The sequence below is a fragment of the Mercenaria mercenaria genome, chromosome 6, assembly GCF_021730395.1.
Source record: "Mercenaria mercenaria strain notata chromosome 6, MADL_Memer_1, whole genome shotgun sequence".
Classification (NCBI taxonomy): Eukaryota; Metazoa; Mollusca; class Bivalvia; order Venerida; family Veneridae; genus Mercenaria; species Mercenaria mercenaria.
The window spans coordinates 90,814,053-90,958,231 of record NC_069366.1 but is presented as its reverse complement, the minus strand read 5'-3'; the positions used below and the strand labels follow the sequence as shown (position 1 = coordinate 90,958,231).

At 35.5% G+C, this 144,179-nt stretch overlaps 1 protein-coding gene and 3 long non-coding RNA genes across 4 annotated transcripts; 1 reads left to right on the top strand and 3 right to left on the bottom strand.

The window, feature by feature from the left end:
- The first annotated feature begins 4,349 nt into the window (after positions 1 to 4,349).
- Positions 4,350 to 9,222, top strand: LOC128558163 (uncharacterized). Its single transcript, XR_008371552.1, has 3 exons — positions 4,350 to 4,578; positions 5,789 to 5,936; positions 8,976 to 9,222. It is a non-coding gene; the product is annotated as an uncharacterized LOC128558163 (long non-coding RNA).
- A 17,479-nt stretch (positions 9,223 to 26,701) lies between these two features.
- Positions 26,702 to 28,366, bottom strand: LOC128558162 (uncharacterized). The gene is made up of 3 exons (XR_008371551.1): positions 28,309 to 28,366; positions 27,959 to 28,003; positions 26,702 to 26,750 (listed from the first exon to the last, which is right to left on the bottom strand). It is a non-coding gene; the product is annotated as an uncharacterized LOC128558162 (long non-coding RNA).
- Positions 28,367 to 45,606: 17,240 nt separating this feature from the next.
- Positions 45,607 to 123,267, bottom strand: LOC128557921 (galactose-3-O-sulfotransferase 2-like). Its single transcript, XM_053546583.1, has 2 exons — positions 123,059 to 123,267; positions 45,607 to 49,349 (listed from the first exon to the last, which is right to left on the bottom strand). The coding sequence occupies exons 1-2, from the start codon at positions 123,106 to 123,108 to the stop codon at positions 48,251 to 48,253; spliced, it is 1,149 nt and encodes a 382-aa protein (XP_053402558.1). The 5' UTR covers positions 123,109 to 123,267; the 3' UTR covers positions 45,607 to 48,250.
- On the bottom strand, positions 87,458 to 90,248 carry LOC123544646 (uncharacterized). Its single transcript, XR_008371507.1, has 3 exons — positions 89,877 to 90,248; positions 89,030 to 89,126; positions 87,458 to 88,556 (listed from the first exon to the last, which is right to left on the bottom strand). It is a non-coding gene; the product is annotated as an uncharacterized LOC123544646 (long non-coding RNA).
- Positions 123,268 to 144,179: the final 20,912 nt, after the last annotated feature.

The following is a 144,179-nucleotide window of genomic DNA, read 5'->3' as shown; positions in this document are numbered from 1 at the left end:
TATAGATACGGTACATGTTTTTTTAATTTTGCCACTTTTAGATTCAACAACAACTGCAAAATTTACTTTCATTTTTGCTATTTTGTTTAGTTGTACATGTACCTACTACCGAGTGTTGTTAATTTATCAGCACGTATCACAGCAGTCCATGATATATTAAATTTTGTTTCGTCGAAATATTTACAGGTATCACTGTCACATCTATAATATAGGTTGCTGTTTTGTATATTTTTATTTTCAGTTATCATCTATTATTGCAGATTTGGGAACTAACTTTACTTTATATTATGTATAAATGAGTGTTCTAACACGTACCGCAGCAATTGCTATATAAACATTTAGCGAAATCGCTTATACATGATTCTATGATAAAATATAGCTCTTCCATTCCACCCTACGTTTGTAACACGACTGTGAGATTCCACTCTGCTTCTGTTATATACCGACTGAATACTCGACTTTTTCAGTGCTATGTAGTAGTAATAAAAAGTACACCAAATTTTCTGAAACAAATAATTTCTAACTGATGAATTTATTTGTTTATATTTTTACCGTAAGAAAATGTTTCAGCCCGGTAAGTTTCAACTTCAACACCAGTGCATCTATGTCTGGTCGCGTGTGTAGTTTACAATTTCTGCGTTTTTGGCACCACAAATGTCAACTAGTTTCTACTTTGACAGTAAATAAATCATAATTCATGTTCCAATCTTCTAGACTCAAAGTGTTTACTTGTTTATATGCCGCCGCAATGTTCTGGCGTGTATGTTTCATGTAGGTGACGTGCACTATCTTTAGAAACTGCATATATAAACTTTGAATGAAGTATTTGCTTGTGATCTCTATATCCGACCTTAGATGTTATTGAAAATAACATTTTCACAGCAGTAACTACTCAATACTTCAATTAAAATTTGCTGAATGTCGGAAAATTCCGTTTTATGCATCGCTTTCAATTCGTGGGGAGGTTTTTATAATAGCATATTGTCAGCCGAATGGCATATCAAGTTAAAATATAGTGCCGTCAAACGCGAAGAATTTGGGTGGTTAGAATCGAAATAATAAATATGTTCCAATAATTTTATCAGTTAATAAAATATGGGCAGTCGTTCGGATGCGAATATTTAACCACTCCAGCTACGCACTCGTGATTTAATTATTACGCTGCTTTTAAACGTCTGTGCTGCTATGGGGTCACTTCTTGTAGTGTAAGGAAACACGCTTACTTCGGTAAGAATTCTAGGTTCAAATCCTAGCAGGAAGCCCTGGCATACAGACAAAATAGTACTTACTTATTTCTGTTTTTGATAAAAATTGATAAAACGTTGCACGAGTCTTTATCATGACATGAACTTGCACACCTTCTACTTTTCGTCTAGCTTCGTCCCATGTTTCACTGACCCTTACACTAGAAATCGGACCGGATTCGAGTTGGACTGTAACACAAGATTGTAGCATGGACCCTGCCGAGTCCAACGATACCTCAGTCTTACCTCTAGCACAACCTGTTGTGAACTTAGAGCCTTCTCAACATGCTCTCCTATATAGCTTGATGTAGACAAATCAACGACAAGTCCGGTAAGAGGGTTCCATGTTCGAGCCTATTTTTGAGAGGGACCGACCGGAGAATCCGGATCTAATTCTTTAGTTCCTTTCTCCAAAGGCCCAAACTATAATATACAATGTTAAAAGTTATCTCGTGTTAATACGTCACTGGACACATTTGTTAGAGCTTGTTGGAGTTGAATAAATTTGCAATAAAAATCCAGTGAAACTCACAAGAATTCAGTGTTTTGCAGCAATTGAGCCTTATCTAGAACGCGCAAGAACAGACGGATGTTACTCAAAGTTATTCCATTCAATAGAAGTAATATCTAGCTATAATTACGGGCTTTCTTAGGTGTTATTTCGTATATCTTCTGCCAAAAAGTATAACGAATCGAAGGTATTAACTGACACGAACATTTGATCCCCATTCCAACCACACCGATCATATTTCGCATTAAATACCATGGTTGTATAGGTACTGTCGTGGGCTTCACGGACATGTATTATACAGGAGATATGAGCATCAGGCAGGCGAAATTTTATGTTAAACGCGCTTTGAAAAACACCCCGCTAAAATCGACATGTCTGCATTATTTCAAGGCATGGAGCTGGAACATGTCTTCCGCTATTCAATCTGACCGGGCATATATCGCTTTTAATGGCACGGTTGAAAAGATATGAGCCTTACCGACACGGATATAGATTATATAGTAATGTGTCATTACCTCTGTGACGATAATTTAAGTTTCACGCGGTTTAAAAACGGATAAAGTAAGCGTTTTCGCAAATTGGACCGGCACGTGACTGGAACATTTAATCCCCACTTTAACAACACCGACCAAATTTCGCATTAAAAAGCACGGTTGTAAAGGTACTTCCGTGAGCTACACGGACATATACTATACGACAGATATGATCTTTTGACCTACTTTCACAATTCTCAAGCTACAGCTTTCAAATTTGGACCACATGCACAGTGGTGTGTACCGAAATAAAATTTTACGTTGATTTTGACCTTTACTTAGTCTTAAAATTGGAACATTAAAAAATGGCTCAATGGTGGGCGCCAAGATCACTGTGATCTCTTGTTTAAAAACTGCTACGTTTGAAACGTAAATATTTTTGCATATTGCTGTTTAAATTTCATATCAGGTGTGGGACGTCATTTGTGACGTTAGTTTCATGTATGTTGTCGCTTTTAAAAATTCTTTAACGACAAATTTCCATTTTCACTCTGGCTGAGTAACAATTTTGCATCATTTATATGATGATCTGAAGTGTAGGTGCACATTTAATAAAAATACTATTACGAAAAATATTGTCCTCCCAAAAGTCGCGCAGTATTTCTGCTGCAGAACTCGTGCATATTTCTCGATATCTAATAAGCTTAATTGCTGCACAATGTTACGAATTTTTGAAGAAAATGTTTCCTGATTGTTCATTTGAAAAATACAATTTTTGCAGCAAAGCTAACTCTCGAGGTCCTGGAATTTTGATGTAAAGTTCAAGGCCCCCTTTTGCTGAAAAATGTATTCTCATTCTTTTTCAGGAAACATCGCCTTTATGACTTGTGATTTAGGGAAGTGGCAGAGAAAAATTTTAATGAAATTATAATAGGTAAATATTGAAGCTACATCGATTTTGGGCTTGGTGGTTTCATTTAGTCGCCGTATTGTCAGTGTGTCCATTGAGGAATTGCAGCAGATAAGAACCATATCTGGAGCTGGCCACAGTTTTAGTTATCTCCCATTGTGTTGAAGAGTCTGTCCAGAACATATCTCCTTAAATGTAATAGACACTTTAATCATACTTTAATCAACATTAATTTTTCATAGAAAATACCGAGTGCGAGTTCAATGTTTATAAACCATAACTCTATTTCACTCTATTTTTAGCTCACCTAAATGTTACTTTTGAGAAGATCTGGAACAAGTTCAGTTTTGGGTCTATCGGGGGTAAAAATCTAGGTCACCAGGTCAAATCAAAGGCAAAGCTTGTTAACACTAGAGGTCACAATTTTGTTCCAATCTTGATTAAACTTGGTCAGGAACTTACTCTCAAAGAAAACATTTGATGAGTTTGATACTGGCTCATCTAGGATCAAAAACTAGGTCACCAGATCAGATCTTAAGGAAAAGCTTTTAGAGGCAACATTTATGACTGTATCTTCATGAAACTTTGGCAGAATGTTAATCTTGATGGTATTTAGGTCAAGTTTGAAAATAGGTCATGTGAGGTCCAAAAATAGCTCATTAGGTCAATTTAAAGGAAAAGCTAGTTAGCACTAGAGATTACATTTATGACTATATACTAATGAAACCTTGTCAGCATGTTAATCTTCATGATTTTAATGTCGAGTTCCAGTCTTGGTTAGGTAAAGTCAAAACTAGGTAACTTTGTTATTGTGCGTAAGGCAAAACATCATGACGTCACTTCTGGTTACGGACGCTATGAAAAAGTGCTACAAAGAAAGTATTTCTACCTGTTATTTGTAAAATATGGTATGCAAGAAAAATAATCTGCCAGGATAAAATGCTAATATGTAAACGATATGCAGGAAAAAATACCAGTCATGTGTTTACGAATCGGATGGAAATATCCATTCCTTGGTCATCTGCGCATGGGCGGTAATTCTGCAAGCTTCATTACCGCCCAATGCGCAGTTGCCCTCGGGATGGATATTTCTATCTGATTTGTAAACACATGAAAGATATTATTATTCTGCATAATTTTCCTAAATTTTTTAATTTTCTTTCAGGTTGAAATGTCTACAAATTATCCTCCTCATACTGGTCCACCATTTCTCTAATTGATTTGGGTAGAAAACCACTTGGTGTTAAATTGAAACCATAGTGCCAGATAACATTTTTCTAGACAGTGAACGTGATTTTCTGTCCTTTTGGTCGTCGTACTGCCGGTTTCCATGTTGTGGTTTTCTTACCCCAGAAGGGCTGAATTACCACCCTGTCATCGTCCAGCAATTCGACCACTTGCCCAATCTGAGGCCAGTCTTCTGGCGACATAGGCGTGTCTGTAAGTACAAGGTCTTGTACCTTCATGTCTCCCTTTTGAGAGATAACTCTCCTAGCCCTTCCTATAGTTACCTGTTGAAAGTAAATTGTATATATCAGTTGAAGATGTATTATTGTATCATTTTGGATAATTTCTTAGCATCTGAACTCCAAACGATGATTTTTTCACCAACAAATCGAAATCAATAGCTTTATTCAAAAAAGCAACTTTCTATGTTATTAATTATGTTAATGTTTGAATAAAGATTTGATATTTTACACATTTTGCATATTGATCTTAGTACTGTAAATATAGAAATGTTTTCGCGCTTTTAAATTAGCGCCTTTCGCGGATAGTATATTTCCGTGAAATTAAATAGCCGCGAAAAACTCTGATCTAACAAAAACGCGAAAGATTCTAGCTTCAGCTTAAATAGATCACTATTCCAGTACCATAACTGTATAAAATGAGTGCACAAGTCCACATTAACTCAATTTATTGACAAGTTATTTCTGTAGATATAACAACCTTTTCAATATCGATCCATCAGGCAAACAGGGGATAAAAACAGAAACATCTATCGTACGACATATGTAATTTATAGTCGGCAGCCAGTGCGATATATTATTTGTAAGTAAAATATTGTGTCTATTTCTGCTAAGAGTGGTTTAATCGCCTAACAAATGATACTGCTTTATAGCCTTTAAATGGCAAACAAATGACAGTGTAACAACAGCAATTTACTGACTGTCAATAATCGGGTGTGTGAAAAAGTCCGTATCTAAAAAGAATTTCTCTCTATCTGTTCTGGGGGCTTTATCTCGCGCTGTACCTCTGGTCAGATCGCTCTGTGTCTGTATTATTAGAGGATCATTTTTGGTTACGTTTCCTATTTGTTAAGCGCCTTTGAACGTGTTTATCATGAAAAGGGCGCTATATAAATCTGGTATAATAATAACCGTTGATATGGATGGAAATGATTGGGGTACATTTATAATTAAAGGGTACAAAAACTGAACGTTTTCGAGAATACTATCAATGCAACTATGCCGTGACACTTACCCTAGTATACTAAATATGTTCACTTGCGACTTCATTTTCGCGGGATTCGCGATGGATATGGTTTCGCGAATATTTGTATACTCGAAAATATCCACATTTAGAAAAACGCGAAACATAGTATCTGCGAACATTTCTAGGTTTACAGTATTAAATGTCAATTTATTTACAGGAACAATACACACCTCCGGGATTGGTTCATCAAGTTCCGGAATGTTGATTATGTTCTCTGTTGTTGTGGTCAACTCCAATGCCTCTTCAAGTTATAACTTCTTCAGTTTGCCAATCAAATCAACTGAATCCAAGTCTCTGTCCTCTGAGTAAGTGAAATTGAAACTTGTATATATTATTTTATACTTGTGTTGTATAATGCATAGCAGGGTCGCCACTTATTATGCCCCCCTTCGAAGAAAGAGGGGTATATTGTTTTGCAGATTTCGGTCGGTCGGAATGTAGACCAATCCGTTTCCGGATGATAACTCAAGAACGCTTGGGCCTAGAATCATGAAAATTGATAGGAAGGTTGGTTATCACCAGCAGATGACCCCTATAGATTTTGAGATCTGTATGTCAAAGGTCAAGGTCACAGTGACCCTGAATAGTAAAACGGTTTCCGGATGATAACTCAAGAACGCTTAGGCCTAGGGTCACGAAAGTTGATATGGAGGTTGGTCATGACCAGCAGATGACCCCTGTTGATTTTGAGGTCAGTATGTTAAAGGTCAAGGTCACAGTGACCAGGAACAGTAAAATGATTTCCAGGCAATAACTCAAAAACGCTTGGGCCTAGTGTCAGGAAAATTGATAGTTAGGTTGGCCATGACAGCAGATGACCCCTATTGATTTTGAAGTCATTAGGTCAAAGGTCAAGGTCACATTGGCCAGGAACAGTTAAATGGTTTCTGATCTTCTTGTCCAAAACCATAGGGCCTAGGGCTATGATATTTGGTATGTAGCAAAATCTTTGTGGTCCTCTACCAAGATTGTTCAGATTATTTCCCTGGGGTCAAATATGGCCCCGCCCCAGGGGGTCACATGGTTTATATAGAATTATATAGGAAAAAACTTTGAAATACATTTTGTCCAAAACCACAGGGCCTAGGGCTTTGATATTTTGTATATGACATCATCTAGTAGTCCTCTACTAAGATTGTTCAAATTATTCCCCTAGGGTCAAATATGGCTCCGCCCTGGGGGTCACATGATTTACATAGACTTATATAGGGAAAAACTTTGAAAATCTTCTTGTCCAAACCACAAAGACTATGGCTTTGATATTTTGTAATGTAGCATCTTTAGTGGTTCTCTACCAAGTTTGTTCAAATTATCCCTCTAGGGTCAAATATGGTCCTGCCCCATGGGTCATATGGTTTATATAGACTTATATTGGGAAAAACTTAGAATCTTAATGTCCATAACTTACATCATTCAAATTTGGACCACATGTATAGTTTTGAGTGGCAAAATGAACCTTGACATGAGTTGACCTTGATCTTGACCTAGTGACCTACTTTCACATTTCTGTAACTACAGCCTTCAAATTTGGACCACATGCATAGGTTTGTGTACCGAAAAAAACTTTGACCTTGTTATTGACCTAATGACCTACTTTCACATTTTTGAAGGTACAGGCTTCAAATTTGGATCACATGCATAGATTTTTGTTCCAAAATAAAATTTGACCTTGATTCTGACCCATTCAAAAATGGCTCGGTGGATGGTGCCAAGATGTAATCTCTTGTTAGGTTAATAGGTTAAAGGTCAAGGTCAGATTAAACCAGAATGGTAGAGACTTTTGTTTACAGTGAGCATATAATTTCTGTTCCTTGTGCAATTACTGAATGCATCAAGGGGGGCATTTCGTGTTCGACAAGCTCTTGTTTAGAAAAGTGTAGTGGAAAATGATTTAGTCTAGAAAGTCTAGAGAAAAAATGAACAAATGAAATTCTGGGTCTATTATTTAAAGTGTTCAGTGTTAGTTAATGATAAGCCAACAATCTGATAAGCATGGAATATACCCTGGTGAAATTTAGATGAGTACCCGGTTTTAATTTCACCATAATCTTCACAAATATTGTACTTCTTATGCTGTTAACTGACATGTGTTCATGAATGATCTTTGCATACAAGACACAATATAAATAGGATATATAATGTGTGGTTCATTTCTTAAGTAATGATATAAAACAGATTGTGAACGTTTATAAACAAGTTAATGATGCAAGTAATATAATAAAGTGTCAAAATTTGTCTGAATAATCACAGTTGTGGGTGTGTCTAATTATGCCAATTAATTGGTAAATCTAGTTTGACCATCATTAGTGTCTTTTCCCATCTTTAAGCAGTCTTTATTAATCCCACGCCACAAGTGGTGGGTGGTTATAAGAATGGTCTCCGTACATCCGCAAAAACTAGGTCACCAGGTCAAATAAAAGGAGAAGCTTGTTAACACCATAGAGGTTGCAATTTTGACCAAAATTGACGTAATCTTAATGAAACTTGGTCAGAACGTTACTCTCAATAAAATCTTAGAAGAGTTTGATATTGGGTCATCTGGGGTCAAAAACTAAGTCACCAGGTCAAAAGGTCAAATCAAAAGGAAAGATTTTTAACACTCTAGAGGTCACAGTTTTGGCCCAGACTTAATGAAACTTGGTCAGTAGTGTTTCAATAAAATTTTGGAAGAGTTCGTTATTGGATAATCTGGGGTCTTAAGCTAGGTCACCAGGTCAGATCAAAGGAAAAGCTTGTTAACACTCCAGAGGTCACAGTTTTGACCCAATCTTAATGAAACTTTATCAGAATTTTACCCTCAATAATATCTTGGACGAATTCGACATCTAGTCATCTGGGGTCAACAACTAGATCACCAGGTCAAATCAAAGGAAAAGCTTGTTAACACTGTAGAGGCCACATTTATGACTGTATGTTCATGAAACTTGTGCAGAATGTTAATCTTGATGATCTCAATTTCCAGTATGAATGTGGGGTCAAAAACTAGGTCACCAGGTTAAATCAAAGGAAAAGCCTTCATGGCCCTCTAGTTCACTATAACGGTGTTCATTCTGACCTGTATCTGAAATGATTTCTCTCTATCTGTTCTGGGGGCTTGATCTCGCTCTGTCTCCTAGTAGAGGATCAATTTCGCGCCCTGTGTGGCTGCGTTTGGTATATATACAGCGCCTTTGAATGTGTCTATCATGAAAACTGCGCTATATAAATCTGGTATTATAAATGTAAGAAACTTGTGTGAAGAATTTATGATCATTTGTAAGAAATCTTACGATATTGCATTGAAATTTGTAAATCTTATCTACTTTTATTAGCCATCTTTTTAACTTTCCCTGTTTTTATTTCAGATGTTATGGAATATACCAAGTTTGTCTTCCACTTGATGCTGTTACATGAAGTTGAAAGGAGAAAAATAATGATAATAGACTAACAACACAGAACGGGTTACCTTCTTCTTCCATTTCGTTAAAGAAAGAGTCCCACCAGGAAATTAAGTCTCCTTTCTCATAGAACCTGCAATTAAAAATGTATGATATATTTGAGGGACCTATTAATTTTGGCTGCAATAAGCCTTCAGTGTGTTATTCTGATTTCACTGTGTCTGAATGTATGCTCTTCTAGTCATTTTACAGTTATCAAATGTAGCACAGTACTTTAGTGATCTACATACAGGGCTCCTGGTAATTTGTTCGGTCTGTGAGAATTTACTCAACATAATTTTTATGAATGAGTAAAATGGTAAAATTTGAAATTGACTAGGAGTAATTATACTTTGAAAGGTAGTTGAGTGAAAAAATATTTTGAATATTGAAGTAATAAGCAGTTATAAAGCATCTATGTTGCATGCTTTCAATTTATATATGTTTTTTAAAAAAAGAAAATGAACTTACTTTGCCACCTGTTGGATGTCATGTTTGGTTTTCTCTATATCTATTTTCTCTGTTGTTGGTGGTATCTTGTTTATGTATGTGGAAGGACTGCCCTGAATTAAATATTCCTCTGATCCACAGCAGGATAACCATTCCTGAAATTTGGACATAAGAATGTATATATGATTTTCTTTTCAACTGTGTGTTAAGTGCATATGCTATCATGTAGCTTGCAATTCAAATACTTGCCTTCAGCACTATTTGCATATATTCACAATGTTCTGAAATAAGCTTTTCCTATGAACCTGTACTTGTGTTTCCCTTCCCTGAAGAACCTTTAAATGCTAAGTTCCAGACTGAAAATGCAAGACTTAAAATATGAACCTCATTGGTACATTGAATCGAGAAGGCATGTAATCCAAGAAAAAATGGTTTATTTAAAGACGTCTGTTTTTAAACTCTGAAAATCTTGAATACATGCAGAAAACATCAAAATTTGTTCACTTTTAAATCAAGATTATGTTTGGTCATACAGAAAACTTGTTTCTCTTCACTGGACTTTGGTTTTATGTTTGTTTGTACCAGCCAACCTTTTGGCCACAGTCATTCCTTGATGCGATATGTGAACTCGCCCCGTCTTCACAAAACATTTTTCGGACTCTGCTGAGTTTGATACTGAAATTTTAATATCAGCATTTAATAGCTATTAACTTTAAATTTATGTTTTGTGCGCTGTATAACCAAAATAAATAAATTAACTAAATTTAGTTTTCAACATGCTATTTAGATGTAAATGAGGAAGTTGCATTATCAGACTCGGCTGAGACTGAAAATTGTATTTGAACACGGAGGCCTTGTCCTTTTTGTTTGTTTTGGTTTGTTCGTTTTTGTTGTCTTTTCTTTTCTGTGTGTATATATATATAGCCATACCTTTACAGCTACTTTCTTTTCTGGTTGATAAATGAATAAACATAAAATGTAACTTTTTTTGTACAGATGATGGAACTACACTGGAAGTTTGTTCTCTTATTTTATCATAGGCATCATGAAAGGTGATTATGTCAATTTGAAAAGAAAGGATACAGACATTTGGCAATTTAATGACATTGAGGGATAATATATTCATTTATTTGTTTTTGCTTGGAATTGCACTAACCATGTTTGAAAACATCAGAAATAATTTGTTCCCATATGCATTATAATCTGATGGACTAATGGCAAGCAACTGGCATACCCTTAATGTTGTTGTACAGTACATATTTGCCTAAAGTTTATTACATACCTTGTCCGTTTTCCACTTCTTGTATTTTATTACTGCTTTACCGTTTTCATTTCTTGTCAGTTTGAATACATGAAGGTATGAGTGGTTTTTTATATTGTTTAACTTCAGCCAGTCTTGAAAATCATACACCTCACTTGTCTTTATACCTGTAATAGCACGAATTACCAAGTGATACAATTTAATTTTTTTCTTATCAGATAATTGTATTTTTATCAAATGATATAAGAGCTTTTGCTCCTTGTGTTTTAACTGAGATGTCATGGGAGGTATTGTTTTTTCAGAGGATAGTCTTATTCGGATTTTGTTATTTTGCAAATTAAGAAAGTACAAAATTAATGTTGCGGATTTGTTATTTCTCTCATCAAAGTCTAACATTTAATACATTGAGTATTTCTTTGAATTGACAAGCTAAAAAGACAATAGTAACTAAAGACAAATGTTTTCAGTCATTTTGTAGTCAATTTATAAAATATTGGAGTTTGTGGGTTTAATTTTTGACATAATTCAATGCTTTATAAAATGGTTTATTTGTAACCACAGCGCTGGTTTAAATCTTGGTAAAACTAGTTCTGGAGAAAATCTATTCATTCATAGAAATAGAGAACACAACTGCAATACTTCCTATGATGGGTTAATTATAATTAAGTGGTGCTTGTATCAAATTGTGTTTCCCCCAAAGTTGTTAACCAATGTAAAGTGACAGGTAGTGGCTGCAGTAACTACTTTGTTTTTATGCAGTTTGAATATTTAGACATGTTGACACATCACAGTATTAAGTTTAATTTAAAGAAATTCATCTTGACAATTGAAATAACAATTTACCAGTTATTGGTCCCTTCTTTGAACATCTTTCAAACCCACCTATTAGCTCATCTAGTGTGAAAATGTTTTCACGTGCACACCATACTGAGAAGCTGTGAAAGTGAAAATAATAGTGTAATTACAATGTGTTTTTTTTTTCTTTGGGGGGGGGGATAAAGTTCAAATTCTGACATGTGTACCATGCCTTTCTAGTGTATAAATTGTTTGAAAATAGCATAAATGACAACTTTATCATTACATGTTTGAAAAAAAGTGGTCTAATTGGCAAGAACATTAAGTTGGCCATACAGTAGCCATATGTATTAAGTTATGATCCCACATCTTGCTTTTCATTTTCGTGCGGTATATCTTACGTTCTTATGACATAATCGTTGTATTTGTTTTTATCTTGCCTCCTACAAGTTTCTTGCATTTCTATTGGTCAGTAGACGTCAAGTGGAGACAGGATATATTCTATATCCAGGATAATCCTGCTAGTATATTTCAGATATGAATTTTGATTAAAACAAAATGGCTGCCACACTGCTGTCTAAATTGAATCGAGCCAGATTATTTGTTACCTCCAGTGATAGTATCGTTTCCGAGAGTAAATTTAGTGTTTTCTTGCCGATTTCATTCTACTCAAGTTGAGGCTCATGAAGTTTGACAAAAGTTAGCCGTAAAAGCGGAATAACTCTGTATGGAATACATGGACGTTGTATTCTTGTTTTGGAAGTTAAATAGTTAAATCATCGTGAAATAAAGAAATTGACATATTTGTTGCTCAGCAGTTTGTTGTAGGATCATTTAATCTACGTGCAAGAAGAAACTTTGCCTTTGATATGTGTTTATAATATTTCTGCCTCTCTGCGCTGAAATAAAAGGTTATACTATAAATTAACGGGATGAAAGCCGTGTGTCAAGACATTTATGACATCGTGATATCCGGTAACTTTCGAAGGGATGGAACAAGAAGTTTTTTAATGTTTCTAATCTAAACCAGTTCATAACCTGTGTAAATGAGCTTTTGTGTTATGTGATTTAACCAAAACACGGGTCATCGTGCATTTTATGACTGGTGTAAATCAACTAGTGATGACCAAACAAATGATTTGTAGGATTCCAGTCTGCACTGTAAGTAGCTTTGTTAATTTACAAAATGTGTTGATTACTGTATAGCATGTAAGTAAAGGGTAGTCGGCAAGATAAAATCATTACACTGCTTGTTGGTGACAGGATACGGGATATACGCTGTTGAGGAAATCCATATCAGGCGAGAGCGAAGCAGTGTAACTAATAATATCCAAGTTTGAACCTCTATAAATAAGATCATCATACCGACTGAATAGCTGATCGATGTCTTCATGCGTATGGCCCACCATCAGAAAAGATAGTTTTACTTTTTTAAATATGTTTACTTCTACAAGTTTAGCCAGAAACCCAAGAACGAACCTGAAACAGTAAACATTGTATTTTCCTGAAATAATGGGGGATATTTGATTTTTTAATATATAGATGAGGTGTCAGAAAGGGCAGATACATACCGGTTACTCCCAAGTAGTTTTCCGGACCTTTTGTTCTTAAACTTGTAACTTTTCTGTAAATGCTATCATTGGCAATCTTGCTTTCCAAATAAATCCTGAGACTGATAATTTGAAAAAATATATATCAAGATTTTATGAAAATTGTAAATATCTCATTACAGTTTTGTCAAATTAAGTTCAAATGATGTTTGTTGTCTAGCTGTATGTACAGCGTGTCTGGAATGTTGTCCAACAACAAAAGTACTTGTACCAGGATTGAAATGGTATAAGCTGCACCATGACTCCACTGGAAACTGTCGAAGAAGCCATACAGTCCATATCCATGTACTTTTGCCCCCATCAGGTTAATTTTCACTTTCCAAATGATTCCTAATGATTTGGGTGTTACGTACATCTTTGGAATGGATGTTTTTTCTTGATCCATTGCATCCAGTATAATACTGACGTATTTGGATGGTGTAGACTTTGCCTTTGATATGTATTTATAATATTTCTGCCTCTCTGCGCTGAAATAAAAGGTTATACTATAAATTATGCTAACTTTAGACGTTATTTATAAAGATGTGTCCTATTATTTATTGAAAATAGTATTAAAAAGGAATGAAAAAAAAAAAAAAAATTGGGAGGGGGTGTGACCAAGGCAAAGTGGTGACCAGGTTTGGGTACACAACTTCACATGATTATAATAAATGTGCCTGGAAAAGAATGAAAAAAGTTTAATGAAATTCTACCAATTGGTTGGTTTGTTATGTACAAATATGTGGATTCTTAAACATTTAAAGGGCAACAACTCTTAATGAAAATTTACCAATTAACGAAAAAAATGATGTGCGTCATCAAAGTACGTTTTATTTCAAGTTTCATGAAATTCTACCAGCTTGTTGCTGAGAAATGGCTGCAGACGTGGGTTTTTCATTCAATCAAGGGCAATAACTGTAAGGAAATTTGACCAATTAAAAAAAAACTGGATGGGCATCATCGCAGTATGTTGGTTCATGTTTAGTTCAAGTTTTACGAGTTACTAAGAAATGGCTACGGACGGACATTTTTGTGCATTTTTCATTAAATCAAGGGCAATAACTCTAAGGGAAATTGACCAATCAAAAAAAAAAAAAAAGCTTGACGGGCATCATCGCAGTATGTTTGTTCATGTTTATTTCAAGATTCATGAAATTTTACCAGCTTGTTGCTGAGAAATGGCTGCGGAAGAACGGACACTGCCATTTCAATATCCGCCCCCCCCCCCCCCCCCCCGCCTTCCCGATTTCATCGGCGGGGGATAACTAGGTGGCTATATCTCCATGAAACTTTATATTGTATGGACATACTCCGTGTTTTTTTGTTTTTTTTCCCCCATTTGAATTAGAAAGTAGCTGTAAGGCATAAATCGTGTTGCTGCTGCCTTATTTATTGTTGAATTGAATGAGTTACTTGTAATTATTTACATGTTTTCGTATCGTTGTATACATTTAAAGATTTTGAGTTTACCTTTATCATTTTTTTTCTCATGGGTAGCCATTGGTCATAAAATAACTGACCCAACCTATGTTTGGCCTAAAAAATTTACTTGTTTCAGATATCCGTACCTGCTCAAAATTTCTGGCCTGACCTTAACTGTTTTTAAGGCTCTCGAGGTTTTGTTTAACTTTTTAGACGTGGATACAGTTTAAACTTAACAAACTAAATAATTCCTTGAAAAATCCAGTCTTAACAGAAGAATGCCCTCAATCTAGAATTGTGATCGGAAACATTTTTTTTGTTAAGCTTTATTAGTTCTGTTCTTCTTGTCTACTGTTTTGTTACAGATTACAATGTTTAATATTATTTTACCTTTTTGTTCTTACTCTTGTTTATAAAGTTTTTTTTTCTGGAACACTGTAATGTTCGTGATATGACCAAAATTTAATTTTCAAGTGAGATTTAGTTTCTAATGGATTGCCATTAAATCATATAATATCTTGGATGGACCCCACCTGTGTTATCTTGATAAATTTTTAAAGTTTCTCTACTTTTTTCTTGCCTGTTTATAAGAATTAAAAGTTTTTCCACTGTTTCCTTGTTGCTTGTTTATAAAGCTTGTTCTTGCTTGTTTTATGAAGTGTAATATTTTTTCTTATGTTCTCTTCTTGCTTGTTTATAAAGTTTAATAGTTTTTCTACCATTTTGTTATTGTTTCTTTATAAAGTTTAATGGTTTTTAAACTGTTATTGTTGTTGCTTGGTTGTAAAATTTATTATCTAGATCATATCTGAAATGTTGGTGCAGTAGTATTCTTTTGAACTCCACCTTTATTGTTCTTGACTGTTTATTAATTTTAAGTTTCAGTACTGTTTTCTTCTTGCTTGTTTATGAAGTTTAATAGTTTTTCTGCTGTTTTGTTCATATTTTTTCTGCCGTTTTGTTCTTACTTGTTTAAAAAGTTTAATAGTTTTTGCGCCTTGTGTGGCTGCATTTGAACTATGTAAAGCGCCTTTGAACGTGAAATTGATCATGAAAAGGGCGCTATATAAATCTGGTATAATAGTAATAATTTTTCTGCCATGTAGTTCTTTCTTGTTTAAAAAGTTTAATAGTTTTTCTGCCGTGTAGTTCTTACTTGTTTAAAAAGTTTAATGGTTTTTCTACCGTGTAGTTCTTGCTTGTTTAAAAAGTTTAATAGTTTTTCTACCGTGTATTTCTTTCTTGTTGAAAAAGTTTAATAGTTTTTCGACCTTTGTGTTCTTGCTTGTTTATAAAGTTTTAATAATTTTTCTGCTGTATAGTTCTTGCTTGTTTATTAAGTTTAATAGTTTTTCTACCATTTGTTCTGGCTTGTTGAAGAAGTTAAATAGTTTTTCCACCTTTTTGTTCATGCCTGGTTGTAAAGTTTTATATCCAGATCATTGCTGAAAAGTTTTTTGAATTTATAAAATTGATTTTTGCAGTGGAGTATTACATGGCATTTTGGTTGAGTGTATAAGTTATGTCAAAGGTTCTTACTTCTGCTGCTCTAAATGCTTCTTTCTCTTCTGTATAAGTTCCTCTCTCTGTGTTTTGTCTTGACAGGTGGCAAGTTTGTCTTTTAATTTCATACAGACATCACACTGACTGAATCTTGATTTCTATGCAATAGGGAACAAACTTGTTCTAAGATTGTAAGTCCTTAGTACAAAATCACAGTTCATTTCCGATAAGAGTTCTAATATTAAAAAACAATTCTATTTTGGCAAATAGTTTATGAAAACATCCCCTATTTTGTCCTTTTTCTTTTACTAAAGCTAGTTTGTATTTTATATTTCATTACTCTTAAGTGTCACCAACCTTGGGGATTTTAATGTGTGTTAACTGTTTTCTCCATATTAACATCATGTGGCTGTAACTAATTGTTGTTACTTTCTCATTTTGTGCATCCAAACACAGCATTTCATAAACTGCTCTCTTTGTTAAACAACATGGAAGGTGAAACCTGGAATGAAAATTTGTTTGTATCTAATTTGTAATGGCCCGTAAGTACATGTATTTTCCTTTCATAATTTCCATATTTATTATTTTTCTTGAATTTGTAAATAAGCTGTAGATATATATACATATATGGGTTGTTCCAGGTGAAATCCATGAAAAACCTTGTGTATGCAACATGGGCTGCATTTTATACCACTCTTCGTGAAATTATATCAGAGTTTTTGTCTCTGGATGAAATTTAGGTAGAGTTTTAATGAGTCATGTAGTGTCAAAAACTAGGTAACACAGTCAAAGAAAACCCTTGTGTACATAATAGGGGCTGCATTTTACACTGGAAGGGGCTGCATTTTACACCGGATATTCATAAGATTTAGTCCTGTTGCATGAAATCTAGGCTAAAATAGAATATGGGTCATCTGAGTTAATAAAAAAAAAAAAAAAAAGCTATATCATCTTTTGTTAAGAAACTAGGTCACCATCAAAGAAAAACCTCATGTATGAAATACAGACTGTTTTTAATTGATCTTCATGAAATTTGGTAAGAATGATAATTATCCTTGATGAAATTAAGGTCAAGTTTGAATATGGGTCATCTGAGGTAAAAAAAAAGCTTGGTTGCTAGGACAAATCAAAACAACAATGTTTAGTATGTAATAGAGGCAGTATATTTCAATTAAGGTTCATGAAATTTGGTCAGAATGATTGCCTTGATCAAATCTATGTCAAGTTGGAATTTTGGTAATCTTGGCTCAAAAGCTAGGTCACTAGTTTAAATGGAAAAAAGTACTTGTTGACTCTTTAAGAGACCACATTTTAGGTCTGATATAGATGAAAAGTGGTCAAAACAATTGTTTCCGTGAAATCACTAGGTCAAACATATTTACACTGTAATGGTGTTTCTCATGTGAGCGACCTAGGGCCATCTTGGCCCTCTTGTTTTACATAGACTTCTTTGCAGCAGTGGCATAGAATTTTGGACCACAACTGTAGTTTGGTACAGATTTAAATGTCTTAATCATGACCTACTTTCTTGCTTTTCAAGGTGCTCCATGTGGTTCTGTATCTGTATATGAAAAGAATTGGAACCACTGCCGTACCCTTGCATGATCGCAAGAGGCGACTAATAGGGTCTTGACACTTGGTTTTGCTGTAACTCTGTTATTCCATCAGGTATGCAAATTTTGATTCCATACCTCATGTTTTTATTTCGATGTAAATGCGATGTGAAACCAAAATGTGTAGTCCTGTTTATGCGTCTTATAACCTATACTGTGTTGGTGTGCCGTAAAACCCAGATAAATAAATAAATAGTTTTTCAAGGTGCAGCATGACCTTCTTTCTTGTATTTCTCGCAAAATTAATTATTCATTTTTTACTTTTTGCCAAATTTGTGGAAAACAACCGAAATTTCCCAATTCAAAGCGTAACCTAGCGCTGTAAAAAAATCCCTGTTTAAAATAAGATCATATTAATACAATCTGTAGGTTGTAGCCTATAATGAACACTTTGTTAATTACTTTGAATTTAATGTTCTTATTTCTTGGTTCCTGTTGCATGAGAGTTGACTGCATTAAAATTATTGAAACTGAATAGGGCTAGGAACCTTTCTGCCTGATTCAGTCAAGACAGGAAATCATTTCAACATGGTGCATATTTCAGTGGTCCAACACATATGTTGCAGTATGATAAACTAATACTGAACAAAACTGTGCATGCACAGAATCCGGCTATTAAATAATTTACACCTTTTATTAATCAGACTTCCATATAATCATTATAATTAGGAACTCTAGATCACTGCTGCAAAAGTGAAATAAAACAGTAATTTAAATTTGTCTAGTAATTGTGCCACCTTTTTATGTTTGTCTATTCCAATGTTATGAATTCATGAGAAGAATTGAGCCATTTTTGTGGACCTCAGTAAAATTTTGCTTACTTTACACTGTCTGGCAGTTTGTCAGCATGTTTAGCGCAGAACCAATTTATCCACATTATAAAGTAATTTGCTGATGTCCCCATTGTTCCGGTAATTCTACCTGGTGCTTGCAGTGTGTTTTTTTCCTCTGCAACAAAAATTTTCAAGGTGTAAATGCTGTTTTAAGCCTTTCGGTGGAAATGACAAATTTCATTTCTTGCAAATACACCTTCACAGAAGTTAGATACAAAACTGTGGTTTGCTTACAACAAAGTATCATTCGGCATAACAGTGTTTTATTAACATATGAACAGAACCCAAAATCTGCTAAATTAACATAACCTTAGAGATTATCAAAAAATAATCCTGCATGTTTTACCTCTACAATGTGCTCTGCACAATTTGATTAAAAAAAAATTATGCTGTTTATAATTTGCTTAAAAGTTCATGCATTACTACTCAGACATTCATATGACTGACATATTTAAGTTGGTATCATTGCAGTTTTTACAAGATGCAGTGTAAAGTAGAAACATTGAATGAAAAATTTTATAATCATTTTTAAACATAATAACTTAAACAAACATATCATTTAAATCAGTTTCTTGAATTTTAAAGCAAAATTTCAATTACTATCTAAGTTCAGGAATACACCCCTATTAATTTGTATGTAGGGTAAACTTCACTTTGATTTCTATTTAACAATGGTACCTACCTATGTAAATTTTCCGGATTGCATAAATTGAACTTCTTGGATAGTTCAATATGCTTAGAAAGGCATTTAAGCAAACATTTTGTCCCCCTATCATAAACGCAGTAACACATTTCAATTCTTGCATGCTGAAATGTTGCAAATATGATTTAGAGGGATTGAAATGTCTGTCATCTTGTCATAAATGTTATAAATAGAAAATCTTTTAAGGTTTTTATTATTTAGTGTATATGCCAAGGAATGTTATTGTTGAAGCTTGGTTTAGTGATCCTAATAATAAATGGTGTACATGAACAAGAGGACCATGATGGTCCTGAATCGCTCACCTCTTCCCACATGACCCAGTTTTGAGTATAACGTCGTTTTTTCTGTTATTTGACATAGTGACCTAGTTTTTGCGCTCATGTGACCCAGTTTTGAACTTGACCTAGATATTATCAAGATAAAAGTTCTGACCAATTTTCATGAAGATCCGTTGAAAAATATGGTCTCTAGAGAGGTCACAAGGTTTTTATATTATTTGACCTATTGACCTAGTTTTTGAAGGTACTTGACCCTGTTTTGAACTTTACCTAGATATCATCAAGGTAAACATTCTCACTAATTTTCATGAAGATCTCATGAAAAATATGGCCTCTAGAGAGGTCACAAGTTTTATCTATTTTTATACCTACTGGCCTAGTTTTTAACCGCATGTAACCCAGTTTCGAAACTGACCTAGATATCATCAACTTGAACATTCAGATCAATTTTCATGAAGATCCATTGAAAAATATGGCCTCTAGATAGGTCAAAGGAATTTAATAATTTTAGACCTACTGACCTAGTTTTTGACTGCAGTTGACCCAGTTTCAAACTTGACCTAAAAATCATCAAGATGAACATTCAGGCCAACCTTCATATAGATCCCATGAAAAGTATGGCTTATAGAGAGGTCAAATTTTTTTTTTATTATTTGACCTACTGACCTAGTTTTTTAAGGCACGTAACCCAGTTTAAAATTTGACCTAGATATCATCAAGGTGAACATTCTGACCAATTTTTATGGAGATCCATTCACAAGTACGGCTGCTAGAGAGGTCACAAGGTTTTTCTATTTTTAGACCTACTGACCTAGTTTTTGACCGCATATGACCCTGTTTCAAACTTGATCTAGATATCATCAAGATGAACATTCAGACCAACTTTCATAAAGATCCCATGAAAACTGTGACCTCTAGAGTGGTCACAAGCAAAAGCACGCACGGACGGACGATCACAAAAGCTCACCTTGTCACTTTGTGACAGGTGAGCTAAAAATGTGTAAAGAAATATAAAGTACTGTTTTTGCATACCTAAAATTATTTTCCATTGAGTTCAAAGGACAGCGATCGTGCAATAATTTTCCATATTTTATGCGGCACGCTTTCTTAAAGTTGTTATGGAAAGAATCGCTTGACTCATTCTTTCGCAGATAATATTGTGCTCCTAAAGTCGCGCAATATTACCGCTGCATAACGCGTGCATATATCCACATACAAAGTTAAGAACCTATAATTATGTACTTATTTAAGAAGACATAGATTTCATTTGCTAGTTTTTTGTATGTACAATATGTTTGCATTGTGTTATAGTGTATTATCTTCACCCTTTCAAAAAAAAAATCAAATGAATCATTTTGTTACTTATTTTGAATATGTATAGCAGTTTCTTTTGTGATGATGAATGTAATTGTTGTTTTTACATGGAAATGCTTGTAAAAATGAATAGGTTTATGTATTATTATTTTTTTTTCAACAGAGATCATTTATTTTAATAAATCTGGTTGGAATACTAAATTACTAAATAAATGTTCAAATAATTACAGCACTACATGCTGGTTTTATGAGCACAATCCTCCAAGTGGAATGTATAATAAAGCAATGTCATGAAATTGCCATGTTTATTGTAAACTTGTTACAAACAACCAAGAATACAGATATATAGGTTTTCAATAAAGTCCGAAATTAATGAAAACGCAAAATAATAGAATTGTTGTTACTACAAATAACTTATATTGTAACTTTTTGCAATCTTTTTTTTATTTGGCATAAATGTTTGCCTCAATGAGACAGAGTGTCGTGTGCAATTCCCAGTCCGTTTGACAGCTGACGGGCTCGACATGTTGCCCGTGGGCATCTAGTTTTATTAATACCTTGAATGATCTCGTATACAGTCAAGGATGTACTGTGACCTTTCTGTAATTCTAAGTGAGTGGAATGTTTTCCTTGCCTTCTGCACAACAAGTAGGGACAGTGACAATGCACACAGTTCGATGCAGCACATGTAAGTGGACACGTCTTCCACACTTAAGTAACTTCTTTTTGCTGCAAGTATATTAAAGTGAGTTGAAATATGTATTTAGGGCAAAATTTGTTTTTTAGGCCTAGAGCAAAACAGAATGCGACAGTTTTGTGTTTAGGTCAGCTTTTCTCTTTAACAGTCAAACCTATTGCTTTAAAACTTAGATGTTTACAGTTAAAAGCTGACTCTGCACAGCGAAAGCCATAACTCGTGTTTTTGCAGGAATTATAGCCCTGGTGAAAATATTATTAGTCCTATTATTAGTCCCTTACTGCTTGAAAAACAATTTCGTGTCTGGTCCATAACTGTCATCCATGAAAGGGTTTTAATATTACTTTGGACAAATGTTCCCCAAGACGACACGGCATGTCATGCGCAAACCCCGGACCCTTAGCTTAAAGATCAAGGTCACAATTGGAGGTGAAAGGCCAACAGGGCTTTTTTCCTGTCCTGTCTATAACTCTATAAGCCATCCATGAAGGGATTTTAAAATTATTGGCACAAATGTACTTCTTAATAATGTGGACATACAGATATTTATAGATATACCTTTTTTCCTAGGGATGTAGCTTTCTTCTTCATTCCTCACTTTACGCCACCCAACAGGTCTTCCTCGTTTTGCTAGGGTTGATAATGCAAATGAGTAAGTGTGTTGTTTTTAGAGGTATTGCATCCCCAACTGTTGGCAAGGTATAAATCTGTGTTGATATTTTAAATTATTTGAAATTCTTATATGCAGGTCTCTGTTAAAGCATGCTTATGCCAGAATGATGTCATGTAAATGTGCTTTAAAATTGATGTTTTTGTTGCGACCAAGACCGAGCGCTGCAATATTTTGTCTACGGTTGTAGATTACGGGCTGTTTATAATTGAAATAATTTATAGCAAAGCTGTGTTTTAACACTATATGCTCTGGCGGTTATATGTAGTACAAATAATATATTTATTACCTTTTGATAGAACATCTCGATTTTCATTGCTGTCACTTTCATAATCTGTAATATATATATATATCAATTTAAAGACTTTAGTTACGCAAATAACAAAATAAGAATATATAAGTAAACTAAACAAATGGGCTGCAAAGCAACAATTCTGTGACAGTCCTGTCTTGTCAAATTTGAGAATATTACACGAGTGTCTTTTCATACTGAATTTATTAAATAAGGTACAAAAATATTCTAATATGACTAATCATCACAACAGTATGATGTTGACGTCACGTCGACGTGATATTCATCACCATGTATATATCTAGAATTATGCATTCAAATTTGATAATGTTTTACTTAATAGCATGTTTAAAACAAAATTGAAACTGTTGCTGTTGATTAAAAGTTAAAAGCAGTTCGTCGCCTGATTCTTATAGTGCTCTATCTCCATTTTTTGAAAAAATGAGATTTTTACATCATTTTGTTTGTCTCGCCGAGCTCTATCGTTCTGGAGCAAGAAAACGTAACTTTTGACGTCATAGAGAAAGATCCTGCGTAATACTTTGCTCCATGTCCCTGTTTGAATGTAACAGTAACGATTAAAGTACTCTATCTCCAGGACTTAAAGCACTGTAATATTTAAAATTATTCTGACCAATCATACATATAAACTAACATCATGTGATCATCATTAGACTTTGTAAAGGAGTGCTCTATCTCCATTTAACTTAATCCAGAATTGCTCTAACTCCATTTTAACCAATAGAATGCACAGTTACATGCATGTGATCACAACAAAATATGGCGGATAGGCATAGTTGTAGCATATTTGAAATATAATTAGAATGCCTATCTACACGACATGCATAGGTGAGACTGCTTATACAGGTTATTTTATCATTTTATTACTTATACAAACACTTATCATAGTCAATTAAGCTATAGGAAGTTACAGTAAGGCGCAAACTAATTTTCTTGTTGATCACTTTTGCACCTGTCAATATTTTGCTCGCCCGGGGGGAGCGGCGGGCATACACGGGACTTTAGACAGAAGGCCATTCCCGACAGGCGGGAATTAGACAAACATTTGATGTACCAACAAGGCTCTAGGGTGGGATTTAGACAAAAAAGGTTGTCTCTAGGGTGGGGATTTAGACAACAAATTTTTTGAAATGTCAAATTCCCCTGGGTTAACACGCCGCCTCCCTGGGCGGACAAAATATTGACAGGTGCATTTTTTTAGCTATGCAAATTTTGCTGAAAGCAGTATTCGTAAGACAACAAGAACTGGCAGTACAATATCCCTACTTCGAGACGCAAAAATCCTATCGTTAAACTTGCAACCCTTGACAGAGAAAATTGAAAATTAAATACCTAAAAACAAGGACAAATATCAAACAAGGAATGCAGTGCTGAAATTCAAGTCACTAAATGAAAGTACGTACATGAAGAAACTGCGAGGAATATAAATAACGATTGTGTTTGTGAGAGAGAATAGATATATATGTTTCTTAGAATTTTAAGTAGTCAATACTTATTACAAATGGTTGGTGTGAATCAAAATCAATGCCACAAAACTATTAAAGTATCACATGATGTAACTGTACCGAATATGAAACATGAGTGCTGTGACTGCAAATGTTTGGTTGCAAAATAAATGCTATGAATTCTTGTTATGATACTCACTATTAAGTTGAAATGTATGCCACCAGATTTGAGAACGACATGCAGAAACTAAATGGAATATACACAATAAGATTAGTATGAAAGGTATGACCGGGACATATTATTTGCGATGTAATATCTTTGGGCCTTAATTTAATTGTCAGAATTATGTGAAAAGTTAACAAGAGGCCTAAATGGGCCTATGTCCTTCAACTGAAGAAAGCCTTAACCAGCTGACTTTGCTTCTAACTAGGTTTGGTGAAAATCCTTTAACCTGTTCATTATTTTTTATTATCATCTTGCTGTTACGCACCAAAGCACATAACCATCGAAAGAAATCATCTAAAGTTATTTCTTTTTCAACTCTTGTGACCATTAAAAGGGCCAAAGTGTCCCTATTTGAATAGATTTGATATAAGACATAACATGGTAAAGGACCTTATAATGATGCTCCGGACAAGGTTTTATGAAAACCCATTCAGGAGTTAGAGAGGAATTTAGTAAAAGGTATCTCTACTTTGCAACTCTAGCAGCCCCTAAAAGATGCCACACTAATTGAATAAATTAGTTAAAGGACCTAATAAAAGTTTGATGAAGATCCATCAAGCGGTTGAGAAGTAGGCATTTGTAGCTTTAGGTCTAGTGGTCCTTTAGAGGGCCATGCACTCCCCCACCCCAACCCACAATTAAAAAAATGGAGGGGGCAATATAATGATGCTACGGACCGAGAATGATGAGAGTCAATTGAACGGTTCATTAGAAGTAGTCATTAAAGGTATTTTTGATTTTAGCCCTAGAATGAGCAAACAGTCTCCGTTTGAATAAAATTGAGAGAGCCTCTAATGATGCCACCGGCCATCTCTGATGAAGATCCGTCCAGCGATTCATGACCAGAAAGTATTTCTATTTGTAGCTCTAGTTGTCCCTAAGAGGGGCAAAGTGCCCTTAATCAAACAAATTTGAGAAAGGACCTTATACTGGTATCTAGACAAAGTTTGGTGAATATCCATCAAATGGTTCATGAGTAGTCGTTTAAAGGTATTTCTATTTTGAACTCTAACAGCCCCTGAAAGGGACCAAGTGCCCCTAACAGAACAATTTTGGTGAAAATTCTTAGAATGATGCTACAAATCAAGTTTGAAGAAGATCCATTGAGTGGTTCTTGAGATAAAATCATTTAAGGGAATTTCTAATTTTAGCTCTGGTAACCCCTCAAAGGGGCCAATCGTCCCCCTCTGAACCAGTTTGGGAGAGGATGTTATAATGATGCTACAGACTATGTTTGATAAAGGTCCATCAAGCGGTTCATGAGAAGTTCCTTAAATGTTTTTCCTATTTTTGTTTTGCTCTAGCTGGCAGTAGCTGCCCTTAAAAGGGCCAAGTTTAATCATTTGATCAAACTTGATAGAGATCTATCCCAAAATTCTACTGACCAAGTTTTGGTATATATGTAACCAGTAGTTTCAGAGGAGAAACCTATACTAATAGCTACAAAGAGACATGAATATAACTTTGATTGTGTTGTGTAAAAGAGAACTGGTATGACTGACAAGTACAGTTACATGCAAAAATTGAACATAATATAAAAATTGTCGTTTTGTGAAAGAATACAGTTATTACTGAGAATATTGATAACAAAACACGGAAAATCTTACTCAGCGTAATGAAAAGCTAGTTGTATTTGGCAAATATAATAGTTACGACTAAAAAAGATTTTAGATCTTTGTTCATTGCTGACTATAATTATTGCGGTTACTGAGTAATTAAACTTCAATGTTTAACACAATACTACTATATGGTTTACGAATACCCATTTGCAAATAAGTAGGACCAATGTGCCTAGTTTAATAGCCAATTATGTCTATAGCGTAGCAGTTCAGTTAACCCTGAACAATTTGGACAGCATGGTAAAACTATTGGCAAATCAGTCCAAATCTTCTGACTTTGAACACCTGCCCCTCACCACTGTTTGAAACCTTGCTTTTTCATGAGAGGAAGCCATCCAGTTGACACGAAGAAAGTCATATACCCAGGTATCCGCGCGTGCCAAAAAAATGTACCTAGAGTCCTCCTCCTCAAAGAAAATCTTGAAAGTTGCAATATGGCCTATAATATTGTGTCAGTTTGATGATACTAAAACCAAATCCAATCCTTCTTGTATTTCAAAATGAGTACAGTGACTGTCATTACTGTTTAAGAGCTCTCGCACTATTTTCAGTATATACAATTGTAATAAATATTATATTGCTTTATGTCCAATTTTGTAAATTCACAGTGCTCTATCTCCCGATAGAGCAATACACCATTAACATTTTTTTCTATTTTTGTCAAATTTGCTCTATCTCCAAAGTGCAAAAATGTATAAATGCAGAAAAGTAAAAACGAAATGTATTTAAAAGCATTTACAGTCCGAAAGAACTAAGCGCAAGGAACAAATAGATATATTTATCATCATTTTCGCCCAGAAATAAAGAAACTAGACGAGAGTTAAACTTTGGAAGCGATTTTCGCCACGTTTAAAAAATGGTAGATAGAGCATCGTTCCACTCACGCGACGAGTTTTAGAATGTAAGAAAATTATGAAATACAATCGTTACCAGTCTCCTCTTCTGACAGTTCTGGTGTTTCTGAGTTCTGCTCTGCAATTAGAAAATTTTGAAATTGACATCAATTTTTAATTCTTTTGTTATTCAGAAAAAGTGTGCAACAATTACTGTTTTAATTAATGTATGATTAAGATCCCATATGTTGATAAGGTTAAAGCAGTTAATTGTTTCTGTAGTAATTAAGAAATAACTTTTAGCTTACCTGAGCACGAATTGCTCAAGGCGAGCTTTTGTGTTCGCCCTGTGTCTGTCGTTCGTCGGCGTCAACAATTTGACTGTTAACACTAGAGGTCACAATTTTGGCCCAATCTTAATGAAACTTGGTCAGAATGTTGCCTTCAATAAAATCTTGGACGAGTTGGATATTGGGTCATCTGGGGTCAAAAACTAGGTCACCAGGTCAAATGAAAGGAAAAGCTAGTTAACACTCTAGAGGTAACCTTTATGACCATATCTTAATAAAACTTGGTCACATTTATGACTTTATTTTCATGAAACTTAGCCAGACTGTTAATCTTGATGATCTTTAGGTCAGGTTTGAATCTGGGTCTTGTGGGGTCAAAAACTAGGTCACCGGGTCAAATCAAAGAAAAAGTGAGTTAGCACTTTAGAGGCCATATTTTTGACTGAATCTTGGTGTCAATCAGATGGGGTCAAAAACTAGGTCATGAGTCAGCCATGTCAAATCAAAGGTCAAAAGTTTGAGCTTTCTATCTCCTAAACCCCTTGAAGGATTTTCATGAAACTTAGGTCAAATGATCACCTCATCAAGACATTGTGCGGAGTCATTGAGTCAGCCATGTCAGTTCAAGGTCAAGGTCACAGTTAAAGGTCAAAGGTTTACCCTTTCACTATCTTTCAGACTGCCTTGTTCAAATAAGTTCAAAGGTTTACCCTTTCACTATCAATAACAGTGGCGTGGGATTTAGCTGTCTTTCAGACTGCCTTGTTCAAAAAGTGTTTTAACAATATTTATGAACAGTTGGCAATGATACGTCGGGCGTTATAATTTCATAATCTGGTAGCCCGAAGGAAATTATTTGTAAGACTTGTTTGTGCCCGAGTGTATAGTTAAAACACGACTTTACTATTAATAATTTTGATTCTAATATTTAATCTGAAACAGTAGGTAAAACACAGCAGCGCTCTTTCTTGGTTGCAACAAAAACTTTGACGTCACTACACGTAGTCATGTTATTCTAGCAGAAGCATCTCTGAATAATATATAAAGTTTACATTACCTTTCTGTTCTTCCCTTGACACACTTGTGGTTGCTTCTTGATCATCTGTAAAGAAGAGGGAAAGAAAATCTTTACAGTATGTCTATGTCAATGTATGGAATTTATCTAGTTCTGTATTAAAAAGGTATTATGAACAAGCATCAATAACAAAGTGTATTTAAACACAGTGTTAAATGAGGAGGATGACCCTTAATCTGTTTGTGAACCTATTGTAGTTTTTATTTCATTTATTGACATTAATATTTTAGATGTAGTGACAATGTGTAACTTTAAATCTTGGTTAACATAATTGCTTAATTATGGGAAACCAAGCAATTAATTACTCTGCTGATTGCTATTATAAAGGATACCTGTAAAAATGTTGCGGTCCTGTTCTTCATCTAGCTCATCTAGTTCCATGTAATAGTCTGTAAAAGAAAGATAATTGACATCGGTCCTAAGTGTTTGAAACAATATTTAATATAGTAATATTGAATTGAATAACACAGGTATAAATTCTGCATTTTCCCCCCAATATCCGGTATGGAGATAGTGTACTGATTATCAGTAAAGCTGTATGGATATGATAAGCCTAATTAGGCTAAATGTACATGGATTAAAGTGTTAAAACTTAATAATCACTTGGGAACTCATAATTCAAATTTTCAGTAATTGCTTAAAGGAAACCCAAATAGAATGACAATTGTTTTTGAAAGCTGATGATATTTCCTGAAACAGAAAAAAACACTTACCAAGTATATCTGAGAAATCCTCGTCCATCTTGCTGAATTACCACTGAAATGAAATATTGTAGTAATTGAAAAGTGTGTTATACCTAATGCTTCTGTCTTATCAGAAACAATAGTAAAACTTTAAAATACACGAGATATACCTATTTAGTATAGCACAAAAGCTGTCCATTATATTGTATTGCGGTAATTGTTTAAAATGAATTCTAACAAGACCATTTGATTTCCAGTTAGACAAAGGAGGAAATCAAGCTCTTTATTATGCCCCCCTTCGAAATATAACCAGCAGATGACCCCTATTGATTTTGAGGTCAGTAAGTCAAAGGTACAGTGACCCGGAACAGTTTAACCGTTTCCAGACGATTACTTGAAAACTCTTTTGCCTAGAAACTTGATAGGGAGATTGGCCTTGACCAGTAGATGACCCCATTAGATTTTGAGGTCATTAGGCCGAAGGGCAAGGTCACATTTACCCAGAACAGTTAAACCCTCCCCGAACAATAACTTGAGAACGCTTGGGCCTAGGATCATGAAACTTAATAGGGAGGTTGATCATGACCCGCAGATGACCACTGTTGATTTTAAGGTCAAAGGTCAAGATCACATTGAACCAGAACAGTAGAAATTTTGTTTACAGTGAGGAGATAACTTTTGTTTCTTGTACAATTACTGAATGCATCGAGGGGGGATTTCGTAGGCGGGTAGAAATGGGTTTTTTTTCCAAGGTCTGAATTATCTGGGAAATCTTGATAATGGTCAATGAAAAATGGAATTTTAGAATAGTCGGGAAAAATAAAACTCTGAGTAGATGTTTAAAATGTTCAGTGGCTATGGCAATCTTCAAGCAATATTTATAAGTATTTCCAAAACATTTTGGTATAATTGTATATACACCTAATTTAAATGTATTTGAATCAGTTTCGTATTTATGTTAACTTTCATTATAATGTTTACACTCGTACATTTTTAGCTCACCTGTAGATATTTCTAAAATTGTGAACTCAAAATTGAGTTATTTATAGGTTTACTGGGACACATTGTAAATCAGTGTTGCACTATAATTCATTCATTAATAGTATTCTGTTCATAAAACGAGTATAGGTGATCCACTTAAGACAAATTTATCCTAGCAAGCAATAAGTGTATTTCACAAAATACATGTTGGTAAAAAAAATTTAAAAATAAAAAAAGAAAGAACAGCATGTTATGCCCTAAATGAAAAATAAGTAGCTTTAAACATAACTAATACATTGAAGGGAGCTGAGATAAGTACAGTTGCAACATAAGTGTTAGCCTACTCCTCATTGTCTGCCTTCATTTTTGTCGATCCCGTTTGCGGAAGCGAAGACATATATGTCCAAATGGCTGTTTGGTGTATGTGCGTGCGTGCGTCCGGATTTGTTTGTCCGGACCATAACTTTGACATGCATGGAGCAATCTTTTTTTATATATTTGGCATGAATGTTAACCTCAGTGAGACGGAGTGTCATGCGCAAACCCCAGGTTCCTATCTCAAAGGTCAAGGTCACACTTAGAGGTCAAAGGTCAAATTCAGTAACGACTGTCCGGAGCATTGCTTCTTCATGCATGGAGGGATTTTGATGTAACTTGGCACAATTGTTCACCATCATGAGACGGAGTGTCAGGCATAATAATCAGTTCCCTAGGTCTAAGGTCAAGGTCACACTTAGAGGTCAAAGTATACAAGAATGACAACTTTGTCCGGAGCATTTCTTCTTCATGCACAGAGGGATTTTGATGTAACTTGGCATAAATGTTCACCATCATGAGACGGAGTGTCATGCACAAGAACCAGGTCCTTAGATCTAAGGTCAAGGTCACATTTAGAGGTCAAAGGTCAGATACAAGAATGACTTTGTCCGGAGCATTTCTTTTTCACGCATAGAGGGATTTTGATGTAACATGGCACAACTGTTCACCATCATGAGACGGAGTGTCATGCGCAAGAACTCGCCATGTTGCCCGTGGCATCTAGTTTTTAATGCCCCCGAAGGGAGGCATGTTAGTTTTCAACTGGTCGTCCGTTCGTTAGTTAGTTCGTCACAACGTTAACATCGTTTTGCATGGAGGCACTTTACTCGCGAACCACTGCACCCAGGACCTTCAAACTTCACATGCTGATAGTACTTATTGAGTACAACACTCCTACTGGCTTTGGGGTCACCAGGTCAAAGGTCAAGGTCACAGGGGCCAACGTTAACTTTTTGCATGAAGGCACTTTGACGAGGAAGTCAAGGTCACAGCTTGGGGTCAAAGTTGTGAGCCTTTCATTTATGTTGAGAATGAAATACAAGTCCCCGAGTTTCAGGAACCTAAATGTATAAGTCTTACCAACCAGATTTCTTTCATGGTCGTTTAGTTAATATTTGAGTGTACAGGTGAATATTTCTAATTCTGAACTGTTTTGAATAAAAATATTTATTAAATGAGTTCTTTGTGGTTTATTAGCTCACCTGAGCATGAAGTGCTCAAAGGTGAGCTTTTGTGATCGCCCCGTGTCCGTCGTCGTCAACAATTTGACTGTTAACACTAGGGGTCACAACTTTGACCCAATCTTAATGAAACTTGGTCAGAATTTTACCCTCAATAAAATCTGGGACAAGTTTGATACTGGGTCATCTGGGGTTAAAAACTAGTTCAGCGGGTCAAATCGGCTTGTTAACACTCCAGAGGTCACAATTTTGTCCCAATCTTAATGAAACTTGGTCAGAATGTTACCCTCAATTAAATCTTGGGCGAGTTTGATATTGGGTCATCTGGGATCAAAAACTAGGTCACCAGGTCAAATCCCAGGAAAAGGGTTAGGGTTAGGGTTAGGGAGCGGGTCATTGTTCGTGGGTTAAGGGGTTAGCTGGAGAGTTAAGGGGGTTTCTCTATGGAATCAAAAGAGAGGGGACATGTCTACCAACATTTCCCCCGGGCGCCCCTTAACCCACGACCCTTTAAAAGATCCAAAATCGCCCGTCCTTCAAGGTCTAGTACAAACATACCTCTTTCACAGCTCAGTCTTTAAAAACTTTCATTTTTTGAGCTAAGTCAAGTTTATTATAGGGGGTCTCCAACAGGGTTAAGGAACTGCGGCCATGTAGAAACTCCGTACTTCCTGGAATATTTAGAGCATGTTCAGGACTACTTATGGCCCTTTTTTCGCCTTTTTATTTGCACAACTGTAAGAGTTATGGCCTTCAAACACGATTTTCGACCGTTTGTTTACGTTGGCTCCGCCCTGAAAACCAGGAAGGAGATTGAACTCGAACTCCGTGATACCTGGATCGCGTGTGCAAGCCTCCTATCAAGAGATAGCAAAAAGTCCGATAACTCTACACCAATCCGTTTCAGAGTTATAGCCCTTTAAGCACCCAATGCCGAACAGTGACCTTGGGTAAGGCCCTAGGAGCTCCAATATAACAACCCGGGTTAGGAGCAAGACTTTGTTGTATAAAGGCTTTTATGGGTTAAAGTTAGGGGTGGCAGGTATGTTATACAAAGGCCGGTAGCTGCACATAGGCCTGCAGACTCGTACACTTTGTACTTTTAGTCCAAGTCCACAGGCAGTTCGAGCCTCGAAAACACCACTTTGCGAACCACCAATCGTGTTGCTTTTAGGACGAGTTGTAGCCAGCTCTGCTGTCTTTCGACCTTTGGGTTCAACATGTCCTTGACCTCTGTCCTTGAGCGTGTACTCCCCGTCAAAAACAGTTCCTCGCAATGCATCCTGAACGACCCAAAAGTAGATCAAGGGCAAATTTTCGGGGGGGTCATGTCACCACGGTATGACCTCCGACACCTGACCACTCGGCTGGCCAGGTTCAATTTTCGATCGGCGACCTTCACCTCTGCGCACCGGTATATGGTATTCAATTTTGAAAATAAAGGCCTTTTACAGAACATGGGGTAAGATTCAAAACGAGGCTGGGGGTCAAGGTCGGTACCAAAGACCTGTTCTACAAAGGCTTTAAGGTTAGGTATGGATCTGGGGTAGGTAGAAAATCTGGGGTAGAAATGCTTACATAGGCCTTTTTGGGGCAGCCGGTATAGGCAAAGGCATGTAGCTGCGCATAGGCCTGCAGATTTTTACAGTCTGCTTTCTAACCCTAACCCCAACCTCTCTGGATGAAAAAAGCCTCTGTGAAACATACTCTAGGGTTGGATCTGGGGTAGAAATGCTTACATAGGCCTTCTGGGGTCAGGGTGCACCACAATATGTTATGCAAAGGCCTGGAGCTGCGCATAGGCTTGCAGAATTTTACACTTTGTGCTTTCTAACCCTAACCCCAACCCTAACCCTAACCCTAGGTTTTCGTTTGGGTTTGGTTTGGGTTAATTGGTTTAGGTTTGAGAAGGGTTTAGGTTTGAATTTGCGTTGTGTTTGGATTTGGGTTTGGGTTTGGGTCTGACTTTGGTTCGGACAAAATAGTCGGTCTGGTGTAGGGTCATTGTCAATTGACATTTAGGGTTTGGTTTGGGTTTGTATTGAGTTTACTTCGGGGTTTGCTTCGATTTGAGACTTTGGGTTAGGGTTTGGTTTATGTTTGAGTTTCAGTTGTGTTTGGGATTGAATTTGGGATGGGTTTAGGTTTGGCTTTGTGTTTCGGTTTAGATTTGGGTTGAAGTTTGGTTTGGGTTTGATGATTTCGGTTTCAGTTGTGTTTGGGATTGAAATTTGCCCGGGTTTAGGTTCGGGTTTAAGTTTAGGTTTCTGTTTGTGTTCGGGTTAGGGTTTGTTTTAGGGTTAGGGTTAGGGTTAGGGTTAACAGTAATTGCTGTTGGGAAAAGCTGAAGTAAGTTATCATCAAAATTGCCACTTTCCATTTGTAATTGAAGAATCTGTACATTTGTATGGAAAACAGATATCTATGAGGCGTTAGACTGGAACACAAATCATGAATTAAATGATTGGATTTGGGTTTGGGTTTGGGTCTGACTTTGGTTGGTGCAAAATAGTCGGTCTGTGGTAAGGGTCATTGTCAATTGACAGTTCGGGTTTGGTTTGGGTTTATATTAAGTTTACTTCGGGTTTTGCTTGGGTTAGGGTTTGGTTTATGTTTGGGTTTCTGTTGGGTTTGGGATTGAACTTGGGATGAGTTTAGGTTCGGCTTTGTGTTTCGGTTTGGATTTGGGTTGAACTTTGGTTTGTGTTTGGGTTTGATGGTTTCAGTTTCAGTTGTGTTTGGGATTGAAATCTGCATGGGTTTAGGTTTGGGTTTAAGTCTGGGTTAGGGTGTGTGTTCGGGTTTGGGTTTGTCTTTGGGTTTGGTTTGGATTGGTGCGATATCAAAAGGTCGGGCGTCTTGACTAATTGACTATTGGGTTTGGGTTTGGGTTTGACATTAGGTTTTCGTTTGTGTTTGGTTTGGGTTTGGATTACAGGGTTTGCGTTTAGGTTTGACTTCGGGTTGTGTTTGGGTTTGGGTTTTCATTCTGGTTTGGATTTGGGTTTGGGTTTGGGTCTGACTTTGGTTTGAGCAAAATAGTGGATATGGGGTAAGGGTCATTGTCAATTGACAGTTCGGGTTTAGTTTGGGTTTGGATTAAGTTTACTTCGGGTTTGGTTTGGATCTGAGAGCTTGGGTTAGGCTTTGGTTTTTCTTTGGGTTTCATTTGGGTTTGGGATATAATTTGGGATGGGTTTAGGTTTGGCTTTGTGTTTAGGTTTAAGTTTGGTTTGAAGTTTTTTTGGGTAAGTATTTGAGCTTTTCGGTTTGAGTTGTGTTTGGGATTGAATTTGGGTTGGGTTAAAGTTTGCGTTTGGGTTTGGGTTTGCGTTTGGGTTTGTCTTTTGGTTTAGTTTGGATTGGTGTATTATCAAAAGGTCGGGTGTCTTGATCAATTGACTATCGGGTTTGGGTTTTGGGTTTGAGTTTGGGTTTGAGAATTTCTGTTTCAGATGTGTTTGGGATTGAAATTTGCCTAGGTTTAGGTTTGGGTTTAAGGTTGGGTTTGGGTTTGTGTTCGGGTTTGGGTTTGTCTTTGGGTTTAGTTTGGATTGGTGCAATTTCAAAAGGTCGGGTGTCTTAATCAATTGACTATTGGGTTTGGGTTTCGGTTTGACATTAGGTTTTCGTTTGTGTTTGGTTTGGGTTTGGATTACAGTGTTTGTGCTTAGGTTTGTCTTTAGGTTTGGGTTTTCATTCCGGTTTGGATTTGACTTTGGGTTTGGGTCTGACTTTGGTTTGAACAAAATAGTGGATCTGGGGAAAGGGTCATTGTCAATTGACAGTTCGGGTTTAGTTTGGGTTTGGATTAAGCTTACTTCGGGTTTGGTTTGGATCTTAGAGTTTGGGTTAGTCTTTGGTTTTTGTTTGAGTTTCATTTGGGTTTGAGATTGAATTTGGGATGGGTTTATGTTTGGGTTTGTGTTTAGGTTTGGATTTGTGTTGAAGTTTGGTTTGGGTTTGGTTTTGAGGGTTTGGGTTTGAGTTGTGTTTGGGATTGAATTTGGGTTGGGTTTAGGTTTGCGTTAAAGTTTGCATTTGGATTTGGGTTTGCGTTTGGGTTTGTCTTTGGGCTTGGCTTGGATTGGTGCATTATCAAAACGTCGGGTGTCTTGGTCAATTGGGTTTGGGTTTGGGTTTGACATTACGTTTCCGTTTGGGGTTTGGTTTGGGGTTGGGTTTCGGTTTCGATTTGAATTTGGGTTGTGTTTGGGTTCGGGTTTTCATCTCGGTTTGGATTTGGGTGTGTGATAAAAGTCAATTGACTATTTGGTTTGGGTTTGGGTTTGACATTAGGTTTTCGTTTGGGTTTGGGTTACCGGGTTTTTGGTTTAGGTTTGACTTTGGGTTGGGTTGGGGTTTGGGTTTTCGTTCCAGTTCGGATTTGGGTTTGGGTTTGGGTCTGACTTTGGTTTGAGCTAAATAGTCGGTCTGGGATAAGGGTCACTTTCAATTGACAGTTCTGGTTTGGATTAAGTTTACTTCGGGTTTCGTTTGGATCTGAGAGTTTGGGTTAGGCTTTGGTTTTTGTTTGGGTTTCAGTTGTGTTAGGGATTGAATTTGGTTTGGGTTTAAGATTAGGGTTAAAGTTTGGGTTTGGGTTTGAGTTTGGGTTTCTCTTTGGGGTTGGTTTGGACTGGTGCAATATCAAAAGGTCGGGTGTCTTCGTCAATTGACTATTGGGTTTGGGTTTGACATTAGTTTTCGTTTGGGTTTGGTTTAGGTTTCGGTTGGGATTTGGGTCCGACTTAGGTTCAAGCAAAATTGTCGGTCTTGGGTAAGGGTCATGGGTTTGGGTTTTCATTTACTTTCAGTAGTGTGTGTCACACGTCATGTGACATATGACATCTTTTTTTATACCATAACTCACGTGTCCTTATGACGTATTCTATATGCAATGAGACTACTACGAACGCACGAACGGACGGCGAGTTCGTTCAGACAGACCTACGGACGGACAATGGTCTCACAAGTGCCATTTTCATCCCAAAAACGGGTTCGAACTCTGATTTCCTATATAAACAATGATTAGAACAACCAAATCAGCATTGCTGCCCGTCATGCATGTCCATTCAATAACACATGCGAGCAATATTATGCATATTTATAATATTTCTTTCAGAAATAAATGCAGCAAGCATATAATTGCATTCTTGCTGGTAAGATTCCAATAAATAATAAACTTCTCACCTCTTAATTCATGCAAAATATCCATCTAAATACAATTCTAAACTCAAGCTGTATTTCATTGTATACAAAAATGGCGTCTTCTTTATCAACGACTTTGAATTCAGCCAATCAGAGAGCGCCATGACTTGATCACGTGAATTCAGCCAATCAGAGCGCACCATGACCATAACGCGTATTCTATATGCAATGAGACTGCTACGAAAGCACAGACGGACGGCGATGTTCGTTCAGACAGACAAACGGACGGACAATACTCGCACAAGTGCCACCCTCGTCCCAAAAAACGGGTTCGAACACTGATTTCCTATATAAACAATAAGTCAAACAACATTGCTATATGCTACCGCTCATGCATGTACATTCAATAACACATGCGAGCAATTTTTCCCTATTTAAAATATTTTTTTTTACAAATAAATGCAGCAGACAAACAGAAACATCTTTGCTTGTAAAATTCCAATTAATTATACATTTCTTACTTTTTCATTAATGCAAAAAAATCCAAAAAATTACACTTCTATATTGCTACTGCTTCCGCTATGTAACAAATATGGCGTCTTCTTTATCAACAACTTTGAATTCAGCCAATCAGAGCACGCCATCGCATGATGACGTATTTTAGCAATAATGCATTTCTCGCGCATGCGCAATCATACTTCCGTGAACGCTTTTGTGCATGGAATCTTCATCACACTAATACCCTAACCCTAACCCTGTACCATGTCTGTTGCATCATATCCATGTTTGTCCCCTTGCTTTCCTGTGTTTGTCCCATTATGTCCACCCTATCCCATCCTGTCTCGGATCTGTCCCATACCTGTACCGTGTCTGTTCTATCCTACCCCGGGTCTGTCCCATGCTGCCCCGGGTCTGTCCTACCCTGTCCAATGTCTGTCCTTCCCCGATCATGCCCCATGTCTGTCCAAGGCTATCCAGGATTTCTGCTAAATTTATCCCAGGTCTGTCCCATCCAGTCCTCACCTTGTTCACGCCCTGTCCAATGTCTATCCCTTAAAATCCGGGATCTGCCCTTATCTATCCCGGGTCTGTCCCATCCTGTCCACCCTATCTCTCCTGTCCCAGTTTGTGTTCCAACTCTGTCCCACCCTGTACCATGTCTGTTCCATCCTACCCCATGTTTATCCCCATGCCTTCCTGTGTTTGTCCAATCCTTTCCCTGGGGCAGGGGTGGGATAAAGGGTTACCAGTTACGAGTTTAACAGAGTTGGCATGTGGTGTGACAATGTTGGAGAACAGTTGAGACAGAAAGAGACAGTTGGGATAAGACAAGGAAGACTCAACACTGACTTGGGATAGGACGGGACTGACACGGGCAGAGTTGCATCCCGCGGAATGTGACCTGCAAGTGCCGACACTTCGAAAATAACACTATTTTCACGTGTTTTCTATGTTTTCCACCTACTTCGAGCACGCACGACTAAGTAATCTTCTCATGTGATACATGCTTAAGTACATATCGCTCCCTGCTATCATTATATACCAAGTTCGACACCCTGCAATATTGTTATCCTATATGTCCTTATTCTTATTGTATGTTCAATATTCTTATGGTAAAAGTCATTATCGTTATTCTATATTTCGTTATTCTTATTGTATCTTTGATATTGTTTTTCAATGTCGTGTCATTCATATTCTAAGTGTTACCAGGGTTAGAAAAAACATAAGAATAACGATATTTGCAATAACAACAGCAAATTTTAGAATATATATGACACGACAATGAATAACAATAACAAACATACAATAGTAATAACATACATATATAAATTACCAACGTTTGACATGCCATATGACACACTTTCACATTGTCAAGTTTCATCTAAAATAAAACACAACTCAATGTTTAGCACAGTATATCTTAACAAAACACTTATATGACTAATGTCATCTCAGCAGACTTCTTCCAAAATGTTAGAGCTACAAAATGAATGTAGAGGCATTTCAAGATCTTTATCAATAACCAAATGAAGGCTTTTTGAAAACCGTTAAAAAGTAAAAAATTGCTTGAGATATGACATTTCGAACCGGAAGTGATATCGAAAAATGGATGACACCATCGAATTTGACCACTTCGCATTTGTTCTTGAAATGTTTTTTCATGACCCTAGATGACCTTATTAACATGTTGATCCCACTTTTAAAAGTCAATAATTGCTTCAGATATGACATTTCGAACCGGAAGTGATATCGAAAAATGGATGACTTCATAGAATTTGTCCGCTTCACATTTGTTCTTGAATATTTTTTTTCATGACCCTAGCTGACCTAATTAACAAGTTGATCCTACTTTAAAAAGTCAAAAATTGCTTGAGATATGACATTTCGAACAGGAAGTGATATCAAAAAATGGATGACACCATCGAATATGTCCACTTCTCATTTGTTCTTGAATTATTTTTTTCATGACCCTAGCTGACCTAATTAACAAATGGATGACCTAACATGTGAGATAGCAAATACAGTTGAATATCGTTACCTCGATATCGGTTAGCTCGATACTCCGGTTAGCACGATGTGTTTAAGTCGGTCCCGATTTTCCCTATATATTCTAATGTAATTATTTATCATTACCTCGATATGATTAGCTCGATATTTTGTTTAGCTCGATGAGATTTTTCAGTCCTGTCAACTTACCTGTAATGTTTTTCTCACCTGGTTTCGTCGATATCACAGGGTGTCAAAAAATATCCATTTTATTTTGTAAGGTGTGAAAAGCAACCTATTGTTGTCCGGCGATGTACTTATAATAATCAAGTTAGTGTGTTTGTTATTTTTCAAATTTTAGGAAGTTTGCATTTAATTCCCAATAATTTCAACAATTCTGGGAACTATTTATAAGTGATAAAACTGTTACTGCGCATGTCCGATATTTCCACCAATGAGAGAACAGTGGGTCATGACTGGGTCGTTATCTCCTGAAAGTGCTACTACCCTACAACAGCACTAAGTGTCCAGGCAGTTCAAACATACATGCATCGTACGACGCTATTTCACAATTTCAAATTTCAAAGGAAATAAAATCCAACTCAATATTTAGTACATAATATGTTAAAACTGGTCATTTATACGATAAATATCACTTCAAGAAAGTTCTTCAAAAACCTTACAGCTTCAAAATGATGGTAAAAGCATCCCCATATCTTTACAAATGATCAAATGGCGGCTTTCCAAAGACATGTCAAATATGAAATATTACAACAATTTTGTGATTTTTCTACGTCATAAAAACTGTCATTGCGCATGTGCATCTCATCTCATCTCAACATTCGTTTTTTCCTCTAACCCTAACCCTAACCCTAATTCAAACCGGAACGAAAACCAAACCCCAAACACAACCCAAAATCAAACCTAAACCCACCTCAAACTCAAACCCTTTAATCCAAACTAAAACCCAAACCTAAACCCATCCCCAATTCGAACCCAAACCTAACTGAAACCCAAACAGAAACCAAAGTGGAACCTTAACCAAAAGTCTGCAATCCAAACCAAACCCCAACTATACTAAATCCAAACCCAAACCAAACCCGAACTGTCAATTTACAATGACCCTTACCCCAGACCGACTATATGCTCAAACCAAAGTCAGACACAAACCCAAACACAAATCCAAACCGGACCTAATGTTAAACGCTAACCCAAACCCAATAGTCAATTGATCTTTTGATATTGCACCAATCTTAACCAAACCCAAAGACAAACCAAACTAGTTTGCTCGAATCAAAGTCAGACCCAAACCCAAACCCAAATCCAAACAGGAATGAAAACCCGAACCAAAACACAACCCAAAATCAAACCTAAACCCACCTCAAATCCAAACCCTTTAATCCAGACACAAATCTAAACTCAAACCCAAACCTAAACCAATCCCCAATTCGATCCCAAACCTAACTGAAACCCAAACAGAAACCAAAGTGGAACCTTAACCCAAAGTCTGCGATCCGAACCAAACCCCAAATATACTACATCCAAACCCGGACCAAACCCTACCAATTTTGGACTGTTTAAAGTAGGATCAACTTGTTAATTAGGTCAGCTAGGGTCATGAAAAAGAATGTCACAACAAATGTGAAGTGGACGGATTCGATGGTGTCATCCATTTTTCGATATCACTTCTGGTTCGAAATGTCATATCTCAAGCAATTTTTGAGTGTTTAAAGTAGGATCAACTTTTTAATTAGGTCAGCTAGGGTCATGAAAAAGAATGTCACAACAAATGTGAAGTGTAAAAATTCGATGGTGTCATTCATTTTTCGATATCACTTCCGGTTCGAAATGTCATATCTCAAGCAATTCTTGAGTGTTTAAAGTAGAATAAACTTTTTAATTAGGTCAGCTAGGGTCATGAAAAAAATTGTCAGAACAAATGTGAAGTGTAAAAATTCGATGGTGTCATCCATTTTTGGATATCACTTCCGGTTCGAAATGTCATACTAAGCAATTTTACAGTGTTTAAAGTAGGATCAACTTTTCAATTAAATCAGCTAGGGTCATGAAAAACAAATGTCACGACAAATGTGAAGTGTACAAATTTGATGGTGTCATCCACTTTTGGATATCACTTCCGGTTCGAAATGATATATCTCGAGCAATTTTTGACTTTTTAAAATAGGACCAACTTGTTAATTAAAAAAATTACATGTCTTTGTTAATATAAATACATTTTTTAATGATTACACCATACTTTCCCCACAGACAGGGTTTTATCTTCGAGTGTTCATATGTAGGTAATGGGTGAAGTGTAAGATAGGAGTAAATATGGCAGTAAAGATAATTTTGGAAATAACGATGATCATCTAAGCGACCCTCCTGCTTTCTAACTCGGGACTTGGGACCCGACGACGGCGCAGTTACCGCTGGGTGTCAATGAGTTCAGAGGTTCATGTTATCGCTGTTATAAAACAATCTGAGTGTCCATGAGTTCAGAGGCTCCCATTATGATTATTACACACATATTATTTCTACATCACTATCACTATCCTCTTCAACACTTTCGTTGTCACTTTAAATTTCCTCAACTGTGTCAGAAGGAGTTATGTTCGAACTGTCATCTTCAACACTTTCGTTGTCACTATACATTTCTTCTCGTCTGTAAGCAGGAATTATGTCCGGAAGTGTCTGTACATCACTATCACTATCGTTTCACTTAAAATTCCTTCAGTAGTGGAAGTATGACTTATGTTCGTAGGTGTGTCTGTAAAAACTGCCTCGTCTTCCACCGTGTAACCATAAACGTTACGGGTCAGCGGTAGTCTCCTTTCCGGAGGTATCCAATATTCATTGTGCGAAATATCGACGTCTGCAGGGTGGACGTATACGGATTGATCTAGCGGAGCAACGATGTTGACAGGTTTTCCAAGTTTGATTAAATCGCTGGTTGCGAGAAAGGGCGTTACTGCCCTAGACATCCAGGCTTTCTGAGGCCTAACAATCTTCCCATCGCCATCATTATCGACAGAGTTCATCTTTCTCTTCATTTTGGAAGCTTTTAATATATATAAACTTATGTGTATTTTAACGCTGAGCAATTTACACTATTCGACTCGTTTGGCAGTTTATATATATCAGATATTAGCCATATAGCCGACGGGTAATGTCTGTTAGTCATTAGCCAGTGGTCAACGGCTAATGTCATTTAACCATTATCCAGTGGTCATCGGGTAAAACACGTCTGGACATTTCGCATGCAAAAATCACATAGTGCAACAGATGTAACATATCTATTATACATGCTTGATTGCCATGACAGTTTGCTCAAATAAGCTTTACTTTGCTCCCTTCATGTCAGTTGTTCAATATTTAACCTCACTTGATAGGAGATATATTTTATGATGCATCACCTATGTTCAAACTCTGATTTTTGAAAGGGCGGCACTAAAATCACTAACTGATACAGCCATAACTTTGCTAATACATGACATATCCACTTCAAAGTTACTACAACGTAAGTCTATTTTACATACAACATGACTATGTTAGTACGTGTATCTTCTTATTAAGACAAATATTTTTTAGATTTTTTTCCTATATACATCTGTCATATTTTTGAAATCTCATTAAGTCACAAGTTGACATAGCATTTTTCTTCTAAGTGCACTATTTCTGGTTCAATTCAGCTGTAATTACACCAGAATGCTACTTAGTAGTACCTGTTAATAAAACAGACAAAGCTTTGAACAAGTTATGCTAAATATTGTAAATATTGAAAAATGAAGTTATTCAGCAAGTCTGCACATTTCTGATGCAAAAATCACATAGTGAAATAGATACAACTCTGCAAATACATGCTTCATTGCCATGAAACTTTGCTCAAATAAGCTTTACTTTGCTCCCTTTATGGCAGTTGTTAAATATTTAACCAGACTTGATAGAAAATATCTTTTATGATGCATCACCTATGATATTTGAAAGGGCGGCAGTACAGATACTCTGTGTGTGTAACAGTACACACAGTACACACGCTCAGTGTGTAACAGTATACACAGTACACACGCTCAGTGTGTAACAGTACAGACGCTCAGTGTGTCAAAGTACACCCAGTCCAGATGCTCAGTGTGTAACAGTACACACAGTACAGTCGCTCAGCGTGTAAATGAACAGACGCTCAGTGTGTAACAGAACACACAGTACAGACGCTCAGTGTGTAACAGTACAGACGCTCTGTGTGTAACAGTTCACACAGTACAGACGCTCAGTGGGTAAATGTACACACAATACAGATGCTCAGTGTGTAACAGTACACACACTACACACGCTCAGTGTGTAACAGTACAGACGCTCAGTGTGTAACATTGCAGACGCTCTGTGTGTAACAGTTCACACAGTACAGACGCTCAGTGTGTAAATGTACACACAATACTGACGTTCAGTGTGTAACAGTACAAACGCTCAGTGTGTAACAGTACTGACGTTCTGTGTGTAACAGTTCACACAGTACACACGCTCAGTGTGTAACAGTACAAACTGTACAGACGTTCAATGTGTAACAGTACAGACGCTCAGTGTGTAACCTTACACACAGTACAGACGCTCAGTTTGTAACTGTACAGACGCTCAGTTTGTAACAGTACACACAGTACAGACGCTCAGTGTGTAACAGTGCAGACGCTCAGTGTGTAACAGTACTAACAGTAGAGACGCTCAGTGTGTAACAGTACACACAGTACAGACGCTCAGTGTGTAAAAGTACAGAAACTCAGTGTGTAACAAAACACATAGTACAGACGCTCAGTTTGTAAAAGTACACACAGTACAGCAACTCAGTTTGTACCAGTCCACACAATACAGACATTCAGAGTGTAACAGTACACACAACACAGACGTTCAGTATGTAATAATACAGACGCTCAGTGTGTAACAGTACACATAGTACAGAGGCTCAGTGTGTGACAGTACACACATTTCAGTCGCTCAGTGTGTAACGGAACGTACAGTTCACATGCTCAGTGTGTAACAGTACACACAGTGTGTAACAGTACAGGCGCTCAGTGTGTAAGGGTACAGACACACAGTGTGTATCAGTACACACAGTATGGACGCTCAGTTTGTAACAGTACAGACGCTCTGTTTGTAAAAGTTCACACAGTACACACGCTCAGTGTGTAACTGCCCAAACTGTCGGCCGTTCAATGTGTAATAGTACAGACGCTCAGTGTATAACAGTGCTCGAAGTACAGAGGCTCAGTGTGTAACAGTACACACAGTTGAGACGCTCAGTGTGTAAGAGTACAGACGCTCTGTGTATAAATGTTCAAACAGTACAGACGCGCAGTGAGTAACAGTACACACAATACAGACGTTCAGTGTTAATCAGTACACACAGTACAGACGCTCTGCATGTGTAACAGTAGACACAGTACAGACGTTCAGTGTGTAACAATACAGACGCTCAGTGTGCAAAACTACAGACGCTCATTATGTAACAGTACACACAATACCGACGTTCAGTGTGTAACAGTGCACACAGTACAGACGCTCTGTGTGTTTAACAGTACACACAGTACAGTCGCTCAGTGTGTAACAGTACACACAGTACAGACGCTCAGTGTGTAGAAGTAAAGACGTTCAGTGTGTAACAGAACACACAGTACAGACGCTCAGTGTGTAACAGTACACACAGTACAGAATCTAAATTTGTAACAATCCACACTGTACAGACGCTCAGTGTGCAACAGTACACACAAAACAGACGTTCAGTAAGTAACAGTACAGACGCTTAGCGTGTAACAGTACACATAGTACAGACGCTCAGTGTGTAACAGTACACACCGTTCAGTCGCTCAGTGTGTAACAGTACAGACGCTCAGTGTGTAACGGAACGCACAGTTCACATGCTCAGTGTGTAACAGTACACACAGTGTGAAACAGTACAGACGCTCCTTGTGTAAGAGTACAGACACACAGTGTGTAACAGTACACACAGTAAGGACGCTCAGTTTGTAACAGTACACACAGTACAGACGCTCAGTGTGTAAAAGTACACACAGTAATGACGCTCATTTTGTGTAACAGTACACACAGTACGTACGCTCAGTGTGTAACAGTACGCACAGTACCCACGCTCAATGTGTAACAATACGCACATTACACACGCTCAGTGTGTAACAGTACAGACGCAAAGTGTATAACAGTACACACAGTACCGACACTCAGTGTGTAACAGTGCACACAGTACAGATGCTCAGTGTGTAACAGTACAGACGCTCTGTGTGTAACAGTTCACACAGTACAGACGTTCCGTGTGTAACAGTATACACAGTACAGACGCTCAGTGTGTAACGGTACACACAGTACAGATGCTCAGTGTGTAACAGTACACGCAGTACAGACGCTCTATGTGTAAAAGTACAGACGCTCAGTGTGTAACAGAACACACAGTACAGACGCTCACTGTGTAACTGTACACACAGTACAGACGCTCACTGTATAACTGTACAGACGCTCACTGTGTAACAGTACATGCAAGTCTTCATTAATTTATATCAAACAGTTTTTGAGCTAGACGCGTAACAATGTGACAAAAGGTTAATTGGTGACTATTTCAGTGGCCATCACTCCTGAAATGTGGGACGAAGCTAGACGAAAAGTAGGAGGTTTGCAAGTTCATCTCATGATAAAGACTCGTGCAACGTTACTTCAATTTTTATCATAAACAGAAATAAGTAAGTACTATTTTTTCTGTATGCCAGGGCTTCCTGCTAGGATTTGAACCTAGAATTCTTACCGAAGTAAGCGTGTTTCCTTACACTACAAGAAGTAACCACATAGCAACACTAACGTTTTAAAGCATCTTAACACTCATTTATACATATCATAAAAGTAAAATTAGTTCCCAAATCTGCAATAACAGATGATAACTAAAAAGACATATACAAAACAGCAATCTATATTATATATATGACAGTGGTACTTGTAAATATTTCAACGAAACAAAATTTAATACATCATGGACTGCTGTGATATGTGCTGGTAAGTTAACACTACTTGGTAGTGGGTACATGAACAACTAAACAAAATAGCAAAAATGAAAATGAATTTTGCAGTTGTTGTTGAATCTAAAAGTGGCAAAATTAAAAATATGTACCATATTTATAAACAAATGGATGCGGTAACTGGACACCTTGATCCTATGTCTACCAGTCCGGGTATAATGTTATAATTAAACAGTAATTGCTGTTGGGAAAAGCTGAAGTAAGTTATCAACAAAATTGCCACTTTCCATTTGTAATTAAAGAATCTGTACATTTGTATGAAAAACAGATATCTATGAGGCGTTAGACTTGAACTTAAATCATGAATTAAATGATTGGATTTGGGTTTTGGTTTGGGTCTGACTTTGGTTGGTGCAAAATAGTCGGTCTGTGGTAAGGGTCATTGTCAATTGACAGTTCGGGTTTGGTTTGGGTTTATATTAAGTTTACTTCGGGTTTTGCTTGGGTTAGGGTTTAGTTTATGTTTGGGTTTCATTTGGGTTTGGGATTGAACCTGGGATAGGTTTATGCTATATGCAAAAATATCCAAAAAATTACACTTCCATATTCCTACTGCATTCACTATATAACAAAAATGGCGTCTTCTTTATTAACAACTTTGAATTCAGCCAATCAGAGCACGCCATCGCATGATGACGTATATTACCGATAATGCATTTCTCGCGCATGCGCAAACATACTTCCGTGAAAGCTTTTGTGCACGGAATCTTCATCACACTAATACCCTAACCCTAACCCTAACAGAAACATCTTTGCTCGTAAAATTCCAATTAACTATACATTTCTTACCTTTTCATTAATGCAAAAAATCCAAAAAATTACACTTCTATATTCCTACTGCAAAAATGGCGTCTTCTTTATCAACAACTTTGAATTCAGCCAATCAGAGCACGCCATCGCATGATGAAGTATTTCACCAATAATGCATTTGTCGCGCATGCGCAAACATACTTCCGTGAACATAGCGCACATGCTCTTCATCACACTAATACCTACCCTAACCCATTTTACCAATAATGCATTTCTCGCGCATGCGCAAACATACTTCCGTGAACATAGCGCACATACTCTTCATCACACTAATACCTACCCTTATTTTACCAATAATGCATTTCTCGCGCATGCGCAAACATACTTCCGTGAACGCTTTTGTTCACGGAATCTTCATCACACTAATACCCTAACCCTAAACTCTAACCCTAACCCTAACCCTGTCATCTTAGTTCCTGTGGTATCGTGCTAGATGAGTTAAGGTTCAATGTTTTTAATAAAAACACCTTTTTTTCACTAATCAGTTTATTAACAAAAGACTGTTAGAAACGTTACCAACAGCTGAAATACACCTAAATATCATATTTAGGGTTTTGTAGGTACGCTGGAGGCAAATCCCTAAATGGGGAAAATCGTATCTTCTGGACTTGACCTGTTAGGAGCTTTTTAAAAATTGTTTTTGTTTAATAACCTTTTTGTCTGTAAGCCTCATCAATGGCAGGGGTCTCATTTTGACGGCAAGTATGATAAAATCTTTTCATGTTAGACCTTAGATTTACAAACCCTAACATACATATTTTTGGCCTTCATGAAGTTATTTATGTTTGCAGGGTTGAGAAGGAAGTCATTATTTTCTTAGCTATCATTTATTTCTGTTCAAATTTAGTAAAGAATTAAGCTTGATTAAAGTCGTCGTACTGCTTCAAGGACTATACACCTTCGGAATGTAGAAAAAAATGTTAACCCTAATTGCCCTAGGGTTTAGGGTTCAGATTCGGAAATTTCGTATCTTCTGGTCTTGGTAGCCATCTTGGATTTTTTACAGTTTCAAATATATTTCTATTTATGTGAGTCTTCCTTCTAATCTACTTTGGCAAGAATGTAGATAAATATATTTCCCAACTGAGGCATGCATACGATCGATAAGAAATGCATTTTGAACAATTTTACGAACAGATTTCTAAAAGGTAGAAGACTTCTAATTTCTTGTGCTTTCTTGTGTGTTTTCCTTGTGTAACTTTTCCGTCTGTAATGCCTTATCAATGGCTGGGGTATCATTTTGACGGCATTTTGTTTTTTATCAATTGAACATATGAAAAGAAGAAAAGCAAATGAATGGGGATGAAGCTATTTGACTAAAACTATGGATTACGATTTTAGGCCAGAAGGCACGATCATTTAAAGAAGGAATTCCCAGCACTAACCCTGACCCTAATCCTAACCCTAAGGCAATGAATGGGGATTAAGGTATTTGACTAAAACTATGGATTACGATTTTAGGCCAGAAGGCACGATCATTTAAAGAAGGAATTTCCAGCACTAACACCGCCCCTTACCCTGCTTGCATAACTTTCTCTTTTTAAACAATCAAATTGTAGGCGCTTTCAACTTTAAAAATGCATTGGCGTCCGATTTCCATCAATTTTCAGTCAATTTTCTTCTTATAAAAGCGATGAAAGATAACTCTGTTCTATTCATTAATGCACAGTCTCTCATAAATACTGTAAACTCGTCGTTCCATTTTGAGCTTTCAACTACAAGTTTATCGTTTTTTGTGTTGCAAAACTCGCCAACTTTCTCTAGGACGGTTTTAAAAACTGTGACCTCGTCATAGAAGTCTTTTGAAGTATTCTTCAATTTCATTTCAAACACTTTTAAAAAATATTCATAAATTTCATAGTCTAAGAAATTAGTGATTTTAATTTTTTCAACTTCTGTCTCATTAAAAAAAACAGCCTCGTGTTGATGAGCATTTTTCGCTAGATATAAAATATCTATTAATCCCCAATTTAGAAATCTCTTCATCAACACAAGTGATTCGTTGAATTGTTCTAGTATTAGAATTAACAGAAACTCTAAATTAAGCTTATCTAGATATTCTCGAATATTTTTGATATCTGAAGGTTTAAACATCGGAAATCCAAAGTCTCTGGCCATTGAGTTCCTCGTAAACGAAAAATATTTAGGGTCATATTTCTCTGGAAAATTAACTAAATTGTTTACAAATCGTTTACTTGGTACGTTCTTTAAATATTTAAACCGCGATACCTCGCGATAGAAAAATGCAGAGCTTATCATTCTGTCTAAGGGATGACGTACAATTCCAATTTTGACTGCATCTGCTGGTAACAGGCTTTCGAACTTGTCTTTTCTGTAATATGTATGGCATGCAAATATATCGTAATGTTCATTTTGTTTAAGAGGCATTATCTGATATCTGCCATGGAGAAAATTCCCTGTTTTTGGAACAAGGACGTTTAACATATGTTTTAATCCAAATCTAAAAAATATGTTTTGCAAAGTACTTGATCCCGCTTTATGAACTTTCAAAAATGCTATATGTGTCTTCATGATTGTATTTTTAACATATCCATGCCGATAAGTACTTCCATTAGGCACACCGGAGTATTCAAGTAAAGAAGTAATGTAACTGTTGCTTGTCTGAGACTTACGTCCGTTTCCGAAGATATCCACGTACTTGGTATTTCCAAAATATCCAAATGATATAAATGACGTGCTGAAATTAGAGAGTATTTATCTTCTTAACATATTCTTGATAAGAAATGAATTAAAATAAAGCCATTCAAGTAGACAAGTTTGAGAGATTAATATATTCGATATTTTGAAATTACATATTTAGCAAATTTACCAAAAGGCAGGACGTGTAACAAGATCTGAAGAAGCAGATTCGGTTTGATTGAGTCTATTCATGAGGGTAGCAACATCTCTTACTCCCAATAGCACCGGTTTAAGCGGAACTCTTTTACACAAATGTTGAATGGACTTCATGATCCCAAAGGACCAGAAAGTATTCCATCACTTAAGTACGGGAAGACTTTTTACAGCCGCCACACGGCACTTAAAGATTGTTGATGTGATAGTTAATAACACAGAAATGCTTATGTCTAGTTATATAAAAAGCAAACCTTGCAGAAGATAGAGCTTCAAGGGAAGCGTCCTCAAGTCCTCGACTAAACATGTCGGAAGACAGAAATTAAAATAGTACAGTCCTAGTCGGATTAAAACATGTCCATAACAGAATTCAAGAGGCTTCAAGACTTGCCCACTACAACAAGCGATCCACCATCACAAGCAGAGAGATCCAGACAGCCGTCCGTCTCCTTCTGTGGAAGACTTCTATGGAAGACTTTTTTTATTTCGTTTAAACGAAATAAAAAAACCTCTCACATTACCTAAGTGGAAAAAAAGTGTGTAACATGTCACTTTAGGGGCACCGTAACATACCTTAACAAGAGGGCCATGATGGCCCTATATCGCTCACCTGAGTTTAGTTGCTTGCTTAAACAAATTTCTTTGCTTAAGCTTCACTAAAAAAAAACTAGAGAGGTCACAAGGTTTTTCTATTATTTGACCTATTGACCTAGTTTTCAAAGGCACGTGACCCTGTTTTGAACTTTACCTAGATATCATCAAGGTGAACATTCTCACTAATTTTCATGAAGATCTCATGAAAAATATGACCTCTAGAGAGGTCACAAGGTTTTTCTATTTTTATATCTACTTGCCTAGTTTTTGACTGCACGTGACCCAGTTTCTAAAATGACCTAGATATCATCAAGGTAAACATTCAGATCAATTTTTATGAAGATCCATTGAAAAATATGGCCTCTAGAGAGGTCAAAATGTTTTTCTAATTTTAGACCTACTGACCTAGTTTTTGATCGCAGTTGACCCAATTTCAAACTTGACCTAGATATCATCAAGATGAACATTCAAACAAACTTTCATACAGATCCCGTGAAAAGTATGGCCTCTAGAGAGGTCACAAGGTTTTCTTATTATTTGACCTACTGACCTAGTTTTTGAAGGCACGTGACCCATTTCAAACTTGATCTAGATATCATCAAGGTGAAAATTCTGACCAATTTTCATGAAGATCCATTCAAGGGTATGGCCTCTAGAGAGGTCACAAGGTTTTTCTATTTCAAGACCTACTGACCCAGTTTTTGATCGCAGTTGACTCAGTTTCAAACCTGACCTATATATCATCAAGATCAACATTCAGACCGATTTTCATACAGATCCCATGAAAAATATGGCCTCTAGAGAGGTCACAACGTTTTTTCATTATTTGACCTACTGACCTACTTTTTGATGGCACGTGACCCACTTTCAAACTTGACCTAGATATCATCAAGATGAACATTCTGACCAATTTTTATGGAGATCCATTCACAAGTATGGCCTCTAGAGAAGTCACAAGGTTTTTCTATTTTTAGACCTACTGACCTAATTTTTGAACGCACATAACCTTGTTTCGAACTTGACCGAGATATCATCAAGATGAACATTCAGACCAACTTTCATACAGATCCCTTGAAAAATATGGCCTTTAGAGAGGTCATAAGGTTTTTCTTTATTTGACCTACTGACCTAGTTTTTAATTGTACGTGACCAACTTTCGAACTTGACTTAGATATCATCAAGATAAACATTCAGACCAACTTTCGTACAGATCCCATGAAAATATGGCCTCTAGAGAGGTCATAAGGTTTTTCTATTAATTGACCTATTGACCTAGTTTTTGATGGCACGTGACCCACTTTCGAACTTAACCTAGATATCATCAAGGTGAATATTCTGACCAATTTTCATGAAGATCTCATGAAATATATGGCCTCTAGAGAGGTCACAATGTTTTTCTATTTTTAGACCTACTGACCTAGTTTTTGACTGCACGAGACCCAGTTTCAAACTTAACCTAGATATCATCAAGATGAACATTCAGACCAACTTTCAGTGGTCACAAGCAAAAGTTTACGGACGCACGGACGCACGGACTGACGGACGGACGGACGGACGACGGACGACAGACACTACGCGATCACAAAAGCTCACCTTGTCACTTCGTGACAGGTGAGCTAAAAATGTGAATTCCCTCTTTCTTCATCATTTCGTTTAAACGAAATAAGTTATTTCGTTTAAACGAAATAATGATTTCGTTTAAACGAAATAAGTTATTTCGTTTAAACGAAATCATTTCGTTTAAACGAAATAACTATTACGTTTAAACGAAATCATTTCGTTTAAACGAAAAAACTTATTTCGTTTAAACGAAATCATTTTGTTTAAACGAAATCATTTTGTTTAAACGAAATAAAAAAAAGTCTCCCATTACCTAATTGGAAAAAAGTGTGTAACATGTCACTTTAGGGGCACCGTAGTATGTTCTATTATAATAAAACTATTTTGTTTGCTTACAACATAACTGCCAATAATAAAATATACGATATATTTTTCGCGCTTCTTGGATCATATAAGTAAGAAATGGATGGTGGGCAGTTGTGATTTATGGTAATAGAACATACACAGTATTATTACAAATCTGATATTCATTTATTTTTAGCTCACCAAATATTGCCCCAACCAGGCCAGGGTCACATGGTTTAAATACAATTGTATAGGAAATAATTTTAAAAATCTTCTTGTCTGAAACTACAAGACCTAGGCCGTTGTTGTTTTATATGTAGCATCGCCTTATGGTCCTCTACTAAGATTGTTCAAATTATTAAACTGGGGTGAAGATAGGTCCATCCCTGGGGTCCATAGTTTTACATGTATACTTATATACTTGTATAGGAAAAAACATTAAAACTCTTGTCTGAAACTGAAGGCATATGCTTTAGATATGTGGTATGCTGCATAGCCTAGTGGTCCTCTTTACCAAGATTATTCAAATTATACACTTAGTTAGAAAGAGGCCCAACCCATGGTGTCCCAAGTTTAACTCCATGGGGTCGAAATGCGACTATAGGCACGACATTTGCTACCTTTGTTGCATCGATATGCGACTATACGCGCGTTATCAGGACTCCCCCGGAAGGCGATTGACAAGTGTAGTCGTGGGACCGAGATCATGCTGATTATGTCACGTACTTGTTAAATTTTGATAATCCTGATCAAAGCATTTTTTTTTTGCATACTGGCTATTATTTCTTAGAAGTTATGATTACTATTTGTGCGAATGAGTAGTTCCCTTGTTAAAATGAAACGTTGTAATTATGCGGTCATGGAAAGGAAATTTAAGAAAAGAGAGAAAAAACAGGACCCCCCCCCTTCGTTGTGTTTCGTACATACTGTTCTGTATTTCAAAAGAGTAAAATAATGCCGTCGGCCAGAGAGATCTTGCACATTTCATTACCTCTCATTAACTTACTCAATCAAACCGAGTCTACTATTATTCTTCTTGGTTGCATTCTTTGCTTCCAAAGGATCTTTTTACAGATTTTATTTTTTAAAATCAAGAAAATACTTATTATCAAGCTAGCTGATTCTGACATATCAGTTCCATTGGGTGAAACTTTCGACAGTGAAATACTATTATTAAAAAAATGAATGATCGGAAAACGTTAAATTTTAGAAGGCTGAAATATTCGTACACTTACATCGCATACGATAAAAATGGACAAAAATAACGCAGCACAGCATTTTATACAAAATACAAAAAAAATATGTAATGTATGTAAATAATTATTTGCTTCCATTGATGCTGGGCTATTTCGAGAAATTTAAAGTAATTTAATTTGCTTCCAAGCTTACGCCTAAAATGTCGTGTACTTTAAATTGGTATTAAATTTTCCTCATATAGGATAGGTAGTTCCCGGTCTGTGTACATACGTTCGTTATGCATTGACACTAACTACATCATGTTTAAAATCAAGCCATGTGTGTTAATTATGCGCATTTTTGGTTACCATGAAGGTAACTAAAGGTAAATAAAACAATACATATTTTATAAATATTGTATTCCTGGGACTGAGGGTGATATGAAAAATCTGTGTTAGTAGGGTCGAATTTAAGGGTGCACTTGTACCTAGCATTAATTTGTAGCGACGCGAAAGTGTCATCTTTGTCTGCAACCATGTCTCGTTTAAGGTCTCATTGGTCGTGACAGTGACAACTTATTTGGTTTTTTTTGGCTTATATTTTACGAAACTAAGGTAAATTTTCTTCACCACTTATTTCTGATATTATCTTTAACGGCATGGCTGGGGACATGCCGGGGGTCTAATGCTTTATTTTCCATTAAAGGGCGGATGGGCCCTCTTCTTAAACTTATAAACACTGACTGACTGTTTACCTTAGGTACAGACATGAATGTTTAAGCCTGTTGCAAATATTCACCTTGAGATATATGTATATTTGACTGAGGCTTAAGGAGAGGTCTATATTCATACAAGTATTTGATTCATATAATTTATTATACCAAAATCTTATAAACATGAAAATATTTAAAAGAAATTAACATACTTAGTTTAAAGATTTTTTGAAAAGACAACTAACACTAAATACAATAAAGACAGTAGGAGTCTTCACTAAAGAGCACAACAAAAATGTGGCGACTTTTCGATAGCAATATGATAGGTCACATAGTCTAAAATTCTATATATTTTAGCTGGTTGCGTCAGTACAAAAACCGACAACGAAACGTAGGTGTGATCTCATTTTCTTATTATTTTCTATCCAATGATCATACTTTCGATCAAAACTTAATAACAGTTTGTTCTCAAATGCTTTTATATATATATATATATATATATATATATATATATATATATATATATATATATATATATATATATAGTGTTAGGGTTATATATTTTTTTTATTTTGCAGTGAGAGCAAACCATTAAAAAGAAAATAAATCGACAGAGTTCAAACATGCATAAATATTAGAACAAAATTTAAATTTATAATATATGTATATAAGCGCCTTGTCATAATTGATTGTTACATTCTTTTATCAATGCGAAAGTATGTTACCACAAAACTGGTATCACGTGCGCAGAAATCTAAAATAGCACTATTGCAGAAGCACGCATGTGATATGATCCTTAATTTTATAGCACATAAGCAACAGCTCTTTTTAGTTTGTCTGCGCACGTGATTATATTTTTCATATCTCCTATTAAGAGATTGATACTTTCGCATCCGATTCAATTTAAAGAAAGAAACGACCAATTTTGATTAGTGAGTGAGTGACTGAGTGAGTTGGGTTTTACGGCAAATCGACACAAAATGGTCATATATCACCGAGAAGAAGTCATATTGCAAACGCCAACTGTAAAGCATAAACACTGATGTAAAAATGTAAAGCATTCCCCAAAACTTCCATGTAAAAATGTAAAGAACACTATGAGTAATGTAAAACATATCTAAAAACATCCATGTAAAAATGTAAAGCATATCTAAACAGTTATGTAAAAATGTATATACGTGTGTGTTAAAATATCAGCTGCAGACATAATAATATTGCAAGATGTAAACAAAAATATGAAATGTAAGATTTTTTGATATAATCCTATCTGCTTTAAAAACGATAAAATATTTCCGACTGAAACGTTTTCAAATAACTCTGTCAAAGATTGAACGTAATAATATGTACCGCGCTGTGTAGCAAAGTCCACACAGTCGATTAGAATATGTTTAATAGTTAGCGGTGTTTGACATGGTACACATTCAGGTTGATCTTCTTTATTCAAAAGATAAGAATGAGTTAAACGGGTATGACCTATTCGACAGCGAGAAAATACAACCTCCTCCCTTCGAACAGATCTGTTCCCTTGGTGCCATTCCCCTACAGTAGGTTTGATATCATGAAGTTTATTGAATGAAGCACTGTTCCATGACGATTGCCATTTAGATAAAATGTATTTGTTTATACTGGGCCTAAAATCGGTAAGTGGTAATTTCAAATTAGATTGTGATAATAAAAACGATTTCTTTGCTGCAGTATCAGCATCCTCGTTTCCATGAATACCAACATGACTAGGAATCCAACAAATAATAATAAATTTTTCAAAAGATAGTTCATTAAACCTGAGTAGAATATTTTGAATGAATGGATTTTACATATTTCGGTTATGAATTGACTGTAAAACAGAAAGCGAGTCGGAAAAGATGATAAATTTTTCTTCACTATTATTTTTATATAAAATTTAGAGCTAAATCAATAGATCTGGCCTCGGCTGAAAATATTGTTGCATCATTTGGCAAACGTAATTTTGATTGACGAAGGAGGCTGACAGCAGCATAGCCAACCTTTGATTTATCTTTTGAACCGTAAATTGCAAAATAGTCCTTGTAAGTTGATTTGATTTCATGATATTTGGACTTAAATATTTCAGGGTTTATTTTAGACTTTCTGAAGGCAGTTCTCAAATCGGAAAGAACTGTAGGAGTATGAAGGGTCCATGGTAGTGTATATGGAATTCAATTTTCTTTAATGCCATCGAATTCAAAGTCAGTTTCATTCATAGAAGATTTTATGCGAAATCCAAACTGTTTGATTTGTTTTGATTTTTCCTCATAAGAATCGGAGTACTTTGGATTAAAAATAATTTCATGAGCAGGATTGGATTTGTTGACAGCCACTCTTAAAGCATATTGCAATTTTTCCATTAAAAATATTGGAAAAAATCCCCATTGAATTTTTCAAAATTTCTCAGGAGACTGCTATTTGATATAAATTACGTTCTTATATACAAAATATACAATAAATAATCATTTTTACACACTTTGATAAAGATTATATTTTCCGCCCGGAAAAAATTCCAACACGCCAAAATATGGGAAAAAGTCCGATTGGACTTTTAAAAATTCCAATCGGACGCCATATATCCGTTTGGATTTTGGAAAAATCCAAATTGACAAATTTTTTTAATCATCTTTTTTGTACATATTAAAACATTGCAAAACTATATAATTGATTGCTCATTGGCCCCTAAACTACTATCCAAGCTAAAGCAGAAGTTTCTAAGTCACTTACAAATGGTAGTGAAGTTTGCCAAAATATTGGTTTTGCAAAGATATCCTGGTGGCAGGTTTATCCAAACTTAAAGCAATAGAATCTCAACAAACACTGATATTATCAAGACTCACTACCATAGAGGCTGACATTGTGACAAATAGATCACAAATATCTGAAGCCGAAACACAAATCCAAGACGTTGGTAACTGTCAAACATTCCTCTGTGATAAATATGATGATGCTTAAAAAAAACCTGACCAACACGATGAAAACACGAAGAAACTACAGGGTGAGCTAAAGTTTTGACAGAACATAATAAGAAATTGCATAAACAAAACAAACAGCTGCAGGAAGATGTACCTGATGTCCGTTGCCGTTTTATGAGACACAATGCAGTAATGTGGGGTATCTCTGAGCACCCATTTCACTTACAAGATTCGATTATGGTGCTCCATCCATTCCCCTACACCCACCGCCAGAGCCCTCTGGTGACAGCAGCATGGACACTCTCCCTTTCTTAACTATTGGAACGGGGACAGCCGCTACTGCAAGCAGCCTACCAGTGCCGGGTCCTTGCCCGGGCTAGTATGCAGCAGTGGCTGCCCCTGAAGATTGTGCTGAGAAAGTGAATGTGTTTTTTGAGAATACTTAAAATAGAGAAAATCACAGATGCTAGATCCCGTATTCATATTAATCGTGCACATCGTTCGCCTTGCAAACCGGATCCCAGGAAAGACTAGGCCAATAATCTGTAACAATTACACTGATAGGAAACTAGTGGTAAAGCAAGCACTCAAAAAAAAATATAATTCTTACATCTTCAAACTTTGCAGTCTTTGACCAGCTTCCGAAAGATGTTCAAGCCCGTAGGAAAGACCTCGTCCCAAAGACGGTACAAGCCCCCATGCTGAAGATCAATGGCCTATCTCGTCCGAGATAAGCTGTACATAAACAATGTACTTTATTGCCCTGACCCGGATCCCTCTTCTAGGACGGGGAAGAAGAGTGTGAACTGACTATTTTATCTTGGAATGTCGAAGGGTTAAATAACTGTCTTGCTAATAATGATTTTATTGATTTTGTGTCCAATTTTGATTTAATCTTTTGTATAGTGAAACTTGGCAATGTAAATCTGATGTTTTTGAGTTTCAAGGTTTTACGACTATCAGTGTACCTAGCTCTGAGAGTATTTCAGTAAATCGAAGAAGTTTTAAAGGTCATAGAGGTGTTCGAGATAAAATTTATAGAGGGATCACGGTATTAGAAAAGGACGACAGTGGTTTATCTTGATTAAACTCTCAAAATGTTTCTTTCATTTTGAGCATGATATATGCATTAGCTTTTCTTATATACCACCTTACAGTTCTGTATATTTTAAAATGCATGGTATTGGTTAGTTTGAAGTGCTGGAAAATTATGTAAGAAAATATCATGATTTATATAGAGTTTGTTTAATTGGTGATCTTTGTTAGAACAGCAGATCGTTCATATTCTATTGAATCAACTACTTTATTTGATAGATATGTGCAAACTATTGACACTTACTCTGTGGATTGCCCATCTAATTTATCAGACAGAGAAATTGAAGATCATGTTTGTAATGCAACTGGTTTAAAGCTACTTATATATATGTCATAGTTCTGATTTGAAAATTATTAATGGTCGTATGTATCCATAAGTGATGATATAAAAACTTTTGCAAACGAACTGTACTATGAAGCGTATAAGGTATTTGGTGTAGACAAAACTGTGTATTAAATGACGCATAACAGAAAACATGAAAATCCTTGGTTCACTGGCGATTGTTATATCGCAAAGCATGAATTAAACAAGGTAAACAAAATATATCGTAAAACCAGGACAAATCATAAAAATATTGTGTGGTTATTAATAAAAGTAGATGTTCTACGCAAAGCTAAATATGCATATGCACGTAAGCACAAACAAATAACCCCCCAAAAAATTTGGGATTGATGTCGTATATGCAAGAAAAAATGTAAAAGTAACACAAACATGTCAACGAATGACTTTTGTGATAATGATGTTTCTTTGGATCAAATTGTTGAAAATACTGTAAATGATGATACTTTAAATACCAATGTTGTAGAAATGCTAGATTGTGATTTTGGTATTAACAGTCTCCGGATTTAGTTTGCAAATCCGGAATTTTCGCAAACTCAGCTACCTTTTGCCTTTGACTTTTCTTTGATTTTTTTTTACATTAAACGATAGTTCTAATCCCATAGAGTAATAATTGGTCGTTTTCTTCTTTATATGTTAAAGAATGAATTCATAGGAGGTTTTCAAAGTGGGTCCTCCCATGGGAGTATTTTTTCCTCCCATGGGTTTTTTGCTAACCCATGGGAGGTCCCACGGGTGGATTTCTCCCACTTTACCAATTACGGGAGAAAAAAACCGTGGGTTTTTTCTAAAATTTTCAAATCAAAATATTTTAACTCAGATTAATAATTTATACAATAAAAAACTGTTGTGACATGATTTCGCGTTGAAAAACGACTTTTGAAAAAAACTCCCATTTTCGTTATGGGAGAAAACCCCCCACTGGCGACTCGATGAATTTTTGAAATTGCATTTAATGTTTCACTTTTTGGTAATTAATTATAATTTTATCAATATCAACTCAAATTTAACTTAAAGATGTATTACTGTGCGAAATAAAAAATAATCGTAAACCCCACGGGTGAAAACCTCCCATTGTTATAAATGGGAGCCCAATCCCGTGGGAGGTTAGAAAATAAATAAAAAATAAATATTGTGACATTCTGACAGAACAAAACATCAGTTTTTTTTATTTTAATACTAATATTCCATCATAAAGTAACATCTGGGTTTCTACTCAGCGAAAATATTATACATTGTATAATTGCAATGCCACCGAAACGATTAATCACAGGCCATTTGCTGATTATGACCGTAGCATTGCGATCTCAACGATGTCACATAATAAGACGGGGTCATAAAACTTACTGAAGCATATACGATATATTTGACCTGACAAATATGCACCGCGGGACTTTTTTAATCCAAAAATTTAAAAAATGCAGGAGATTAGAGGAAACTCTCCTTTTAAATTGAAGTTCACAAAGAAAATATCCAAATCTAACCCGATCTGCCTCTGTCATAATGCTAGTGTCAAAGACTTAAATCATTATTAAGTACTTCCTTTCTTATTTGAAATGCCTAATATATCTCCATCAAATGTACTAGTATTCTTCATATAATTGTTAAAAATACGATGCGAAGAAATCAATAATTTTCAATATAATGACATTATTAACAAAATAAACTCGATTCAAAACATAATGACCATCCTCAACAACCTAAACATACCGCACCTTCTGGAAAAATTCTCCTCCGTAATTTGACCAGTCAAGAACCATTATAGAAATTAAATCAGCAGAAAGGACGATATAATGATAAGACCTGAGAATGCCCACCCAGTTTTGATAAGATTTGAAAAATTAATACTGTAACTTTAACTGTTAAAAACTTACGAGATCATAACTGTTTAATACTAGGATTAAAAAACTTAATCAAGTCAGAATGCGTACTAAAATAAACATTTTAAGAGAAGTTTCAGCTACTGAAGTAAACAGGATAACGCACTTATCTTTCTTAAGCAACCGTACTAAAAAATACATACTGGGTGGGTGGGGGTTAAGAAATTTTAATAGCTACGAGTTTGCTGTAAAGTGAAATTGAAAGTAATACATTGAAGTTTTACCAAAGAATCAACTGCATTTCGGCGTTATTTTCAAGTTGATCGTGTTTAAGCGGCATTTTCAAAGAAAAAATGTTTGGTCCTCAAATGTTAAAAAGGCATGAAAGACACCTTGAGCAACGCAATACTAAAAAATTAATAACTTGTTTATGTAAGAATTAGTTTCTGCTTTGACGCGATCGGTTCGCTCGGCGCTCAGTGGTATTTGAGGTCAAAATCCTAAAGGCATTATTCTGTCAATTACGAACAATCATACTACTTTGATGATTAAAAACACTAGACTTTCGTACCATATTTTGTATTTTAATATCGAGTTTAAATATTTCGAACCATTTATCTAAGCTATTTTCTTTCATTTACTATATGTCCGTTACATGTTATAAAATGTGTTTTGTACTAATGATGCAGAAAGCCTACAATCTGTATGTACTTAACGTACCATTCGATATGTGCTTTTTCATTAATTGTAGAATAAATGCCATGTTTTACTAGACCGTTTAAAATATTTTCTTAGTATGAAGTTTCATAAATAAGCGGTCGGAGATTGAACCCACGACCTCACATATAAGAAGTGGTGCGGTTTAGGCTGTCTGCTCTGTTAGTGAATACTTTTTTGAAATAAACATTCATCAATCCGAAAATGGAGGTGATAAAATTTAGAGGTGTTATGCCGTTTTTCGTTTCCTAAAATAACAGTACTAATCTTAAATATCGGGTCATATAGTGATTGTTACGGTGGCACAGAGGTCACATAATATAAATATCATATGTTAGCGTACGTGTTTGACATTGATATTGTCAACCCGAGGGCAGAATGTTACCCGAGGAGAAATAAAGATTATTGTATTTCATACAAATACGTGAGCACATAATAATTATTCGGGCGGACGTATTAGATCTTAAACGCGCACATACTTGTATTGAAATAGCTGCGCACATATCAATATAAAATATATATGAGCCGCGCCATGAGAATACCAACATAGTGGCTTTGCGACCAGTATGGATCCAGACCAGCTTGCGCATCCATACAGTCTGTGCCAGAGTCTATTCTGTTCGGTTTCAAACCCTATAGCAATAAGAGAAACCGTAAGCGAACAACATGAATCCTGACCAGACTGCGGGTATGCGCAGGCTGGTCTGGATCCATGCTGTTCGCAAAGCCACTAGTTGGTTTTCTCATGACGCGGCTCATATATCCTCGCACATGTAAAAATGTATCAATCGCCATGTTGGGAAAGTACCGGTGTTTGACTTACTATTGTGAAAGCACTTACCAGCTATTACCTGCGAACATATTGCTTAATACGTGCGCAGATGCTATCTTTATATCAATACACGCAGGTATTAGATGGCATGTGAGCACGAAACAAATAAAAATATAAACAGGTAATAAAACATCTATGCCACATCTGTGCTACCGTAGGTAATATTAGCCTCGCAATGTATATGTGGTTCCTTCAATGTGTATTATGTATACGTCATGAGCATAAACAACACATAGAATTTGTTTTATGCAACCTTTTAAGTTAATCCTCCAGCAAAGAACCTTAAAAAATATTAACTTAATTGTTGTTTACTCTAGCTGTACCTTCTCAATCTGTGTAGAATGTTTAACCTGACTTTTGAGTATGGAAAAGTGGATTCTAGTCAAGTGCAAAGCGGTCGTCAGCTTTTCATTATGAAACCTTGGCCTTTATTTATCATACAAACAATTTATTCAATTCGTCCCGCTGAATGTAATATTCAGTATCATTTTTAGACAAGCTCATAGGCTATGATATCTTTTTGCATTTTTTGACAATGTAGTGAATATCTATGTTCAATATCCTCTGTAAAATCTCTCAAACAGATTGGCTTTTGTCTTTATGGAATTAAATTCGAAAAAAGGGGAATTTAGAAATATATCTATCATCAGTCTAGTGGCTAGTCTTTATCATTTTAAGAACATAAAGTGATCTATGAAAATATCATTACTTTGGTATATCCAGGCGGCCTTATAAAACGTATTACGTCTGAAGGCTATTTAACGCTTCCATAGAATCAACAGGAAATTTCCTTAATATAAGTTCCAAGTGCATGTATATTAATTCTTACTGATTTTAAAGTACTAGATATCGCGTGAAATGTTTATTTTTTATTTAAAAAGATCAGCTCCGCCACGTGATATATGAGCCGTGCCATGAGAAAATCAACATAGTGGCTTTGCGAGCAGCATGGATCCGGACCAGCCTGCACATCCGCGCAGTCTGGTCAGGATCCACGCTGTTCGATTTTAAAGCCTATTGCAATGAGAGAAACCATTAGTGAACAGCATGGATCCTGACCAGACTGCGCGAATGCTCCATGCTGGTCGAAAAGCCACTGTGTTGGTTTTCTCATGGTGCTGCTCATTTATTTTAGGATATTTCTGAAATATGTATGTATGCAGCGCTCAAAATATAAAGTATCTGACATCAGAGGTATATGCTAACACTTTTAGACAATATCAGAAAAGATCTTTGGAATGATTTGATGAAGTTAGTGTTATTTCCGAGTGCAAACATTTTTTCGTAGATGAAAAGCTGGCATGTCTTACAAAAGCCAGGTATTTTCAAATCGTTAGAAGAAATGAACATTGACCCATATTAGCAAATAAAAAAGAAGTCCACGCTGATACATTTAGACGCCGTAGTAGCCCCTGCGCAGACAAATGCGACTTTCTTTTCCGAGTTTAACCTATGTACTTTCATTTTCACTGCTTCCGCGAAAAGCTGAAGGTCGTCTGACGTCATTTCTTGCGCTGTTGAAAGCCGTATGTATACCTGGCGAGATTGTTTTAAAATAAAAAATATGTCGGTCGTCCTAGGGATAAAAGCGTGAATATTGGAGGAGGTTGTATTGTAACATTATACTGTTGTTAAAACTTGTTTACAACAATAACCTCCAAAAGTCAAATAATAAAAAATCTCAAAACACTGAAAGTGGCCTTTTATACACCAAACTTATTAAAAACTGTTATCTGATTTTATCAAAAATATGCAACCGCTGAAATTAAAATATAACAAAATGGGATGAAATCAAATTGTTATGTTTATAAATAGTCAGATTCTTTGCAAGAAAATACCAATAAATGAAATTGCTCTTTGTTTCATATAGAATTCTGCTACTTCAGATCCAGTTTTTTTTTATTTTAGTTTTTTATTTAACGTTGCACCGACACATCATAGATCATATGGCGACTTCAGATCCAATTTGATACAGTTTCTAGAAAGACCTATTTTCAACAAAATATCGATCAAAGCATTTGCTACAAGAAAAACGAAAAAAAGAGGTAGTGAGTAATACGCAGTGAAGAAGTCAGATATCTTCATGTTGCCGCTGTCCGCAGAATAAAAACCTTTTTGTTTTCAAACAAACAACCGGAACGCATGCAAAGTGTCTTATTTATTTAAAATACATTGAATTCCACGTGTGAAATAATACCATTTGGCTCCGGTTTACGCACCAAGCGCTAAAAATGGAACAAATAGGATCTATATTATCATAAGGGGTCTACTTTTCGAACTACACCACGGAAGTATATTTTGACTGAATTACTTCTTTATAACCTGCAGGAAATAGGGAGCATTTAAGTTTCATGCTAGTCTGGCTACAGGCTAGATAACCATCTTTTTAGAAAAGATTATGTTGAATATTCTGACTTCATCAGTCTTGTCTCTGATTATCTAGCGTTTTTGAGAATAAAAGGGTTATACTTATAAAAATTTTGAGCAAACTCAGGAGTTATCTCCTGTGAACAAAACACAGGGTCTGAAAACAAACTGTAGTTTCATACAAGCATTTTCGTGGAAAAAACTGAACGCGCCTTTCTTGTCAGTCATTTCATAATAATTTAAGAAACGTGCATGTGTTTTTAATAATTCATATTTATGTTATAGAAACGATTTCGAGTTTAGTCCAGTCAGATGTACACGAAATCACTATCGAGTCATCGAACTGCTGCGTGCACCTAATGCTCTCACGCTTCCTGTGTATTATCTGCGTAACAAAGGAAATACCATAACCCTCCGTAGTTAATACATTATGTTTTTTTTTCTTTTTTCGGCGACGCCGTCTAAATTCGTTTCCGCTACCTATGCCACGTGACTTCAGTTTGCAAATCAAACTACTTGATAACGCATTATAGATAATTTATCAGAATGGAAGATTTATGCAACACGCTGCCTGATTGGACGAGAGTGTCAATTTCTTTCACTCTGTTGATTGTGCTACGCTGAGTGAAATGTAGACAAAGCGTTTATCCTAAACGACGCTGTTCACAGTTTTAAAGCTAACTTTGACTCAGTATATTTAGCAAGAATATTGATATATCTCAAAATGATAAGTAAGTTTAATAAATATGATAAAAACCTGTTCAAATACCAACATATATCAAATTAAAGAAAGAGCTGAATACGGTCTGCGTTATCACATGAATAAGGGTGTGATAAGAGTCTTTTATGTAGAGAAGTGCTTTCTAAAAGATTTTCCTTGTTACAATTGTCGTCTGTATATGAAAAGGTTTCTTGCTTTTGTGTCTTATTCAGATTGCATATTAAAATGAATACTTGTTTGCTTTGATATATTTGTTATAAATTATTTAACTGATTTATTATATATGAATATTTTTCTTCAGTATGGTCTGCAAATATTGAACTCAGTTGAAATCTGTTTCATTATATATATGCTATATAATGACTGAATCTCATTACACTGAAATGAAGGTACGCTGCATACAGTTTATCTATGTGATATGACTACGGTTAAATTTTGCTTATGAAACAGAAATATTGAAATAATTACAATTGTATGTTTTGCTTGACCTTCACTTTTTTATAGGTGTGACGTCATTGTCCAAAGACTCATGAATAGCGAATATGCATTTGCTAAAGCGGGTTCAGTTGGCCTATTTTAGAAATAAATAAAAATAATAAATAAAAAAATCCTTTAATTGATTTTTTCTCATGTATTCTAATCAAACTTGATTTGTAGCTTCTTTATTAGGCCCGCAGCCAACTTTGTTCAGCTGGGACATTTGACCCCTTTTAGGGGCTGCTAGAGCTAAAACTAGAAATGCCTTTATAAAGCGTCTCATGAACAGCTTGGTGGATCTTTGTCATACTTGGTTTGGAGCATCATTATAAGGTCCTCTTCCAAATTTATTTTGGGTCCTATTTGGGACCACTATAGCTAAAAGTAGATATGCCTTTCTTCGCATTAACCACTAAAATGTACTGGATTTTTATCAAACTCAATGTGTAACAATATCGTAAGGTCTCCTGCTATTTTGTTACAAATGGGGATAGGGACCAATTTAGCTAAATTTATAAACACGTTTAATGACCTCTTCCCATGAACCGCTCCATGAATCTTCATCAAACTACTGCTGTAATTATTCGTCTAAGGATAAACGAAACAAAATTGCAACCCTACGAAACCTTTGCGAAAAAATAAAAGAGAACCATTTAAATAGTTAAAGTGCGGTGTTTAGTTTTACAATTTGAATCAAAGCCTTGAGATGTCTGGTGGTTGCGGGTTTTGCTAGGTTTATTTTCATTTTAAATGCCAATCTATAAATATGCATGTATAAGAAACAAATATTAATATGCCTTGATCTAAGATAAACTCTGCCTGACCTTACATGAACAGCTGGAAGTCAGTGATGTAACCATAGGCTGGAATACCTAATCATTGACAAATCTTATATAATCTAAATGGCCAGTGTGAATGGATAGAGGATGAATAAGAAATGCTTGATCATTGATAATTCATCCGCACTGTTCATGAATGGGACTACTTTGTGTAGCACATGAACAAATTCCTTTAGTTGTGATTTGGAATCAAATAAAAATGATACATGATTGTCAGAAATACACTTAACTTTGTTTGCGGGATAAACCCGCAACCAAAAATGTTAGATGAAAGATGAATGTTAGATGAAAAATTCAGAAACTTCTTTCCTTATTACAATTCGCCGCCCATCATTTTTAAAGATATTTCTTTTTTTCCCTTTTTTTTTTAAACTTGTCCGACGGAAAGGGCAATAATAACTAGATTTATGGCCCCGTTCTATCGCTATCAAAAAGGGGAAATGAAATGTTCACGCCCATTTAAAATTGGACGCAACTGGACGGGGGGAACAAAGTCAAAAAATTTTTGGGGGGGTTTGGACCTGAGTGAAGTATTAAAAAATCACTTCAAAACTCTAATTCTGTTTAAAGGGCAAAAATTATGTCTCCGGGATTTTTCCCTGAAAAAAAATCATCCTCAAAATTTTTAAAATTTTACGTCGGGGGTACTTGCACAAAAAATTGAGAAATGATTTAAAGGGTTTACCCCAAGACCCTGCCGGGGTTTGGGCGAAAAGTTGAAATTTAATAAAAAAAACAAAGTTTTTTTTTAAAACTTCATTATTTTGGTTTCTTCAATTTTTACCAAATGAAAAATAATATTCTTGAAAACAATTTAAATATAATGTACACTTTTTTTTCATGTTCCTCTTAAAAAATTTTTTGCCCCAAAACATACAGTTTTTTCTTTATGGGGGTTTTGTATTGTTGTTGTTTTTTGGCCGAATTAAAAAAAAACTTAAGTTTTAAAACCCCGTAGATTTTTTTAAAAAAATGGGCAAACGAAAAGGAGAATCCATATGCCGATTTAGGTTTTTTGTTTATTTTTCCCGGTTAAATGGGGCTGCCTTTAACTTCCGGTTTTGGGTTCAGCGTTTTTAAAATTTTCTAGGGCAAAAAAAACCCTCTAGGTGAAAAAATTTTTTTTTTTTTTCCTTATTTTCTTTGAAACTTATTGTATTATGTTGCTTTCTGAATTGGGGTTAACAGAAAAAATCCAAACTTCGTTATCGGTTTTTAAATTAAATTTTCTATTTTTGTCAAGAAAATGGAAATTGTTTTCAATTACGGAGCCCGCAAAATACCGTTTTCTTTCGATAAAAATTTTGGTTTAAATTTTAAATGGCAATATCGAGGGCCGTTTTCCAGAGATTTAAATGCTAAACTGAGAGTTCTGTTTTGGTCCTTTTCTTTTTCTGTTCTGTTCCTTTCTGTTCTATTTTTAAATTACCCAAATTAAAATTGTTGAGGGGATTTCATCAGAAAAGGGGGAGTTTTTCCCAATTGCCAAAGACTGACACAATTTGTTAGTTGGGGTTTCCCTTTGGCTTTTTTTTTGTTTTGTCTTTTAAATAAAGGGAAAAATGAAAAAAAAAATCCCGGGCTTTTCTTTTTTTCCCGAAAGGGAAAAGTAAAATTTCCCCCTTTCGACCTGAAAAAAAAAATTTTTAATTCAAAACATTTTAAAAAAATTTTTGAAAGGATTAGCAAAACATCTCATTAAAAACACAAACACACAAACATTTGTGCGCACACGCACTGTCGCACACACTGAAACGAACATAAAAAAAATTTAAATTTTTTGGGGTTGAATACAATTAAAATATAAAATTTAAAAGGTTTGATTTTATGCACAGCATGTACCTTTTTGTTTTCCAATAGAAATTTTTCAACAAGTAGGTTTAAATTAAATTTTTTAATTCAAAAATGCAAAAAAATTCAATGTTAATTTGTAACAGGGGCTTTCTTTAAAAACATCTGAAACTGATAAAAGATCATGAATTTTTCTAAATTCTAAAGCGGGTTTTTTTTTTTTTTGGGGCCGGGGGGGGGGGGTTGGTTACGCCATTTTTCAAAGAAATTTCAGTCATGTAACGTCGGGCAGTTAACCAAAACCAGTGTTCCTGGATTTTGTAAAAGGAAAACTTTTTCCCCGAAAGAAATTTCCCAAATTTTCCCCCAAAAACAGGGGTGGAGGACTAATGATTTCAGCCCAAAAAGTCTTTTACCAAATAGTCACGAGAACAACGCCTCGCCCGGGACGAACTCGCAAACACGCGACCCGTAGACCGACGCTCAAACCTACTGAGTTGGTGGGGGGGGGTCTTTTCCCAAACAGGTAGTTAACATTTCCCAAAAAAGGGAAGAAAATTTTTAAAAGGTTTTAAAATCGGGAAAACGGGGAAATTTAAAAGCAGTGTCGGATATGGTTTTGGGGGTTTTAGAGGGGACGAAAAAATTTTCGTATTTGAAAAGGCAATTTGGGGGGGTTTTTTGGGGTCATGCCCCCCTAAAAATTTTTTTAAAAAACAATTCCCCAATCTGGTGCATTCTGTGTGTTCTTAGGTACTTTATCTGGTATTCACAAATCACGGGTTTTTGTGAAAAATCAAAAAAAGGTAACATATTAATTAAAGAAATGTTTATAGACTTTTTCTTTTCAAAAGTATCTGGGAAATTTTTTTTTCCCAGTTTTCTGAGGATTTTTAGGGGGTTTCCCTAGGACTAATTCTTTTTAAAGGCAAGCAGAGCGGGGGGAAAACAATGCTTTTTTTTTCCCCCCAGAAAAAAAAAAAAATTACCAAAGCGACAGAAAAAAAAAATTTTATTCTTTAACCGCGCCAGGGAAAAAACCCAACCCTAGTTTTTTTTGCGCCCCTGCAGGGTCAAGCCACCCTGCGCACCCCTACATTTCTGGTAAGGTTTTCCAAGCTGTTCGTTTTCAAAGCCTATTGGAATAACAAAACTTTAGGGGAACATCTTGGACCCTTTCCAAAATGCAGATGCCAGGCGGGTTTCCGGTTTCATGATGGTGGGAAAACCCCTTTTTGGGGGGGGGGTTTTTCTCATGGCGCGGCTCATATTTTATATTTCTAACAAAAAAACAGAAGAACAAATAAGGGTAACGGGGTGTGGCAAGCAAAAAAAATGCTTTTTTTTCGCCCTTTCGAGCAAAGCGAGCGGGGAAAAAACAAACTTTTTTTAAATTTCAGTCAGAAAAAAAGACAAAAAATTGTACGTGGGCGAAAGCGAGCGAAAACGGGGATTTTTTTTGCAAAAATGTACCCAAACAAAAGAAAAAATTTGTATCCCCCGGCGTTTTTAGAGGGGGTGCGCCCCGGGTGCCCCCCCTTTTTGTATCCGCTAGTGTAAAGCCTGGTTGAAAACAACCTTATAAATTTTAAACGAAAAGTTGAGTAAATTTATTTTAAGAGAAAACCGTTTCTATTTTTTTAAAACGTTTTGCCTTTCCCGAAAAATTTTTTAAAATCAGTATAAAATTTCCCGCGTCTCCACCCGGGGAAAAAAAGGCCCGTGTGAACTAGGTCAAAACCCTTTGGGAAAGGGGAAAGTTGAAGATGGTCGAAACTTACGTGTTTTTCAAAGTGGACGAAAAAACTTGTCACGGACCAAAATTTTTTTCTTATTTTTTAAAAAAAAAGTTTAAATTTTATAAAAAAATTAAAATTTTTTATCTTTCAAAAAAAGTATTAGTGTACAAACTTCTACGTTTAAAAAAAAATCTTTTACGTATCAAAAAAGGGTCACTTGACTTGCCCCCATTCCCCCCCGGGAAAAAAAAAATTTAAGCATCCCAAATTTAAAAATTAAGTTTTAAACCCAAATTTTTTAAGGTTTTTGGGAAAACTTGGGGGCCGGGAAATTACCTTCTTCTTTTTTTGTTTACATTTGAAGTCGTGCTTTCCCAAAGTTTGGGAAAGTAGATTTTGCAATTTTTGGCAATCGTAGTGAAGCAGACTTACCGAAACAATCAAAATTTCCCATTATTTATCAATACTAATCGCTTATAGTTTCGATTCTTAAATCGGAAATTTCCTTTAAAAATTTACGCAAAAACTGATTTTAAACAGATGTAGAAATTGTCGCACAAACAATGTCTATCTTCGTTTTTATATATGTTCATCATTTCAAAATCAAAATTCTGAAACTTAAATCAGCAAGTTAATTACAGAAACTAAAAAACGTGGAAACATCAGAAAGAGAATGTGTTAACTAAGGTAACATAGTTTAAAAGAAAAAATGCTTGCGTTTTTCAAAACTTTAAAGCGGCCTTTTCGAAAAACCGGTTTGCGGTAACGCACGGGGTGAGGGGTTTTAAAAAATATCCCCCGGAAGTTTAAAAAGGGAAAACCCTTTAGGTGAGAATTTTTTTCTTTGGAAAAAAACATTGGGAAAGAAAAGGACGTCATCTAAAAACTTTTTTTTTTTCCCACTCAAGTTTCTAAATGATCTTATTCTTCCGATAGATAAATTTTAAGAAAGATACGGGGGAATTTATGGCTTTTAATATTCCAAAAGTCGGGTTTTAATGTGGCGAATGGAAAAAAAAATTTTAAATTCACCAGGGCTTCGGTTTTTTTGGAAAATTTACAAAAATAATTTTTTTTATGGGCTTTTTGGGTTTAAAACACGCAAAAGGCCCCAAAAATTTTCATTTTTTACAAGTGCTTAAAATACAATTTTGGAATAAATTTGGGAATTCAGGCGGGAAAATTGTGGGATAAAATTAGTACGTCATTGACGACAAATTTTAAAAAAACGTGCATTTATGTACAAAGTTTATAATTGTCGGGAAGGTGTCGCTTCTGGTTACATTTTCTTTTTAAAAGGGAACTATTTCATAAGTTTTTAACTCAAAAAAAAATAGTCATCCCTTTTTTGCTTAATTTTAAAATGCTCGTAGCATTTCCACCCATAAAAAAAAGTGTTTAAAAACCAAAAAAACAAATTTAAATTTTTAAAAACCAAAAAAACCCTTCATTCCTTTTTCGCCGGTTATCAAACTTAGGGAGCAGTTGGAGCTGTTTGGGCATTTTACAAGTCGGCTGGGAAAATTTTTCCCCAGGCCCTAGAGATTGAAAGTAAATGAAGGATAAATAAAAAATGTAAACGTTTTTGGGGTTTAATTTTCTTAAAAATGGGTGTTCTGTAGCAATTTTTTATTTAAAAAAGTAAACCCTGATTTGATACCTTCAGGCCTTTACTGATTGTTCCCAAATAAAAGGGTAGAAACCGATAGGTTTTTTGTTTTGAAATTTTACTCAAATTTTTACCGCAACATAATTTCAATTTTAATTTTTTTCAGAAGTTTTAATAAAAAACGAGCTCAAAGAATCGAGTTTTTCGGTAACGCAAGTATAAATCTTTTTACAGAGAGCTAATCCCCAGAAGGGGGCAATTTTTTGCGCATGCGCAAAACATGTAGGGGAAAAAGACTTGAACCCCCAATTTTAATTTTCGTTAGAGTTTTGGGTTTTTAAATTTTTTGACAGTAATGAATTTATTTTATTGTAAATATCCACCACAAATAAAGAAAAAAAATTTTTTTGCAAAACCCACCTGAAAATACTTTAAAGCGTAAACCAAATTTTATGTTTTTTAAATTTCTAAAAAATTTTTTTTTCAAATAAATTTTTAACTCGACAAATTTAATTTAAAAAAAAAATAAAAAAAATGATATTTTCCATTTAAATTTTTAAAGTAATTCTGAATTTTTTTATTTTTATTTCCAAAAAAGCTCACAGAACTAACCCCCCTTTGATAATAAGCTTACAATACATGCCAAAATTAAAAAAAAGTTTAAGCTAAAAAGAAATTTTTTCCAATTTTAAAAAAGTCCGTCTTTGGGTTTTGTTTCCCCTTATACTCAAATCGAGATCAATTTTATTACGTTTTAAAAAAATATTTAAAATTTTTTAAACAAATTTTTTTTTTTTTTTTATTTTTACTGCTTTGAATTCGAAAGTTTTTTGGGCAATATCAAAGTAGTTTTTCGGATGGTGAATGAGCGGTTAGATTAAAAAGAGGGGGGCGGGGAGCGGGGGGGGGGTGTTCTAAATTTCTTTTTTTATCTGTTTTTTTAATTGCCCTGCTAAATTTCTTTTTTAAAGATCTTTTCAACTTTCAATTTGGCAGTACCATTTAAAAATAAAAATTTTTTTCTTTTTAAAAAGATACTGACGAATTGGGGGAAAAGTTTCCGTTTATGAAACAACGCAAGGATGTGATTTAAAAGTAAATATCCATAAAATTCCAAAGGTTTCACAAGTACATGTTTATAAAATTTTTGACAGGTTTTTTAAAAAAAAAAAAAAATCGCGTGAAATGTTTATTACGCTCCGCCCCGTGATTTGTAAGCCCTACAAGGGAAAAAAAAAAAAAAGTGGGTTTTTCCCACCAGCAAGGCTCCAGACCCCCGCGGATGCCGCAGGCCGGTCTGGGGTGTTGGTTTTTCCCCGGCGCGGTTTTTTTTATAATAAATAATTTTTAAACCCCCAGTGCGTTTTTTAAAAGACATTGTCAATCAAAAAATAATCATATGCTTCCCGTAAATTTTTTTTCCGCTCTAATTAGGGGGCATTTTTCGAAATAAAGTTTGGGTTTTTGGTTTTCCGAAGTGGTTCTAGGGTTTATCATGTCCCAAAAACATTAAATTTGGGTTTCGTAAAGATTTCCGGGATATTTCATTTAAAAAAGTTAAATTTTGTGCATTTAAGCCGCAACCCCCATGTAGGGAGATGTAAATTTTAAAATCGGAAAAATTTTATACAAAAACTTTTTTTTTGGAGTAAAAAAAGAAAAAAAGGAAGAAAATTTTTGTGGAAAACGGGAACGTTCCGCGAAATTTCCTTTTTTGGGAGGAAAAGTTTTCCCTTTTTTTCCTTTTAAAGACTTTTTATATTTTTTTTGCTAAATTTGGAATTTTTTTTGACCCCTTAGGGCTTCGTCTTTTTTCTATTATTCCCTTTTAGAAACCCTACCAAAACCCTTTTTGGGGCTAACCCTTTTTAAAAATTTGGGGCCCTTGGGAAGTCGCATCTGGTCCGGAAATTTTCGTTTACCCTCTGTTTTTTCACCAATTTTCTTGGTTTGGGCGTGCCTTCACCGCCCGACTTTTGGCGTCTTTTGAACCGACCCTACCGAAAACATCACATTTTTTTTCATTTAACCCCTTTAAAAACTTTTTCTCACTGTTCGAATTTCAAAAAAAAATTTATAAATTTTGTCAAAAAGAAAAAAACAAAAAAAAAAAAAATAAAAAAAATTTAAACAAACACAACACACTTTTAGGAAGTTTGTAAAGTATGAAAAGTGCGCATGTCCAACCAGAAGCAAACGTTAAAAAATTTTCGATAAAACCCAAAAGGTTTGTTTATTTATTTTGTGGATTTCTTAATTGATCCGCCCAAAAAAATGAAAAAAATTCCTTTAGAAAACCACAAGACATTGTTGCGATTTCAATGCCGCCACAGACCCAACATTTTTAAAGTTTAACAAACCAAAAAATTAAATTTAAACCGAAAATTTATAGATTTCATCTTGAAATCATGTGATTTGAGCATTGACTATTTTAATTCATAAGCTTACTAACGGCAAATACTTCATTTAACTTATAAAGAAAATGACATTGAAGCCGTCGAAAACCCCGTTACCATAATTATATAAAAATGTAGGTGTTTAAAAGTGAAAGAAAATGCGTTACAATGGAAACACCAGCCACGCTACATGTAATAGAATTATCAAATTCGCAGACTTCGGAGTGTCAAACATAAGACTGATGAAAAGTGTTACGCCAGGTGATTTGCGTTAAATCTTAATATTTTTCTCTTCTTTCATTAAGAAATACCTTAGAGGGTTATGTACTTCAAACCTGGAGAAAGATTTTACTTGAAGAGGCAAAAAAAAAAAAAAGAAGAAAAAAAAAAACCGTGCAATTTTAACAGCTAAAACATTTAATTACACGCAGTACAATGAATTGCTATGATTCTATAATTATGAATCTACCATTTTGACAAGATATCATTTATCTTTAAAAATACATATACATGTAAATATTCATGTATATTCAGTGTGTATTTATAAATTATTCTTTTAAAGCAATAACGAATCAACTAAACATGTGCGGCGGCAGAAAAATAGAAGCTTTAAAAGTATCAGTAGTATAGGGGCCACTTTGGGGGCAAACAATCGGGCGCCATCTTGGATGACCTAGTTACTATAATTAGTAACTCATTTGCATATAAGAATTCATAATAAGTGCGCGTGTGCGGTGGCCATTTTGAATTCTAATGACGTATTTATGAAAATGCTTAGGAATGTCTTGTATACTTATCTAGGGCGTGTTCGCGCACATCGAGGATCAGCCCTACAGGTCACAATAGCCTAAATAGTTTTCCCTATATATTCTATATAAAACTGACGTTTTTCAAAGAGCTACCAAACATAGCTAGACCCATTTCAGAGAACAAATCCTTACCTCATTTTAAAGAGTTATGATAAAACTGATATAAAATGAAGAGAAAAGTAGGGGTCATGTATCTTCTAAGAGAGATGTATCTGGTCACATTACTGTAAACTGACATCAAAATCACACTTCTGTGACCCGGAAGTACTACTCATACTAAAATTGAGCTTGACTTCACCGAATACAACCTGCTCTCCCATGTTTCCTACCAAAATGTCAACAATACATCCACAGTGAAATTTAAACAAAATCCAGCCTCAATTTAGACCTCTGTTAAGTGAAAAATTAGTATTCAAATACTTGACAGCCATTACGCGACTAGACCAGATGGCTCACACGCTGGTTCCTTTTAGTTTAGTTAGGCCCTGAGATAACACGAAAACAAAGCTATACGCATGCGTTATAAAGAACCTCTAGTATAAAAATCATTCGAAAGAAAATGTATAATATAATTACGTACTGCTGACCAGTCATTAAAGCTATACGAGAATACCTATTTATAAAATGAAATTAAAAGACAAACTATTACGCACTCAACGGATGTAAACCCGTCGATATCCCACGCTAAAATGAACCAACGCTCTTTATCCGTTTAGAATACAGATTAATACCGTCGTTTCTAAACATAAAATAGCCAATCAGAAGGCAGGGAAACGAACCAATAAAACGTCTCCAATAAAGTCGTTTTGACCAATGAAAACGTCGAAATTTTAACCAATCAACGCTCAATATTATTAACAAATGACATCGCGAATTCAGAAAGCGAATCGTATATAAGAGAGTGCACAGCCGACATCCATTGGAATTCATACGGGTGACATGGAAAACTTTACCGTTAACACTTTCACCGGCGCAGACGAATTTTGCGGGGATCAGGCGTTCTCTTCTGCAAATGACAATGGTAAGTCTGAATATTGATCAGAGAATAAACTATTTTGACAGGCTTAAACCTGTACTATAACGTACAAATATGATGATTTTACATAGTGCGATTTATGAACGCATTAATATAATCATTACAATTTCTTTAATAAACCCGATACGAAATACAATAGAAAGAATTAACTAAATTATTCATACAACTTACTTGTCCGGATAAATTCGCCTAATGAATCAATGGTTGAATAGAAATATCGTTTCACTACCAACAGCCGATCGGAATGCAATATTTTGACAAGCGGTAACGTTTTTCCAATACACCTGACAGGTTGAGACACGTATCGCTTTACGTCTACTCCACGCTACATATATATTGATTTTAAACAGCGCCGTTAACGCTTTATACATAATTATAGAAATGATTATAGCAAATTGTCATGAATTTACCAGATACGAAAATGAAACAGAAATACCTAATTTAATCGTTCATACAACTTACCTGTCCGGATAAATTCGCCTAATGAATCAAATCTTTAGATGGTTGAATAGAAATATTGTTTCACTACCAACAGCCAATCGGAATGCAATATTTTGACAAGCGGTAACGTTTTTCCAATACACTTGACAGGTTAAGACCCGTATCGCTTTGCGTCTACTCCACGCTATAGTGTACATATTTATTGATTTTAAACAGCGCGTTAATGCTTCATACATAATTATAGAAATGATTATAGCAAAATGTCTTTAATAAACCCGATACGAAAAATGAAATAGAAATACCTAATTTAATCGTTCATACAGCATAAACCGTGATGTGCGCTTTACTAGATCCTCTAATCGAATGATATTTACCTGTAGAACTCCAGTATATAACACATCACTACCATCAGCCAATCGGAATGCAGTATTTTGACAAGCGGTAACATTTTCCCAATACACTTGACAGGTTAAGACACGTATCGCTTTACGTCTACTCCACGCTATATATTTATTGATTTTAAACAGCGCGTTAACGCTTTATTCATAAGTATAGAAATGATTATAGCAAAATGTCTTTAATAAACCCGATACGAAAAATGAAATAGAAATACCTAATTTAATCGTTCATACAGCATAAACCGTGATGTGCGCTCTACCTGAGATCCTTTAATCGAATGATATTTACCTGTATATAACACTTCGCTACCTACAACCAATCAGGAAGCAGAATTTTGACAAGCGATAGCGCGGATCGACTTTGTTTAACAATACTGAGATAAAATCGTAGGGAAAGTTTAATATTTATCCTTTAAATGAGAATCATTGAAAATAAGTGTATTAGTGTCTCTTGTCTGGTTTTTACCGGTTTAATCCAGTATTACTATTTTAATTGACCGATCAGAATTGAGATAAATGACGTTCTTACTAAAAATACAAGCCTCCTTTTGAAATCGAGGCTTTGTGGCGAGTATATAATAGCGCTTTCATCAGACAAAATCATTCCGAAGTCAAATCATGGAAAATAGTTCGGGAGTATTCGAGAATATGATGAATTCCTTCGCTGCGGACTTAAAGGAAGTGTGTCCGGTACATCACAAAGTATGGCTTTACGAAGCGCATTACAGTAAAGTACATTTTGGGTTTTCGGAAGACATTTGGGTAGAATTATTGACAAGCTATATAAGAAACAGGACGAATATGAATGTAGACTTCTCTATCATCCATACTGGTGATCCGTATACGGACATGGGGATTAATTTGCCTGACGGTCATTACTTGGTAGACATAGAGTGTGCTTTACGCGACTTTCTGGAAGCGAAGGGGTGTCTCTATGTTAAGTACAAGGACATAACAAAAACGAGAATAGAGTTCGATATGAATTACTCTACATGGGTATATATGCTCCGACAATACATGAAGAAATATCATCCGAAATAGAACTCAAGTGGTGCGAACATAGCTTGCAACCAAATTCCTATTGCCCCTGTAACATCAGTACAGAACCCGAAGGACCCGGAAATATCTACATAGATGTACTAACTATGCTCTGTGATCATCATGCAAACAGAAATTGGTAGAAAAAGGCATTTTAAAGCGTTGAACTTGTTGCTGAATTGTATTGATCAAAATTTGTATGAAAGACAGGCTAAAGAGGCAGGTTTAAATAGTGTAAATGATGGATGTGTTACCATCGGATCTCTGTAGAAAACTATTTTCTGGCTGTGTAGAAAGACCGTATATACCGTTATGTTACATGTTGGACTATGAGCCGTATAGAATGGCTCTTAGTAAAATAACAACATAAACATTTTCCAACCTATGCATAAAACAGTGGTTAAAGCAAAAGAGCATATCTTTTAAAGACACTTTGATCGACATGATTCGTTTTCATCAGATGAATTTCAATATTGGGGCGAAAGTGACTGGATGACTTATATTCCTGAGAACGAGGAAATAGCGCTTCATGTCGACGATGTGATACGAGGGGTGGCCAAGGATTTCAATACGATTGGTTTCCAGTCCGAGAATAGAATAATAAACATGATTTTATTTTACTGTAGATATCATTGATGCAGTTCTTTATTTAGAATTGCGAGAGACGTTTATTAAAAAAAGCAAAATATCGATGTGTGAAACGATGTTGAATAAAAAAAAACAATAAAGGAATATGTCGTTTTATTTGTGTACACCTACCGACGCTTAATCTTTTCCGTCAACTCAAATTCGAACGTATAGGTTATAAATAACAAAGACATATTTTTCTTTCAATCTTTTATTGCCAAAGCTTATACAGACTACATGTATCAACTAAAATAAGACACAATAAATTCGTCATTCGACTTCTTGCGATACGCATCAAACGGTTTTAAAATGTCCTTCATTTTTCGTCCGGAACATCGGTTCATAATGTAATATACGCAATACAGCCCGCATATGTTTGAATCCGTATCCTGTATTTGACTGAAGTTCATCCAATAACGCTTCTTTAACGCTTGCTCAAAATGAACTTTGTAGTGCTCCGGTCTATTACCTAGTGCGTCGGGCCCTCTTTTTGGAAAATAAAAGACCACCCAATGTTTTCCTGATCCTTGGCTCGTGTCTGTATTCGAAATGACGTATTGTCCTCTACGTATTTGAAGTTGGTCCGCGGCGCATATTGTCACAGGGTACTCTTTTAACATTTCCTCGAGTTCGTAGTTATTCATTTTAAAATGTATAGGTGTTCCAATCTATAGTATTTCGGGTCATGCTTTCGCGATATTTCTTACGTCTTGGGCTGTCTAAATCACGACTCAAATGTGTGTCCATTTCATCCCTATGTCGCTTCAGATCACTATGCTTTCGTGACTGTCTTATTTCCGACCTAGCAATATCAACCGCTTGGGCTACGGGTGTCACAAGTTTTACTACGGGGAGATCTTCCGCTTTTTGTTCTTGTTTCATTGCTTCTCTTTCTCGTTCCTCTTTTAATTCGGCCATTTTTCTTCGATATGCATCGCTTCCTACAAAGTAACGGCCCATATGATCAGGCCGTACGTATCCGTCCCTCAGGTCTTTGAAATGTTGTATCCATTTTTCAGGGTCCGGTTTATCCGGGACCCATTTTTCTTGTTTATAATCGTACACTTCTATGGAACCCATTTTGATACTGTGAAAGTTAAAGCACGCCAATTCCCTTTACAACGTTCATTCATCATCATCCGATTCTTGATCGTCATCAGCTTCTTTATTATCATCCATTGAATATTCTTCTTTGCTTTCATGATCGGGCCACAACTCAACAAAAAGGTCTTTTCTAAGCGCAATGGCTTGTCGAATAGATTCTTTGACAGTCATGTCGTGCTGACTTCTTAGTTTCTTAGCCGACTGTAGAATCTGCTGCTGAGTAGGATCGTTTTGTAGCTCATAAAAGTCGATTAGAAATCGGGCATAATTTTGTCTCAGTCTCTTTCTTAGTTCAGGCAGCACGTCATTAGCGGTGTGACGGTAAGCTTCTTCAAAAGAGAGCCCTTGTTCCGTATAGTTGTTAACTTTAGCTCTGAATTGTTCTTTAATAGATTGTCTGAGAGGATCCTGAAAACGCTTTATGCCATATCTCACGGCGTGATCGCTCTTCTATAATCTCAACTTTTCTACGTTACCGGGAGGTCCCTGATCAAAGATCGTTTCTTTTCAAAGCTTGTGTCATTATTTCTATTTTCTGTTTCATTATCACTATCATCATCATGGTCATCATAATCCTCCTCCTCATCTTCATCCTTGTCATCATTTTTGTCCGATAAGTATCCTTCTCCATTGAAATAGTCTTCTTGTTTATATTCATCATCCGTTCGTTTTCTCTTTTCTGGATGTTCGCCTCGAAAATGTTATCGCGTAAACGGTGTTGTTCTGTGGTGCTCGATTTTAAGTCTATTACCAAATAACCGTGCGGTCTTGATGTCGCTCGTTCAAACCGTTTCATAAAGATGTTACTAGACGAAGGGTAAATTCTTCTCGCCAATGTAGCAATTTGTTGTCTGTCAATAGGATTATTAAACAGCACCAGATACTGCGTATTCAAAGCGATATCTCTACAAGCTTTACCTTGAGGGAACAAATTTTGGGTGAGATATACGACAGATATGTTCCTGTGGTGACTGCCCTTGGTAAAGAGATCAGCAATTCTTTGATCGCATTTAGCTTCAGTCATCAAGTCGTCAATGACCAGCAGGTTCCTTTGATTGACATTTATATATTGGGAATCGTTTAGGTAGTCTGGAATACCGTGTACAAATTCGATCCCGGGAACTTCGCGCCGAAGTTCATCATACAATGGTTGCCATTGTCCAAAATACCATATGATACGCTGAGGCTGAGGTCTTACAAGACTTGATGATAACAGTTTTCTTGTCCATTCAGTTTTTCCGCTACCACTAGGTCCTGAAACCACCATAGAAAATGGATGTTGAAATGTCATCTCTCTTGAAGTGTTCAGTATTTGTAATGATGGTGAATAATTCCCAGTGTGGTCATCACTCCAATGCTTATTACGTTGATGTCTCAGCATGACGTCGCGCCTAGAGAATGACTGGTGACATAGAGGACACTTATTCATTTGTGAAGCAGATGTAAAAATATTTTTCATACAACAAGACACTGCTTTGTGTTCTTACAAATTCTAAATGTCATTCTTACGCTTTTAAGACATATTTTGCTGTCAGAATTATTGTCAGTAATGGTGGTGGTGTGGTACTAGTTGTGGTGGTGAAGGTGGTGGTGGTGGTGGTGGAGGTGTGGTGGAGGTGGTGGAGGTTGTGGTGGTGAAGGTGGTGGTGGTGGTGGAGGTGGTTGTGGTGGCGTGGTGGTGGTGATTGTGGTGTGGTGGTGGAGGTGGTAGAAGTGGTGGAAATGGTAGTGGTGGTGGAAGTGGTAGTGGTGGTGGTGTGGTACTGGTGGTGGTGGTGAAGGTGGTGGTTTTGGAGGTGCAGGTATGGTGGTGGTGGTGGTGGAGGTTGAGGTGGTGGTGGTAATGGTGGTGGTGGTGTGGTGGTGGTGGTGGTGGTGGTGGTGGTGGAGGTGGTGGTGGTGGTGGTGGTGGTGGTGGTGGTGGTGGTGGTGGTGGTGGTGTGGTGGTGGTGGTGGTTGAGGTGGTGGTTGTGTGGTGGTGGTGGAGGAAGTGGTAGTTGTGGTGTGTTGGTGGTTGTGGTGGTGGTGGTTGTGGTGGTGGAGGAGGTGGTGGTGGTAGTTGTGGTGGTGGTGGACGTGGAGGTGGTGGTGGTGTGGTGGTGGTAGAAGTGATGGAAGTGGTAGTGGTGGTGGAAGTGGTAGTGGTGGTGGAGGAGGTTGTGGTGTGGTACTGGTGGTGGTGGAGGTGGAGGTGGAGGTGGAGGTGGGTGGTGGTGGTGGTGGTGATGGTGGTGGTTGTGTGGTGGTGGTGGTGGTGGTGGTGGTGGATGTGGTGGTGGTGGTGGTGGTGGTGGTGGAGGAAGTGATGTTGGAGGAAGTGATGGTGGTGGTGGTGGTGGAGGAAGTGGAGGTGGAGGTGGTGGTGGTGGTGCAATGATTGTTGTTATTTTTATAGTATTTCTAGTGTTTATGTCAATATTCTGAATGTTCTGTGCTTCAATTATGACTGCTTCGATTTTAGGAAGACGTTGTATGATCGATTTCCGCTGCTTAAGTTAAAGTTGTATTCCGATGATACTTGCGGTGTGATCTATGAAACGTCTCAATATGCGCCAGGATTTCACTATCTCTGTTGCAGACAGTAATTTAAACGTTTTGCTGAATCTCGAACTGTTTCATATAGTGGCAGGCAGTCTGGTTTTAATTCGCTTTAATTTCATAATCTACGTATGTAGTTGAATTCGTAGTCGCAAAGGGTAAAGCGAAAGACAAGGAGAATATAACGATAAGTATAATCGTGCTTATGATGATTGCTTTTTATCGTTTGATGATGACATTTGACTGGCGAGAGTTTTCCATACTGTAAGCTTTGACTAACTAAAGCGTGTTCTAATATACACGTTTCGAAGGGCTTCGTTTTCAAAGCAAGGCTTATGTAAAAAGGGAGTGATTCCATTGTGGTATGAATTCTAAAGTAAGAATGATTTATCTGACTCGAGCGCGTTCTGAATTCGAAAAGTCATTCGTAAATAATATTGAGCGTTGATTGGTTAAAATTTCGACGTTTTCATCGGCCAAAACGACTTTATAGGAGATGTTTCATTGGTTCGTTTTTCCTGCCTTCTGATTGGCTATTTTATGTTTAGAAACGACGGTATTAATCTGTATTCTAAAAGTGTTGGTTCATTTTAGCGTGGGATATCGACGGGTTTACATCCGTTGAGTGGGTAATAAATTGTCTTTTAATTTCATTTTATAAATAGGTATTCTTGTATAGTTTTAATGACTGGTCAGCAGTACGTAATTATATTATATATTTTCTTTCGAATGATTTTTATACTAGAGGTTCTTTATAACGCATGCGTATAGCTTTGTTTTCGTGTTATCTCAGGGCCTAGCTAAACTAAAAGGAACCAGCGTGTGAGCCATCTGGTCTAGTCGCGTAATGGCTGTCAGGTATTTGAATACTAATTTTTCGCTTAACAGAGGTCTAAATTGAGGCTGGTTTTTGTTTAAATTTCACTGTGGATGTATTGTTGACATTTTGGTAGGAAACGTGGCAGAGCAGGTTGTATTCGGTGAAGTCAAGCTCAATTTTAGTATGAGTAGTACTTCCGGGTCACAGAAGTGTGATTTTGATGTCAGTTTACAGTAATGTGACCAGAGAAATCTCTCTTAGAAGATACATGACCCCTACTGTTCTCTTCATTTTATATCAGTTTTATCATAACTCTTTTAAATGAGGTAAGGATTTGTTCTCTGAAATGGGTCTAGCTATGTTTGGTAGCTCTTTGAAAAAAGGTCAGTTTTATATAGAATATATAGGGAAAACTATTTAGGCTATTGTGACCTGTAGGGCTGACCCTCGATGTCCGCGAACACGCCCTAGATAAGTATACAAGACATTCCTAAGCATTTTCATAAATACGTCATTAGAATTCAAAATGGCCGCCGCACACGCGCACTTATTATGAATTCTTATATGCAAATGAGTTACTAATTATAGTAACTAGGTCATCCAAGATGGCGCCCGATTGTTTGCCCCCAAAGTGACGCCTATACTACTAGTATCATTAAAGCAAACCCCTAACACTTCTGGTGAATGTTTTTTAACATGTTCATTTCTAACATGTTTGTGAAAATAATAGATATTTATTTGTAAAATGTCTGCATTATTTCAAGAGCTGCAACGGTTAACTACCTTCTTCACAATATATTTTTGGTTATTTGTAAGTATGCATATTCAGAGTGCTCACTTTTTACTGGTTTTAGAGACAAATTATTTTCGCATAAAATATGTCGGGTAGTACTTTTGCTGCAAGCACTCTTGTTTACGTACTACATTTAAACCAAATAGATTACATGACTCCTTGCATAAATCGTCGGTTCATAGTTTGTGTTATTGACCGGTCTATAGTTCAACATTAAAATTTGAATCTTTCTTTCTGATCTTATGGTGCTCGGGCAATAGTTTTGACTACTAACTTGGTTTAAACATATTTTATTCCCAAAACAAGCTATATTCATGATTCAGTTTCGATCGTTAAAATATTAGTACGAAACACATTTTATCGTGAAGCCCGTGGATTTCAATTTTCCTGTGTCCCTTTGTAATTTAAAACATAAATCAATAAAAAGCTAAAAATGAAAATTAAAAATGTTCTTGCTAATGAGCTCGAACCAGCAATTTCCCGCATATTAGCCACTGAGCCACAAATACGAACGACGAGTATGGGTTTCACTTGCAATACTTATTATGATATTTAGACATTTAACTAAAATTTATTTCCGTAAAACATACGGACAGCACCGAAGTTGGGCCGAATATTAAGATATCGAACGCAATCACATTTGACGGGTTAAAAAATAGCACAGCAGACGATAAACTGTAAATGTTAAAGTTAAATATAATACAATATCTGTTCTGTACTTTTTTAACCCTGTTTCTCCGTTCTGCTTCGTTTTTAAAGTTTCTCAAAATATAATAAATATGCAACAAACGGTTAAAAACTACAAACCTGAATAAAGTCCTTAATCAGAGCCTGTATGTTCTCTCGCACTAATCCAATTTAAGGTCACTACGTCGTGACAGCGGGGGATTTATGACCAGATGCGCTTAATTGGACGGATCCATTGCAGTTCGGACTGGTGTGAGATGGGCTATAATATGACATTTTTATTACATTGTTATGTCACATGATAGATTAGGTTTTAAGGTCTCTTTAGACTCTTATCTAATTATGTGTTACGGTATAAGGAATGTTTGTTTGTTTCTTAATCAGTCTTAAATGGAAATATTTCTCCTAGTGTTGACATTAGATGCAATATTTTCGCTAACACGCTTGTAAAATATGAAAAGAAGTAAAAACATGTTTGAAATTCGATCGTACTTATTTTCTTTTCATGTTTTAAATGTGTGGGTTTTTTTTTTTGTTTTTTTTCTTTCATTTATTTTATTTGATTACACAGCGTGATACGCATTTAGTTTATACATTTATTTTTGGTCAATTGTAAAGCAAGTTCTACAACTTACATTAATCACTCTCGACACCTCATTCCTGATTGAATCCACCGCCAAGAGGGTATGTTAGATGAGGCCAGTTTCCCTTTAATGCTGAGCGCCAAGCAAGGGAACTACTGGTGCCATTTCACGTCTTTGGTATGACGTGGCCGGGGATCGAACCCTCTACAGTAACATACGATATATACCGAATGAGATATACTAGCGAAGGAATTAAGAAAATGTTTCTTTCCGACACGTGCACAGAGCGTCTGACTTCGGATTTTTGGAAGAATACGCCTTTTTGGAAGAATACGCGTAATAAGCGTCCACATAACTTGTCCGAACCGCAATGTCTTGCACATCAGTACAAGCATGGGCAGTATTTTTTTATTACAAAATCTACCTTTAAGTCCCGATTGAGGCAGTGCCTTGATTCATATTATTTTTTTTATATTTTCTTTATATTTGAATACCATGGAGCGAAATTCAAATTCTATTTGCTTTTGCAGACTTTACTGATTAATATTTTTCGGGAAATTCCACTTTTTTTTTAATCCATACTCTTCAGAATTCAAGTTTGGTCCTGTGGCAGTAAAGACGAAAATCATTCTGTTTAGAACAGTGAACGTTATATGCCTGATATTAAAGTCACCCGTTGTATATCAGTAAATTACTAAATAAAAATAATACAATAATGTTATGTAATAAATTTATTTCACTAATCTTGCCACCGATCAGACACTCTCTTACCGCTCTTGTTCTTTTATTATCATTTATGTTTGTATATTTTCTTTGCTCATATTATAGCATTTATTTTGAAGAATGATAAATATTCGAGTAGTTTCAGAAGTTATCTCATACGAACGAAATACCTGGGACAAGCTTCTACAGAGTGAATATAACTTGCATAGTAAATCGCGAGTTTGTACGTTGGTCTTGTAGGAATTGAGACTGAGAATAATAATAATAATAATAATAATAATAATAAAAGCACACCCAACGCACGTTAGAGCATATATTAACGTCCCTCTTATGCAAAGTAATTCACGAAACAATTTTAGTCAATGTATATTCTGGTGGTCTTTGTAAAAATAACGGGAAAATTTTATATATTTTACAACGAATCAGATTTTACATCTTGAAAGTTCGTTATAACTGCCATTTAATTTATGTTTCTTTTTTATAATTCAGGGAACGAAATGAAGAACGACACCGAAACACCAGTAAAATTTACATTTTTGCAGAAATTAAATAACGACCCTCCCTTCTTAAGTATGTTCGCAATAAGCACTTCTATAACAGACGGACTTTAGAAAAATAAGCAAGGATCCAAACAATTTAAAAGCAATAAACTTCTGACACACTTGTATATATCTTTAAATAATCTGACCGCAGTATTTGTGTTAAAACGTATAACTGTTTATTTTCTTTCCTTTTTTTTTTCCTTAAAGAAAGCTGGATATAATAATACCAACATAACATGAGCAACAAAATATTACTCCGGGTATTTTGATATAATAAATTAATGTTTAATATTTTCCCAAATTTTGCATATCTGATCCATTCTAATATGACAATTTCGTCTTGGTACTACCAAAACACATTTCGCTCAAATATTTCAATAATTCTCTGGATAAATATTACATAATATTTGATGTTTATTCTTATATTTATAATTGCCGCATTATTCTATATACATTTACTTACCGACAACATAACCTAGACAATAAACAAGCTCATTTCGAAAAAATTCTGTCAAAAAGAATATTCTTTTATTGTTGAAACAATGCACAAGTATAAGAGGGTCTATTTTACATATTACGTCATGCCTGTAGGTGTGACTTATCTTTCTCCCTTGTATCTGATTGGCTGAAATAGAGGACCCTTTTAACTTTGTGCAAATGAATGGGAGTGGTATAATATGTGACAGAGCAAGAGATTTTGGGTCCAAATGCAATTTTGGTCGAAAATGGGGTTTTGGGCTAATCTGACACATTGACCCGTTCTGAGTAAAAATCTTCAATTTGACAACAAAAATCAGCCGCTGTCATGGAGATATTACCACTTTTCGGACACCATGTTTTTGTCTAACTGTATCAAAATTCAGGCAGTATATCTTAATAATGACTCCATATTTAAATAATATCAAGATTAAATACATGATAAAATAATGCAACATGCAATTAATGGAATGTATTTCTTTTTGTCTCTTTCTTTCATGTAGTATAAAAACATTTATGTTCTAAAAATCGTTTCTATAGCAACACTGTTGTTTAACCTCTTTTTTAATAGTCCCTTGATGAATCTAGCAATAAATTACATAGAAAGTGAAATAAATACACAATTAACTTTTTCTAGTGTGCAAACAGTTTACAGACAACTGTTTTATGACATTCTTTTGAACAAAATAAGACTTTATTTGATATCAAATTAGACAACATCCAAAAAACTAGGACATTGATCTTATTGTTATAGACACCTTATCTATTAAACAGTAGAAAGAAAATCAGGCAAGAAGATATAATTATTAGACTGTTATTATCAACTGAGTTTGCTAAAATTTCAGAAGACTTAGATATACTGATCAGTGAATCATTACCATGGCAACGATGTGGTATTTTCTTACAAAAGTACTAACATTACCATGGCAACAATGTGGTATTTTCTTACAAAAATACTAAAAATTTTGTCAATTTCTTTGTAATACTTTGAATATTTGAAGTGTTTTTCCATATATTTACATCAAAAGCTGTCTGTTTTCTTATTTAAAAGTAAGAGACATCATTCCATGCAAATTAATGTAATATTGTTTGAGAAATAGAACTTTTCGGATACACCTCTCTCAGTTACAACTCTTGCCATTTTAAGGCAGACTTGTGTGATAACATAGTGCTTTGCTGGTGCAATTATTACATATGAAAATATATCACTAACATAATACAGCTTAACAAATATAACATATAAACAAGAAAGATGTTGTTTACATATGATGATATCCAAAATAAGTCAAATTAATGTTACCATGGCAACAATGCACTATTTTCTTAAAATAGTAGTATTTTTGTAAATTTTCCAGAAAGAATAAGAACATTCATTTAGCATCTGTTCAGTATACATTTGTTTTATACCACAAATGGTCAGTTATGATCATTTATAAAAAAAAAACATATTTCATGTAATATAATTTGACTTTGAGAATTACATATTTTTTCTGATATGCCTACCTGCATTACAACTCTGCCATTTTATGGCATATTTGTGTTATGACATGTTTTGTTGATGCAATGATTACACATAAAAGGTATTTTCTTGCAGAACTAGTCTGATTAGCAGAATTTTAACAAGAAACATGCTGTCTACATAATGAAAAAAATCTTAATTTAAGTCAAATTTGTGTTACCATGGCAACTCACAATGTTTTGCAACAAAAAAATAGCTATTTCTGCAAAGTTCATGTAAACATATCTTTTAACACAATTATAACCATGGGTTTACATGATTAATTCCTGAAACAAAATCTATTATGTTTAGCCAGTAACAAATATTTTCTGCTATATTGGAAGTTTTCTGTCATGGCCATTTCTGGGAAATCCTTCCTACACTTACACTGGCAAGGCAGTTTTGATTGTAAAAATGTTTCATCCAGTTTGGAAGGTTGTGCTTTAAATGTCACACATGTTGTAGTTTTGAAACAACTAGGATTCATTCAACAGACATGTCTTAGTATTTCATACATGCAGCTTTGGAAAATTCATAAGTTAAATTCTGTATTGTTAGAACAATTAAGATAGTGCTTTTCAAACCACTTCACAGCTGTCATGGCAACAAAACACTAAGTCTTATAAAATATTTCTACCCAATATTTCTCACAGTTGACTTAATGTTAATTTTCTTGAAACACTTTTGTAATTTGAATTAGAATGTTTAACTTTTTCAGGTCATAAGGGCAGGAAACATGACCTTATTTGTGCAATATGGACTTATTTACTCATATAAGTATTTGTGACATGCACTCTATTCCATAGGCATGATTTCAGCTGGATGATCAGTAGAACATATTAATTCCTTCTGTTTCATTCCCATTTACATATTCATAGTTCTTTCATCACTGCAAAACAAAAATTTAACAACATTAGAACTTCATTATAAGATTAGTATAAGGTTACAGAATATAACACTGTAAAGCATCTTTTAAAGCTTAAGAGAGCCTTTTTGTTAAAAGCTGAATGAAAGCAGAATTGATAAGTATAAACTCATCCAAGAATCTTACAGTATTCAAGCAGAAAAAGTAGCTTTTAAAGAATACATAAGCTAGCTAAGATTCTGACAGACTAGACTACAATTCATGCAATCACACTAAATGTAAACATACATACATGGTATATTTAATTATTATATATCATTACTTATTCACTTCTTAATATATTAACACCTATTTGTTGAATGGGTCTGTAATTAAAATCTTTTCTCTTAAAATGTTATGAATAAAATAGATCATTTATGTTTATGTTACTTTAATGTCTTTATCTTTCTTTGAATAGCAGTATAGTAAATGTAAAATGTATGAAGAAATTTACAAACCCCAAAAGAATCCAGCTTGTGGTGTATAAACCTTCCTGGAAAATCCTTTAACTGTTTAAGGTCATTGCATCAAGCCAAACAATCCTCAGTGGTTGATCTGTAAAATGAAAAAAAAAAAACTGTAAAAGGCTGAAATGTAAGATAAAAATGCCCTGGGCAGTTAGCTCAGTACATAGAGCACAAAGACTTCTATAAGAAGAGTAATAGGTTTGAATCCCAGGCAAGACTTTCAAAACAAAATGTATCTAAAGTTAATTCATTTTACAAAGTGGTTGTCAGTGACTTGCCAAGAACATTACAAAATGGTGAAGAATCCAGAAATAATGGCCAAGTGAACAGTATGTAGATTTAACAAAAATTTGAAAAACTTTGCAAAAAACTGTCTCATTCCAAGTAAAAACAATATTTATGCCTTGTAGAAGTTTAATGTATGAACTGATTTGACATTGCAAGAAATAAGTAATTGAAGCTAACAATAGATGTGTTTCAACTGTTCCTGATCAGTCACTTTCATGGCATGGCTATATAAAATGATCAGGGCTTTAATTATGTAACTAAACACTATGACTGATTGTTGTGTTTTTGTCTGGCACCAGAGTCACAGTCTTCTTCCATAGAATCTAATTAGTCAAAACCGATTAAAAAAAGTTTAATTCATCGCAGATTTAGTAAATAATATATAGTCTACAATACAGTGACACTTGTAAATAAAACGTGAATTGCGCTACCTCCAAACTGTCATTAGTGTCAAATCCGGGCTATTTTTCGAAAAGATATCGGACAAAACAGTCGATATGAACTCAAATAATATTTTTAAACCCTACATATCGTTTAAATACTTACTTACCTTGACATTCGTTAACTGTCATTCTTTATACAATCGAAATAAATCATCAAATAACTGTTTTTGGTAGTTTCATTTTCTCCGCGACCTTCGATGTTTACAAATGGCGTGTCGATTCAAAGGGCGATAAATTATCAATCATTTAAAATTTTTAAAGAAACGGAATTGCAAAACACGGAAATGTTTATGTCATTTCATTTATTTCTTGTGGCTAGGTAGAGTATTATTGAAAACAATAATGCATTAATTGCCGCGAACACGTGGTAACGTCCACCATTTTTTGTGACGTAACTTTAATTGATGTTTTCTCAAATGACGTAACGCCGAATTTGGACCCAAAATGTCATGGTGCGTCACATATAACGGATCAAGCTGTGTTTTATTGGCGTTGAACCAATATCGTTTAATTATGTTTTCTACAATCTAAATGTTAATGAGACAGCTGTAAATATTACATTTTAAGGGATTCGCAAAATACACGTTGCTTTTAACACACTGTAATTATTTAAAGCGTCAAACGCTTGGAGATGTTATATCTTTAGTAAATAGTAAAATAGTAATGTTGCCGTTTTTATGATTTATTTACTCACTGTGTATCATGAATTATCAAAAATAATTTCCGTATTCAAGGAGAACAGTTTGCAGAATGAAACACATATTCACAAAATACATCAAAACATAGCTGACCGAAAAAAAGTCAGTTTGTGTTTGTAAATGTGAATGTGTGAATGCATGAAATGCAAAGCAAACATTCTGTAGGCATTGTTTCAGGTAACTCGATGTAACTGACTGTTTCTTCTCTGCCTACCCTCGACCTCTACTCTCCCGTCCCTATGTACTCCGTGAACTTATTTTTTCATAAAAAGAGTAACAATATTCAAAAGGAGGTCAACTCAATTTTAAGTCTGTCAAAATGTTGAAATATACAGTTTTACCCTTACTATGCTAAATTGCTATAATAAACTTGTCCCAATTTCAATTTGGACGGTACTATTCACTGTTACAAGGGAACGCTGACTGAACTGTGAACAGTGCAGATCTTGATCAAACTGCACTGGTGTCCAGGCTGATCGTGATCTACACTGGTCACAAAGGCAGAATCAGCCGTGTCCAGCATTATATAAGTTAAGATATATGATATATAGTTTTTCTTGTTATCGGAGTAATGAAATTAAACTTTAGTTTATTGGTATGTTTTAAAAAATTCTGAATACGTTGAAAACATAAACGTAAGGTTGTGTAAATAAGACAGGATTTAGAAAGCGAAATATTCTATTTGCCGTGATGTTATATTTTATTACGTCGTATATTGGTCGGTGCTACACAGTCGGCCTGGTGTCGTATGATCACTAGGTAAGGAACGCTCATTACGTAATATCCCACAGTCATTGCGCAAGTGAAAGATAATTATCTAAAGAGAAATAAAAGATTTTGACGTATTTAAAGTTTCCGGCTCATATTCCTTTCAAGAAACTAAGTTACGACTGTGATTGAAAAGGAAATAAATTATGTTGAAATGAAAACAGATTATATTAAATCAATAGTAAATAATTATCTGCTCTTCTGATACCCGGTCCCATTTTAACTTGATAAATAATACTGTTGTAAATGAAATAAATAAATAAATAGTTGTTCGCGGCGTTGACTTGTCTCGTTTTTTTTTTGTGCTGCACAAATATTCTGTTTTGATGAATGCGAAGCAGTAACATAGAACATGGAGCTATGATATTTTTCAATCTTCTCTCCAACAAAACTATGGATTTCTTCTTTCTCTCGCTTAACAAACATTATTCACATTCAAAGTATATATCAAAAATATATATAAATATAAGACATAATATTCGATAGCATTTTGGGGCGATTAATCCAAATACTAGTACAATAAGGATTTATCTGAATCATATCAATATTATCATAAATCTTTTTTTTTTTTTTTTTTTTACATAATTTTAAAAAATAAGGACACAACAATGAGCCGCACACATACCATTGGTGTGTTCTGTGAAAAAAAAAAACAACAACAAAAAACAGCTTTCGAACACACAATTACTTAGCCGTAAAAAGCGACATTAAAACGTTAAATGTACGGAATTCCGTTATGGCCATCGCCTTTGAATGTGTTCATCTGAAACGCGATACTCGATGGTACGAAGACGAAAACGCGAAATCACCAAACTACGATAACGAAAACACGACAACACGATGACGAAAACGCGATCATGCGATAGTACGATCGTACAGTCGCGTTTTCACCATCGTAATATCGTATGATCGCGTTTTCGTTACCGTAGTATCGTGATTTCGCAATTTCATTACCGTACTATCACGTTATCACCATCGTACTGTCGCGTTACCACTATCATATTGTCGCGTTATCATCATCGTACTATCGCATTATCACCATCGTACTGTCACGCTATCACCATCGCAATGTTGCGTTATCATCATCGTATTGTCGCGTCATCATCATCGTACTGTCGCGTTATCACAATCGTCACTATCGTACTGTCGCGGTATCATCATCGTACTATCGCGTTATCACCATCATACTGTCGCGCTATTACCATCGCACTGTCGCGTTATCATCATCGTACTGTCGCATCATCATCATCGTACTGTCGCGTTATTACCATCGTACTATCACGTCATCATCATCATTTCGCCTTCCGTGGCCTATATGCATAGGAGAATTCCCCAAGCAGAGTTCTGGGTGATATTTTTTCATGCTAATTTAGTACTGTTAAAATTCGAAATGATTTCTGTTGCTTGTTCACGGGTTGTATAACGTTTTTCAGGTAAAACCAAATATGTTATTTTGCAAACACTCTGCAGGTCAATCGCTATGAGTTTTCTATGTTGTACAAGATCAATAACAACAAAAGAGAATGTCATATTGTAACATGATCAGACAGTTTTTTTTTGTGTCTAACATGAATATTTTCACAAATATGTCGATGATAGTTTTCGGCACAAATATGATGGCTTTTATTTCTACACTGAAAATAAAATTCAAGCGAATGCATGTTTTGTAAAACTCAAGTTATCGATGTTGAATTCCACAAGACGCATAAACACGCTGAAATCGGAACATCGCAAATATTCGAAGAATTTTGTTTTTGCAGTTTGCATGGCACATATTTTCATTTTAATGCATCAACGTCTGGGGATTTTCCTCAAAAATACATAGCATTTCATTTTCAGTTTTCACAAGTCAAAATAAAAAGTAAAGCGGTTAACAACCGAAAGTGATAGAGTTAATATCCTTTAATCAGAAAGTTTATTCATGATTTTACAGGAATGAGAAATGCAGTCAAATTATATTTTTAAAGCCTTTTGAAGGTGTTCGCCTCCTTAAATCCATTCTCTGTAAATGTCTATTTAGTTGCCAATACAAAATGAATAGTTAGTTATGTTGCTTTTGGCTAACTGGCACCTGTAGCTGGTGAAGATCATCAATAAAAATCATGATTTTCATACATGAGGATCCGGGTTCGAATCTGCATATCGCCCTATCTTGAGGGCGGGAACTGTAGTTCTAAAAGCATAACTTCTAATCTAGTAATTTTGAGCATGCACATGCGCACCGGAAGGCGATGATGCAATAATGATTATGCGACAGTACGATGGTGTTAACACAACAGTACGAAGGTAATAACACGAAAGTACGATGATGATAACGCGAAATAAAAATACTATGATAACGAAAACGCGACAGTGCAATGGTAAAAGCGCGACACGACATTATATCACATTATCATCATCATACTATCGTATTATTACGTTTTCGTTATCGTATTATCGCGTATTTAACATCGTGTTGCCGCGTTTTCGTTATCGTAGTTTCGTTATTTCGCGTTTTCATCATCGTACTATCGAGTATCGCGTTTCAGATGAACACATTCAAAGGCGATGACCCTAACGGAATTCCGTATAAATGCGATCTATGGATTAATGTGTGATTTGTATCTTCGTAGATGTAGCTGCTCACCCCTCTCATATTTAGTCGCTCCAATAAGGCAGGTGTGGATTTTGAGTCAGTAATTCGATCAATGGGTTAGCCGTTTGCTTCCTGCCGTAAATGTGTCACAGTGCACCATCTCTGATGAGCACTGACCTATTGACAATATTTTGCCTGTCGTTACTTATATCAAATAATGTTGAAAAACGGGATTAAACCGAAAATAATACAAAGAAAACTAGCAATCAGTTTAATTGCGACATATACCTCTCGTAGACCTAGAAACGGAAACGGACAAATAAATTTTGAAAAATAGACATTTATATTTATTTCACTGTTTTTATCTTATAGTTTGTAAGGTCACCGAAGTAAAAGAATATCAAAGAAAAACTATTTTTCGAAAACATTTATCTTTTATATATTCAGTTACAGTATTTTGGTCACTTGTTGATTTTTATATTGATTAAAATTCAAGGATGTGTCAAGGACATTGCCTGTTTTAAATTTTGTTATCGTTTAAAAGTGCAATATCATGTAATTGCGAATATTTATAACATGGTGAAAAAAATGCACAATACGCTAATCTATCAGCTGCACATTTGTACGAAATCAAAATTAAGCCAGCAAAGAATGATAATACCGTAAACGTAACTTATTTGCTCATTGAAAATCATTTAATGATTAATGTTTATGGTACAGTATTAGTTTTATACAATTGTTAATGTTAGGTCTGTTTAATTAAGTTTTCTTTGGAAATGAACATGTAAAGCTAACTAGAAAAACTACAAAAGTATTTTTCATTAACAGTACAATATACTGATGTAAAAATGAAATATTAAAATATAAAAATAGAAATCAAAGCTAATTTATTTTAAAAAAGGAAAAGCAAAGAAAAAAAAAATCAGCAGGCCTGAATGAAACAAGATTCAAGCTTGAAAAACAGACTGAAAATTAAGAGCTGACTGCCAAAAACCCGCGCTAAATTCAGTTAGATAAAACGATGCGGCTGCACAAAGTTTTCAGCAAAAGTGTAGAAACAATCTGACATAAAGGACCACTAATGCAAATCTTAATTTTGACCATACAGGTAACAAGAGAAAAACGTCACGGGTGAATTCCTGCAGAAGCTGTAAAACCCGCCCGCAGGCTATTTCTGTGCGCGTTAACATATTTATTACCTCTAATAGAAGATAGCTAGCATACATTTAATTGAGATGAGATCTCTTCTTTACACAAAAATAAACATTTAGAGTTCTTGTTATTATTATTATCATTGTTGTTGTTATTATTATTTATTTATTTATTATTATTATTATTATTACAGTTAACTTGTTGTTGTTATTATTATTGTCATTTTAAGAAAATCAATTGTAAGTACAAATTGTTGCGTAAACTACCAAGAACTGATTCTATATATGAAAGTAAGAATAAATGGGGGAATAACCCCATTTTCAAAACAGGAGAATAACCCCATTTTCAAAACAGGAGAAATTCTCCCGCAGGTGAACTCTCCCGCTGGAGTTCGCCAGTATCACATGTGGGAGGAAACCTCCAGTGGGAGATTTTCAGAACGCTTATTTTCAGGTCTAATATAGAAACAACACAACATTAAATACTAAGAAATACTTACCAGCGATAAATAATGAATTTCAGAAATTTTGTTAAAACCCAATGGGGTATTTCTCCCGCAATTCTTAAAGTGGGAGAAAACCTCCGATTGGACCTCCCATGGGATAGCGAAAACCCCGCGGGAGAAAAAAATACTCCCATGGGAGGACCAATTTTGAAGCCGTCCCAAGAGTTCGTTGTTTGAGATATTTGAAAGGAAATGGCCAATTATTTCTCTATGAGACCCGAACTATTGTTAGGTGTCAAAAGATCACAAAAAAATCAAAGATAAAAGGTAGCTGAGTTTGCGAAAATTCCGGATTTGCAAACTAAATCCGGAGACTGTTTATTGATGAAGTTACTAAGCTATTGGCACTTTGAAACGCCAAAAAAAAATGGCGGGTAAGATATGTCAATTCCTGAAATATTTTTAGTTTCGAAACAAATTTCAGCTCAATTATTGTGTAAGATAATTAACTTTATGTACACTTACTGTGTTTACCCAGAATTTTGGACAAAAGGTGATATTGTATCTGTACCGAAAAATGGATGACTAGAACAATGTTGACAATTATCGGGGTATCATCTTAACTAGTATTTTATCAAAAATATTTTCGCAAATTCTAGATAGTAGAGCACGTACTTTTGTTGGAAATAAGTTTCAGCTGATATTTTAACACACGCTTATATACATTTTTACATAACTGATTTTAGATATCCTTCACATTTTTACAAGGATTTTTTAGATATGTTTTAAGTGATTGCCAGTATGGACTCAGGCAGATACGTATTACTGCGGATTGTATATATGTATTGCAGTCATTATTATATAGAGTTATATTGTGCCTTTGTTGATTTCAAGAAAGCGTTTGACCTAGTTTACAGAAATCGAATTTGGTTTGAACTGCTTAAGTATCAGTTATCGTGTAAATTTATAAAAATGGTTTGTAAACAAGGTAATAGACTTGAAAATTTCGATGTATATTATAACAATGTTAAACTTATTGTTGTCATTAAATTTTGTTATTTAGGTGTGATGTTATCAAGCAATGGAAAGTTTTATAATGCTCAGAAAACATTATCTGCACAAGCATTTCGTGCGTTATCCACACTTATTGTTTTTATTTGTGTAGCATCTTAAGCCGTTTCTGAAAAATTGAAATTGTTCGATGCTATGATTTTACAAATTTTAAACTATGGTTGTAAAATGTGGGGATTTCCGAAAGCCCCAGATATTGAGAAACTATATATAAAGTTTCTTAAAAAACATGTTAGATAACAGACAACAAATGTGACTGTGTACGCAGAACTTGGAAAAGTTCCCCTTGATATTATTAGAAAAGAGCATATTCTTACGTACTGGAGTAAAATTATGAATTCTCCAGATACTCTGGTGTATAGATGTTTACAAGATAGTAAGTTAAAAATGTTAGTAAGTCATGGGCTTTAGATGTTAAGTCGTTACTGGCTTTGCATATTTATGGAACGATATGGCTATTAAACTTTTATGCTCTGGTTGATACTATGCCAAAACTGAGAACTTATAAAACTGTAAAAGATTGTATAGGCTCTGAAAAATATTTATAAAGTGTCAAACAGACGCATATCGTATAGCATTAACTAGACTTAGATGCCCTGTCCATATACTGGCTATTGAAGAAGGTCGTTGTGGAAATGTAGAACATTTATTTATTTCATTTTCTTGGATTTAACGTCACGCCGACACATTTTTATGTCATATGGCGACTTCCCAGCTGTGATGGTGGAGGAAGACACCAGGTGCCCCTCCGTGCATTATTTTATCACAAGCGGGAACCTGGGTAGAACCACCGACCTTCCGTAAGCCAGCTGGATAGCTTCCTCACATTGGAATTCAACGCCCCAAATGAAGCCCGAACCCACATCGATGAGGGGCAAGTGATTTGAAGTCAGCGACCTTAACCGTTCGGCCACGGAGGCCCCGAAATTTAGAACAAGAAAACAGAAAATGTATATATTCTAAAGAAAATGAGTATCACTTTGTACTTGTATATCCGCATTACCGAGAAATAAGGAATGCATGACTTCCTAAGTATTATTGTCATTGGCCTACATCAGATACATTTAAAACACTATTAACTACTGAGTGTTTAAAATAAATTAGCAAAGTTTTTATATTTAGCAAACATAAAGCGTGTTGCTTATACCGAATAATTGTATAATTTGTTGTGCTTTATCACATATATTATACTGTTCATTTTGTTTAAACGGAACACACAACTTTATTTTGCATGGCCTTGATCACACACACACAAAAAAAGGTTTCATAATGAAAGATAACCCATATCTTGGATTTTTCTTTTATATTATACAGGGGGAAAAAGAAAGTCAAGGAGAGCCCCCTCCCCAGCCAACCCCCGCTCCCCCCCTCCCCCGCAACACACACACACACAAAAAGGTTTCATAATGAAAGACGACCCATATCTTGGATTTTTCTTTTATATTATACAGGGGGAAAAAGAAAGTCAAGGACATCCACTAATATTACATGTGCGGCTTATTCAGATTCTGTCAAATTATAAATATAAGAGAACTCAAACGGTTTCACTGCTTGTGCAGATAGTCCAAGGGAAAAACAAATCCTAAAATAATTCAATTTATAGCCACACATAACCCTAGAAATTTTGAATTTTAAAGTGCAATTAAAAATAATTCATCCATTCTACAGACAGATCCGAAAATGACAAATATTGTACAGAATTACATAAATTCAATTCTATGTTTTATTAGGCATATGAACTTTTTCTACAGGTCTTCGCCTATGCATACATTAGCGGCGACAAAGAATCATGAGAATAATATGGACAATATATAGTGGATAATAAAATATACTTTTTCTCACGATGGATTGTATACGAACAATACAGCATGAAAATCGGGTTGAGAAAAAATGGGCTTTTGTAAACACCCACTATTTTCACCCGTCCCCCATTTTTTCTTAACCCGATTTTCATGCTGTATTGTTCGTATACAATAATTCGTCGTGAGAAAAAGTGAAACAATTAGGTTCTACATGGAAACCATGTATACCATATATACACGTTCTTAGCATTTATCTACTTTTAACTTAGCAGTCAAAGTACAATATTTAAACTCTCACTCTGTATAGATATCGCCGAGTAAGTTTTACCTATAATATATTACACACATTATTTTTGTACTATTTTGTGTTCGGCTACACTGTTTTACAAGTCAGCTGGGGGGTCACGTATGCCATGGAAAACAAGGAAATTCATTGATGCAAGCATTAAAGACGCCACCAAAGATTGTGTCTAAAGTACATTTACTGCAATATGAGAAATTACCTTACTTTGTTAGACTGACTTGATACAGATTATCATCGTTAGCACATACTACAATATATATTATGAACTGTTAAAAAACAGTCAAGAATAAACACGATAAAGAGGTATTACCGTCTACGAGTTGGTGGTCCCGTTACATACAACATTAAAGTTATTATTTCATCAACTAAGGTCAGCACCTGTGGAAAGTTCTTATATGTAGATGCATGTGTATGAAGTTTCACATAAATGCAGATTGTTGGGAAATGAGTAAATGCTGAATATTAATTAAATGTATTTCAAAGTTGTGGTTCACAGAAACCAAAAAACATTTTTATCATCATTTTCTGTTCTCTGATAGAGTTTCATGGACCTTAGTGATCTACAGTATAGATTTCAGTATTAAGAGTAAACACTTTATTTTGCTGTTTCCGTTGCCAAACCAAAAAAAGAACGATATAAAATGCATAATCTCTATATTGCCCCTACACACAAAGCAAGTATCATGAACTTTTCTTATATACTTTTGGAATATCATAAAATTTGTTGGTTTTTTTTTCCGGACGAACGGTGAGTCTGATGTCCTCTTTGGTTGAACCGAAAGGTTACTAGAAACATTTCAGTGTCTGGTAACAAGAAATTTAGCAAGCTAACTGTGGTAGTATAAATGCCAATGCATCAAGAAAATGGGTTATACTAAGGTCAGAAATAGAATATTTGATTTACAGTTACCTCCCTTATCACTAAATCGTTTCAACATTTTGATGAATTTTTAAATGAAAATGTTTTTTTTCTGCTCTTCAAAGAAGGAGAGGAATACCAAATTACATCGTTTTATATTACATGATAATTTCCTTAACATACATTTTTGATGTTTTCTTTTTGCAAGTTTTGTTTATTCACTAAAATTTATTGTGCAATATTTTGGGTCCTTCAATAACTATTCACTGTGTTCTATTAGACATTTGCGAATTAAGTCTACGTGGACTGTGGACACCTAAGACGATAGATTGTTCAAGGGGACCGTCTCAACATGATTTAATTATATCATGCGCGGTAGGAAAAAGATTTTATAACGGCAATAGGGTTTGGATTATTATATCATCACTATGCGGTAGGTGATATAAATTCGAATGTGCCTGTTTTTAGCTCGACTTTTCAAAGAAAAAAATAGAGCGATTGCACTCACTCCGGCGTCGGCGTCGGCGTCGCCGTTTGTTAAAGTTTTTGATAAAGTCAAATATTTCTGTTACTATCAAAGCTATTGACTTGAAACTTATAATAGTTATTTACTATCAATGTCTACACCAGGTGAAATAATCCCCATAACTCTGATTTGAATTTTGATAGAATTATGCCCCTTTTTAACTTAGAATTTCTGGTTAAAAATTTGGATAAAGTCAATTATCTCTGTCACTATGAAAGCTATTGGCTTGAAACTTAAAGTGGTTATTTACTATCGAAGTCTACACCAGGAAACATAATCTTCATTACTCTGATTTGAATTTTGACAGAATTACGCCCCTTTTTAATTTAGAATTTTTGGCTAAAGTTTTTGATAAAGTCAAAGATCTCTTTTATTATCAAAGCTATTGACTTGAAACTTAAAATAATTATTTACTATCGAAGTCTACACCAGGAAAAACAATCCCCATAACTCTGACTTGAATTTTGACAGAATTATGCCCCTTTTTTACATAGATTTGTTTCTTAAAATTTTTAATGAAGTCAAATATCACAATTACTATTAAAGCTTTTGATTTGAAAATTTAAATATATTATTACTATCAAAGTTTTCACGCGGAGAAACAATCCACATTACTCTGATTTAAATTTTGATAGAGTTATGTCCCGTTTATCTTGAAAAGTTTTACTGGCAAAGTCAAGCACTGAGAAAAGTCGAGCGCGCTGTGTTACGGACAGCTCTTATTCCGTTGTTCTGTCCATCAGAGAGAAGTTATGTTACACATATCGCCAAAAGTATTGAAGCGAGCCATGTGCTCTGCACGTCGTCATAATGCGGTGAACATTTGTGCCAAGTTTCTTTAAAATCCTTCAAGCAGTTCAAGAGTTACACATCGCACTCGAAACAAAGTAATATGACCTTTGACCCCTAAGTCTAACATTGACCTTGAGCTAACCACCCAAAGCATGCGTTCTGCACGTTGTCTCTATGTGTTGGACATTGTGAATGTTACTTTAAAATTCCTCAAACAGATCAAGAGTTACAGAGCGGACACGAAACAAAGTCATATGAACTTGACACCCAAGTGTGACCTTGACCTTAAAGCGAGCCACCTGATACAGGCGCTCTGCACGTCGTCTTGATGTGTGGGAAACATCTGTCAAGTTTGTTTAAATCCTTTAAGGGGTTCACGAGTTACAGAGCGAAGTCGACACGAAATTGCTAACGGACAGACGGACACACACACAGACAGACAGAAGGCCAGATGAACACCTGTTGTATCCCAAAATGCGTTCCCTCGGGCGTATAATAACAACAAAGGAACGGAGACACAAGATATTACGTTTTCTACAGTTTTCACAATGATTTACCTACTGACCTACATTTTGATCCCAGCTGTCCCATTTTAGAGTTTTAGCTCGACTATACGAAGTATAAGGAGAGCTGTCCTACTCGCCCCGGCGTCGGCGTCGGCGTCTTTCCGCGTCCCCGCCTTGGTTAAAGTTTTGGTGCACTTTCTCTTTTTTCAACTTATCTCTGTAATTACTTGATGGATTTGATTCAAACTTTAAATACCATCATCATCCACATCATCTGACATAAGGGCCATAACTCTGGCACCAATATTTCATGAATTATCCCCCCTTATCACATAGATTTTTCAGGTTAAAGTTTTGATGCACTTTAACTCTATCTCTGTTATTACTGAATGGATTTGATTCAAACTTAAAATATTTGTTCAGCATCATTTCCCACATGATATGACACAAGGTGCACAACTCTAGCACAATCTTTCATGAATTATTCCCTTTTTACTTAGAATTTCAGGTAAAAGTTTATTCACTTTCACTCTATCTCTGTTATTACTGAATCGATCTGATTCAAACTTAAACAGTTGTTCAACATCATAACCCTTATCATATGACACAAGGTGCATAACTCTGGGACAAATTTTTCATGAATTATTTCCCCTTTTTTTCTTAGAATTTTAGGTTCAAATTTTGATGCACTTTCACTCTGTCTCTGTTAATACTGAATGGATTTGATTCAAACTTAAAATAGTTGTTCAACATCATCACCAACACCATATGGTGCAAGGTGCATAATTCTGGCACCAGTTTTTCATTAATTATTCCCTCTTTTTACTTAGAATTTTAGGTTAAAGTTTTGATGCACTTTCACTCTGTCTCTGTTATTACTGAATGGATTTGATTCAAACTTAAAATAGTTGTTCAACATCATCACCCACACCATATGACACAAGCTGCATAACTCTTAAATGTTTAATGAATTTTGCCCCTTTTTGCTTAGGATATACTTATATAGTGGTTTGATATATGTTATCTTTACCTCTCTTATAACTTTAAGTTGATATTTTGACATAGATTCAGGCTATTGTGCAATATCTTCATCCACAATTGGAGTCATTAAACACTCCAGTGACAGCTCTAGTTTCCTCAGATGTGCCCAGTTCACTATCCAGCATCGAAATTGTCTCCCGTGGCAGCTCTTGTTTCATGTCGGACGACGACGACGATGGAATACGGATACGTTGCGATAGGCCTAGCCCATCTTTTCAACTTTGACGCAGATGTGCAACTTATCACATTAAAGTCTTAGAACATTTCAGGAAAGTGTTATGACGCTAGATCAAATACTTTTTGCGATAGGTATAACAAAAAATTTCTCTTGTGAACAGACGGACGGAAAGACAAATCCAAATCTTATCCTGTTCGTTGACATAATAAGCCAGACCTTACCATCATTATTGGAATGTTTTCCTACCAAACATAATTTCAAATTATCATGTTGAGACGGTCCCCTTGAAAAATCAATCGTCTTAGGTGTTCACAGTCCACGTAGACTTAATTCGCAAATGTCTATTTGTCGCTTCGAAACTATTTACATGACCCAAAATAAAAGTGTATCCCATATATTAAATCTCCTGTATGGAATCGCAAGGATGTAGATCGTTTTGTAAGTGATGTGAACAAAGTTCGAGTAGTTTCAGGCATTTTGGAATATCTTTGACCACACATGGGATACTCTTCATCTGTTCCATTAAGAATTATGCAACTATCACATCCAAATTGGAAAGTCCCATGTGACAGTGTCCAAACTTTCAGTTTGTGTGGCCAGGCGATATCAGTATTAGTAATCAATGGCGAGGTGCAGACACACTTATGATCCACTGATTGATTTTTATTTTGGAAGGGGGCGGGTTGGAGGTGGATATACCCTAGGTATGAGACATGAGGCCCATTAAGTATTTACCTAATGCACAATTAATTAATTCCTTATCATTTGTTTCAGATTTGCATTCAACAATGCGGATTTTATTCATGTGCCTGAAGAAATAATTGTAAAAATACACAGTTACATCTATTTATAAGAACTCCTTCTGATAATAAACAAAACATGTCAATTGCTGTCTGAAGTGCTTTCTAGAAATTCCATAATTCGAAAGAGTTTGAGTTGCACAATCCAGTGAATTGAACAGTCGAAAATTGTAATACGATGTTCAGACATTCAAAGAATTTTTTAGCTCATTACATTGCCACTTGGGAGTACTTACCGTTGTTTTTCCTCTGCACTTGACCTTTAGTTCACAAGAAAATTTCAAACACCCAAATTATACTGGCTACGTTTGACTGACAATTCAATATCGACGCTTGCATTTCTTCTAAATGTACAAAATGTTTCAGTCTTGAATTTGTTTAATGTTTCCTAAGCGTATGAATCTAGAGCAAACTTTGAAACTGATCAATGATAATAGTGACTGTGACACTGAAAATGAAGTTTGGTTGAGACTGAGAGTAACAGTAATACAGAGGATCAAAGTGAAGAAGATTGTAGTGAAAAATAATAAACCTATTAAGAACAAGAGCTGTCACTAATGGTGACAAATGCCCCTGCAGCGCCTTGACCTTTGACCTGGTGACCTTGACCTTTGACCTAGTGACACCAATGTCAGTAGGGGTCGTGTACACAGTAAGTACTAACAGCATGTGTAGTTTGAAGGTCCTTGGTGCAGTGCTTCGCGAGTAAAGTGCCTTCATTCAAAAAGTTAACGTTGTGACGAACGAACGAACTAACTAACTAACGAACGAACTAACGGACGGACAGTTGAAAACTAATATGCCTCCCTTCGGGGGCATAATGAATGGGACAGTGACACTTAATGTATGATTGAAGGTAAAAGTGAGTCAAATTAAAGACACATAAAGATGTGCTAGAACTTACGATATGGAATGCCCCACTGGGAAGGTGAAAAGGCTTTGTAAACGTGGTACATCACATGAATTGATGACTGAAATTATTTGTGAGCAAATAGATATGATACCAGATGCTACTGGGCCTGCAATGCCTGCAGAAGATGAAGTTTAGTCTGACGAAACAATCTTATACTGTATACATAGAAGATCAACATATAAATGGAAAGCATAGCCAGGGCAGTGGAGAGAGAAAGTGCTCATAGAAATCTATGCATTTGACATTGATACTCCAATACATGGAACGGAGCATGAACGCCTAAATGATGCAAAGAAATTTAAAGAAAGAGACTTTTGTAATAACACTGTTTATGAGATAGTGGACCCTGAATTTATAGATTTGAATGAGAACGCAATTCCTTTACATGAAGAAGATATGGCTGAAAACCAGTCTCATTGACCAGCAAAATGAAGAAGTCACCATTTAGAACACCCAAAGACATTTCCCAGTTCATGCACTCTAAAGTTTTGACTGACAGACACAAGTTTAGTTTGTTACATTTAGGTACTTTTTCCAAAAAATGACAAAATATACAAGGAAAAACTGTTTAATTCGTTACTTTGGCATGTGTGTGTGTCTGTGTGTGTGTGTGTGTGTGTGTGTGCGTTTGCGTGTGTGCGTGTGTCTTCCAGTTTTTTATCACTTAGACATTCATATTGTATATAAGTTGTCTATGCGTTAGTCATGTTAACTTCAGTTCAAAGTTTCAGTCATGTCAACTCAACTCCAACGTTACAGTTATAACAATACAACATTTTAATTATTTTGGAGTGGAGGTTTTCTGCCTCCCGGTTATAATAATAAATTTATTCAGACAAGGATTCCAGCACGAGTTTGTAAGATTAGAGTTTTTAATTTTGTAAATTATCTTCAGAAAACGCTAATGCAAATAGTGCATATAAGCTCTTTTATACATGCACATCAACAAATAACTGCAAAAAGGGTAGGTACATTATATCATATTGACAGTTATTATTATTATTATTATTATACCACACTTATATAGCACTCTTTTCATAATAATTTTGTTACGTTCAAAAGCGCTTTAAAAAAACATAAAGAACACATACATACATGTAAATTTATTGGCAAAAGATAAGAATGAATAGTAATTAAAACAAGATCATCCATAAATTACGTTCAACGTTAAATTACATTACGAGACATATCCCTTTCTCAACACGAAACAAACCTCTTATGGTTTGTTTTGGGTTCAACGTCATTTTCAACAGTATTTCAGACTTTGTTATTTTTTATAACATGTGTGAAAAAGATGCGTGTTCAAAGATTTTTAAATGCGGACAGTGAGCTTAAATCTCTGATGCTTGCTGGGAGGGCATTTCAAAGCTTTGGAGCTGCATGCTTGAAACTTCTGTCACTATACTTTACTGTTCGACTCCTCGGTACAACCAAATACACCGCGCCTACGAGGCTTCTACATGTCCAGCATATCGACAATATACTTGAGAGATTCATTGTGCATGGCTATGTTTGTAAGTGTCAAGATTTTGAACTCAATGCGGTGCTGAACTGGAACCCAGTGAAACTCCTTCAAGACCCTCGTGATGTGATCGTATCTTGGAGTCTTGGTTATGATGTTTTGTACATATTGAACTTTTCGCAGTGTGTTTTTGGAAATTCCATGCAGCAGCGAGTTACAGTAGTCTACTTTCTATGTAACCAGGGAGTTCACAAACGACTTGGTAGCATCAGCTGTGATGTACTGCCTAATGTGGCCTATTTACCGAAGTTGTGCATAACTAGCTCTACAAAAAGTGTTAACATCCTGTGTCATGACCATGTTTGAATCCATTCTAGCACCAAAATTCTTCAAACAAATTGATGGTTTAATCTGAGAGGGTCCTACTTTCACAGAGATATCTTCGGGTATTTTTGTGTTATTTGTGTGAAACAAAATGACCCCAGTTTTTCAGTATTGAGCTTCAGTATGTTTTGATGCATCCAAGAAACTATGTCATTGAGACAGATTTCAATCCTAGATAGGGCTTCATGTTGGTAGGAAATGTTTTTTAGCTTAAACGATAAGTATAGTTGTGAGTCATCAGCATAAAAGTGATGATTCAGTCCGTGGCTTCTGAAGAATGAACCAACGGGTATTGTGTACATCATGTAGATTTTAGGTCCTAGGACAGATCCGTGTGGTACACTGTATATCATGTGGACTGGAGTAGACAGTTCGCCATTTACTGAGACGGTTTGGTGGCGGTCATTCAGATAAGAAGTCATCCACTGTAAAGGTTTGCCAATGATCCCGAAGTCCTTTTCCAAGTGTTTTAGCAACGTTTCATGGTCGATAGTATCAAACGCAGCTGATAGGTCAAGCATTACCAAGATTGTGATTTTGTTTTGATCCAGGAATTGAAGAATGTCATTTTGAACTTTGAGAAGAGCAGTTTTCGTCGAGTAATGCTTTCTGTATGAAGACTGGTGCTGTTCATGTAGGTTCTTCGAAGTCAGGTGGCACTCAATGCGTGTATCTACTACTTGTTCCAGTACCTTTGAGACAAAAAGTAGGTTTGAAACAGGCCTGTAGTTCTTTAGTTGATTGGAATCATGGTCTGTTTTTTTTTCAAAAGAATTCTAACGTGAGACTTTTTGAATTCTTTTGGAACATGCGCGGTTTCCAGTGATGTGTTGATAATTTTTGTCAAAGCTGGAAGGAGCTCGTCAATGCATGTCTTTGAGTGCCAAGTTGGAGACATGTGTATAGTATAGTGTGCATACGATGTGTTCTTAATTGAGTGAAAAGATACAGAATTTAAGTGGTTTATTTGTAATTTTTCTTAGGGAATTTTATATGAGGATAAATATAAAAGAGTTTATTATGACTATATCTAACTTTGTGAAAACCTTGCTTCTTATGAGAAATTGACAATTTTTAGAAAACAAAAGCCAAAAAAAGGTTGGGAAATATTGACTAGATATTGTAAGTTGTATACATGTTTTACCTGTATACCTGTTCCTTATCGCTCAGATTATCGATATACTGTAGGCATATACTGTGTTTTGTTCGTCAAAACTACGGAAGCGCATAGTTTCTGATAAAGAAGAGATCCTGGAAGCTATTCAAGCAAGCGGACAAATGTTAAAATCCGACATTCAGTGTGTTCGGTCAGATATATCCAAGATTAAAACAGATGTTGGAAGTGTGAAGCTAATTCGGATAAAATGAAAGCCAGAGTTGATATAATTGATAAGAAACAGTTAGAACTACAAGATAATATTAAAAGGTTAGATGTTAACATGGACCATTTACGAGCAGATAGAGACATGATGCAACTAGATATTGATTCTCTTAATGATAAATACGAAGGAATATTAGACTATTTTGAGAAATTAGAAGATGCAGTTGAAAGTTTGGAGCGGCAATCGCAAAAGGCTAATTTAAGAGTTTTTGGATTAGAAGAATATATAGATGAAACTGAGGCAAATTTAAAATCTAAAGGTATTGAAAATGTCTGCAAAATAGCTTGTCCCAACGATACTTGAAATTCAGAAGTTTATCGTGTTGGTAAATCTGACTAAAATACTCATCGAATGGTAATTGTAAAATTTAAAAATGTCAGTGATAAACACAAGCTCTTTAAAGGCAGAGAGCAGGTAAGATTGAAAAAGATTAGAATTTCGGAAGAGTTAACTACAAGGCAAAGATTCACTCTAGCTAATTTGAAGGAACGTGGCAAGATAGGTTACTATTTTAAATGAAAATTGAACATCATTCCTAATGATAACAAGAGAAAAAATGGAAGGTTGTTCGTAAATGCTTAAAGAAAAACTCAGTTTGCTTACTATAACATGGACATAAACCAGGGCAAAAGCACAGATGGTGAGCGTAGCGACAATGATGAATCAAGGGATATAGATGTAGACTAGGGGTTCGGCCGAGGCTAAAATAAAACTTTATTAACATAGCATACTGGAAGATTGAGGGGTTTATGAAGAAAACTAAATTTACAGATTTTGTTGTATATCAAAACTCTTTTGATATATTTGCGCTTGCTGAAACCTGGGAAGAAAATAATGAAGAAACGAAATATTTACTTGACACACATACTTGTTTCTTTTTGCCAGCTATAAAATATGCTAGGTATGGTAGAGCAATCGGTGGCAGGTCAGTATATTGTAGAAGCGAATTAAAATAATTTGTAAAACAGATAGAAGCAGATTGCTGTGTCGGTATAATACTTACTATTAACAAAAGTTTGGTTAATTTGTCAAATGATTTACTTTTAGTTTTCTTGTATTTGCCACCTCTTGAATCTTTTTTTATGTTGATAAAGAAGCAAAGGGTATAAGCCTCTTTGAGGATCTCATTTTAACAGTAAATAGCAAATATGAAACATGTAATATATTAGTGATGGGCGATTTAAATGCCAGATGTGGCGAACTCAGTGATTGTATAAATAGTGAAAACAATATTACACTATTGGAACAATATAATGATATTTTTCGATGCCCTGTCAATGAAAATAGACAGTCTTGTGATAAGATTGTTAATGCACAAGGCCGACAATTGATAGAATTATGTAAGATTTTTTCATTATATATTATGAATGGTAGGATGGGTGAAGATAAAGATATTGGTAACTTTACATATACATCAACAAATGGTTGTAGTGTTATAGATTATTGTTTGGTTTCAAAGGATATTGTAAATCATATAAAACTAAACTGTGCACATAAACTGTCATTTCAAAATAAAGTTGAAGAGACATTCTCAAAGGATGTACTTAACAAACTTTTATTTGAAATAGACAACCCAAAGAATAATATTAAGGACACCGTATCTAACTTTGTTGAAATGTTGAAAGAAGTTGGTAAACAGTTTGAACATTCTTTTGAAGCGAGAACTGCTGATAAAAATCCAAGATGGTTTGATAAAGAATGTAAAATTTCAAAACGTTTAAAGTATCAAAAATTGCGAAAATACAGACAACAAAGAAATAAGAAATGATGAAAATCTTAGGTCTTACATACAGGCTAGGAAAGATTTCAAAAAATGTGAAAATAAGTGCAATAAGTTTTATGTGAAACAGTTAATACCTGCAGCCATATCGCCGCTTAATTACTGGCATCAATTTTCCGATACATTCCTGAGCCACTTATCAATTTATCTGCTTTGTATGCCTGTTGATTTTCACTGATAATCAATAATCGATAAGATCTAGGCATCCTTTGATCAAAATTAGGGACAAACATCTGTTTATAAAAGATGAATAAAACTAACATTTTCACAACTGATACTACAATTCATGATCTAATCAATAATTTAAAATTTACTATTATTTTGATTTGCAAAATTGTTTAACAGGCCAATTGAAGTAAATGAATATGGAAAATATTCAAGAAAGATTGGACAAAGAAAAACAGCCATTATTTGATTATTTTATATTTATTAAAAAATCATCTATCGCTATACTTTAAGCATATTACATTATGAAAGAACAAAATTATACTTTATTTAATAAAATTAAAAATACTGAACAAAAAAGAAAGATTCTGCGGTATAATGGAATGAGAAGATAAAACATACAATACCTAGAAATAACTTTCTTATTCCGATATTTAGAGTATATTAGATACTTTTATTGTTTCGATCGCTTGTGGGTTTTATAAATCTTTAGAGTAAAATAGTTTCGTTGGTTGACTTTGACAGCAGTCCAATCGTTGGTACTCTTACAAACGTAAGACAATAAGACTTGACTGGTCAAGATACTTGAATATTTTACAGTATGTAGACACTGAGTGCCTTTAAAGTACAAGATATTAGCATATTTTATAGAATATAGGCATTATGAGCCTTTAAGGTCTTAGGTATTTGAATACTTCTATATTATTAGATCATGCTCCGGTTCTGCAAGATTAATAATGCGCGCCCCAGGAGCACAATACTATTCTGCAAAAGAACATGTACATGCTTCTCAATACAAGTCTAAGTCTTTTTATTACATAAAAACCTACACCTTAACAATTATCAATGGTAGAAATCTCTTTACCTAGAGTAAAACTGAAAACGTCATAATTAAAGAACATGATCAATACAAGAACACAGTCACATGAAACTATAACATAAAAAATGATGCCACACACTCGATGTGAAATTTGAATGTCAGTATGGTCTGTTTCTGGAAAGTTTTGAAATATATGTACCTGTTAGGTGGGTGAGTCTCCCTCTAGACATTTTTGAAATACAGGTATAAAATGGACGCCTGTGGTGCCTTTTTGGGTCATAACTTTCAGGTAAATTATAGGATACATCCCTTTTGTTAAGGGAGTCAGGGGGATCTCTAGCTGATTTGTTTAAAAATATAGGTATGAAAGGGTGGCCTCTGATGCAGTTGGGTTTAAATGTAAAGGTAGAGAAGGGAATACAAAGGTAGAAAAGGGGTTCAGAGGGTTTCCCCCTAGAAATGGTTTCAATATAGGTATAAACTAGTGGCTTCTGGTGCATTTTTGAGTCTAAATTTTGGGTTACAAGAGGGCAGACCTCCCTCCTGTTAGTGAGACTCAAGTGAGGTTGTGTGTGTGTGGGGGGGGGGGGGGGGGGGGGGGGGGTGCTCTCCCTGGAAAGTTCTGAAATTTAGGTTTGAAATGGTTGCCTCTTGTGCATTTTGGGTCTAAATTTTGAAGTACAGGAGGGGATACATCCTTCCTGTTTGGGGAGGGTGGTCAGGGGTCGGGGTCTCCCCTGGAAATCTTTTGAAATTTAGGTATGAAACTAGAGCTGCTTTTGAGAAAAGCGCATGTATCCCACAACTGCCTAATAATCTGAATAGTGGTATAGAGAAATGTTCAAGCGTAAACCCTACTCCATATATATTCTAAATTCTCAATCAGACTTTCAGTAAATAACCCAGTCAGACTTTTAGTGCTTTGATACAAACAAATCAGACTTTCAAAGCTTTGATACAACCCAATTAAACGTTCAGTGCTTTGACTGTCAAAAACAGTGTTTCAATGGCCATAATTCTAAAGTGCCTGGACTGATTTAGCTAGTTATCGATCCTGGCCGAGGTCTTATTGGCAAACACATTTTGTTCAAGTTTGGTGAAAATCGGATGAGAAATATTCGACTTAAAGAGTGCGGACAAGATCTGTGACAGACGGACGAACGGGCAGACAGGAGTAAATTAATACGTCTACCACCACACAGCGGAGTGGGAGACATGATGGCCTCTAGTGCATTTTTGGTCTCTATGTCGAGGTATAGGAAATGATACTTCCCTCCTCTTATGGGCTCATTGACATCTCCCCTTCTCCCCTTCCCCTTCTGGAAATTTTGGAACACAGGCATGAAATGGTGGCCACTTGTGCAGTTTTGGGTCTCTATTTTAAGAAAATATTATTTCTTAGCCAAAATAGTTGTGTGCAACTTCGATGAGTATAAGTCACTGTGTGGTGGAGGAGGAGCACGAGCTCTCTTGGCCACGGCCCTTGATCAACCAGGCCTGGATGTTGGTGTTTTTTTTAACATAAAAATCAAGTAAATCATTCATTAATGGAACTGCTGGTCAATTTATTGATGTTTTGGTGGTTTAACAATTTAAACAAATATTCGATACAAAAATGTATACCCAATGAAATCTTCTGATGCTAAAAAATATTGAATTCGGAAGAAGTTTTACTGAGAAATAGTTAACAGAGTAATTTTCTAACAGAATAAATGTTTTTGAAAAATTCTAAATCATGTCGTACAGTGAATTCTTAACACCACTGCATTGATAAAATATGGTAACAATATTAATATTGTAGTATTAAACCATTTTCTAACTTTAAGTTGTTTATAAACAAAAATCATCGTTAACTAGAGATGCTTTTGAAAAAGCGCATGTCTTCCACAACTGCCCCATTGAAAAATGTCTAGTTCCTCTCGACGGCTTTGATAAGTGTACCCCATTGAAAAATGTCTAGTTTCTCTCGATGGCTTTGATGAATGAACCCAATCAGTAATTCAAGAGCCGTATTTCAAAACTGCCTGGGCGGATTTGGCTACGTACCGAACTTGGCCGAGATCTTATGGTCAAACTCATTTTGTTCAAGATTGGTCAAGATCGGATGAGAAATGTTCGACTAAGAGAGCGGACTAGAGTAAAATGGCGGATTTTTCGGTAATTCAAGGGCCGTAACTCCAAAATGCCTGGACCGATTTAGCTAGTTATCTAACCTGGCCGAGGTTTTATGGTCAAACACATTTTGTTCAAGTTTGTTGAAGATCGGATGAGAAATGTTCGACTTAGAGTGCTAACAAGATTAAAAAGGCGAATTTTTCGATAATTCAAGGGCCGTAACTCCAAAATGCCTGGACCGATTTGGCTAGTTATCGAACATGGCCGAGGTCACATGGTCAAACACATTATGTTCAAGTTTGGTGAAGATTGGATGAGAAATGTTTGAATTAAGAGTGCGGACAAGAGTAAAAAGGTCGATTTTGGTAATTCAAGGGCCATAACTAGTTATCGAACTTGGCCGAGGTCTTATGGGCAAACACATTTTAATTAAGTTTGGTGAAAATCGGATGAGAAATGTTCGACTTAGAGTGCGGACAAGCTTTGTGACACACACACACACACAGACTGGAGGAAATCAGTATGTCTCCCACACCACTGTGTGGTGGGAGACATACTTATCATTTAACTATTGTTATATTGTACATTTTAATGTGAGTTACAACCATGTTGCACAGAAATTTCAAAGTGAAATAGCATACTAACTCTGTGCAACAAATACTTATGTTGAGTTACGACCATGTTGTGCTGACTGAAAGTGACAATTTTACTTTTTCCACTTTAATTCTAAGAATGTGATTAAGATATTTTAACAAGTGATGTTTTTATGTTAAATAAGGCAAATTATGTAAAAACGTGTATTTGGTAAAAAAATTCAAGTTACGACCATGTTGCACTGACCCATCGGGGTTCTACTGTTTAGTACTAAAAGATCTAAACAAATAATGGCAGCATAAAATGTAAAACTAAAACAATCACTGAAGGTAATTAAAGCTCCTTCCTAGGGTTTAGGGTTAGAGGGTAATTAGTAATGCGGACAATTGTAAAGTCTTATGGGATGTTATAATGTACAGTTTTATATTTCTTATATTATATTAAATATCCTGTCTTTTTGTGTAGAACACTATTGCTGTGTCGTTTTCAATATACATGTAATTAAGAAAATCAAACTTAAAAAATTTTGTAGGACAGTTTGTGTAGTATAAATTTAGAAAAACTGACTATTTCCATTCATGATTGGTTATTCCCAACTTTACTACAATTTTACATAATACAGTGAAAAATTAAAGATTTATTTTCAGTTATCAAAACGTAGAAGAAATTAACAGTTTATAACAAAATAAATTCTTTTTTATGTCATTTCAGTTCTATGGTAATGTATTAGAAATTTGCAGTTCATTTATGGGGTAAATTTATATGGTATGCAAACATTTTTCACCAGAAAGTCTTCCGGTATCCAGAATGAAGTGGTTTCCGGATTACAGGGATAAAATATAGACAAAGACGTGGGACCGGACAATTTGTCCATTTTAGAGGGGTTTCTAGTTTACAGGGGTTCTGGTTTAGAGGGGTTCTACTGTACCAGAATTTTGATAACAAATAGTTCTTGCAGCATTTTGTCCATGTCAGACTGTTGTCAAGTTTTAGCATCAGCTTTTGTGACTAAAGCGTTTTAGGTCCTCCAAGCTGTATATTTTTATGAGGTATTAATACAAGTGGAGTCTGAAGTGACGGGAATCATCATTCGAGCCGCCCCACGAGAAAACTTACATAGTGCGTTTTTGCAACCAGCATGGATCCAGATGAACCTGCGCAACTGCACAGTCAAATCATGATCCATACTGTTCGGTTAAAGTCTCTGCAATATTCATAGTGTCTGATAGCGAACAGTATTGATCCTGATGAGACTGTCTTCATCCATGCTGGTTGCAAATTCACTTTGTACGTTTTCTCGTGGCACGGCTCATTTCTTTTTAAGTATTTTCTTCTTCAAAACTATAATGGCAGACTTTTACTAAACTTGCTCTGATGCAACCTTGCAATGACTGTCAGTCAAGTAGAAATGTATTCATGGACAATGATATTAAACTAAAAAGTCTTAAAAAACAGCTTGTTTTTTATGTTTGTCAAAGACAGGGCAGGGCGTATTCTGTGAACAACTCTGGGCGGCGTCCGGTTATGGTTTTTGTACCACCCTACATATTTTGAAAACTACCAAAAATATCGACCTGAAACTTAAAAAAAGGTACTTAATATCAACATCTGCATCGGGTGACACAATCCCCATAACTCTGATTTAAATGTTTAGCTCATCTAGGAATGAAGTGCTCAAGGTGAGCTGTTGTGAGCGTCTCTTGTCTGTGGTCTATCGTCTGTTCACACGTAGCTTGTTAACAATCAAGAGGACGAATTTTTGATTCAGTCTTTATGAAACTTGGTCAGAATGTTTGCCTTGATAAAATCTAGGTCAAGTTCGATAATGGGTCATTTGGGGTCAAAACCTAATTCACCAGGGCAAATCGTCAAAAAGCCTTGTTAACCGACTAGAGATTACATTTTGTACTTAATCTTTATTAAACTTGGTCAAAATATTTGCATTGATAAAATCTCAGTCAAATTTGAAAATAGGTCACCAGGTCAAATCATAGAAAAACCTTGTCCAGAGGTCCCATTTTTGAATCAATCTTTATGAAACTTAGAATGCTTTTCTTTATGAAATCTCGGTCAAGTCTGAAACTGGGTCACTTTGGGTCAAAAATAATACTTATCATCAAAATCTGTGTCGGATCAAACAGTTCCGATAACTTTGATTTGAATTTTGACAGAATTTTGTCATTTTTTAACTTTAAATTTGATTAAGGTTTTCATATTAGTCCTCACTTTGTCTAAATCATTTTTGATATTCACTTTGAACTTTAAATATTATCTTACCATCAATGTCTACATTTCTTTGATTGGCTCTCTGATGGGCGTATTTTGTGACACTCTTGTTTCTTAGTGGTTAATACAGTACTTTACTATTTTAGTACTAGGGCAGAGGACAATTCTGTACAAAGCAATACATTACAGCACAGTATCACTGCTGCACTATCCAATGGTACGAATGGTGGCCAGAAGGAAAACATGAGCCGCGCCACGAGAAAATGTACATTGTGTGTTTGCGACCAGCATGAATCCAGATGAGCCAGCGCTTACACGCGGTCTCATCAGGATCCATACTGATCGCTTCAAGCTTCTGGTCTGGCAGCGAACAGTATGGATCCTGATGAGGCTGCGTGGATGCGCAGGCTCATCTGAATCTATGCCGGTCGCAAATGTACAATGTACGTTTTCTAGTGACATGGCTTACATCTTGTACAGCTGAACGACTTAGCCAACTTGAACGTCTTTTAATTAAAAGTTGTAGCTAAGAAGATTCACTAAATATTTTTAGATTTTGATGTAAATCTTGCTTTAATTAAAACATGAAACACTGAAAATATAGTTGTTTATAATTATATCCACACCAGATAAGTTTGGGGGAGTTTATACACATAATATGAAACGCTTTTTCATGTTATGGCCTTGATCTTTACTCGAGACATTTAAATTACTTACCAGATCGATGTAGTTGGATCTTTGATTGTTGGGAGAAACATGTTGATGTTGAAATCACTTTAATTTAAATCTGACTTTATTCATTGAGTCACAGGCATTACTCTTCTGACAATGTTCTTTTTCATAATTTTATTTCATTCATTGAGTCAAGGTGCATTTGCAGGGTATGAATTATTTGCACTGATTGTGCAAAATAAAATCAACAATTTTTAAACAGCATTTCGAAACCACCTTAGCCAGTTGTTATGAAACTTAGCAGGGATGTTTCTTGCAAGGAATTCTACCAAGTTTGTTCAAAGAATTCCATTCCATGTCATGGCAACAAAGAAATATCTTTAAAAGTCTCTAAAACCACAATACTCAGAGCTTATATATTTGACAAGTGTACCAAGGTTGTTCAAAAAATGACCCCTGGCCCACCATTGGCCCCGCCACGGGGTCCCTTTATTTCACATAGGTTTCAATGGTGGTGGGGGGAGGGGGGTCCCTTTATTTCACCTGGGTTTCTATAAGGTAAAGTTGAAATCTTCTCAGAAGCCACAAGGCCTAGAATTTAAATACTTGGCACGTAGTGTTGCTTAGTGAACCTCTACCAAAATTGTCCCGAGTCATGTAACCTAGGCCAACAGACCAACCATGCCACAGGAGTTACTTGAATTTACATAGGTTCTAATAGGAAAAGATTTAAAAACATCTTAAAAACCATTAGGCCTAGTGTTAGATGTTTGACATGTAACATTGTCTAATAGAGCAGTTCAAAGATTATTGAAATTATGCTCCCTAGTGACAATTTACCCAGCCCCAGGGCTTACTTGAATATAAATAGTCATATATAGGGAAAACAGAAACTGTGCAGATTTTAGTTCACCTGAGCCGAAGGCCCAAGGTTGTGATCGGTCAATGTCCGTCGTTCTTTAAACGACATCTCCTCCTAAACCACTGGGCCAAATTTAAAGAAACTTCACAGTAATAATCCTTGGGTGCATCTCTACCACAAGTTGTTCAAATAATGGAACTCCATGAGGAACTCTGGTTGCCATGGCAACCAAGAGGAAAAACTTAAAAAATCTTCTCTGAAGTCACACGGCCTAGACCTTTGATATTTGGTATGAGCATTGCCTAGTAGTCTTCTACCAAGATTGTTCAAATTATGTCCTTGGGATCAAAAATGGCCCCGCCCGGGGAGTCACAAGTTTTACATAGACGTATATTGGAAAAACTTTAAAAATCTTCTCCTCTGAAACCACATGGCCTAGGCCTTTGATATTTGGTATGTAGCATTGTCTAGTAGTCGTCTACAAAGATTGTTCAAATTATGTCCTTGGGGTCAAAAATGGCCCCCCCTTGGAGTCACAAGTTTAACATAGACTTATATAGGAAGAAAATTTAAAAATCTTCTTCTCTGAAACCACAAGGCCTAGGCTTTTGACATTTGATAGGCAGCATTGCCTAGTAGTTCTCTACCAAGATTGTTCCAATTGTGGTCCCGGGGTCAAAACTGGCCCCGCCCTGGGGGTCACAAGTTTTACATAGACATATAGGAAAAAGCTTTATAAATCTTTGAAACCACAAGGCCTAGGCCTTTGATATTTGGTATGCAGCATTGCCTAGTTGTCCTCTACCAAGAGTGTTCAAATTATGTCCCTGGGTCCCGGGGTTCACAAGTTTTCATAGACTTACATAGGAAAAAAATCTTTAAAAATCTTCTCCTCTGAAACCACAAGGCTTGGCCTTTGATATTTAGTAGGCAGCATTGCCTCCTTGTTCTCTACCAAGATTGTTCATATTATGTCCCTGGGGGTCAAAAATGGCCGCGCCCCGGGGGTCACAAGCTTTACATAGCCTTATACCGAAAAAAATCCAGTAAAAATCTTCTTCTCCGAAACCACTATGCCAAGGCCTTTTATATTTGGTATGTAGCATTGCCTAGTAGTCTTCTACTAAGAGTGTTCAAATTATGCCCTTGGGTTGAAATGAGGCCCCAACCGTGGGGTCACAAGTTTCACATAGACTTATATAGGAAAAAAAACTTTATAAAATCTTCTTATCTGAAACCACAAAGCCTAGGCCTTTGATATTTGGTATGCAGCACTGCCCACTGGTCCTCTACCAAGATTGTTCAAATTATGCCCTGGAATAGAATAGAAAGGAGGCCCCAACCGAGGGGGATGGAGGAATCACAAGATTCAGATAGACTTGTATATGATTTTTTGCAATATAGATCCATGATGAACTCCGGTGAACGATATAGGGCCATCATGGCCCTGTTGTTCATAGCCTACTAATTTCCAATATTCTTAAGACTGGCCTTGATTTGAACTTTTGGCCCATTTTTCCTCTTCAGTGCAATGATATCAAGTGAGTGATATGGGGCCATCATGACCTTCTTGTTCAGTGTTTGGCATGTTATTACTTCACTTCCGTATTTAAGAGTTACATATGAAATTAGAATTATCTCGACAATCCACATGGATTACGAGGACTGTGGACACCCCAGCAGACTGCATCATATATGATAATGCAAGTCTAATGCTGCTAGAATTTTACATGCATTCCAGTTGCTAAATTGTTCGCATGCATAAACAAAAAATCATTTTGTTTGTTCTTACTGTTGTCCTTTGCACATAAACCTTTGCTGCAAATAAGTGATACCTAGGTCAAGCCGAACGCCTAGTGATTGCCAAGAAAGAATATGGGTCCAATATGTAATGCTAACTGGGAGGTATTGACACATTTTGAAAACCTCTTCGCTTTAGAGTCATATGAGGCGGGCAGTTTACCTAACCATTGTTCCTGGGAAGGACCAGTACTAGACTCCCATCGTCCGTAAGAAACTACCAACTGTCTCATATAAAGAGACATGGTTGGTAGCGGGGGCTCGAACCCGCGACCATCTATCAGTGAGAGGTTACAGTGATTTGAAGTCAGTGACATTAACCACTCGACCGCAGAGGCGGGTCATTGCAAAATTAAGTGGCTTAGTAATCGATTCTTAAAAAGCCTCTCCGAGTCTACACATTTACTGCCCGCCTCATATGACTCTGACTGTTAAAAGGGGGCGTTAAACTCCAGCTAAAACAAACCAAATAATTTTGCAATATTTGTAAACGGGTTGATGTTATAGGTACATCATGATATATAACGGTGAAACCGGTAAAAATGAGGTGCAACTGACAACAATGTTACAGACTATTTTCACGAATTTGACAAAATGTCCACCCATTTGATTTTAGCTTTGGCTTTTTTATCTTTCTTTATTCGTATTATGAGGCAACACTAAAATTGCATTAAATTCTCGTACACTTCTTTGAAAAACAAATTGTAAAATTCATCAGATTTTTGTCGCATGCAGTTTAGTATCGTAAAATTTTATGAACATTACACATAATGCTTTTTATGGCGTATGAAATTGGTTTCCTTTTACGGGTCCCCGTGACCTTGGCCATTAACGCAGTGACCCCAAAATAGGGGTAATCTACACTGCATGGCCAATCATCCTATAAAGTTTCAATATTATGGGTCAAGTGGCTCTCTAGTTATTGATCGGAAATGGTTTCCCATGTTCAGTCCCCTGTGATCTTGACCTTTGACGGAGTGACCCGAAAAACAATAGGGTCGTCTACTCCATAAGTCCTGCCACCTTATGTAATTGGAAGGTTCTATGTTAAATGGTTCTCCAGTTATTGATCGGAAATGAAGTGTGACGTACGTACGGACGGACGGACATAGCAAAAACAACATGTCTCCCCCAGAGGGTTAAAGAGGGGGAGACATAATAACTCCTTCATTGATTGAACGTCATAATATGTACTGCGTTGTGTAGCAAAGTCCACACAGTCGATTAGAATATGTTTAATTGTTAGCGGTGTTTGACATGGTACACATTCGGGTTGATCTTCTTTATTCAAAAGATATAAATGAGTCAAACGGGTATGACTTATTCGACAACGAAAAAGAACAACTTCCTCCCTGCGAACAGATCTGTTTGGTTAGAAGTTTATAGAAACAAGCATTGTTTCATGACGATTGGCATTTAGATAAAATGTATTTGTTTATATTGGGCCTAAAATTGGTATGTGGTAATTTCAACTTAGATTGTGATAATGAAAGGGATTTCTTTGCTGCAATATCAGCATCCTCGTTTCCATGAATACCAACATGACTGGCAATCCAACAAAATATGATAGACTTTTTTAAGGGTAGTTCATGAGCCCTGAGAAGAATATTTTGAATGAATGGATTCTCCATATTTCGGTTATGAATTGACTGTAAAACAGAAAGCGAGTCGGAAAAGATAATAAATTTTCTTCACTAGTTTCTGCTAAAATTCAGAGCTAGATCAATAGCTTTTGCTTCGGCTGAAAATATTGTTGCATTATTTGACAAACGTAATTTTGACTGAAGAAGGAGGCTGACAGCAGCACAGCAAATTGCAAAATAATCCTTGTAAGTTGACTTGATTTCATGATATTTAAACTTGAATATTTTAGGGTTTGTTTCAGACTTTCTAAAGGCAGTTGTCAAATCGAAAAGAACTGTAGGGGCACGAAGGGTCCATGGTGGTGTATCTGAAATTGATTCTTTAATATCATCGAATTCAAAGTCAGTTTCATTCATAGAATATTTTATGCGGAATCCAAACGGTTTGATTTGTTTTGGGTTTTTTCTCATATGTATCGCTGTACTTTGGTTAAAGAATAATTTTATGAGCAGGATTGGATTTGTAGGCAGCCACTCTTAAAGCATATTGCAATGAAAGATTTTCTCGTCGTGTGTAAAGAGATGGTTCGTTTGCTTCAGCATATAAGCTTTCAACTGGCGATGTTCGGAATGCACCAAGAGCAATTCGAAGACCTTGAATATGGATGGTATTTAACATTTGTAAATAACATCTTCTTGCTGAATCATAAACAATACAACCGTAATCTAGCTTAGACCTAATTAAAGCCCAATCACGTCTTAATTAAACCTTGCAATCGGCTCCCACATCAGTATTTGAAATTACCTATAAAAGATTCAATGACTTCAGACATTTGGTATTCAAGTATTTCATATGCGGCACAAAGAAAAGCTTTTTATCAAAGGTAACACCAAGAAATTTTGATTCGTCAACAACGGGTATTTTTGTACCATTTAGAAAAAGCTCAGGGTCACAATGATGTTTCCGTAATTGATAAAAGTGGACACACTGGATTTTCGATTGGGGAAACCCATTTTCCATGTCACAGGTTTGAACTTCATTCAAACACTGTTATAATTGGCATTCAGTCGTACGCATAACTTTTTGAACGATAACATATCAAAAAATCGTCAACATATGATAAACAGTCTGTCTCTGGTAACAAACATTTCATAATATTACTAATTTTGATGCTCAAAAGTGTGACAGATAATACAGAAACTTGTGGAAAAGTATAGAATCATTTAGTAAATATGATAGAATTAATAGACCTTATATAAAATTCTTATAATCGAATCTGTTTATACCAGAATAATTGTGAAATTGATCCAACAGGAAACACTAAAATCCTGCGGACGGTTAAGAAATGTACAGCCAAAATCTTAACCCCTACCAATAGGAGATGAAACACGAGGTAGGACTCTCTGAATAAATGTATCCAATATCCGGTAAATGCATAATTTCCAACATGGCTGCGATAAAATTGATAGATAAGAGAAGCTAAATGCCCGAATATAATTACCTTCGATTTATAGTAAGTGTGGAAAGTAAAGAAAAACACATGATCACGCCGTGCAAATAAATGCTCAATGATTCCAAGGAATCAGTAAATCTATAAAAACACTGGGAAATAGAACTGGGCAAAGTTTTACAGCTACCACACAGCATTAAATATCAGCTGTGGTGCGAGGAATTCAGTAAGAACCAAAACCAAAAAAAAAAAAAAAAAAAAAAAAAAACACACACACAAAAAAAAAAAAAAAAAAAAATTATAAAAATAATACCAAGGGCTTGATATATATAGATATAAACTAAATCGGACTTACTAAAATCTCCGTGTCTTGACCGACTTTCAAAAAATAAATAGATATGAAACACAAAAACGCTTGTTTTCAAACTGTATCCAATAATGTAAAAGGCAAACACTGATGCAGTAAATTACTATATACCCATATCAGATTGAGGCGCGATAGTGTGGTCTTTTGTGAAACGAATATATATATATGTATCCGAATAAAAATATTCCGAATATGTGCTTCTTGAGCTGTAGTATTTTATTGTTAAACACAATTTTTTTTCCATCTTAGTACCTATTATGTATGTTTACAAGTAACGTTTTACGCATATCTTTTAAACACATTTGATTGTAAATAGTATGTAAACTTAAACTTGTATACTTCACTGCAGCATTAAACTTTGTTTTGAATATACTGAAGCAGGAGCGGGTATGAAATAAAACCTTAAACCACATAACAATCCCTGTTATTATATTTTCAGCTGAGAGCGACCGCTCAATGTGAGTTATTTCCACAAAAAAACACAAATAACCAATTATATTAAAAGGTAAATTCCTCAGGTTATACTATTTTGAAGCTGATCAAAGAATTCAATATCATATAGAATCCATGGCAACGGAAAAGAAAAGCTCGATTTCGAGATTATATTGCAAATGTTCCATTACTAACACTCTACCAAGTGTGCTCTTGTTTTCAGATACGAAAATATTTGTCTTCTCTATATTGGTATTTAGTTGGAAATAAAAATAATCGTCTTTTCAGACACTGCTGATTATATCTTGTGATTATTCAGATACTTTCAATGATATTACATTTGTCAACACGTTTATATCTTATTTTAATTTATTTCATTGTTGTATTACACTGGTATATAATTTTTGTTATATATTTGAAACAACAATTGATGATAAAGTGTTGTAGGTGTCTCTGTAAGTAGACTGCTAACAGAAGCATTTATCTGTTCATATTATTGACAATGTGCAAAATGCTATGTATGCCAAATGTTTAATACAAAAACTGAATGTAGTGTCGCATTGTCGATGACAAATGTCTATAGAATTAGAAATATCTAAGAATGTGACAGAAAAATTAGAACCTTGTGGAAAAGTATAGAATCTTTCAGTAAATATAATAGAAGTATTTGTCCTTATATAAAATTCTTATAAATGAATCTGTTAAATATCTTCTGTTGAGTATATATATATATGTTTTTATTTATCTGCATTCGTAGTACATACCATGCAATTAAAATTCCAATGCGCCCCCTTCCCGATGTAGAGTGGAGCATATTTCTGTTGAATTTAGCCAAAATTTAACATGCTATTAAAACATCCATCAGTTTATTTGCTTCATACATTGCTTTTTTACAATTATTCTGTTTCGAATAAGAGTTCATCAACGATGCCTTTTTTGCTATAACCCTTATCGAGATTACACATACATATAAGCAAATATAGTTCTCTTATAACGTATTCAATAATGTCAATTATCAGGTTAGAAACAATATTAGAGAACAAAATCTCACAAACGATTTTCAGAATAATAGGAAATAGAAATTCTAATCTAATCTGGAAAAGAGCCACAGGTTCATTTGTAACATTAAACACACGCATCTGATCGTAATCAACTATTCGAGGCTGCCCTTGTATTCCCATTTCTTGAATTATACTGTCATCAAAACACTGACGCATAACTTTGACATCGGTCATTTTAATAATAAAAGTTGAAAACAGTAAAATCGAAATTCTAGGTATTTCTTGTACTGTATATTTGATTTCAAATTTTATACAAGGATGCATATGCATTTGGAATAACTATGTTACTTTTAAACTTAGACTATTAGCATGATATATTTAGTATGCTTTCGTTTGCCTGTTGTTAAGATTGATTACGAATTTCCATTTTTATGACATATTCACTAGGTACCCACATCAACTTATATCATATTAAGATTAAAAAAGAAAACAAACAATTATATACGACAATGGTATTAACAACAGTTCAAGTGATACAAAGGCTATAACACCCAGAAACAGTATATCGACTGGTCACAAAAAGGACAGTTATAATTAATTAAGAACAAAGATCCAACAGGAAAAGCCACATTCAGAAAACGAATTCCTCTCCCATTATCCAGCATTGTACGACGTAACTCCAAAACGTTTGAGCCTATTGAACATATAGCAAAACGTATTTAAAAATATTGCTTAGACCAGTCCCACAAAATATTAATCCCTAACTGAACGCACATTTCAATTCGGGCTATCAAGGAACTGAAAGCCGTTATGTAGTATTTTCTTTGTACACTTGGACGACACATATACACAGAGCTACCAATGGCTCTTCAGAAATTACAGCGAAGCACGGTCAACATTGTTTTTCAGCAAAGGAAAGAGAAAAAATCACAAGGACTTAGCTCAAGTATAGAAGACGTGGCAATTTCTTGACCTGCTGAACCTTGGCCATTGCTGTTAAGTATTATAATTGTGGACAAAATCATTGTCATGGATAAGGCAAATGCCCAAACGTTTCACGTAATGTTTTTAACTTTTTTAACAGTGTTCCGGTGAAAATTTCCAGTCATAGATCTGCCGGGTGAAGTTGACACTTGCATAACATAACTTCTGGAAGTGAAAACTAATGCAGAACTTGTAGATTTTCCGGAAACACAGAACACCCTAAAAACAGCCGTAGAGCCATGCATCGCAAGGTAGGCGTAGTAGGTTCGAAATAATATATACATGATTAAGCCTCTGTGAGAAAAGCTCATTATATCGGCTTCGATTTCGACTGCATATAGGAATGATGTCGGCCCGACGTCAACATCATAATGACATTGGTCCGATATTGACAAACGACATTTGGCCAACATCTTAATGATATCGGCCCGATATCGGCAGATAATATTGTGGTCGCGAAATATTTGCCATAAATTAGCACATATAAACAATTAGATTACTTTTTTACGTTAATCAGTTTCATATTGAAAAACATAGTTATGTTAGAGAATCCAATATCGGTCCGATGTCAATCTGATGTACGAAATAATTACATTGATTGATGTCGATCTACAGATTTAAATATTTTGCGGCACTACAACGGCCCGACGTCAGCTCTACATCGCACATTTTGCCGACATTCCGACATTATACCTATTTCGGGCCGATATAGTCATGCTGGCTGGGACCTCTTTCAATTGCATTTTTATAGATATTATGATTTTTTGTTTGCCAAATTGCATTTCATTGATCAAAAGATCGGACACTCACTTTGCACACACAATCAACAATTTCAGGTGCATGAACACTTCCAGATGTAACGTCCACTGATGCAGCTTTATGAGACACACTATGTCCCGAGTATTCTGCTACAATGCTAACGTTTTCAGAGCGTCCTTGAACTCTAGATTTTCTCTTACTTAATATAGATAGAAACAATAAACAAGGGTTCAAAAAGAGAATGAGTCATCGTAAACACGTTTAAATTTTTTTCAAAATCTACTTTGCTGATACAATAAGAAAATAGCGCACCGTTACGTAGGACCAAATCAATATAGAGTTTGAGATTTCAACCTTCGCCTTCCCCTTCAACGTCTCTCTCATATATATATTGGGTAAAACGTGCGTATTTTATTTATATCAGACGTTGCTACTAAAGTTTTCAATGTAATATCCAGTAAGCCTAAGACTTCTCTTTCTGAAATACTGTTGAAAAACGGCGTTAAACCCAAAACAAAAAAAAAAAAAAAAAATAAGACTTCTCTTTATTACTATGTGAAATAAAAAGCTTAGTTTGAGGATTTCGATTAGTTATTCGATTATCCATATGTATAATAAGACTAAATTTGATGCGAAACTCTATCAATAAGTATAAGAATAATGAAGTTTTGTATGGCTAGTAATTTTAACTAAATACATTGAATTGAAACTGGAAGTATGAAGTTATCAACTGATTTTGAGAAACTTCGAGATTTTGTTCAAACTTTAACTTCTACGGCATATTTGTGTCCCCAGGCGGTATTGATTATACCAGATGGGGCCTTTTTGTCGTATGAAGTGAAGTTTTGAACGTCCGAAGATGTGATATCACGAAAGCCAAAACTCCAGTCTTTTTACATCTACTCTGTCCACATACTCGGCATCAAAGACTGAAATCTGGATGGAGGAACACGGCATGACAGTCATTTTACTTGAAAAATTAATAATAACGCGCGATTATCATTTGGGGGAACATTTTATTTTAACTTCCAAATAAAATCAATCCGTTTCTGTCGGACACTTAATACGACAATTGCGTTTTAATTATAAACATAAAATGGTACTAGTAAGACGGAAAATTCTTCTGAAGTATCAGACAGTTTCGGATCTATGATATCATGATGCGAGAAATTTCCTGTTAGCCGTATGGGATCATTCTTTACATGCACGGACCCAGAGCCTGGCAGAGGGGCATGGTGGGTCACCACCCCCCTTTGATTCTTACATTTTACAAAGAAAATCGGTATTGAAATTCGCTGTGACCCCCGTCCCTCCACCCCTGGAATGGGTGACCCCCTCTCTAAAGTTGGTGTCCCTCTAACCAACATTCTTGGATCTGCACATGATTTACTTATGAAATAGTATATTAAAACAATACGTGTATATGCCCACATGTTATTTTGTGCGACAATTTTCGTCTCCACCTAACATTTCTTGACTGTTTCGCTAGACAATTGGTGACATGGCACGATTATACTGTGCTGTCTGGGAGTTTTGCATTATACAGAGTCATACAGAGTGTCATGAGGCCAAAACGTATGATATCACGACAGTATCTTACATTTGTTTCAAATCGCTTGTTAAATGTACTTATAAATTGTGTATATTGGCTCATGTTATCAACATATCTTTTAAAAGGTTAAATTTTCAACAGGTACATTGTTTATGAGTGTCTACAAGTAAACCGCGTCTTTTAAGGAATTCGATGTACAAAGTACCAATTCAAAGTCAAAAAAAAAAAAAAAAACTTTAAGAAAAACTATGAAATACTAGTCAAGAGCATGACGGATGAATCTGTCCTTTATATTTTATGGTCATGCCTTTTGTGTTTGCTTTATCGCATATACTTAACTTAACTTCAAAGTGTACCAAGAAATGCATTTGTAATAGTTGGTGTCTCATGTTTTTGTTTACAAAATATTAACTGTATTATCTTTCAAGAACACCATCAACATTAGAATACGTTGATATGATTATCATTTTTATTTCCTCTCATGTATGGTTTACAGTATAGTGACATCGTTTTATATAAAACCTAAATGTTCGGAGCAACACCAATGAGCTTTTACATTGTTCACATTGTTTCGTTTTTTTTTTATCGTAATAGCACTAATATCCGTGCGATGATTATATTAATTGAAATGTTTTTATTTAAATTTCTTTTTTAAAACCTCTTTTAATATTCCTGCCGTTTCGGACAATTGATATCAAAATGCACGAAAAAAAAAACAAGAACAAACGATCATAATTACGAATACATTGAATGGGCGGATTAAAAGAAGTAACGTTCAATTTAAAGTTTGAAATCTCTAGGAATTTTAATCGAACTTCAACTTCATACGTTAACTTCGCAAGAGACGTTGAAGGGGAAGGTGAAGGTTGAAATCTCAAACTCTCTAATGTGTCTGAAATCATTCGTCCTCCACCTCTGATAATTCATGTGGGGAAGTTGGCAGTTACTTGCGGAGAAAAGGTTAGTACTGGTACAGAATCCAGGTACACTGGTTAGGTTAACTGCCCGCCGTTACATGACTGAAATACTGTTGAAAAACGGCGTTAAACCCAAAACAAACAAACAAAACTTCCGTGCTTACGATAAAAGGAAACACGTGTTTACGAGTGTAAAATATAAGTACGCTTGTAACTTAGCTATTACAAATCAACTGTGTTTAACTTTTCACTGCAAATGACTAGTGAAATCCCATAATAATCAATTAAAACCGTTTTTGGGCCTCATAGTTTATATGGAATGGAAGTTAGTCTCAAAGTGTTCTAAAATCCCCTCATACGTACTGCTGTACACTTAATATATGTTCTCGCACAAATACTCAGGAAACATATGTGATTTAGACAAGGTTAAAAAAGAAAACAAATTAAGGTATAAAATGAGACATTGCCTATGAACGTCCAGTGACAGAAAGCACAACTGTGGAGGTTAAAGTGGCCAATGGTGCACCATACCCCACTATTTTGTCTCTTTTTTTTCTTTTCTTTTGGTTGGGTTTAACGTCACACCGACACAATTATAGGTCATATGGCGAATTTCCAGCTTTTATGGCGGAGGAAGACCCCAGGTGCCCGCGTAGAATCACCGACCATTCGTAAGCCTCGGAGACCCTAATTTTGTCTCTATCTTGTGCAGAAGTAATGTTACGGTGTACATGCAAGTATACTCCGCCAGTTGAATGCCTACTAGCGGAAACAACAGACATGATATAACAAGACAAAACAATTAAGTAACCTCACTGACAATAATTTTAATTGTCATTTTAGCCTGGCTGTTTGCGCTTAAAAATTTCCCTTAAAATTAGCTTTCCATATTTTTTATGAACCTTCCCGCAGAAGTGACTTTAAATCACTATGATATTTTAAAACCAAATCTGAAGTATTTACATAATTTGTAATAATAGTAGAGTTACCAAAGCAGCTTATTTGTAATACTTTTTTTACGTTCATTGAAATCCTCAACATGACTAAACGCTCTTAAAGACCGTAGTAATTGAGAAATAATTATCCCATAAGATGTTGCCTGGAGTAATTCACCATCAAGATTGGGGAAATTTACAATACTAAAATTATAACCATAAATATTATCATAAAAGTTGGTATGTATATAATTGTCATAAATTGAGAGATATGCATTTAGGAATGAAACAGTAGTATCTGAGTTGCTAATTTACTTGAGCTTCCGGGGATAATTGGTGTTGGCCATTGGAGGAAGAAACGGATTATCCATATTATGAATATCATCGAGATAGCGTGATGTATTACTAAATGGAGTAATAATGTCTGCCTGCGTATCCGGAGAAAAGCTCATCATAAAGTCTCTTTCATAACAATATAAAAAAAAAACATGCGGGTGGACAATTTGTTCCAGTGGGAATACCTATTACTTGTCTGAAAATAACATCCACAGACCTGACGAAAATATTGTTCAATCAAAAGGCAATTCTTGTCATATTTTTTAAAACTATTATGGCTAATTATTTTCAGGAACTCATCAATATAATTAAATGTAAACTTTAAGTAACAACCATAAGATCGGATCATTATTCAGTGTATCGTAATGATGGCCTAGGAAACGACAGGAGACATTCCGGATATTCTGTAAACAATAACTTCATTATTCTAGATTACAACAACTTATTGTCCACTAGTATCAAGTCTTATACAATATCTGCATTTTTGACATAGCTTTCAATATGTATTGTCATAGCAACTGCCATTTTTGATAAGGAGCAAATTTGAAAAGTATTGCATAATCCTCTTTTTGCCATATATCCATATACAAAGTTTGATTGAAAAATCTCCTGTTTTTCGAAAGTTCAGCTAAGAATATTCGAGACTGAATGACAGACAGACAGGGGGTTGGATGCAAACTAGATGTGGCCTCAAGACTCCCGGTATGGAACGAAACGTTATGAACAACTAGAACACTCTTAAAATCAATATATATATATACTTCATAAAAAATGCCCATTTATCATCAATATCAATATTTACATGTCAGTACCACGGTATGATCACAAACAGAGGGAGACCTATTTTTGCGTTCGTTTCACCTCTATCGTGTACCACATTTCGTATCAGACATTTGCAAATTGAGACGAAGTGGAATGCGAACACCTAGGACGACTGATTTTTCAAGAGGGTCATCTCAACATAATTGTATTATTCTATGCGCGGTAGGAGAAACAGCCTTTTACAGCAATAAGGATTTGATTACTATATCATCACTATGCGTTAGGTGATATAAATTTTGATTTTCCTGTTTTTCCCGTTTTTCTTCATTCAAAGAAAAGTTCCCATACATATCGCCAAAGTATTGAACGATCGTAACGGTCATGAAATTGTAAAGGAATTTTATCTAACATTAGGAGTTACACGTCCGACTTTTCTGATCATCTGAGTGCTCAAGTTGCACAGTGGCTGTCGTCCGTCGTCATCCGCGGTACACAGTTTCACTGTTAACACTGTAGAGATTATTTTTTTAGCCATAGCCAAATCACAATGAAACTTAGGCATAATGGTTTGAGTTAACAAATTCTCGTCAAAGGTTGAAAACGGGTCATCTTGGCTTTAATACTAGGCAACTAGGTATAGATTAAAGAAAAGCTTTGTAAATATTGTTGATTCCAATGTTTATGCTCCTCGAAGAGGGGGAGCATATAGTTGCCACCTTGCCCATCCGTCCGTTAGTCACACCTTTTGTTTAGAAGGTAACTCAAAAAGAATTGAAGATACCAAGTTGTTACATACTACAATGATAGAGTCCATTTATAGGAAATGGAGTGACAAGGTATCACAAATCTAGGTGGTGGTCTCATTTTTGAATTATCTTTCATTCGTTGCAAACCTTGTCTGTGATATACCTCGTAAGATATTTACCTGATAGAAGTGTGGTGACAAGGAACCATAACACTAGATGTCAAAGTTTTGAATTATCTCCCATTTTTATAAATTTTGTCCGGGGCACAACTAGAAAGGTATTTTCATATTTTACATAATTATGAGAAGAAAATTATAACTCTATGTGGTCCCACTTTTGAATTATCTCCCTTTATGACACTCTTTGTCATGGGGATAAACTAAAAATGTATTGAAGATACCGAGTGGTAACTTTATACAATGAAAGAACTCATTGGGAGGAAGTGTAACGAAAAGGAACCATAACTCTAGTTGGTCCTATTTTTATTGAGGCCCTTTATCAGAAAGATTCTCTTGGGCGTAACTCGGATATTATGCAAGGATAAATTTCATACTTTACAAACTGAAGTCAGTGAGAAGGGATGTAGTGACAAGGAACCATAAATCTAGGTGGTCCCATTTTTTTGATTTCCCCTTTTTGTAAACGTCATACCATAATATTCAATGACACCGGTGAGAGGGGTACCACAACTCTTTCTGACCACATTTCTCCTTACGTACCCTCCGTGAATGTAAAGCTTTTAAGCTACAGTAATATCGGAGAGATTTATCTGTGTTAATGATCGCCTTGTTTCCTACATTGTTTTTTTTTCTGTTTGATCTTTGATAGACGGGGGCAGTATATTTGTCCTTTTATAAATCTATATCAAGTATAAAACTGGATTAGTTAGGATCAAACTTTATGTCACAATGCGAAGTGAAAGACTTTGTTAACACACTAAAGGTCATGATATAATATTCAATCTTAAAGATACCTGATTAGAATGTTTGACGTTATAAAATTTAGCGTGAAACTGGATTAACTGGGATTGAAATTTGGGTCACGGTGTTATATATACTACTCAAAAGGGCCACCTTTGTAATCTGTAACTCGCATTGTTTAGGTTAACACACTGAACAATTTTATAAAGTTTTGTTCCTAGTGTTTACTTGAATCGGTTAATTAGTCATCTGACTTGAATTATTGAACTAAAACATGGGTGTAAAGTAATTTAAGCGGGAAAACTTCGCAAGCAGGCGGAGATTTTTAAAAGTGTTCTTTTTCCAAATGCTGCATGGAATAAGTTTAAATATAATTATTGTATGGTGTCCATGAGCATTAATTACAGCCTGACAGCGCCTGAGCATGCTGTGAATTAGCCGGTTGAGCTTTAATTGTGGAATTCTGTTCCAGCCCTCTTGTAAGGCAGCATGAAGTTCTGCGAGGATGACCGGCTGCAAGAGGCGACAAAATATGGCCCTCTGAAGCATGTCCCAGACACTCGTTTGCTGATCAATATTAATGGTTAATTTTACTAGTGTATTTAATAACATCGGTATTACTACTGTCCGTTTGGACGAGTGTCTCTCATGATCGTTTGAAATGGGTGACAGAAAAAAAAACAGTAACGTTTCAGTGAAAATGTTCCATTGGGTCACATTTAGTTTTATACACATTGACGCACACCTAACTGGTAGCATTTGCATCTGCCCTTAAAAGCATTCCCGTTCAATGATACACGAAAGGGCGATATTTGTAGGTCTGCCGCAAATACGTGAAACGAAAGGCAGAGTATTTAGTGGTTGTTATACAGGGTTTTTAGACGACTGGTTAAAATTATCACCTTTATAGGTGTACTACACATGTTATACTCCCATCTTGTGATTTTTCTAATGGCAGTTTGAAAGCGATGCCCAACAGCTGAATTGTCTTTTAATGTTATTTATACGTTAATTTTAATCTTTCCACTTTTGTGTGTACATAACCGTGCATTCACTGTAGAAAGGTTTTCGGTTTAGAGGGACTGCATTCTTAGAACATGTTTTTTTTTGTCTAAACCAGAAGTGAAAGAGGAATGACCATGGAATAGTTAACATCATTCATTCAAACGTACCGGCCAAATACTTACCGTATGACAGGGTACAAGAATACATAATATTGTTCTCATTCATGTCGTCTAGTTTACCTGATGATAAGTCCCTTATAAAAACCTCTGCTATCTTTCGATCCTAGATTTCGAGGGGAAATAGGTATAAAATATCCACTTGTTTGTTTAATTATATACTGATTTCTGTTATAAATTTAAAAGTTTTATGACTACTTACATCTGTCTCTTTGAAATAGTGCAAATGTCAAACTTAAAGGCATGAACACTTTTGCTTTACCTTATTTGTAAGCCAAATTGTCCCTACTACAATGCTAAATAAGAGTCCTGCTAATATACAGCAAATCAATAGGGGCATAACATTTTGAAATAGCTATACAGAATCAAGGAACATATGCACATTAAGTCAAATTATCACAATAAGCAAGTTTGTTAGGTTCAGTAATTTAATTTTATTCTTAAATGTGTTCAGTGAAACAAACATATAAAAAATGCATGCAAAATCTAAACATAAATATGTTAAGTAGAAAAAACAGCATAACTTCTTTGCTAAGCCAACATCAGTGATATGAATCCTGTTAATAGCATGCTATGTCACCACAGTAAAAAGCTGTGTGAAAACATTCCAACCAGTGGTAAGTGAGATCCCTACATAAACAAAATATGCCATGTCAAAAATTCCATAACTTTGTGAAAAAGTAAACTAAGGTTATCAAACACGTGCGTTACTTGACAGATCATTTCGATGAAAATTACTTTCCATCAGATCTGGAAGATGAAGCCGACGAATAAATGCTCTTCAAACCCTTTTTAGTTGCTATCCAAAACGTTACATTTCTAAATCTAAACCGTGTACTGTGTTACTGATAAATGTGGTTTAATTCATTTTGTATTTTGTCACAAAAATAATTAGTTTTCGTTTTAGATAACAATTACTATATGTGCAATAATAATTCTTACTTCTTAACAGTTTGTATGATAAAACAGTTGAAAGCAACATCACTTTAAAGCTTCATTGTCACCTCTTTATCGCCATATTCTGAACCTTTCTGTTACTTACTGATTTTAACAGTTCCGAGCTAAGGATGATGAGACAAAACGGTATAATTTGTTTGTTATGTAACATATAAAGTAAAATGGTAGAAATAAGCAACACTTACCCAATGTTTTTGTCATTGTTGTCACAGGAGATGATATATATTACAGTACCGTAATCGGAGCCACTGTCTTATATATATCTCACCCAATGGATTCTGTTGGGTGTTACGTACGCAGCGAAGAAAACATTGCCCACACATTTTTTTAATTTTCTAGTTTGACCTCGGAGGCGGATATCAACAATTAAAAAAAATAGAAAAAAATAACGATATTCAGCTCTCGAATACAATTATTTGGAGTACCTCAGAGCGCACAATGTCGAAAATGGTTGAACAGGAATAGCGTTAAAACAAGGTTGTTTGGATGGGAAAATCTCAGTACCGGGGATGGCACTTTCAAACAAACAGCCATGATATATTGTAAAGAAAGCTTTCACACTGATTTATAATACTTGTTTACCTTTTCTTTCTCTCTTTAGACTCGAAATTCGAGCTCAAAATGACGTAGTGCGATCACGTGATTGGGCACACTGTTTTAAGTTTATTAAAACTTTGATTTACAAAACAATTATTTAGTGAATAAGCAAGTAATAATTGATTCGAGAACTTTTCTTTAAAAACAAAAATTTACGTACTGGTTATAACTTTTCCTGCAAAAAGTTGTTCCGGCTGGACTCCAAGCCCCATCAGACACAATTTGCTTTTGGACTCAGCAAAGGTGTTTTGCTTCCAGAATTAAGTCGCAGAATTTCTCAACGATTGAATTGTTTGGTCAACGAGATATGCTCTTACCACAATTTGGCACAAACATTTCACAGCAAACATCTCACATTTTTTAAAAGATGGCACAAAAACTGCAACAGCTTTGGCAACCAGAAGTAATACTCGAATCAGTTGGCACTCGGACTTATAATAACCTATCAAATATGCCAATACAGAAACACAGGTCTTCTGCGATTGCCAACTTTTGAAAAATGCGACAGGTAATTAGCAACTTTCTGTTAAGCTAATTGGCTGAAGTATCTTCGGTAAACAAACATGACGGCGCCTGTCTTCTATAGCAATTGGAGCCTGTACTTTCTCAATATTTAGCCGTTTTCAATAAAAACTGGCAGTTACGTATATGAAGTCTCATTTTATATGGTATAGTTTTACTGTTTTCGATTGTATTTATATGTAAAGTTGACGCAAGAAATCTCTCCCCACCACACACCCACTAAAAACACGTAAATGATGTCTTACGATACATTCGTCACCAGTCAATTCGTTCCCATTTTGACAGTTGGGCCGACTCTCCATATAAAAATTTACACATACTTCCTCGTAAACATTGCTTTTTATACAAAGTGTACAAATTAGTTTATAAAAGCAAATAGATTTGTATTTTATTGACAATCCTTGCTTTTCCGAGGGTCAATACATGATCAATATTTGTACTTTAATATTCATTTATTTTCTATTTTATTTTCAGCTATACTATGAATTTGAAGAATAATTTAAGCTAAGTCGTACTCACTACAGAATTGGCATACCACCAATTAGTAAGGTTTTTCGTTCAAGTCTGCTTTTTTAGATTCATAATTAGATGTGTGCCAACCTTTATTCCAAATATATCTTGCTATATCTAATTGATTTACAAAAATCGTCTGAAGTAATGTCAAATTATCTGCTTTAACTTTTTTTTAAAGTATAAGATCTCTATTAATTTATAGAAATTTCTGCAACAGAAAATATTAAAGTATAATTCATCCGCATTATGAAATAGAGTCAGAATTTCAACAAATGAAAAGTGCCATTCTACATGCTCTCGGCGTATCGGCAGATTCTCCGCAAGGTAATTTTGTTTTCTTTGTGGAGAATATGCCTTAATTTTTCTGCAGCTATCAAAGTCGTACCCAGGGTGATATTAAATATACGCACATGAAAGGGGATTTGTGTGTCAGGGGGTTTCCCTGTCCTGCCCACGGGAATACGGGGACCCCCCCCCCCCGCCACCCCTAAATATTTTTGAAATATTGACTGTAAGCTTGTGCGTATTGTGTGTAAAAGTAGTAACGCCCTTGGCTCTAAATTTCTCAACTTCTTCAAATACAATGCGTAAACTTAGCAAAGGGTAAAATATAGAATCTCAGGTTGGCATTTATTTGATTACACTAATTACTGCTTATGGCTGTAAAGAAATAAGGACAATACTGATCACGAAACAATCTCTTTACTTCAGTCATTAATGTGGCTCCATAAAGTTTACCTGTGTTATCAACAAAGATTGGCTCTTGTCAGCGATATTACTGATTTTATTTGCATTGCTCATGAATAAAATCGCAGTCCAAGTTTACCATTGTTTAGTTTTTCAAAAGCGAAAACAAATTCTAAGCCAAACTTTACGCCTCATTCTTCAAGTTAGAAAATTTCGAAGTCAAACTTTACGCCTTTCACTAAGAAACAAAAGTCTAAGTCCAACTTTACGCCTCTGTTTGAATAGGTGGCGACTGGTATTTTAAAGATTACGCCCGTAAGTAAAATAGAATTACGCGTCCTCTCCTTTATGCCCGTTTCTTGTCATCTAACAACCCATTACGCCTGGTGTATGCCTCAAAAGCAGGCGTATTTCGCCTCATTATTTCATACGGGTGGTTTGAAACATGATTAATTGGAGAAAAAATGATCTTGGAGTAAAATCAATAGAAATATGCTTCTTCTTTGGAGCCTTTCACACAGCACCCATTTTATATATACAGCACAATTGCTGTCAACAGCATCTATACAACGCATCAAAAGAAAGTGTACACATTAGAATAAACTAGGTATATCTAAATTTTTAGAGATACCTGTGATATCCTAACAAATGGTCCAATTTTGAAATAATTTCACAGAAATGGCCCTAGACACCCTTTACCATTAAGATTCAAATAATACCAAATGGTCAAAAAACATAGTTGCCACAGGGCGTGGTTACTTTTCCCTAAACGTTTATAGCGGAAATTTAGAATAAAATCTTCTTGTGTGAAACTGCTAGCCAGATTTTAGAATAATTACACACAAGTGGTCCTTGTGTGACATTCTACCAAGATTGTTAAAATCATTCCAGTCGTCAAAAAGCCTACAAGTCAGCAAACCAGTTAAATTTATGTCAAGATTTTTTTTTAATTTCTGAAAGAAAGTTAATGTTACTCTTTGCATTCCTAAAGAAGTCCGCCAACATTCACTGCAAAAAATATCTTGTAATATTTAATTTATTTAAAAGAAAAATCAGAAAAAGTATAATTGACTACTTTAAGATTTTTCAAAGTATAATGTCTTTATCTTATGAAATAGTCAGAGTCAAAATTTCCACAACCGAAAATGTCTAACTTCTTAGCAAAAATTATTTTCTGCAGAAAACCAAAGGTTTAAGCAACTTTTTCGCAACTTTTCCGCATTTTTCCGCTTCTTGAAATGCAATTAGGATATCTGAGCTAAGGGTGGAGGCAGAACCAATAGCTGTAAATTTTCATATTGTGATAAAAATGCTTGTAAAATAAATTGCATTACATGGGTTAAGTGGAAAACTATTGTAGCTGTATATAAATAAAGAACAAGATACAATAGTTTTGCACTAAGCCCTCGATTAGCATATCTGTATAATACCACGTGCGCATGTATAACAGATTTAAATGCCATAGATACATCAAAATATAGCTTATTCAATTGATAATGTTAAAATTCTTCTCAATTTCTTTCTTTTCCAGTTTAAGGTCATATGGCGACTTTCCAGCTTTAATGGTGGAGGAAGACCCCAGATGCCCATCCGTGCATTATTTCATCACGAGCAGACACCTGGGTAGAACCACCGACCTTCCGTAAGCCAGCTGGATGGCTTCCTCACATGAAGAATAAAACGCCCCGAGTGATGCTCAAACCCACATGAGGGGCAAGTGATTAGAAGTCAGCGACCTTAACCACTCGGACACGGAGGCCCCCTGTCACTCAGTTTCATCAGCAGCTTCTTAATAATGAATAACATCTATTTGTCAGCAACAATTACTTTAAAATATATGATGAAAATAACAGGGCCTCACTCTACTTTGGGGGAAGGGGTCCGCAACCCTCAGGCGGAAGAAGTTGCGAGTCGTTTTAGGCAAAAAGAGGAATTTTCATTGGCTTCAAGAATAACATAATATGTAAGAATTATAACTTTCTTGATAAGAAATACCATACAGATGGTATTGATTAATTTAACCTACAAATTTTGGTGCAAATCTAAATATTTCAATAAATGTCATTATACATATGACTATATTAATGAACGTACCGCAATACGCAGTTTTTTTTACATCTGGCCCCCCACACCCCATACACAGGTGTAGACAATTTTCCAACTTCAAATTTGATAATTTGTATTCAAATTTCATTTTTATGAGTAAATAATACCTATCTAATATACGGTATGGATTCCGGACGTTTATCGGAATTTAAACTCGCCCTAGAAGGGAAGTAAATTTTTACCCGAACACCGTTTCACTTCCGAGAACGTCATTCCATTAAGGCGTATTCGAAGTCGCTTAGGAATAGACTGTACGTCGCTGCATCTTCGAAAGGTTATGATGGCTACTAAAACAGGTCTTCCATATCAAATACTTCAAGGAAACATCTTTCAAGTGTTCAAATGGATGTTTCTTGAGTGTCAACCTGAATTAAAAGAAAGATCCCATTCAGGTGTTAGAACTTTAATAGGTGCTCTTTCAATGAACACACCCTTTTTTAAACGAATTATATAAGGATGTTGACCTATGGGACACTTTCCAACTGGAGGTAGAACAACATAGATCTGTAATTGCTTATTACTCTGTATTTCAAAACTTTATGAAATAAAACTATCAGGAAATCAGTACAGGCACTCAGATGCATCATGGGGATCAACTGATAATTTAGCACAACAGCCACTGAATATTTTAAACTTTGAGTTATAGTCCCTTTACGCCATGATCCTGCCAATAAATTTATAGTTTTTCAGGAAATCCTTCTGAAGACAAGTGTCTGTCGACAGCAGCCATGCCGTCAGTTTTAGTTTCTGAGATTCTGGGTGAACAATTTGACCCTTTGACTGAGACAACAAGTTTGTTTTTTTTTATTAGAAATGCTATTAGCATCTGTAGTAACTGTGGAAACCAATGTTGTCTCGGCCAAAAAGGAGTGATCATGATAAGTTTGCACTGATACTGTTTCATGTGCTTCAGAACTCGTCGAACAAGATTTACTGGCGGAAAGGCATAGGCAAATATGTTCTGCCATGCAATTGACATGGCATCCCAAGAAAAACTCTGTTGATGGGGTATCCATGAGCAAAAGACTGGTGTTTTCTTGTTTTCGAACGTTGCAAAAAGATCTATCAAAGGATGACCCCAGAGACTGAAATTTTGCTCACTAATGTTTTATCTACAGACCACTCGGCCTGTCTGACACTGTATCTGCTTAGCCGATCCGCCAGTATATTCTTCTTTCCTGCTATGAATCTTGCTTTCAGACATATTTTGTTCTTGGGAGATAGATACCATAATTTCAGATTCCACAAAGCTACCGATTACGTACCTCCCTGACGATGGATCCATTGTACTACAGTCGTATGGTTTCTACGATTCATTACATTTTGGTTCTGGAGGTGTGGTAGAGAGTGTGTCACTGACAAAATTATGGCTTCCATCTCAACGCAATAAATATGCTGTATTCATATGTCCCCCCAAACGTACAGACTGGCATCCGTTGTCAATGTCACTGAAAAAATTGCTGACTAAAGTAGTCGTCCCTTCAAAATATTAGCTTCCTGCAACCACCATTTCAGGTGTGGGACAAGTGAAGGTGTAAAAACAATTTGAGGTGACACTGACATTGTGGATAGGCTTCAGTTCTGTAACATGTGTATTTGGATAGGACGCATGAAAAATCTGGCATTGTGAATAAAATCCAGGCATGAGGCTATTTTTCCCAACAGGACCATATAATGATGTGCTGTGTTCTGGCCATTTACCAAGTTTCATACTGCACATCTGAGACCTTGAACTTTGTCCTGTGTTGGGTAAACTAGTCTCAGACCAAGACTAAAGTGAGTCCGAATATCTGTCATTTCCCGTCAAGGTACTAGATTTGATTTGCTTTTGTTTATTACAAAACCTAGTTGAAAAAGCAGACTGAGAACTGTCATGACCTGGTTTAGATTTAACCAGTCGTCTAGGTAAGTGGCTAGTCGGATGCTTCGCTGTTTGAGATATGCTGCTATCACAGCTGTTATCTTTATGAACATAATATTTACCTGGTCGTTGTCTAGTTGGCTTGTCAGCTTTTGTGCTGCTGTCTTCGTTAGTTTGAGATCGGCGCTGCCCATATCCCTTTTTGGAGTCTCTCTCCCTGTTTGGTAGCTTTTGAATACGAAAATTAATCCATCTGTCACGGTTGTAACTGCGGGATTTTGTACTGAAACCGCTACCACACTGCTTCGTGTTGGTTTTGTACTGTCATATCTAGCATGTTTATGTGCTTGATCTGGATATTGTCAGGCAATTTTCTCTTTTTAACCTCAAGAACTAAATCTTCAAGCTGTTTTTTCTTCTCTTTTCTGGATTTCAGTAGTTCATCCAGACCTTTGCCAGAAACACCTTCACCTGACAATGGGAGATTTGAAAACTGCGAAGCATCTTCCAGTACATACAAGGCAGTGTCACACATAGCTGTTGTGCGTCTAGCAATGTGATAAAAATCCTCAGAACGTCCTACTTGTTCTAAGCACTTAGTGGTCATTGCAAAAATGTTTTTGACAATTGTTTGTTCTTTGTCACATTTATCCTTGGAAATATTCTCAGCCAAAGAACCTAAACTCTGCTGAATGTATAATTGCATAACAACTCCGAGTCGACTGGCTTGCTGACCTTTATATGATTCTCAATCATTTAGCAAGGTTGAGAAAAAAGAGCTTTTTGTTTATTTTTAGAAAAAGATGCTTTAGATCCATGCCTTTTATACCAGGCAACTATCAACTAAACTGTCCAGGGAAGGAACTTCCAGGTACTTGTCAGAGTCTATAGGAGACGGCTCAAAATTATCTTCTTCAAACGCAGTAAAAGGATTTGAAGACTCAGTTTTATAGTTACAGTTCAACACCTCCTTATGAGAAGTGTCAATGGAAATTCCAGATTTCTCATCCTGTTTCTTGAGAACAGCATCCTCACCGAAAACGTCATACAGACACTTCTGAGTTGAGCTTTACTGGTATCACAATTTTCACTGTCACTGACAGGGTCCGACGGAAAGTCAGAGTCAGAATTTGAGAAACGTCCCTCTGTCCTAATCGTGATATCATCCTCTTGAGAGTTATCATTGTCAGACATATAAAGTTTACTTCTTGACTTCTGCCTTTGTGACGAAGTAGACATTGAGCCTTTTTTTGCAACAATAAGTCTAATTTGTTTGTCAAATTAGGAAATTTGTCATTCCAAGCTACTTCTAAACGTTTGTACTTGGAAGGCTTGCGGTTCTTCTCCTTCGTTTATGAGGAATTTTCATCTGATGAAGACGCAAGTGGTTTGTCCATGTCATCCTGTTGTTGACCGGGTGACCTTTGTGCCTGTGTATTTTCATATTCTGAATCTCCTGCCCCGTAGAAACAGTTTTCTTTCTCCTTCGCCATCACAACTTATCCAAACTGATATCTTCTAATATCTTTAAATAAAAAAATATAAATACTAGAGCGAATTATTTTTCAGAGTTCCGACATTGAAGACGCCGAAAAATTGAATGACTTTCTCGGAAGTGAAACGGTGTTAGGGTAAAAATTCACTTCGTTCTAGGACGAGTTTAAATTCCGACACATGTCCGGAATCCGTACCGTATATTAGATAGGTAGACCTATTTAAGAAATGAAAATAATTTTCTTTGCGATTTTCGCCACTACGGTAAGGTGTAGACAATTTTCCAACTTCAAAATAACTTTGTTAACGATTTTCGCCATTTCGGTAAAGGGAAACTACTCTTCGCGCTGACTGTCTACGCTAAAATCTTAGATTTCCGTTACGTACTGAAAAGGATCGAGTGGTGTATTTTCGTTTAAAACAAAATTAATATCATATAAAATCAATAATATTTTCTTGAAATAAATATAAAAGAAATCATAGACATTCTGATACTAATTAAAGATCCACTATTATCGTAAGCCGGCATTAAACTGTGAACATCAAAACTAACACTCGGCATTAATCGGCATTTAAATTCTGATAAGCAGCATTCTTTGTCCTATAATATTTTGTTCTCCTTTTTTTTTATTTGGCTATGCACTTTGCTTCAATTGCAGACCTATCTTATATTGTTGTTTTCCGGTTGGTTGTATTCTGTAGTGGTCTGCATACATGCCTTGGTCTGCGTATCGATTTACAATTTTTTTGGATAATATTTGGACAGATGATTAACGCGCAGTTTTAGAAATACCTAATTTGATGGTCAGAGGGATGGTGCTAAAAGGGCAAAGATACACTGTAGAAAGGCAAAAGGGCGGCGCTTTTGGGCATGAGGGCGGGACTAGAGAAAGACTGGACGTTGCGCCCCGCATTTCGTCACTGACTAAAAATCCCTAATTTTTAGGGGGATTTTTTTTCTGGAGGGGAAAAAAGGATACTAATTGACGGAGCAATCAGCCGATATTCGGCGGTAAAAACGGTTGTTCAAGGGCCCTGGAAAAGTACCAGTCAACATCATAATGCTTCCGGTGATTTGAAAGAAAGGCGGAGAAACGAATTGTCGACTTACTTTTGCATTTTCTGGGTCACTTTTTTACTTTAGTCCTTCACTTGTAGTTCTATGAAAATATGTAGATACGAGTCTTTTTTAGATATATTGCAACCTCAAGGGTGTGACATTTTCAAGGCTATTTGTTATGAAATGAAACACTGTTAACTTATGTCTGATATCTTGGTAAGAAGGGAGTATCTCTTGGAGATTATTTAAACAATTTCAGGGTTTTAGTTTTAATGTTTTAAATTAATCTAAAATGAAAAATAAATGGCCAAACATTAGGACTTTCTTTTGTGACAAATTTTCATGGTTTATATTGAAAAAAGATACAAACTCTTGTTCAAGCGTTTGATATGTGAACTGGTTAGAACAAGTTTAGAATGAGCTAAAGTATAATACTACATGAAAATTTCAAGTAGAAAGTAAATCAATATATACTTTTATACATTTGAAAATGAAAATACGGACGCTACCATGTCTGTCAAACTAATAAGAGCAAATTCTTTCATTTTATCTCGAATAAACACCCAGCTATCATTAGCTGAACTGTACTTTGTCATTAACACATTAGATTAAACCAATTTGAAATTTTCGGCGTACCAGTTATCAATTTTGCACACGGTCCATAATTCAGGACAAGTACGAGTTCACCTTTTTTGCCTGTCAATCTTTCTCTGTATAGTAACATCCATGACAAGCTTTGATTATGTACTTTCTATGGTTATTTTCGAATGAAACAATAAGAAATTCTTTCATGAATATATGTTGAATTCCCTAATTACATCAGCAGCCTTATATAGCACTTAGATGATAGTAACATCAACGAATTGAAGCGACGGACGTTATCAATTTACACATTTGTTGCAAATTTATCAACATCAATAAAAGATTGATTTGAGAAATGCTTTACATTTCAATATTCCTTTCTTTCATATAAAAAGTTGACACAGTCCTATTATCTGAAATAATAAATTAATTTCAATATTCATTGAAAAAAGTAATGAATATTACTTATTGACATTATGTCACGGATGTTATTTGACAAATTTTCAATGGTAAAATCCGTGATTAAATTAATCATTGAGATACTGTATAGTTATGTTATACAAAAGATAAGTATGAGACATTTTATCAGGGATTCTTTTTCTAGCTAATTTTGGAACATAGCCTATACCCCCAGTATTGGGAATTTTGACACGTAAATCGACGCCTCAGAATAAGAAGGGCGTAAGTGGTAAATCATAGTTTTCGGCAAAATGAAAAAAAAACTGTCTATGACAGATATGCCCTTCTAATTCTAAGGGCGTAAGTGGACTTTTCTGGTACAACAATTAAGTGCAGATACGCCCTTCTATTACTGGGATTCTGAAAAACTTTTCACTTATGCCATTTTATTATTGGTGAATTTGGTCAACACAGCAGTTTGTGACAAAATTAATTTTTTTTACAGAATTATGCCCCTTGGTGTGTAGTTTCAAAAAATGTATGATTCATAAAAGGGAGTAACTAACACTTACGCCCTTCTTATTCTGGGGCGTCGAAATTAATGTTCCAAACTTGGAAATATTTATTTTCTTAGAATATACTAAGGATGTGTTTAAGCACTTTCTCATACTCTTGTTTCACATTGTACAACCTCCTTAACCATGGAGTGGGGAACCAACATGTATTCGCAAATGGGCTCCGTTTAAAATCATATGTTGTTTAAAGAAAAAAAAATATGCACCACATATGTATCCCATTCGGTTTTTCGCCCAAAAAAAAAAAGAATCTAGCAAAGTGATCGCCATATAGTTTTTCTTCTGGTAGGGGTTTAGAATACGAAAGGTTTCAAGGGCAAAATTTATGCAGGCGCAGGGCAATTACATCATATTTCTATCTGTTGATAGAAATTTTGCTAATTTTTAGTCATATCGCTTCACGGAGGATAAGTTTTTCACCGTCATTTCTACAAATTCA

What these genes read in the sequence shown, in the direction of transcription:
- LOC128557921 (XM_053546583.1), bottom strand. Translation starts at nt 123,108, where the DNA reads ATGCTCCACTCTACATCGGGAAGGGGGCGCATTGGAATTTTAATTGCA. An exon ending in ATTGGAATTTTAATTGCATG is followed by an intron (nt 49,350 to 123,058) that starts GTATGTACTACG and finishes CTCTAATTTCAG; the next exon opens with CACGTCATTTATATCATTTG.